Genomic DNA, 144,179 nt, shown 5'->3' on the forward strand with positions numbered 1-144,179 from the left:
TTTTCCATTTGCTCCAAAGTAGGGACACCCTGGGGGTTCACAATAGCCATGTCATCCATAGTCTTATCCATCACCTTGACCACATCTTCAGCAGGGGAACAATCAATATTATTGCCCAGGCCCATCAGGGGAAGAGAGTTCATCACCTATTCCGTCATCTTTAAATCTGAGTCCAAGTTATCAGAGTCCAAGGCTTTGGTATAAGAATTTTCCTCACCCATGACACCCACAATGCCCATGTTCATAGGGGCCCTATCCTTAACATCATCAAAGTCTTGGGTTTGCATCTCAGAATTTCCCATGCCAGTGACACCAACAATGATCAGAACCATGGGGTCCCTAGTCATATCCACATCCACAACATCCGCATCAGGGGCCCCCATAGTGGTATTAGGGTCCTCTCCTTCCTTGTCCTCAATGGGGTCCTCCTCCGAGTCAATATTTTTTATCACAGGGGTCTTCTTTTTGCACAAGATTTTGGAAGCCAATATGGAGGATCTCCTTTTAACCTCAAAATCAGGGGAAGGATTGCCATTCTCAGCATCCTTAGAGGATGAATTGTCATCAAAGATAATACGTTTGTGTTTAATTAGGGTTTTGCCTTTGCCCTTGGACAGGGAGTGGGAAACGCTGGGAGAGGCAGACAGAGTCAAGTTGTGGGAGACCGCAAATAAAAAAACAACATAGGCATAAGCAGGTAGAGATATGGAGAAGTTGGTCGTAGCAAAGCCTTCATGAGGATGCTAGAAAAATCTGGGGAAGGTCATAGATAGGGCGACAAGCTGCTAAGGAGTAGGCATGGGGCTAAGAGAGCGAGAGGTTCTTAGGGGGGGGGGGGGGGAGGGCCTCATAAAATTTGTACAACCTATAAATGAGGCCCTGGTGAAGGAGGTAGGATGACTTATCACCATGCTTGGGATCCACGGTGTCTTTAACAGAGCTTTCAATAGAATGCAGTAAATAAAGGGCAAACAGAGCAAATCATTATTGCGGAAATGATTCAAAAGGGGCAAATGATAGTAGTAAAATACCTTGTGCCTGCCTTCAAGAGTGAATTAATTCATGATCATAAGGAAGATCATATTCCACAGGTATTTAAGCTCTTCCTGAGCAAACCCACCCTAGAGTTTGACAGGTTCCTCGTGGTTGCGAAGAAGCATTTCAAACCTTCACTATTGGCAACATGGCTGGTGTGCTTCCAACGTGAGCCATCGAGGGCCAGCTTTGTAGCCTGGGCAATTGTCTCCTTAGAGACATCAAAAGAAATGTCACCCACCGAGACACACCTCCCAGATCGGGAGGACGAAAAAGCAACTGAGAGTTGCTCATCGTGGCCCTGCAGACATTCCAAAAAATTGGTAACCCCTCCTTCAACGCATAAATTCCAGACCAGGGGGTCATTCTTGAAATCATTTAGATTGTCTGGTTCGTATCTAACTCTTTCACCCCCCATATCCTCTGCCAACAAAGCTTCTTTAGTCATGAAAAAAATTCCACAGAGAAAATTCCAGAGACCCTTCGAGAAGCAAGCCGAGAAAAGATAATGGGAAGTGTGCGAGCCCGACGTCATTAAATGAGACATGAGGTTGGGCGCATGGGAAAAATTGAAATCACTTTTAGAAATGATTTCCTAGTTACGAGGTATGAAGAACTAGTAAATACCGGTGGTAACCAACACGTTACCAATCCAATCGTACCTCATCATGATGCGGTAAGCCCAAAGGAATTGCCAACAAAGCAGCACGTCTATCACCACCAGCCTGGTCGAACGAGTCACCACCACATTGGCATAGATCAAAGGGATATTCTCATGATTTGAATTATGAAACCAATGCATGCAAACGACCCCAAGGGTAGAGAGGAGAGTAAGGAAAACACTTGGTAGCAACTCAATCATTGGTAGCAATTTTAGATTTCTCTTCCTGAAGAAGGAAGTTAACATGGTTCAGGAGGCAATTATGGCTCCTCCAACATCTCAAACGTGAAAGATTTAGGCCAATGGTTGCCAGGGCATCTGCCACTCTGTTGACTTCCTTGTAGACATGCATAATTTTAAACGAATCAAGCCCGAAGATGAGCCTCGGGGTGTCCCTGATGGTTCCCTTAATGGTCCTATTGAGCCTATTCCACCCTTTGACAACATCAATAATGAGCTTGGAGTCACCCTCAATGTCCATAATCCTGATTCCCATGGTGAGGGCGAGACGAATTTCCCAGGCTAAGGCCATAGCTTCAACCTGATTAGAGGAATGCCCATTCAGGTTGCCTGCATAAGCAACAACAAGGGCCCCCAAATGGGTTCTGATAACCCCTCCACCAGCAGCCAGACGCCCCTGGCAGCCCCATCAAAATTGAGTTTGAAACGTGTAGCTGAAGGGGACCAGACCGTGCTTTGCCTTAGGAGTCTCTTAGAGTAGTCAACAAGAGAGAAAGAGGGGGGGATGTTCCAACATCTAGCAATTTCCCAATCCCAGGTAGAGGGGGGCTTGGAGGCCAGCCGTGTTTTAGAAATTGAGATATTCTCAAGAATCAACTTTAGGAATCGAGCAAACATAGTTTCCATAGAGGCCTCTTTATCTCTGAATATCCTGTCATTCATTTCCTTCCAGATACTCCAGCTCACATGAGGGGGGATTTGCTTCCACAGTTGTTGGATAAGGGGGTTGGAAGAGGGGCCCCGAAACTCTTGGTACAAACTTAACAAATTGTCATTCATAATCCAACAGATATTGAGCTTGATGTAGACCATCCCCCAGAGCTCCCGAGCAAAGGCACAGTGGAGGAAGAGATGAGCAGGACTTTCCTCATCATTTTTGCAGAGGATGCATCTATTAGGAAATTGGAATCCTCGCTTGACCAAATTGTCTTGGGTCAAGATTTTGCTGAGGAGTGCACTCCACCAAAAGAAATTAACCTTGGGAATGAGTTGGGGATTCCAAACCTCTTTCTAGATAGAGTTGTAATCAGGTTCTCTTAGCAAGCTGTTGTAGGCAGTTCTGAAAGAGAAGTCCCCAGAAGGGTCCCACTTCCAAATGAATTTATCTTCCCTAGGAAAAAGGGGGAGGAACATGCCAGCCAAAAGCTTTTGGAGCTCTCTAGAAGTAGGGAGGAGAAAGGGATGATCAATGCAGCAGTCCTCCAAAGAACCTTTTGGCAACATCCTGGAGCCTTCTAAGGGAGGGGGAAGAAGCAAGGGGCTTCTCTCCCAACAAGCAATCCTCCCAGAAGAGAATATTCCTTCCATTTCCAATAAGCCACATCATACCATGGGATAAATGCTCCCTGCAACTCAAGATGTTGTTCCAAATTTTGGAACCCTTGGGGAGGCCCTCCTCTTTCAGAACAAAGGAAAAGTCCCCATTACCCAGGTATTTAGCCCTGATGATCCTGCTCTAATCTGCATCCTTATTCAAAAGCTTCTAGGCAATTTTGGTCATAAGGGCCTTATTGAACCTAGAGATCTTGCGGGTTCCCAACCTGCCCATGGCCTTTGGTAGACACACTCTGTCCCAGCCCACCAAGGCGAGCCTCTTCTTTTCTTCCATTTGCATCCAAAGGAAAGTCTTTTGGATATTCTCCAGCTTAGCAGCCACAGCCGCATAAATCTTAAAAAGGGGGAGGAGGAGAGCAGTTGCAATTTCCCAGCACTATTGAGTAATCTACCTTTCCAACCAACCAACTTCTTCTACATTCTTTCGAGGATAGAGATCCATAAGGAATTAAAGATATCTTTGATATTCAAAGGGAGACCAAGGTAGATTCTAGGGAGGGAGGCCCTTTGACAACCAAGGATTCTGCAGACTTTATCTTGGAGTTGGACATGAGTGTGAAAGAAATAAATGCTGCTATTCTCATAGTTAATGTGTTGGCCAGAGGCCAAAGCATAAGAGTTGAGAAAGGATTTCCAAGCCTTAGCTTCCCACACAGAGGAGATACCAAAGAGAATAGTGTCATCAATGAATGGTTGAAGAACATTAGGAGGCATCGTAGAGGCAGGTTTGATGCCCAAGAGAGCTCCCTTGCGAACAATGGAGTTGAAATTATAAGCGAACACTTCAGCAAGGATGATGAAAAGGTAAGGGGAGAGGGGATCCCCTTGTCGCAGATCTCTGGAGGCCCTGAACTTCTCCAGGGGGCTCCTGTTGAGAAGCACAGAGTAGGTGACCGTAGATATGCATTCCCCAATAATTTTGATGAGTTTATCTCCAAAACCCATTGTCTTGAGAACTTTGAAAAGGAAGTTCCAGTTGACTCTATCATAAGCCTTGGAGATGTCAAGCTTGAGCACCATCCCTGATCGATGACACTTGTCCATGGAGTGAATTATCTCATGAGTAGAGATGGCCACATCAAGAATCTATTTACTTACTTTAAAACATTTGCGGGAAGGGCTAATAAGAGAATCCAAGAAATATTTGAGCCTATTAATGAGAACTTTGTTGAATATTTTATAAATAGTGTTGCAGAGATTGATAGGGTGGAAGTCCTTGAGATTGGATGCCTCTTGAACTTTTGGGACAAGAGAAATTAAGGTTTAATTGAGCTTGTTGAGAAGCCTTCTAAATCGGAATAAATCCCTAGTGGCCAGAACAACATCAGGGCCCACCACATCCCAGAAATCATGAAAAAAACTTGGGGGGAAACCATCAGGACCCAGGGCTTTGAAGGAACCCATAGCAAAAACAACGGACTTGACTTCCTCCTCAGAAACATGGGCCAAAATGAGGTTGTTATCTTCCACTGAGAGGGGTGGAGGGAGGCAGTTGAGAAGATTCTCCCCAGCAGGGGCCCCAAATTCACCATCTTCCCTAAACAAAGTGGAAAAATAGTTAGTAGTCAGTCTGCTCAAACTATCCTCATCATTGACCTCTTGATTGCTATCATCTAAGAGGGAGGAGATGTGGTTTCTACGCTTGTGGATAATAGTAGATCTATGAAAGAAAGTCGTATTCTTATCACCCTCTTTGAGCCATTGTACCTGAGATTCATGTTTCCATTAGAGTTCTTCTTTGTGGGAGTTTTCCTTCCATTTTCTACGGAGAGCATCCTCCTCCATATGGGTAGCTTCAAGGGAGTCACCTTGATCAATGCACTCTTGGATAACAGTCAGTTTACTATTGAGCTCCTTTTTTTGCCTGAAGATGTCCCCAAAGGTATATTTATTCCAACCCCAGACGTTCCTTTTGACCAAATCAAGCTTATGGGCAATCCAGAACATAGGTGTGCCAAGGATGCAGGTGCTCCACCATCTTTTAATGCAATCCTTGAACTCCAGATGAGATTTTTACATAATTTCATACCTAGAAGGATTATTTTTCCTTACAACATTTGTGGTATTCCAAAGGAGCAGGGGGTCATGATCAGAGACCGTTCTAGGGAGGGCAGTGAGCTTTAAGGAGGGACCAATTCCCCAATTGCCTGGGATGAGAAATCTGTCAAGTCTGACTTGAATAAGATCCTTTCCCTTCCTAAGATTGGACCAAGTAAATTTTTGCCCCGTTAGTTCCACATCCATTAACCCATTTGTTGCAATGAAGTCGACAAGATCAGTCATACTGTTAGAGTACTCTAGGAGGCCCCCAACTTCTCAGAGGGGGAGAGTTGAAATCACCCGCAATCAACCAGTGGGAATTGACATTATTTTGTATTAGAGCAGTTATGTCATTCCAGAGATTTAGTCTACCCGATCTAACATTGGGGGCATATACATTAATGAGAAGGCAAGAGTCCATCAGGGAAGAGAGTTCAGAGACCAAAATGTTGGCCGAGGAGGAAAGAAGACTGCCAGAGAAATGGGAGGGGTCCCACATGGTAACCAAGCCACTAGAGGCTCCAGTAGCATCACTGATAACAAACTTAGCACCAGGCCAAATTTTTCCAGGAACAAGGGAAAATGAAGACATAGACATCTTAACTTCTTGAAGGAGAAGGACCATAATTTTATTTTCAAAAATACAATTCTTAAGAGCATATTTCTTTTGGGGGTTGTTGAGGCCCCTCATAGTCCATTAGAGGACCTTCATTTCTTACCTTTTATGGACGTCTCCAAGGCCCATTGCCTGCTATTGGCAATATCCCTTACTTCTTTCTTCTGTCTCGATAGTCTCTGCGATGGCTGACCCACTTTAAGGTCTGTCCCCACATCAAGATTTGCATTCTTGGTTTTGAGTCTTTGAGTAATCCAACCCTCATCAACAAGAGTCATGCAACCGCTGGATGATGCACCAGGAGCACCAGGGGAGGGGATACCCTAGTGCGGAGTGGGATGAGATGACACCATCAGGGAGTGAGCCATCTTCAGAGTGAGAATGGGGCCCCTCACAATCTCACCATCTTCCAGTTGATCAACCGGTGAAACTGAGCTGGCCATCGAGGAGATGCATTGTTCCTTTAGGGCCGATTTAGAGGCCTCGTCCACATACTTTGCAGGATATTTGAGAAGGTTGATAATACTCTTAGCAAAGAGGTATTCTTCCATAATCAAGTCCTCAACTCCAGGGGGAGGTAGGTCTGGGCTAGAAGTAGGAGCCACAACATGCCCCACAATCGGGCCTTGATGAATGGGAGGAACATTTGGCACATGGATTTCATCTAGGGGCGGACCCTTGATCTTAAGAGGCAAGGGAGCCAGAGCTTTGCATTGAGAAATAATATGCCCAGTTTTGCAGCATTTTTGGCAGAAAAGGGTGGCATTTTCATAAACAAGGGCTTGAGTCCAGTTACCAAGCCTGGATTTGAGGGTTATAAAGTTGGGGAGATTCATGCTCACAGTAGCTTGAACATAAAAATGAGCATAGACCAGGCACTGATTTGGTTTTGGTAATCTCATCAATACCGACAAGATGACCAAAGGAATTCCCAATCCATTTAAAGATGGACTCATCCCAGTATTCGAGGGGGAGCCTTGGGAGCCGAACCCAAACCGAAGTAGTTTTCTACAAATCAGCCGCTGGGTCAAAACCAACCTTCCATCGACAAAGTGAAAGATTTTTTCGACCATAGGACCAACAACCAGAAAGGACAAGAGCGACATCCTCCTCAATAGTGAATTTGAAGAGGAAGAGGGCTCCAGGCATGACACTAACAGAAACACTCCCTTTCAGTTTCCATTTGTCCTTGACCTATTTTCTAACCATATCCACCATGGAGCACAGGGAGAAGAATTTTCCCACCGAAGTATTAGCCATGTTTTGCAAAATACGTTCAAGAACAACGTCAGGAAGCTCTAAAGACGTTCCCTCCTCAGTTTGCAAGTAGACGGGGACGATGTTGGGGTCCACAGTCTCAGTGTTTCCGACCAACACATTTTCCAACCTTTGAGATTCGTTTTATTAGTAGGAGGTTCAATGATATTTTGCTTATCATGAACAATCAACATGTCGAGTATAGGATCAGAAACCATGAGCGTGACCAGAGAGCTCTCTGAAGTAGAACCGTCAAGCTGAATCACAGCTGGACCGAAAGGAGAATCCCATCGTGGGAATAGGAGAGGATGTGACGGACAGTATCAACATCGTAGATTCCAAAGCAGGGTCCCTAGACGGTGGGGAAGATCCCCACCAACAGAGTCCACCATGAATGGCAGGGGTTTGAAATTTGAAACTTGCAGAGCGAGAATTTTAATAACCTTATAGACTATGTTATAACTATGATAACACTTCTATACAAGTTTATGCTTGCTCTTCATTAATTCCAAGTACTTGTCATAATGTTTTTATCGATTCAAGAATATTTGTGAATTCTTTATTCATAAAAAAATAGTCTAATGTAATTTATGACTAAGTGTAAGCATATAATTCAAGAATATTTGTGAATTCTTAATTCATAAAAAATAGTCTAATATCATATATGATTGAGTGTAAGAATATAATGCAAAACCCATATCCGAGAGGATGGTGCATCTTTAAAGGGTGCAAATCCTTGAAAGTTGGTTATATTGGTTACTATTAATAAATATTGGATATATTGTGGTGTTGGCTATCCAAAAAAATACTTGGTCATAATTTATTTAGAGAATTTATTTTAGATCTGATCATTTTTCAATTTATTTATGGGTATATTTGGCTTTGAATAAGATATTAAAAGTTATTCTTTAGTGACAATTCAAACTATTGTACTCTTTTAATTCTATCATCATCACCATTTGATAGGGAAATACAATTTTGTACAACCCAGTAACTTTACATTCTTAAAATTCATTAACTATTTTGCAAACATAAAACATTGAAAATAGAATAAACTCCAACAAGTGAAGATTTAAAATGGAGTTTCATATGTTTGATAATTTATTTAGATAATATTTTATAATGACTCAACCATTTATGACATTTAATGTAATTAAACATTCAATTGAATATTTTATAGTATAGATTCATTTTTAATTTATCTTTTAATTATCCATAAGGAAATAACTTGTAAGATAAAACTTTAACTTCATTATTTATGATAATTTAAATATTATAAAATATTATGTAAAATTGATAAAAAAAAGTCAAATATTATAATTAGTTGGAGAAACTAATAACTTGTTTGATCCTTTGTTGTAACATGTATTATTAGTTGGAGAAACTAATAACTTGTTTGATCTTATTTACTATTTTAGCTGAAAGTTTGGGTAGGTTTATTTTTAAAAATGTGGAAGAAGGCAATCTCAAAGGATTGAAACCTTCTTCCTCCAATTTTACTTGTACTCATGAACAATTTGTTGATGACTCAATCACTATGGGGGAAGCTACCATTAGGGAAGCTAAAAATATGAAGAATGTTATGAATATTTATGAATCTGCTTCTGGTCAAAAAATTAATTGGGATAAGAGCTCTTTGTTCTTCATCAATACCCCTGTTCAAAGACAATTAAGGATTGAAAGAATTCTTGGTTGTAAAATAGCTGAGCTTCCCTCTACTTATTTGGAGCTTCCCCTTTGTATTAAGCCTGCGGATAATTTTTGGATTAAGTTGGTTGACAGATTCAACTCCAAATTGGCAGGTTGGAAAGGGGCAGTCCTTAGTCAAGCGGGCAAGGTTACACTGCTCAAAGCCACTTTCCAAAACTTGCCTGTTTATGACCTCAGTTTGTTTAAAATCCCTAGAAAGTTTGCGGAAGCAATTGAAAGAATCCAAAAAAAGTTTCTTTGGTCGGGAGTGGAAGTCAAGAATAAAATTCCCCTTATTGCCTGGAATAAAATCTGCTCTCCCAAGGCCTCTGGGGGGTTGGGTTTAAGGAATATAAGCTCTATGAATAATGCCTTATTAGCTAAACAAATTTGGAGAATGAAAGGGGAGGAAAGAGAGTGGAATTTAATCTGGAGAAATAAATATCTTCACATGCAACCTTTTGAGGAAGAATTTTTAGATAAATCTTTTATTGTTGAAGGTTCTGCAATATGGAATGTAGTTCAATCGGCTAAAAGTTGGGCTACAACTGGAAGAATGTGGAATCTGGGGAATGGTAGAAGTATACGATTTTGGGAAGACAGATGAATTATGGATAAACCTTTGGAGGAAATTACAATCCTTTATGATTGGAAAGATTGGTTCAAAAGCAGGTATGGGGGTTTGGTTAGAGATTACTAGAGAAATGGGAAATGGATTGAATTTAGCTAGTAGTGTCCGGGGTTAAAGTTTCTTGAGATTGTGCTTTCTTCTAAAATTCTGAGAGACAACAAAGAGGATAGATTGATATGGAGGGAAACCCCAGATGGGAAGTATTCTGTGTCCTCAGCTGTGGCTATCCAAAATAAAGTTGTGGAAGAAATTCCTATTTGGGCTAAAGTTTGGAATAAGAAGTTAGTTCCTAAAGTTAATATCTTTTTTTGGATCTTTATCCAAAACAAGGTATTAACTCTGGACAACCTTCAAAAGTGAGGATTTATTTTTCCTAATAGGTGTTCTCTTTGTTGCAGGGAAGAAGATTTTGCTTGCCATATTCTCCATCAGTGTACTTTCAGGTAGGAAATTTGGAAAATTATTTTAAGTAGGTGGAAGCTGAGTTGGGTTTTTCCGAACTCTCTAGGGGAATCCTAGCAGCAATGGCAATGCCCTAATTCCAACCCAAAGATTGTGGAGCTTTGGAAACTTACCTTCCTTAATGTTATTTGGAATATCTGGAAAGAGTGCAACAATATGATTTTTAGGGATAAAAGTGCCAACCCTAAAGTGGTGGTGGATCAAATTTACAAGAGTATCTTTGAATGCATCAATGGTATTGATGATGGACTAGTTGCTAAAGAAGACTTCAATGACAGGTGGAACCTTTCCACTACCAAATCTAGTGAGGAGAAGGGCAAAGAAGGTCTTGCTTGGTGTTTTCCACCTTAGGGATGGATAAAGGCCAACTTTGATGGGGCTTCTAAGGGGAATCCGGGTAAAGCTGGTTATGGGGGCATTGTTAGGAATTTTGTTGGAAGTTGCCTAGTGGCGGTTGCTGGTCCTTTGGGGACTCAAACCAATCATTTTGCTGAGACCTCAGTTACGCTGAATACTCTAATTATTGCTAAGAACCTAAATCATGATAAATTATGGCTTGAGGGAGACTCATTTAATATTATTAAGTGTTTGAAGGGGGAAACCAAGCCATCGTGGTCCATTGAAAACATTATTTTGAAAGCTAGGGAAATTATTGCTAGTTTTAAAGTAATAATAATAGAACATGCCTTTAGAGAGAAAAATATGGTGGCAGACTGTTTGGCTAACCTAGGCGTTAACTCCAAATCTCAAACAATTTGGCATGGGGAAGACATTAATATGAGTATTAAAGATTTCCTCAGAAAGGATAAATTTACGAGGAAAGAAGGACCGCATAATCATGCTAGTTGATATGAGTAATTTATGCATTGATAGAAAGGTAATGATTACTTGGCAAAGTGGTAGAATCCCAATCAAATATAATATCACTTCGCACACTTTGTGGGTCATCTTTTTCAAAATTTCGAGAGACAACGAGAAGAAAGTTTTGAGTTTGCAGAAGAACAGAGGTGAAGTCTGAAATTGAATATGGGAGGTGATTTAAGGAGGGAGGAACCAGACAACACATCCAGATGGAAGGATATGCCGAAAGTTTGGGCGAAGCTGGAAAAAGGATCCCTAACAAGTTTCATGGAGAAGCTGGTTGATTACGACAAAGGTAGGGTTAATCTTGCAGTCTCCAAAATTTCTGAAAAATTGGAGTAATGGGTCCTTTAAAATCTATGGCGTGAGGTTCAAATTGGATGTGGGCCTCATTGTGACTGTGATAGGTATGCCCCACTCAGGGCACAATTTTTTTAGAGATCTTAAAGTTTCCAATAATGCGGTAAATCTTTTCCTGCGTAAGGAAAAGGAGAGGGCTAAAATTGGAAAAGCCACAGGGGGTTATTATGAAGCCTCCAATATCAAGAAAATTTGGGGCTGAGTTTTGAATGCCATAATGGAATACATAACTGTTGAGGGTCGCTTTTCCAGGGCCCACACTTATCACTTTGTGTTATTAAACCACTTCAGGCATGAGAAAAGGGTCTCCCTGCCCTACTATCTCTTCAGGTCCCTTTTTAGGTCTCTCAATAAACACAACAAGAATCCCTCGAATCTGGTGCTCCATTGTGGGCTTCTGTTGCTCATTTATGAGCACTGTAAAACCCTTGCCATGCAGGTGTTAGGTCCCGAAGACAATTGAGAGGGGGGGTGAATCAGTTGTCTAATAAATTCAAACCAAAAACAACTTAACCAACTTAATGCTTAATACCGGTAAACCAGTTGAGTATGCCGGTAGACAGTTTTAACAGTTAATTGCTATACCGGTAAATATTAATGCACGAAACATAAACACAAAGTCATCCACAACACATAACACCAATATTTGTACGTGGAAACCCTGTAAGGGGAAAAACCACAGTGGGAAACCTTACCCACAATCAGATGATACTACTGCAGATAGTAAGTGTACATAAATGGGGTTTGCACATGCAGAAAGGCCAACAACCTAGAGCTCACTGCTCAATCACAAAATGGGAGTCACACTGACTATAGTTGGATGGTTAAATCCAATAAGAATGTACTGCACAAAATAGCATCTTCATATGCTGGAATCAATACCAGTGTAATGCTGATATGCTTTCACAAAAACCTAACTTCACCTTCAAATGATGTCTGCATGTATTGCACTGCTTAATCTCGCATATACCTTCACACAATTCTTTTTCGCATTCCTCACTTTGATCTTACAAATAAGATCTTACATTTATACCATAACCTAAGACCAATTTTAGTAGGTCGGCTCTACAAGATATTATAATAAAAATATTTTACAAACAATATAATATTCGATGCAATAACTGATTGAACATGTTGGCTTAATGCATTTACAACAATAATTAATCATCTCCATAGCGTGCCATGCTGATCTGGAAAAGATAAGCCTGCTGGTGTAACCCTAGATAACCTTGGACCTATTTGGCGGTAAAAGCAAATATGCAAATATGAATATACCAATGATTAATTCATTAAGATAAGATGTCCACATGATGTCTTTGATATTACCAAGTGTCTTCCATATTATTCCAAGTGCCGGTGATCATTATATCCTGCCGGTGAACCATATACCAGTAACTGTGCAATAGTTACTTGCTTGCCGGTGAATGCTGTTGGATCTCCAAAGTGCTAGTGCTTTAGTAGGTGTTGACATCAATGACAAAACCATACCAAAATACCAATAGCAGGAAAACAAGAGGTTATTTGCTTCTCCAGGTAAAGCCACTGGGATGAAAGCCCATGATGAAAAGAATGACATAGAGGAAACTAGAAAAGAGGGCAGTGAAATGGGAACAGATGAGTCAGAGGGTGAGGACAGTTGGAAAAATGAGGATGTGGGTGCAAAGGATGAAGAAGGTGAGAACGAGTCCGACAATGATAGCCCAATTCACAGTGCTAGCTTAGGCAACGACAACAACCAACCTATAGTGGATTTGGATGATAAGGATAATGAGGAAAAATATTTGAATTCTAAGAGGGAGAAGAATAAGGAACCCGAGAAGGACACGACTAAGGATAGTTTGAGTGAGGATAAGGAAAGCGCTGGAGAAGGGTTATTCTTGGATAACCTTAAAAAACTTACTGAGGCTAGATTGGGTTATGACAGATGGACATATGAACTATTGAAGAACCTGGAAAAAAATGGGAAATAGATGGATGAGAAAAGGAAGGAAGATGATAGGAATCAGAAGCAATGGAAGCAGGACATGGAGGAAAAAGTTAAAGAAATGGCAGCTCAAGTTTGACTATCTGGAAGAAGGGAAAGTGGCGATGAAAAACCTGTTGGGTATTATCTCGAATATCTTGTCTGCTGTTACAAAGAACCTAGAGGATATTTCAAAGGTCCTTGATAACTCCAGATCTCCCAATCCGGTGGTGGACCTCGACATGGATGAAGATGCAATCGAGATTGGAAGTGGGGAAGCTACACCTGGTGGAGCAACAAAGAAAACTAGAGCGAGTGTTAAGAAAGCTGCTGCTACTTCTGCTAAGGATATCCCTAATCTTAGGGATAATATCAAAGACCTGTATGGGATTAGCAGTAACTTGGCTAATGCCCTGAAAAATATAAATTAGTTCCTTTTGTCGGGTTTGGCTGGTTTTTTGTTGGTTTTTTGGGGCTTTTAGCTGGTTTTTTCTAGTTATTTTGCTGGTTTTCCTAATGTTTGTTCCTCTTGGTTTCTTAATGCTTTTATATTGTAAGGTCCTTTTGTAAAGGGTTTCGGGGCCCCTTCAAAACTTGCTTTTACTTTAATCAAAAACATGTATTATCCATATCAAAGAGAAAACAAATTAATAATATATTTACATACAATAATCATTAGTAGCTACAACTAAATCAAATATTCTATCTATGGACCCACTTGTACCATGCGAGTATTGAATAGTTACTAAAAATAGACATTCATTCTCTACTACAAGGATGCTAGTGATTATTCAATACTGGTATTAGACATTCATTCTCCACTACAGGAAGTGTTCATTTACAATTTATAATTTAATTTGAAGTGTGCATCTTCAAAAACTTAATATAGCTTGATCAATAGAAAATATAAGAATCATCAGAAACCTTAGCCCATTTCACTTTACATGGTTAATATAATTCCATCAAGTATTACTATTCAACTTTGATACTATATTTATTATGGATGACATTTTGTATTGTCATCTAAATGTTTGATTGTATTTTTCATACATATGTTATGATTATATGTCTAAACCCAATGTTTTATCTATACATTTTTCACTTATAACATGTTGACAGTGATTATGTCATTTATTTTACCATTATTTGTCTATCATAGATTAATTAGCTTTGAATCTTTCGATACCTAGACAATGTTAGTGATAGATGATAACATTGGTTTTTTTAAATATGTATGAAAGGAAATGTTATCATGGAATGTACAATGTTGTTGTTGATAGTCTTATGATTTTTTCTATGTGCAAGAAATGTAGATATACTTGTGAAGTCATGATGTTTCATTGTTAGTAGCTTCTCCGATTTTAGAAATAGAGACTTTACTAATTTTTTACAATTTCATAGCATAATCATTGTGAATATGAAAAATTATTTATGAAGAATTAGATATCAATAGACCATGATCAATAAACTAATCATAATTATGATTTAACTCAAGACAATATTTTCTGTTTCTCTCTATTGCCATTTCCTACAATGACTTGTTTAATTTATCTTTTATCTATAACAAATATCTATTTCTTTATTATTATTTGAACAAGCATTTAAGTTGATGTTTCAATTGTTCATCTATTTGATATTTAATTTTATTCAAATATTTTTTCTTCCATTCAAAATATTTTCAATGACTATCATTTTACTTCCACCTATTCATATTTTAAAGATATCTAAAAAAGAACCCATAACAATTGATTCAATGAGAAAGATACCTATTCCTACTCTTAAGAACCTCATTTAAAAAAGTTCACAGTAAGAAAGTTCGTATTGTGGACAATAACTTCGATCGAAATTTTTCCGGCACATAAGTAATATTTTCACGAGAAGGGTTCAAGCCGTAACCCTCCAAAATAACAAAAGAAGAAGATTATTTTAATTATTTTAATTATTATTATTTTTATTTTTTAAATTATATATATAGATAGAGCCTCCCGATTCGAAAGAAAGTCATATATACTGGACAGGGCTGGTCTATTGGAAAATTTCATATTGCCAGAGGAAGAAGTGATGGGAGGTGCAGAGAAAAATGGAGATGTTAAAGAAGTGGAGATTGAGGAGGAGAGCAGAGCCCTAGATAAAGGACCTGTAAGTTCTTTATTCCTATCTATTGTAAATGTTTATCTCAGCAGTTACAATTTTTAGGTCGACACCGTGCTTTCTTGTTCAAATATTTCATAAGCGTTTCGCAGGTTGGAATCAAATGGATTTAATGATGTATTAGACCATAAGTAAAACTATCAAATTTCCTTTCACTTTTCGATTTTTTTTATAATCGGATTACTCAATATTCGTTGATCTTTGATTTGAAGAAAATTGTGTAAAAGAGTATCGCAGATGCATATAATATATATGTACATTTTTGGGCAGCGTGGGTTAAGCTTGGAGCGTGAGTACCCATTATATGTGTTAAAAATATAGCTTTCCAGAGTTTATAGGCAGTGCATGTTGCCTTTGTTTCACCATACAAATTTATTTCCATGCTTGTGTTCCTCAGAAAATTTTGGGTGGACAGAGGTTTGGGCGGCCTTCAGCAGTGTGTCATCTAAGCCATATTCGTTAAATCATCACTTCACCCCATATGCAATGGGTTTATGACCCATTTTTTCGGGGAGTAGCTTTTGCTATTTTTCTGATTTTATCACATAACTATTATGGAGTATTTTTTGGCTTGTTGAATTTTTGGGTTAAGTGAGGTTATAAGCTGCCTTGAGTGTGGTGGGCGAGAAGCTTGGATTGTATTTAACCTATTCATCGAACTATATTAGCATTAATCGGAATTGGGATTGACTCAGCAAACCAAAAGTATAATCAAAATTCAATTACTTGATGATTAATATTGTAAAACTTGGGAAGTTAAAAAATGCTGAATAATTCATAAAAATAGGGAAAAAATTTAAAAAATGCATTTCTTGTTATTTTAAGCCAAATAAAGGAAAAAAAAATGCTGCTTTTCCATCAGGAGAAGCTCAAAGTAATATGCATATACGATATATATATTTTCTTTTTAAAACTAGAGTGGGGTTTGTGTGCAGGAAACAGATTCGAGGGGCAGGAACATGTTCTTTGTTGTGATATAGGGTGGGGTTGAGGGGTGAAACCCCCACTATAAGTCCAGAATAAGGCCGTCGAGGCCACAGGTTCTTTATGGTGCATACCATATTTCATAATTTTATTGCTTTTAACCACACTACAAATTATTTAAAAAACATGGGGTTGAGGCCATAAAGCAGTGATTAGGTTCTAAATGAATGAGAATGAAGTGGGTTTTCACTGAAGAATGAGTGCCTTTGAGTGGGCTCTAATTGATCCAATATTTGGCTACATTGTCAAAATCTACCTTAGCTCCAGAAAAATCCAAATCTGCTCTGTAAAAATGAGGTCCAGAGTGGCAAAATAATTAACTTATAAGATATAGGCCCAGTCGAATAAGTTGTGAATGACTCTTGATTCTTTTGCTTTGAAAAATATGCATCTCGTTGGGAAAAACATAGCAGTCTGATTCAAATCAGATTGCCAAATCCTTCGAGCAGCAAATTAATTGTGAGTAAACATGATTTTTTAGCAAATTATTACACCATGCGTCTAACCATAACTTGACCACATGTCCGCTGATATATAGGCCATGTTTTTTGCAGCGCACAATGCTGTTATTGGTGTTTCCTATTACCATTACATAAAATCTTGAGAAAGTATTTTAGAAGATTCTAGAACATTGTTTTTCTTTAATATCATATGTTAGGATGATCTCTGTAGTCTGAAAATTCATTTCTGGACATCTTAAATGTTACTTAAAATCTGGAAACTCTCTGAGAGGTTTTGGAAACTTGAAAAACATGTCCAAATCATGTGGGCAGTTTCCAGCTGTTTTTCACAAGTATATGGAAGCTGAATCCTATCATACCAATTAAACAAAACCATTCATAAGATAAAAAATGATCACAGTAACACTCATCCTCAAAAAATATCCAGAGACAGAGGTTTGGTTGCACTTCAAGATCCTACAAACCTCTATTCTGACATGCTGGAAGCTCTGATGGTGCCAGAACGTATGGGATTTTGCCATAATTGCAGCCTTGACACCTAACACCTGCTTAGGAATCGAAAGAGCATAAATTTGAAAATATGTTTGTGCATCAAAACTTAACGTATGCATTTGCTTCAAGCTACCTGCTATTATTGCATTATGGTCACCCAATTACCATAAATCAATGCTCAACTTACCAGAAGTTATTGCAGATGCTACTTTTAATGTGGATGCAAAATTTTGGGTGGGATTGATCCTTGGTCATGGATTTGACACTGCTACATTTCCATGGGTTAGGGTTTGACGCCTTGCTACTATTGTAATGAGGATTGTGATCATTTTTTTGAGGAGGTTGGTTTGGCTGTGGTCATCAGATGCCAGAGATTTGCCAACATGTTACAATGCAGCCATAGATACCAGTCTAGTTCTTTTGGGCCAATTACTAGTTAGTGGAATTAGAGGGGATCATTATTGTAAGTTAATTTGTTAGAGAATGTCTCCATGACATGGCGTATATACCCATGAGGGTTGCTTAGTCATAGCTAGGGATTTTCCTTTGCCATATTTGCTGGTATAGATGTAATCTTTGGGTTAGATGAATGTAACAACATTTTGAATACATCACAAGATTTGTGGTGATATTTCTCTTGTTATGTATGGATATGTGCAGTTCCATTATGGATTAATGAGTATGCTTTATTGCAAGTTTTATGATCTTTGTTGTATGCAAATACATAGCTCCTTGTTCTTTGATTCCAACTGGTTCTACTCTAAATGCGTTGCGACTATGCTGCCCAATAGACAGGCACCAGTCTGGAACTATGTACCAATCTCACATCATTCAAAACATAAATCTGTAGTGTACGAGTAGGAGTAGTTTTGTGCATTCATGACCTCGTAATATAACCAAGGTTTTATCATCAAGAGAGCTATTCAAACGAATCTATTTCATGTAGGTCATGATGACATAATTTTATCAGCTATATAGGGGTTTTGAAATAGCTAGTGTACTTGGTTCAGTGACAAGCTTTGGGGCCAAGTCAACAAGTTGGGTTTGGCTATTGATTGGTTTAATTGTTCATTTGTTTAATTGCAATACCTGTTGAGGTATACCCTTGGGTACACCCTCTCGAGTCTAAGTTTAGTTTGAATAGCAAGACATGAAACCCACTCTCGTAGAGTTGGTGTTTAATCCTCCACGATCTGTTGATGAACAAATTTCACTTGTATGATGACAATTCTGGCCTTGTGAGTGAGATTTTGTTATAAACTTATAGGAATGGAGCAGCAGTTTTGGTACCCAACAAATACTATTGCAGTTTGTTCATATTCCATATATTCGATTGTAATCGAATCTTGTTAAGTATTACCTCTAGGAACGATCTCCTAGGTTTAGGTGAGCCCAAAGTGAAGGAGATTTTATCCACTTTCAGCAATGATACATCCTTGGCCTTGAAGTGAATTGATCCCTCTAGAACTGTAAGTAGTGATTCCTGAACTCAACAGTTGTGAAACAAGCAATGTCATAAGTTGGCTCCCAAATTTTATGGTCCCTATCAGGCTATCTAGTGCATAGGTGAGGTGGCATACAATTTAGCACTTCCACCTTGTCAAATCTGCCCATTTTTCATGTCTGTTGTCTCAAGAAAGTGATTGTTATTGCTCCTCAAGTGTCAACAGAGCTACATGAGTTGGATGAGAAGGGCTCGATATTTTTGGAACTTGAGGCTATTTTGGACAAACACAGAAAACACTTGTGCAATTGTTCTATTGAGGAGGTATTAGTCTAGTGGAAGGGCTTGCAATTTGAAGATGCCACATGGGAGTCTACTAGTGTTCCTTAAGCTTTGAGGACAATGCTTTTTTGTAGGGGGAGGCAATGCTAGCTAGTATTAGTTGGGCGCATATGCTTTACAAGTCACCCTTAGGTAGCACTCTAGCTTAAATGAAGGGATGCATATGCTTTGTAAGTCATCCCACCAGTTAGAATAAATTATTCATTCCACATGAATGGGATGATAGTTGTTGCCTTCGGCAAAACTTTACAATCTTCTTGATTGAACAGCATCTTGGAATATTTGTAATTGGAGTGTATGCTCTATTTGGAGGTTGCCCCCTTGAAGTGGTGTTGTAAAGATAATAAAAACATTTTTGTGTCTTGTTTCTGCAATATGTCTGTGTGTTCAGCATATTTTTTCTTGCAGGTTCATTACACTGTCTGGTATCTTTTAATTGCAAAAGGTTCTCCCAATAGGTGAATGCATAATTCAGAACATGAAATTCTTGAAAATCCTGCTTTTCATTTAAGAGATTTTTTAAGTGAGATACCATTATGAATCTTAGAGGAATTCGACATAAGGCTTCTGATTCAGATACTTGAATTTTGAAAATATATGTATCTATCAAAACATATATTATAATTATATATATTAAATACATAAACAAAGTTCAATCTCATTTTTACCATTTCTGGTGATAATAGGTTAAACTTAAATCTCAAGAAAAAGCCTTCTCTGGAACAAGATATCCTACTTGAGAGATAGACAATCCACCTTATAGGAATATATCTGACCAAAAAAAAAACTTGTGAAGTAAAGACCCTTGGTAAGGAGGAGGGTAACCAATATTGCCACTGAAATTGTGAAGGAAAGACACGTTCACGTGTTTTTTATGACAGCGTTGAACACAAAATAAAGTTACCAATGGTCACCTTACTCTCTCTTGATCAAAATTAGTCCGTATGCTAAGATTGCACAAAAACTTCAATCGGCTAATTCCAAGGTTCCTCCAGTGCGTGCACGTGACTTAGTTGATTGATGGGTTTTCTATTAACCCAAGGGGCCTTATGTATTCAATTGAAGAGGATAACAAACTCATGCAAGTTCAAAGATTTCTATGTGAATGATTTGCAATGAAAGCCCTAATTTTGGATTTTTGGATTTTCGAAATATGCTGAAAGGAAATGAGAATAGGGTAGAGAGAACTATGCTAAAGCTAATCTAATCCTAAGAACAAGAGACGAGATCACTCATGCAAAATCAAACCACGCTTTGCTTCGCCAGCAGAGCACAACTACGCGAAGGCGGTGCAATCTTCAAAGGGTGTGTAGAAGTTTTTCAGATCACCAATGTAGACCATCAGATCGAACAATCTCCACTGATAATCGAAGCTAAGCATACACACATAATAGAAGGCTCAGGCTAACTTTGCACAGTATGCAACAATCAGCTGCACACCAAAAGTATGAGCTCGGACTCTGCAACAAGTAATCCTATCAAATCCAGTTCTCCTAACAACATGTAAGCAAATCTAATCTATGAAGAGAGCAAGACCATGCAGATTGCTAAAATAGAACAAAAATACACCATCAAAATCAAACAATGTATTAAGTTGGCTACTTCAACAATCTTGATGCAACAATCTCAGACAATAATCTCTCCTCTTGCCTGGGCTTGTGAAGAACCTTCGGTTGCTTCATTGAGGGAATCTAGACTTCCCATTAGCTAATATGTCAAATGAACATTTCCTTCCACCAACTTCCTTATCTACCGGTCAACCTAGTGCTTAGTGAATTTTAGCACTGGTCTAGCCAGGACATTCAAATCATCCATTTGGGCTCTGACCAGTCTGGCAATTGAATGGGCTGATCTTTCACTTTCTCAAATTCAGGTTGCACCAAATCTGAATCCTCTTTCACCTGCTCCGGCACCTTAATTTCACTTATCTTGATGGTGTCAAGGGGCAATCTGGAATGCATTTTCCTTTGGACTTCAAGGTCATCCTCGACACCTGCCCAATAATCTTCTAAGTGAAATTTGTGTATGAATTTTACGCCAGCAACTTTCTGATTTGGTGGCAAGGATCATATTGGGCCCTAGATGTATAAAATGGCAGGCGATAGAATGCCAACTCCCCTGCTGCACTCTCAGCTGCTTCCAAACCTGGGCACATTTCCACGAAGTCACCTAGGACAACTGGGAATTTAATAGATTGCTTCTTCTTCTTCTTGTGTAATTGATCATAAGTTGTTAACTGCCTCATAAGCTCCAACAATATGAGCTTGTCCGTTGGATACCTCGACAACTTGTATGACTAGAATGAAAATCCCCGCGTCCTGCTGTAGGTGAATTTAGGAAATTGTAAGAACGTGGCTCCATACTTCTGGACCAAGGCTCTTGCTTGCGGTGACACCCTTACGTGCAATTGCTTCTGCATAAGCCATGTCAATTACATAGTGAAGGTGTCATTCGCCAACCTATAAGAACTAACATTGTGAAGATGCAGCTGGGGATAACACTCATGCACTTTCAGCTGTGCTGGTCCGCAACCCATGATTCCACTTGCTGGCACACCATCAAATCCTCCCCTTCGCACAAGCATATAGATTAGATAGGAGCTCATGAAGAAGGACTGGGACTTTCTTTCTTTTAAATTTTTCAGCTGTTCGTGCAAGTAATGACTAATCAATCTGGCCCAGTCAACTAGCACATTTGCATTCATGATCTCGCCTATGTAGAAGAACATCCATGTTTCAAAGTTCACAGAATGTGAACACCCCATTACTCTGCTTAGCATCATTATCAGGTCCACATATTCCTGCTTGAACTCAAAGATAGTGAGAGTCTTTGGCATTTTGGAGGCATGCATCCTAGGCTTCAGCAACCACTGTTTATTAATCAAGTCAGCACACCTGGTAGGACATGCTTCATATACTGCTTTAGCTCCACTGCTGGTCCTGTACGTCATGGAATAGTGTGAAGGAATTTTGAAATCCTCACCAATTGACTTCGGGGTCAATGTTGCCAGCAACTTGCCATCTGACGTTGAAATTGTTTTCCGCTCTGGATTATAATGCTCTGCACACTCCAAAATCAAGTCTGGACACTGAATAGTAGGAGGAAAACTAGCTGCCGCAACAATTCCGCTCCTGACAAATTTGACAGTTGTTGGTCCCGAACATTCTGATCTTGAATGCAACCAAATTGAATGTGCCCAAATTTGTATCGCTGATTTCCTCCCATCTGGAATTCATCTGGGAACGAGGAAGGAAACCTTTCATCTCTGCCTTGATCAATGCTTGCTTGGTGAGGGTAGCTGCCTTGCTTGATTCTGCCATCCTGAAAAGCACCTTGGAAATGATGAAAAAAAAGACTTAAGTATGATCTCTCTTCACTTCTCCAATTCTTCTTTCTTGAATCCTGCACGTGAGAAATGAAATGCTTCTCCATGCTTATATAGAATCCTTCAAATCATACTGCTAAGTTACGAAGCATCAATTTAGCAATTGAATTTATTATGCGTCTTACTTTCCCAATCACTGTGCCATGCACAAGAAACTTCCCTTGTGAGTGAGTTTGAATTAGAAGTTTCACTTAATGCACTAAGTTATGCGTCATACTTGGAAGATTCCCTTCGCCAACTCATTAACTTTCCATTCTTTCAAATTTTAGAGGGAAATTGAAAGATTCTTCAAGATTCTCTTGATTTTCCATTCTAACTTGTCCTCTTCTGCTTCTGAAGGAATTTTCACGCTTCTTCAACATCTCCTATTTTTTAGGGATCCTCCTAAAATTTAGGAGCCAGGTTCATTGGATAGAGAAATTCCTCACGATTCCGAATCTATAAAATTTTACAGATTTTGATAAGATTCAGTGTCTAAAAATAGAAAATTCAAAAATTTGCCCCATGGGGTTTTTACTTTTCATTCCTCCTTGACCCTTGGACTTTCATGCCTTAGACAAATTTTTGAGTTTTCAAGCTAAGCATGGAATTTAGGGCGGAATTCATCATTTCCTTGATTATCCTTGACTTAGCAATTCTGGCATCCATCATCTTCCTTAGGTGGATTTTTGAACTAGTCATGGAATTCATGATTTGGAGGATTTTCCTTCATTACCCCTTTTCAGCGCCCTCTTTGAGTGTTGGGTGGATTTTCACCTAGGAGAAGGAATTCACAACTTTTTCCTTTCTCCATGACACTTCAATTTTGATGCCCTTCCAACTCCTAGGGCAGAATTTTGCACTGAAGGAGGAATTTCACATTTTGGAGTTCTTCCTTGACTTCCTGAGTTTGGCGCCATGACCTCTTCTTGGGCGCTAATTCTTCATGAAGGAGGAATTCGCACTTTTTCCTTCCCTCCTTGACTTCTCCACTTTGGCGCCCATCCTTGGTCTAGGGCGCAAATTTGCCTTGGGGGAGGAATTTTGACACTTTTGTGAATTCCGAGGCAACTCAAATTTTAGTGCCCAACTTCATTTTATGGCGCTATTTCACACTTGGCATGGATTCTCGCAATTTTCTATTTCTCCATGCATGCTTCATTCTGGCGCTTTCTTGAGTGGTGGGGCGGATTTTCACTGTGAAGGAGGAATTCAACATTTCATGCTTCTTCCGGACTTGGGTGAATTTCTGAGCTTTCTACTTTAGGAATGGGTTTTCAACACTTAACCATTTTCTGACACTCCCTATTTGCTTTCTGACTTTCTGGAATTAGACGTAGTCATGAATGCTTGGCCTCCATAACTTTGCCCGGATGGTCCTGTCAGAACAAAGTTTCCAAAAATAGAAACCTTTAGAACGTCAACGTTAGATCCCTAGATAGGACACATGAATGACTTACTATAAATAGAAACTTACTAAAAATAGTAAGTTTGATTTTTGGCAAAATGACGACATTCCAGGACTTAGTAAAATCCCTAAAAAATAGGAACTTTCTAAAAATAGAAAGTTGCTCCGTTTTGGCTCAAATTTTACTGGGAGGTTCCTTGTAGGGTCCTGATTTCAGTTGTATGCTTATTTTTTTTCAAAACCCTAACAAAAACCCCCAAAATCTAGGACTAAAGGCAAAAACCCTAAAATTGTTGAGATATGCCCTAGACTTCACCAAATTTGCTCAAACAAAAAGCAGACTCAATCAAATTGACCCCCAAACATGCGCAAAACCGAGAGACTAACGAGACTGCCACCAAAACCCACAAAAACCAAAACCAAACGACCAAAAGGGCCTAAAAGGTAGGGGGTCCCTATTTGGGATGGGGTGATGTGTGATTAGGTCACAACAAGACCTTTGGTGAGAAGGAGGGTAACTAATATTGCCATTAAAATTGTAAAATAAAGACCTTTGGTAGGGGGTAGGGTAAGTAATAGAATAAAACCAAAGGATGGTTATACATGCAAATCTCTCAGTGATAAGGGAATGGATGAACAAAGATATAAGGCTAGAGGATGGCATGACTAATGAAGTGCAAAGTTGAATTTTACAAAGGGCATTCTGCATTAGAAAGTGCCAATTAGAAGATACAAACACATGTTTACAGTAGAAAAAGGCTGTTATTTCTAACATGGTTGAAGCCTAAAAGATTGCTTTCTTTAACAAACTCTTTCAAGGTAATTATCATTTCATTTTATGTTGATCACCTATTCAAAGATTTTTGTGGTGTTGTTTATGCAATGCCTCCATGTTTAGATCTGTTCTGAACAATGTAAGCTAAGAGATTCCCATAGACTTGCATTTTGGTCTAGGCCACATGGCATGCATTCATATCACTTGGAATTTGTAATGTCCTGTTCTCGAGCCACTCACAAGCTAAGATGGGATCATCAGTGGTAACGATATTTCAAATGACGAATATGATCATACTCGGCTAAGGCATGAATCGATAGCGATTGGAAGAATGATTAAATAAGTTTAAATTAAAGATTTAAACTTATTATTAATAGAAACAAGGATACAATGATCGATTATATTAACTATGGGCCATAAAGCCGATACATGGATGACTCGCTATCACTTCATGAAATTAGTGATTTATCGATTGAAGGACAAAGGCCTCAGCAAAGGTAATCCACGTGGAATCTGCATACACTCAACAAGTCTATTGCAAGCATCATATCTAAATGTCATCAACATAGCAGTGAACAACATGAGACATCGATTAGGTGAAAGATATCGATTGGAGGCAAACTTATAATGGACGAACATGAAAGTCATTGTGGGAGCATGGGAACATCGATACTTGAAGAACATAATCAGGTTTTGTTTCCGCAACTAATCATCAGCTAAGAGGGGATCGATAACAATGACTGGGAGGTAGCAATAACAAATATAGATACGATTAAGCTAAGGGGAGTATAATCTACAGAATGAATCATGGTGGTATCAATTAGTAAGAAGACCAATCGTATGTGGGTAAGGGGACAACAATTAATAGATACGTAAATATTATCAGTGATATAATCAATGATCAGCGAGTGTGAGAAGACACGGAACTGTTTAGCAAGCACCGACTATTAAGAAGATTAATTATGAGACATAAAGTGACATTCAATTACAAACAACCAGATCACTTATTGGGCGCTGATTAGGAAATCTAATTGATAAGCATAATCATCTTGAAGAGGTATGATTAGTATGAGTAAGGGAGGCAATGATGAACAGACATGACTTGTCATTCCAATTGCAACATATAAGAAGATATTCGAACTCATTTCAATGGGCAATAATTGAATATATAAGAAGATATTCAAACTCATTTCAATGGGCAATAATCGAATACTTAGTTATTTTCTATAGGGCTCCCAAGAGCCAAGGGACAACTGAATAGAGGATGGTAATACTTACCCCATTGCAAGGGTAAAGGACGCATGGTTGAAAGAAATTATATCAGGGACAATGTCATAGTTGAATAAACATAAATCTATATTAGGAAAAGCAACCAAATAATATTATTCGGATCAGGTTTATGAGGCAAACTATCAGACACAACAGAGAGCGATATCTAGATCTAAAATTATAACTGTGTAACATCAAGACAATCAGAATTTCCCATGAATATAGATCCCTTTGCATACTGAATACTATATCAGACAAGGAAGTTTCATTTTTACATTCCATATTCACATCTATAAATATATCGAACTAGTCCTCTTTAATCTTAACGTTCTATAACAATAAGCCTACCAAGTGTTTGAATCAAGTCATTAAGTATAATAATTCGAGGAAATCTAAAAGGGGACATTACAGAATTCATTTGGTAGAATCCATGCATTTGCATTGCTACTAGCTCTCATCAGCTACAATGGCACTGTCCTGTCAGATGGGCTCACAGACTGGATCTTCACAAATAAACACTTTTGCAGCAGCAGCATCCCTCCATGACAAGTAGAAGGTATTTTATGCAGTGTATCAAATTATGATCTTTTATCAGGATACAACTGCAGAGTTCTTGAGTCAATGACTCAAAAACTATGCAGTTGAATCCTGACAAAAGATCATAGCATTTTTCTCTTTCAAGACTCAAAAACTATGTAGTTGAATCCTGATAAAAGATCATAGCATCTCTCTCTGTTGAGAATGGCACTAATGATGTAGCAGCATTGTTCACGTCCCTCAAATATTTTAGTAGCTTCTGAATCTGGCATTTCCAGAAATGGGGAAGGAAAATTAAACCTGTTGGTGGCAAAACTTTCAACTTGAGGAGCTCTGTCGCATTTCAACACAATTTTTTTTTACTTAGGAAACCATATTTATGAATTTTTAACCACGAGGACAGATCCGAGATCCATCTTAATCTGGTTTTGATGTGTGTTGATTGGTATCCAAAATACAAGGTGTAACTTAAGAAAACAAATATTGATTCGGTTGCGTTTCACTTTGGAATACATTCTTATGATGATGACTCTGCTCTCCATCTCTTTCCCTTTTTCGTAAAACTGGATTTTTGCCATTAATCATGGACAATCAATCAGTATGTCAATTGGTGATGATTGTTGTGTTATCTCCTTATCGAAAAATTAGCTTCAATTGCCTCCTTTTGTGTTTAGAACTTTAGTGTTTGAAGAATTATTCCTCCAAGAAACTACATCACTTGTTTACTGAGTATTTTTTGCCTTGGCATGTATAAATTTTTCAAATTTCAGTAGGTAGAATCTCTTGGTTGGTGGGATACCAGGGGAACAATATCATAAATTTGTTTAGGGTTTGAAGAATTTTTCCTTCAAAAAACTTTGACACCTGTTTAACGAGTATTTTTGCCTTGGGATGTTTGGATTGTTCAAATTTTAATAGGTAGAATCTCTTATTTTTTGGGATGTCAGTGAATAAAATCATCTTAAATTTTCTACTATGGGCTTGGACAAATATGCTTTCATGAAAAAGCAAATGAGCCGATTGGTCTGTTTTGTATTTTTTCCTTTTTTCTGCTTCACTTTGATTGATTTAGTTTGCTTCTGAAGTGGCAATTCGCAAGCATCATTGTTGTCTTGTACCAACAGTGTCCAGTTGGGGTGTTCCATTATTTAATAAAATGATTTTCCAGGCTGAGATGTAATGTTTTTAACTTAGTTTATTAGTATTTTAGACTTGAATGGTGGGATTGTTGAGGGTGATGGTGGATAGTGCTTTTAGTTTTTGGGAACCCACAATGAAGATTGAAATGTGTCATTTAAACATAACTATGCAAGTTGAAAAGACTGTACTATACTTACATGTCATTAGGCTTTGATAACCAGTTGAAAGAAATTTCTATTTGATTTAGATTGTAATTTATCTTATTGTGTTCGATTAGGAATCAGTGGAGACAAAGAAAAAGAAGAAGAAAAAGAAGTCTGGGGTGCATGAAGAAGAGCCATCAGGTTCCCCATCTTTAAATGGAACAAAGGAAGCAGCCACTACCGCAATCGCTAAGGAAGATGAAGAAGAAGATGGGCAGGTGGAGAATGGAGCCGTAGATGGTCCGTCAGGTTTTTTTCTATCTTATCTTTTCTATCAGGAAGATAACGGTTTTTACTATTTTTGCCATGATAATGTAATACTCTTGATTTGACCTGAAGATGGATATGAGAACACTGCATGGTTTAAGTACTGTTCTTATTGCACAGGATCATCAGCTATTTCTAATTAGTTCTAACAGCCAACCGCAACACTTCTCTTGTTTCTTCTACTCAAATGCTACCTTTAATATTATAAGGATGCTGGAGATTTGCAGTACTTGTACCATTCTATTATTTTTGTGGTTGCAGGGGTTCCTAGAGGATTCTAAAGATTATGTACCATCATGATAGCATAGGTTAGGTGATAATATCTACAATTATATTCATAAGTTGTTTATGATGGGTATCTGAGGTATTGTTTGGGAAGGGGAGTAGGCATGGAGATTTGTAATGTTTGCAGCTGCAGGGACCATGCACAGCTTGTTTACATGGGTGGATATTGGTGTATTTTAATTTCAAGGAAATGGCTGCAAGGAGTAAATCTTTGTATTCCAGAATCATCAGAAAAAGTAGTGTAGCCCATACATTTTAAAACTGATTGATGTCCTCAAAGAAGGCATGATAGTGAGAGAAGAGGAGATTATAGGTGAAGATCTCTAAATTGCTAAATTATCAATTCGGATTTGGGTATGCTGGTATGGCAAATTTTTATTTGGTGGCTTTGTGTTTTTCCATACCAAAAACACTTAAGAATAAAAAATGTATGCATATTTGCAGCCTACAAACAGGAATTAAATTCAGAAATAGTAACCACTGCATGAACAGAGTATTTACGGTGGAATTGGAAATTATGGAGGAGATGCATGAGGAGTTAAACTGAAGTTATGAGGAAGAGGCCGATTTTAACAACACTCCTTGGTTAGCTTACATACGAGCATGCAATCCGCAGATCACGGAGCAAACAGTTCAGCTAAGTTGCGCTGACTGTGTTGCATGCGCTAACACCCCCCCCCTTAAGGTTAACTAATGAGACAAACCTAATGAAAGGAAATAAAAGAGGAAAGAGGGAAAATCCAGTGTGAACAAAACCCACCCTCAAAATTTACACTAACTCTGCATAACAGTTGCTATGCTGCAATGTCCTTCACCCCAAGAAGGTCTCGCAGAAAGTGAAAATGAAAAGATAAGTGCCATGGAAGGACCAAATATCCCCCCACAATATGTGCTCAATGGTAGATGCTCGAGACTGGACACAAAAGATGTGCTCTCCTCTTTAAAACCATATGTTGGTCCTCCTATTCTCATGGGAGATATAATAAACATCACCACTATAAAAATAAAAAATTCTACTTTGATGCCAGTTTAACTCAAATGCCATTATAGATATTTGTTGTTCAATATGAGAATATTAAAATCAGCAAGCAATGTATATGGGTCTTTATAAGATCATCATCGTCATTGACAATGGATAATGTAGGTAGATTAGAAGAATCATTGACAGTAGACAACGTAGGTAGATTAGGAGATCACAAGCAGTGCCATGACATTCACACTAAAAGAGTCTTGGCTATCCAACTCCTCCAAAAAATGCAGATTGTTGGGCAAATCACAAGCGGTGTCACTGACATTCACACTAAAAGTATGTTGGCTATCCAACTGCTCCAATAAATGCAGATTGTTGGGCAGCGGTAGCATCCAAGTCAGCTTGCTTTGGTTCTACATCCCATAACTTCGTTGCCCCTTTTTGGTAGTTTTTATGTTTGCGAAAGAAGGCGCAAGATGAAATGCATATACATTAAGTCTTCAACCTCTTTTGATGCCAATTATTGCACTTTTTGTACTTGTATGTACTTCAATTTGGCTTAGATGAAGATGAATTGGCAACCTATTGTGGCAAAGTTAGAGAATTAGAGATATAAAATTATAATTTATAAATCAAACTTCAAATGTGAGAAAAATTGAAAATATATTTCAAAAATGAAAAATCGAAATCCAACTTTAGAGAGTTTTAAATAAGAAGTAAAAAACTTACATGTTACAAAGCTTTAGATTTTGGAATGTTTGGCCATGGAGGTACCACCAATTGTGAGCATCTTTATCATACACGTCATGAAGAGTAGAAATTTTATGAGCATTGCAGTGTACAAAATCAACAAACTCATTTGAATCTACATCCTCTACACAAGGATCAGGGAATAGTCTAACAAATGCTATCTTGAACCCTTTGCTTACTTCTACATCTTTGTATGTTGCAATCCTCCTTGGCAAAGAAAGGACCTTTGTGCTAATATTTTTTGAGTACACGCAAAGACGAGGATGTAGTGGGTTGGTCATTTTGTTCCACCTCTCAATAAGAATTTGGTGCAATTGTTTGAAGAATGTTTCTTTTGGAACTTGCTTCTTCTTATTTATGATGTTCTTCAGCTTTTGAATCTTTGAGTTGATGCTTTCATATATCACTCCCAATCATGGTTTGTCAATGATTAAAATGGATCATATAGATGATGGTCTTAGCGATCCTTATAAGATATTCCACATGATACCACCAAATGTCGAGCCCAAATGTCATCTAGGATAACTTGCTCGACAATTGTTGCCCTCTTAGTGTTGGGTTGCCTTCATAAAGTTGTTTTGTTTTCATTTTCCTTAAGCATCTTCAATTTCAAGAATGACTTGGTTATGTTTTGTGACATGTGGGAGTTGTTGATAAAACATTTGAATCTCTATAGCTTCGCCATAGAATTATTTATTTATTGTAATCAAATTTGCTACCTATCTTTTGTAGCATAAGTTTGAGTTAGTGGGTAGCAAAAGGCATCCAAAACACGTATTATTAATGTGCCTCAAGCAACAAATCATTTGCTTTCCAAGTTATTTTTTGTTCATTCTGACTTGGGAATAATTATTAGGCCCACTTTTTGAATGGACTGTATGAGGATGTTAGCAATAAATTGTGCATCCTTTACATGAGCCTCACAACCTGTGATTTTAAAAAATTGCCCCTTTTCTATGAATCCTTAATGGGTCTTCAATAAATTTTCTACAAGTTTCTTCTCCTTGGGCAATTAGGTGCTACAAAAAACTTCTCATAACTTAGGTCCTTGTTCCTTTTTGGAGTCTCATTAATTTTCCCAACATTTCCTGTCAATATGGTGAGCAAACAATGTTGAATAACAAACCATTTGCATCTTGCAATACATTGATTGGCAACATCTTGGGATTCATTTTGAAATGCTATTTCCAACAGTCACTTTGATGTTTTATGTGAAGTAGGTTCTTCTTGAGTGTGACCAAAAACTGGTAGCTGTTTGCCACAACTTTAGGGATGGATGGGAAAGGAAGGGGCTTTATTGCTCAAGATCCTTTCCTTGCCAAGTTTACTAGCTCTACGGGCAATTGCTTCATTTCCTTGTTCTTGCTTTCTAATAGATTCCACCACTTTAGATGTTGGCATTGGTGCACCGTTCTTGCTCAGGCAATGTTTGATGTCCATTTGAAGAATATCACACAAATGGGCCTTTCACCCAACAACATGAACTTGTATGCTGCACATCACATCCACTACAAACCCAACATATCTCTCACCATGTGCAACTTGTATCATGCCAACATATTTCCACAATGTGAATTTGGGTCGGCTTTGAACTAGGGGGATCATGGAGCTAGAGTTGGCTGTCATTGTAATCCCTCGGACAGAAGACTGGAAAACAACATATTGCAAACAAATAAAAAAACAAAAGAAAAAAAATATCCTAACTCATTTATGTATAAGAAAAGATGAACAAAGAAAACCAAAAAAACTTACCTCTTTTCCAAATTTTTTTCTCAATGATCTCTTTGGCAGCAAATGGGCTCGTGTCTATGCATAACTATAACAACGCAATCACTTTGGAGCTTTCAATGATCAATCTTCACCTCTATTTGTGTAATGACAAGCCAAGAATGAGAGATTAGTAAGCTTATTTGGTTTTTGTTTTCTGCATTACGTAAAATTAGTAAGTATATATTCTTTTCAGTGTGATAAGTTTACTTATTTCATTTCTCTATTTCCTCAATTTATAAAAGTTCTCCATCTGCTAGTGTCCTGAATTTGTTAATCTTTTGAAATTTGCTAAAATCTTCAATTCATTGAAGTTCCCAATTCACTAATTCATTTATTGTAGTCCTCAATGCAATAATCTTGTGCGATTCATTAAAGTTCTCAATTCACTAATTTTGTGCAATTCACTAAAAAGTAAACTACACCGTGCTTGGTTTTTGCCATATTTCAAAATATAATATGGTGATTCTTCACTAATTCTTTATTTATCTTCCTTCTTGTAAAGATTGTTAATCAGGCATACTTTTGCTGTTACTAAATTCACTGTATGTGTATGTTCTTAGATGCTGCAAAGAAGAAGAAGAAAAAAAATAAGAACAAGTGAGCTGTTTTTTCTCTGTGTCTAGCAGTCATTTCTATATTTGCTGGCACCTGTAAGTGTGTAGGGTTATCTTACTGCAACTTGATGCAAGTCATTTTGAGTGTTTAATCAGACTTACTAATGGCACTTACTTGGTAATCATTATGCGCAGGAAGAAGAAGGAACCATTAGAACAGACTGATCCACCTTCAATTCCTGTAGCTGATCTTTTTCCCTCTGGAGATTTTCCAGAGGGCGAAATTCAACAATATAAGGACGAGTGAGTACATGACTTTTTCCTGATAATTCATCATTGTATATATAACTACATCTTCATATTTTCTTTCCATTTCAGTAAATCTTCATATTGGGTGCCCATTTGTGCAACTTTTTCAATTATTCTCCTTTCTTGCTGTATGCCACTGGATTAAAGAATCACTTTAGGTAGCAGGAGCCTGAAACCATGATCCAACAACTAGCGAGGTGTGTTATGCTAGGGGTCCATGGCAAAAACCATGAATTCCACTAGCCAACAAGGTGTGTTATGTTGGGTGATTCATGCTTATGTCATGGATTCTACTGGCTAGCAAGTTGCGTTATGCTAGCTCATCCATGAAAAGAGGCACGAATTCTATTGGACAAAAAGGTGTGTTATGTTGTGTGATCCATGTAGAAAAAAAAACCGATTATACTAGCAAACTCCGTTATGCTAGGCAACCAACAATGATAATTATACTAACTGTAATGTCCCCACTTTTAAATATAATTTAATAATAAATAATAATAATAAAATTAAAATACAAAAGAATAAAAATAAAAATAAAATATAAAAGAATATAATTAAATATAATTAAAATTGATTAAAGTTAACGAGTAGTCAAAAGGCATGAAATGATAAGTTGTGACTCCCCCAAATATGATGTATAAAAGGGAGAGGAGAACTCATTTGAAGGAGGGGATAATTTGGGAATCAGAAGTGCAGATCTGATTGTGAAAGGTTGTGTCCTTTTTCAAAGGACAAAAATAATGAAGAGTTGCACTCTTTCAAAGGGTGCTAATGGTGAAAGGGTGTGTCTCTTGCCAAAGGGCATACATGATGAAGAGGTGTGATCTCTCCCTCACAATGAGAGATATAAAGGAAAGGAATCAAAAGCATCTAGTGACATCACCATTGATCAGATCAGATCAGAATTTTAGTAGTACTATTAATCAGAATTTTTGTAGGCTGAATTCATGATCAGGAATGGAATCAACATGGATTTGGACACCTATGACTATACTCTTAGGATAGAAGTGCTGGGCGACAGCATCCTTAGGGTTTGTGTGATTCGAAGTTCGATAGTCCTTGCCACAATCTGTCCATTTGTGCCACTTTTGCAATCAGAATTGTTGAGATCTGGCTTGTACACATGAAAGAGGGAAAAGGGTTGTGTTGTGTAGGGGCTTGCCTTGGTCAAACTCCATGTTGGTGTTACCACCTCCACAACAACGATGATGATGATAAAGATTGTGTGCCCTCAGGGGAGTAAAGGCAAAGCGAATAACATGAATTTCAAAGATTACCTCAAATGTGAAGCCCTTGTTTGGATCCCACACAAGGTGCTGATGTGATGCTCTTTGAAGTCCTGCAAGTGTTAGTGCATAACATGGTAATAACAATAAATCAAAAACATGAATGTCAAAGATTACCTCAAATGTGAAGCCCTTGTTTGGATCCCACACAAGGTGATGATGTGATGCTCTTTGAAGTCCTGCAAGTGTTAGTGCATAACATGGTAATAACAATAAATCAAAAACAATACTTGATTGCAGATCACAGTATTCTTGATAGTTGATCTCTAAATAATGCATGCTTGATTTGGGGGAAAGTGATTACAAATATGTAACACTCACCTATCATGGATTATAATTGACGACAATACGTTTGGTGTGTCTTCAAGTGGTTGGTGCAGATTTATGGTGTTCTAACCATGCTTTTGGCAGAACTTTTGACTGGTACAACAATGTAATGTCCCCTTTCTAAAATAGGATTTAATAATAAATAATAATAATAAATTAAAACATAAAATAATAAAAATATAATATAATATAATTAAGTTAATGAAAGGTCAAAAGGCATGGAATGAACAGTTATGATTCTCTCAAACATGAGATATAAAAGGGAGAAGAGATCATTTGAAAAGAAGAAAGGAGAAGGGAAGAAATGAATGGAAGCATGCGAACCAAGGAAGGATTAATGGAAGAAGAAAGGAATGGGAAGTAGAAAGGTTGTCTCTTTCAAAGGGTTGTACTATTTTAAAGGGTGGAAATTGTGAAAGGTTTTGTCTCTTGCCAAAGGGCAGGCATGATGAAGAGATGTGACGTCTCCCTCACATGGGAAGATATAAAGGGAAGAAGGTTCATTTGAGGAAGAGATGGAAGGGAGATCAATTTGGAGAATAATTTATTATTCTCAAAGATAACATTGAAGGGTGGTTACTCAATTTTAATGAAGGGCGGTGACTCAAGTCTTATGAAAGGTGGTGGCCCTTTCACCGATGAAGTATACAAGAGGTCATTCCAATCATTCAAAGATCACTTATCAATCATCATTCCAATCATTAGCAAACAATCAATCAGCAAATCATCCTATCAAATCAACAATCACTTAATCATCACTCACCAATACTTCAAATCATCAAATCAAAGGAATTCATTCATTCAACCAATCAATCATTGAAGAGATCATTTGTCATTTTTCAAGCGGGTTTGTATATTTACTCAACCTATCCAAATGTGATCATCACGTGGCAATTTTGACTTTAGAAGTGGGGTGGCATTGATTTGGTGTTAATTTGCCATACTTTGGGTGTAGATTTTTATTGCAAAAATCTTTCCTTGGATAGACAAACAAGTGGTATTTCCTTGTATTGACTTATGTGTGCTTTGGCAGCCACTTAGCCACCTTCAAGTGTGGATATTTAATGGCTAATCTGTCTTTGATCTGTGCTTTGCTTTATAATTTATTCTATTCCTTTCTTTTGCCCTCCCTTCTGTTCAATATTAGGTGCCTTTGAATGAATTCCTTGCGATTTGTTGGCTGAAACTTTTCTCATCACTCCTCAAGCATGGATTGAGGAATTGTTTAACTCATCTTGGCATCCATCTTGGTCTCTTTCCTTGTTTTCATAGCCTAGATCTTTGTTGAAATCTTCCTTTTGTTGCAAGAATTGTTAGCATGAACAAGATCAAAGACAAGACAATTTGGATAAATTTTGACTTGAAATATCATTGAATAACTTCTCCTAATGTGTTATCAATGATTTACTGACAATTGAGTAACAAGAGGAAGCCTAAAAATGGAGTCTTGTAGGGGCACAACCACCATTGCATCTGTTGATTTTAAAAGGATTGTGCTACCATTGATTGCAACCAAAAAGTTAATCGATTGTTGCAACCTGTGATCTCCCACTACTTATGATGCTCAACCACTTCCTTGTTGACATCTTGTATTACCTCTCTTAGCAAATCAACTCCGAGGCTCTCATATGAGGGTTCTTTGAAGCTAGGACCCACAACATCCATGTTGATAAACTAGCCGCAATTTCTTCCTTTTTCACTCCGCTTTTTGCATAGGCATCGAGACAACTTTGCTTGGTGGGTCATTGTTGGCAATTGACACTCATCCGGTGGAATCTGGTGGTTTCCAGTGGCTGATTATTGGTTTAGGGTTGTCATTGATGGCAACTCTTCATGGAGATTTGATCCGGTGATCATAATTCTTCTTATCCGGAAGCGGGTGTTAATCGGTAGTTGATTAACCGGTATTTCAGGATGAACAGAGCATTTTTGGGTTGGGAAGCTTTTTGGTGATTGCGGTGTATTGAATCGTGTTTTTGTTGATTGGGTCGACTTAGACACATCACTTTATCATTGTTTTGGTGATCCACATTATCTTTGGTGATCTGGCCAAGCCGACGGGAGACTACATGTTACCTAGCAAACCGACATGACAAATATCCTATTTTGTGGTTGCCGGTATATAAATTTGGTGTGGATGATCTTTTTGGTGGATGGTGCGATTGTATGCATGCGAGAGGTGATCGAGAATCCGTTTTGGCGCAGTTTCATGTGCACATTCTTGATCCGGTAGCTGACTGAGATTGAGAACAGGGCAGAACAGAGCAGATAAGTAGAAAGGAGCCAGTCAGAATATTTGGCACTCAACTGGAACTCATCCAAGCATTGCAGATGCTATTTCAGAGTTCATTCATTGTAATTCATTACTGTAACTATTTTGTAAGTCAGTGAGACTTCCCTGAGGGTTGTAGCCTTCCTGGTTATTGTAATTGAGCAGTGAGCTCTAGGTAGTGTGCCTGAATGCCTATGCATTCCCATATTGTAATATTGTTTTTCTATTGGCCATAGTGGAATAATATTGTGGGTTCAAATCCCACCGTGGTTTTTCCCATTTGGGTTTCCACATAAAAATCCGGTGTTATGATTTTGTGGTTGTTTGTTTTATGTTTCTGCATTTCAGTTTCAAGTATTTCCTTCTAGTGGCTTAAAGTTATGTTTGAAAATTTGGTAACCGGTAGATCACCGATTCACCCCCCCCTCTCAGTGATCCCTAATTCCAACAGTCACATCATTAGGACAATTCTTACAAGCTTTCACATTGTGCCCTAACAACTTTGTAAGATGCTATTTGATGTGGTTGATCACCCCACCACTTTCATTCTCATAAAAGTTGCATTTCAGTCAATTTGGATTGGGAAATTGTACACAATTTCCCATGTAAAATGTCTTTTGTGGCATGATGTTATATGGGCTGAAAGAAAAATCACATTCATACTGGTTGGGAATAATAAAAAATGTATAAAAAAGCCACATCGGCCTTTAGGTTTAGTCAAAAAATAAAAAACCTAACCCTAGCAGATTCTAGTAGACTGGAACAATGGAAAAAGACTAGCAAATGACCAAAAGTGAAGTATGAGGACCATTATGAACAATACTACTAAAACTTCAGTTTTTTCAATTACCTGCATTTACAACATGTTCTTTTGCTTTGACGCGAGTTTTTGTTTGGCCAACCTGAGTTTGACTGCTTATCCAATTACCTGGGTGTGCCAGTAAGATAATTACTGCAATTACTTGCAATAACATCAGTGTTTTCTGGTTTCTGCTACTATAGTTTGATATTAAACGCTAATTGCATATTTTATAAATAGGAGAAAAGCGAAAGTTGAGGAAAGATAACATCTTAAAACATCTATTATTTTTCCCAGCTCTGCTGGATAGGCCTGACTATTTTCTAATCTTTTGGATTGCTGAATGGGGAAGATATTAAGGATTTTCATTTTTTTACCATGATTAATTAACAAATGTTTTTATTTATTATTTAAATAGTACATGCTAAGATATGCATAACATCACAGAAGTTACTATTAGCATTAATAGCTTCAGTTTTTGATGAATATAATCTTTTGTTGGAATTTTAACCATTTGGAGTAAAAAAAAAAATGATGAACAATTAGATAACTGGCAAAAATAGCCTATAGAGCTTTCACAGATTTACCACTCCCCACTACTTCAGTACCTTATAATACCAGAGTTTTCTTTTGATGTTTTGTTGTTTTTTTGGTGATCACTGGGCAAATGTTTCTGTGTGTTGAACTATACATGCCAGTGAATAATTAATTTATGACACGTTCAAAACTTCGTTCTATATGTGTGAGAAAACCTTCACATGCTTTGTTGCTTGACAAAATCAATGTGCAGGCCTTTTTGATAAGACTTTAGATAATTTGTCTGATCACTTACAACTGTCTGAGTAAGTTTTTGGTATTTGGTTAGTCAATTTGAATAAGAACATATCAGAGGTCATTTTCATACAACTTATTATGAATGGTCTTCTTAAATAGGATTGAAATAGGCATTGTTTGTACATGGATTTAACCTTGTTACTTTCCTAATTTTAAGTTTATTGTTCACAACTTCACAGTAATAGTTGAATGCTAACTCCAGCTAATTATCTATCAGTAATTTATGGCGAGTAACATCTGAAGAGAAGCGGGAACAAGAACGATTTGAGAAGCCTATGTACAATGCCATACGTCAAGCAGCAGAAGTGCATCGTCAGGTTATTGTGCACAATGATTTGAAGTTTGCTTGTCACATGGAGGATCTTACTAGTCAATTACTAATATAATTTTTTGTCTGAATGTGCTACCATAATATTCTTCAGTTGATAGGCTACGGGCTGATATATGTTTAGAGATATGCAATTTTTTAATTGTTTTGTTTGGCTTTTTTGTTTTGGAAGGTCCGAAAGTACATCAGGAATTATGTAAAGCCAGGAATCCTTATGACTGACTTGTGTGAAACATTGGAAAACATGGTGCGCAAATTAATTCAAGAAAATGGACTCCAAGCAGGCATTGCTTTTCCTACTGGTTGTTCACTGAACTGGTATGTTTAAAAGCATGCTTTATCAGTATTGAAAACATGCAAAGTACACTTAGATCTTTCTATTATTTATGAGTATGCTGCTATTCATGATAGGGTTGCTGCACATTGGACACCAAACTCAGGTGATAAGACTGTTCTTCAGTATGATGATGTCATGAAATTGGACTTTGGAACACACATTGAAGGTACATGCATGTAAAGTCACATCTATGTATTGTAAGTTTTTGTATTTAGAATGTCATAGGATCGTATTATTTTGATAGAATAAAGAAAGGAAGAAATCCTTCAAATTGATTTCATTTTGTATATTATGAACATGGCTCCGTTTTGCTCATTTCTTTTGTTATGGTTTCCTTATTTACTCCAGGACATATAATTGATTGCGCCTTTACAGTAGCATTCAATCCAATGTTTAACCCACTCCTTGAGGCTGCGAAGGAGGCTACAAATACTGGCATTAAGGTATCAAAAGTTGAATTTACTTGTTCATAGGGGTTGGGTACATTTGCTAGTTTTGATCAATATGCCAATTTTGATACATAATGTTGTTTCTAAATGTAGGAAAAATCAAATTTATTGTATAGGCACTATAAAGAGTTACCTTATATATCATCCATTTTAAGTCCATGTATGTAATAGTTAATGCTATCTGTCATTGAAGCGGTTTTATGCTTGATGTTTTGTGAATATTTGTAATCATTATAAAATTTCTTGAATTGTAATTATAATTGAAAATAAAAGGAATTGCAACTTTTGGTACAAAGGTTGTGTATAAGAATTTTGGTGAAAATAGAAGTAGGAAACTCGCATTTGTAGTGCACATATCCTAGAAGTGGCACAATTTTCTATTACTATTATTATTGAACACCCATAGATAAAAAGTAAGTTTTTACAGAGATGCGTCCTCGACCCCTTGGGATGCTTCTCGGTGACAGGGACGCGTCTCCCGTCTTGGAGACGGGCACAAAGACTCTGCAAGGTGTGCAAGAGGGCAGTGTGAGTCGGCAGGATGCTTCCAAGTGTTTCCGTGACAAAACAAATAAAAACCTAAAATGCAACTGATGTAAAAGCAGAAAAATGCGTCAGGAGGGTACCAAAATGTTATGTGAGAAAAAAGATTCCACTGCGCAAAGGACTTGTCGAGGCTTTTTGCCATTTTTCGAAGGGATTTGTGTTGCATGAAGGAGTTGCAGTCGACTGTGGATGCTATTGTTTGAGGGTTTTTTTTGTGCAGGTCCGAAGGAAATAGGTACAAAGGCAAATAGATTTATATTATAATTTATAAATTGAAAACAAAATACACAGTATATGCATCTCAGCAAATAGGTTTAAACTACAAAGCCAAATACACAACACATTCAAAACAATATATGGACTGATTATTCATTATACCTTGCTAATCGAGTTTGTTAATGGACTGTTAATATATGCAAACTCAAATAATATGAATGCTAATGATGCGTACACTACTAAAGTGAAACTGGAATAAGCAGGAAGCTGAAACAATGTGGGAAATCTGAAAAACAAATATGATGTTTAATGTTTCCAATTGGTGTGAGTGCAAGACAATGATGCCAAGAATGCAAAAACTGGTGACTTATGAATGCTATCAACAATGCAAATTTAAGAGAAAGTTAAGGGTGAGCGGGACGAACCAAAGAGAGTCATGACAAAGTGTTGATTCTAAAAAATTAACCTTAAAAGAATTACTGTTTATGCAGAGTCACAGTCAACCAACAAACAGAAATTAACCATTAGAAAATGACAAACAGACCTAGACATCAAACTTAGAAATTAACTTAATTAAGCATTGCAATTTGAATTGAGAATTTCCCATTCAAATCTTTTAGAGTTATTTGAAAAATATTGAGTTCAAATGTTGCATCTTGTTGTGAATTTGCCAAACCTAATATTTGTTTATATTTTTCTATTGAGATTCAAAATTTCAGGTGGAGGAAGGCAAGGCTTGTACCCCTTGTGGAAGTATGTTGACCATGTTTTGGGGCAAAAAGGTACAAGTGGAATAGCCACGATCAAATGTAAGCTTTGTCAAATGGCATGGCAAGGTACTTACATGAGGGTGAAGGCTATGATGTTGTGAGGGGTCAAAATAGATAGGCAGAGGTGGACGTGTCTTCTAGAGATGTAGCAGCGAAAAATGCTCGTAAGAGACCACACATTGGCAGCACAAACCCCATTGGAAGATTGTTTGATGTGTAAGGTGGGGAAACAATTGATGTAGCAATTGCATGAGCCTTTTATGCAAATGGAATACCGTTTAATGTTGTTCGCTCACCTTTCTTTTGGGAGATGGTTCAAGCTCAGTAACATACCAGCAAGGTATAGACCACCTAGGTATGAAAAGCTTCACGCTACTCTAATCGATAAAGAAAAATCTTGATTAGTGGAATACTGCACCAATGAAAAGAGTGTGGGCTACACAAGGATGCAATATTGTGATTGATGGGTGGATAGATGCTATAAATTGTCCACTAATCAATCTCATGGTCACATGTAACAAAGGGCCTTTTTCTTTGAAGGCAATAGATTGTTTAGGGCAAGAAAAAATGCAGAATTTTTTTATAAACAGCCATGTGACGACATTGAGGAGGTGGGGGCAACACGTGTAGTCCAAGTTGTTACTGATGTTGCCCTTGTTTGTAAAGCAACAAGCATGTTGGTGCAAAAAAGGTACAAACATATATTTTGGACACCATGTTGTGTGCATTTGTTGAATAATGCACTCAAAGATATTGGCAAGTTCCAGTGGAGATTTTAGATCTCATTGAGAAGGGCAGAAAAATACAAATGTTCATATGTAACCATCACCAAACACAAGCCATCTATTGTAAATTTGCCAAGGTGGAACTTCTCAAACCTATTGATACACGTTTTGCTTCTTACTTTATTCTTCTTGATCACCTTTGTGAAGTCAAAGGAGCTTTGTGTTCCACGGTTGTTAGTGAGAGGTTTGGTCCTTGATGACCGTTTTTGGGCTGATGTTAAATTTGTTGTAGACTTTATTTAGCCCATATTTGAGGTGATCAGATTTGTAGATTCAAACAAGGTATATTTGTGAGAAGTGTATGAAGCAATAGATTTCAACTGTGAAAGAGTCAAGAAGATAATAGATGCAAAAGATCTTTCTTTATATCTTTTGATAGAGGAAAAGAAACATGGAAGATGGAACAAACTTAACTCACCTCTTCATTGTGTTGTCTATGCCCTTAATCCTAAATGGTATGATACACAAGTGACTAATAAGAGAGCTCCACATCAGGATATAGAGGTAATGAAGGGATTTAGGGCTGCAATTAAAAGGATTTATGGCCAAGGTGAGGATGCTTCAATTTTGAGGAGTAAATGGAATAAGTTTTCACATGGGCAAGGTGAATTTGTTTTCGTGGAAGCTTTATATGATATGAAAGTACAAAAAGACCTTGTAGGGTGGTGGTGGAATCATGGAAATGAAACCCCTGAATGACAATTCATTTGAAATAAGATTGCTCTCACAAGTAGCAAACTCTTCATCTTTTGAGAGAAATTGGAGCACTTATGGTTTTATTCATTCACTAAAAAAGAACCGATTAGGGTCAAAGAAAGCAAAGAACTTGGTGTACATTCATAGCTCACTTTGTCTTTTCTCTCATGCAGATCCTAGATACAATGAGGGTCCTTTAGCAAAATGGGATCAAATATCAATTGATGGAGAAGTTGCAGCCATAGTGGATGAAGTGGTTGAAGTAGATGGCCTTACTGATTCACCCCATGTTTTTATACCAATAGAGGAACCTAAGTTTGAGAGTGGTGACTATTTGGAGAGCATAATAGCTGACGACGTGTTGGTGTACGTTTTATCATATATAATCAAGAAGTTCATGGTGAATTCCAAGGTTGATCAGACAATTTGTATTGTATTTCTGTCATGCCCTTTGTCAAGGCTTATTTCATCTTCATGTGATGCTTTATTTGTCCAACCCTAGGCGGACTTGGATCATGTCATGCCACGTTTTGTAAGACAAATTTCAACTTTGAATGTTCTCTTTCTTGGCAGAATTTATAAGCTTTGGACAGGTTTGTATCATACTTGGAAGATCATCACATGTGTATCAAATTTGAACACGAAAAAAGAATAATTTAAAAAAAAAATAAAAAAAATAAATAAATCAAAAACTTCTAAATTTAAGGACCCCAAACTCTATAAATTTTCAACATCACATTCACATTCACAATTCATTATTCAGGTTGAGAATTTTTGGAGAGCATTGAAGAGAAGTTTTCTTTCAAATTTTATAAATTTTGGATTTTTGAAGAATTGTCTAGAAGAAGATTCTTCTAAGTGTTAAAGCTCTAGAAATTAAGCACTCTTATTTGATTATAAGACAAATTTTCAGAATCAGAGGTAAATTTCAGTCATAAAGAGGATTCAAAAACTCAATTTGACTGAATTTCACAAACATGTTTAACTTCCCTTTCTCATGTTATAAACATGTTTAACTTCCCTTTCTCATGTTATAAACATGTTATGCTTATGACTGAGTTTATTGTTTTTTGTATCCCTTTCTTCTGACATTCAATGAATTTGGAAACAATTTGGACCATCCTATTTGTTGGGTAGATTGGCAATCGGTAAGGATGGCCCGTGAAACCTTGGATTCTGACATTAGTAAACTTTGGGAATTGGATAAACCAGGATCCGTACTTGTTGATTAGACTTTTCAATTCATGAGAAAGTCTATTGTGGGTACCTCCTTGCAATGTTCTTGTGACATACATCAGGAATGCGTTATGGACTCGAAAACTTTTGTCCTTAAGCTGCAGCTGAGGATAACAATCACATGATCGGAATTCATTCTGACCACTTCCTACTATGCCTTTGCAAATCAGTCCTGAATATCTGTAAGTTGCGGCCAACAGATAAATTATATAAGAACTCATGTGGAATGTCTTTGTCTTTTCCAAGTTCATCAATTGTTCATGAAGGTTATTGCTGATTATGCGGGACCAATTGAATAACTTGGTTCTTGAGGTGATTTCATCCATGAAATAATACATCCATGTCTCGAATAACTGACCCTTAGAGCTGCCCATTACTCTATTCAACAGTAGGATGATATCACCATACTCTTCCTTGAAGAATGGACACAACAAATACTTCGGCACTTTTCCTTGAGGTCTTTTCTTCTCAAGCCAAGACTTGTTTACATTTGTAGCACAAAGTTCAAACTGACTATCATAGACCCTCTGGGCTTGCTCCTTAGTCTTATAGGTGGTTTTATTGTGCTTTGGTATACCAAATGTCTCCTGGATGGACAATTTTGAAAGGTTAGCCGGGATTCTTCCATCTAGTGCAATGATTTCTCTCGCTTTTTCTTTATAGTGCAAAGCACATTCAACTATTAGCTCAACACAATCTTTGGCTGGTGGGAATCCAGTTGCCTGGACAATTCCATTGTGCATCATTTTGCGGGCAATAGGTGTAGGAATGTGTCCATCATGTCCATACATTCTTTTCTTGAATTCCTCCATATCAACATGTCCAAGGTCTGTGTCAGTGATATTCTTCCATTTGGATTTGATTTTAGACTTAAGTTGTACTCCTTTGCTAGCGAACTTCATTGCTACTTGTAAAAACACATGAAAACTCCATGTTATTTTCAGAATTTAATTCTGATTTTAAATTTCACTTTCAGCCTGTCAAAAGGTTAAGTTTCTGCGAGAAAACGAATTGAAAGTGAAGGGTTTGGTCTAGAAATGGATGAAAATTGAGAAAATAAGACAAAAAAGTGAGGAATTTCAATCAAATTGAGTTTTTGAATCCTCTTTATGACTGAAATTTACCTCTAATTCTGAAAATCTGTCTTATAATCAGAGAAAAGTGCTTAATTTCTAGATCTTTAACACTTTAGAAGAATCTTCTTTAGGACAATTTTTCTTCAAAAATCTAAAATTTATAAAATTTGAGAGAAAACTTCTCTTCAATGCTCTCCAAAAATTCTTAACCTGAATAATGAATTGTGAAAGTGAATTGGTTGAAAATATATAGAGTTTAGGGTTCTTAATTTTAGAAGTTTTTGATATTTTTGAACTTGGAAAAGACAAAGACATTCCACATGAGTTCTTACATAATTTATCTGCTGGGTGTAACTTATAGATATTCAAGACTGATTTGCAAAGGCATAGTAGGAGGTGGTGAGAATGAATTCTGATCATATGATTGTTATCCTCAGTTGCAGCTTAAGGACAAAAGTTTTCGAGTCCATAACGCATGCCTATCTACCCAACCAATAGGATGGTCCTATTAGAAGTTCTCAGACAGTTGGAAACATATCAGAGCTTCAAAAGAGTAAGGCAAAAGGCAGCCATATCTTTCCCATTCTTCATTGGAAATATGGAAGAATCTTGTTCAACTGCGCATGCAACTGAGAGTGCTAGGCTAGAGATGCAATGGTATCCTTTCACATTCTACCAATTTAGAACTAATTATGATCCTCACAATAACATCAGATCAGCGAAAGAGGAAAGATTCAGACATAAAGTAGATATAGAAGATTTTCATTGAATCCTGATGAGTATGAAATCAGGAAAAGGTTATATTCCAAGCTATGATTGAATTTCATCAGAGAGACTCAACCTTCTGTCGTACCAGATCAGTTAGAAGATAACTGAGAGCATACTCAACCCGGTTTTGATGAGCATGCACCTCCTCCTCCTATCAAATGGTCAACAACAGAGCATACGGACTTGACCACATTGATGCGGCCAGTCATGGCATATACAAAGTGGTGGGTTAATCGGCAGTGTCATAGGTTGAAGCAGAAGAATATAACTTTGACTTATAATCTGATGGGAGTAGCAGAAGGATATTCTTCAAATGAAGAAGCAACACAAACTACCAGACCAAGCGAGAGTGCTAAAAGGAAGGGGAAGGCAGTTGAGAATGAAGAACCTGCTCAGAAGAAGCAAAGAATAGAACCGTCTCGTTCTGCCACATCAAGGAATGAGATATACATATTAACTGTTGATGATTCTTTGGCTGAAATACAAATTCCTTCTTTAGCTCACGAGGAAAATGCAGAATCAGTCCACTAGGACGATGAACAACCACCATCTCCTACTGGCACATAAATCCTAGAATCAAAACATGACATGAATATTGAAGAGGAAGAGTTTCAAGAAGGGTTGATTTATGCTCTCCGGGGTATTGCACGTGACATAGAAACAAAGGATGACCAAGAGGTAGAAGGCAGCAAACAACCCACTGTTCTTGAATGGCTGAAGGAGGGATTGAAGATGAACACACCAGTAGTAGAAGAACAAGAAGAGGATGACATGGCAGATTTCTTGGCCAGATTAGAGCAAACTGCTGTGAAGAAACCAGCCAAGAGATTTTCTACCATCCAGAGAGATGAGACAGGTAACCACATAGTGCAGATAGTTGTGCCTAAGGTGAACAAAGCAAAGGGAGACATTGCTCCTCATGAGTATGAGATCACCACTTTTGACTTAAGCCCAAGCACAAAGGCCCAAGTAAAAGATGACTTAGATAATTCAGTTGCTTCCATGAAGGCAAAACTGGATGAGGAGACAGAAAAGAAGAATGAGCATGAGAGATAAGTAGAGCGCTTGAAAGAGTATATTTGGCAGTTGATTATTAAGCCACTTGATCAAGCCAATCCAGAGGTTATCCCATTTTTGGATTCCCAACAAGTAGTCAAAAGTTCCGAGGAAGATGCAGTAACAACCAAAGAAACTAAAGATGCATCAAGGTGGTCAAGTCCGTATGCTCTGGTGTTGACCATTTGATTGGAGGAAGAGGTGCATGCTCATCAAAACCAGGTTGAGTATGTTCTCCGTTATCTTCTAACTGATTTAGTACGAGAAAAGGTTGAGTCTCTTTGATGAAATTCATTTATAGCCTGGAATATAACCTTTTCCTGATTTCATACTCATCAACAACATTTGCCCTTCTATATCTCCTTTATGTTTGACTCTTTCCTTTTTCGTTGATTTGATGTTATTGTGAGGATCATAATTAGTTCTGAATTGGTAGAATGTGAAAGGATACCACTGCATCTCTAGCCTAGCACTCTCAGCTGCCGGTGCAGTTGAACAAGATTCTTCCATATTTCCAATGAGGAATGGGAAAGATATGGCTGCCTTCTGCCTTACTCTTTTGAAGCTCTGATATATTTCCAAGTGTCTAAGAACTTCTAATAGGATCATCCTATTGGTTGGGTAGATTGGCAATCGGTAAGGACGGCCAATGAAACCTTGGATTCTAATATAAGTAAACTTTGAAAACTGGATAAACCAGGATTCATACCTGCTGATTAGGCTTTCGATTCGTAAACTTTGAAAACTGGATAAACCAGGATTCGTACCTCTGATTAGACTTTCAATTCATGAGAAAGTCTATTGTGGGTACCTCCTTGCAATGTTCTTGTGACGTACATCAGGAATGTGTCGTGGGCACAAAAACCTTTGTCCTTAAGTTGCAGCTGAGGATAACAATCATATGATCGGAATTCATTCTCACCCAACCCTTATTAACCAACCCATCACCTTAGTTGGACATGGCTCTCATATTAGCCAAGCTGTCCGCTTCCTTATTCCCTTCCCTATAAACACGAGTTATCTTAAAATTGTTGAAGCTTCCCAGAACATCCATATCATACGAATCCATTCTTGTAGTTTCCAAATTGGTGTAAATTACTGATGTATGACATTAATTGCGATCAAGGAGTCATCCTCTAGATGTATATTGGGGCATTTGAGGTTCTGTCCGCATTCCAGCCCAATCAGTGTACCCCTGAACTCTGCTTCCTTGTTTGTTGCCACCCCCAGATTCACTGATTTTTCTGCCATTGCTCTACCCATACAGTCCCTGATAATGCACCCTGCTCCACTCATCCCCGGGTTCCCTTTAGAGGCGCAATCAAAATTGGTTTTAACCGACCCCTGCTCAGGGGCAAACCAGACAACATCAGCCCTGGGATCCGAAGGAAGATCAGCCTTCCTTACCCCATTAACAGGTGGGGGGGGGGGTATCTAGTGCAATTTTTAATGAACATGTAAAGCCCATGTTTTGTGTATTAAAGAACATTGCTACCTCCTTCCTATAGCTGAGGACAATAAATCACAGTACAAATGATGTCTCTTAGTTAAACATTACTTCAGTCACGTGTGACCCACAACTAATATTCTCTTTGTCAGACTGTAGGAAATGATTATATGTTACATTAGTAAACCAGTCCCTTTCCCCAAACACACACATTGACACAATTTACAAACACTGTCAGATAGAATTGTATGTTTCTTGCTCATTCTTATTGACAATGTGTATACAGTTGTGGGTGTTGTTTATCTCACATATGTCAATATTATTACTGCTTGAGCGGATGCAGCATATTTACTGTGCAATGGAGTAGTTCCCTGTTTCTTCTAGTACAACCTCTGCATATTGTGCCCAGCATTGCAATAGATATGCTTTACTACTGTGTTCATCATTGACCAAATACTTCTGTAAGTCCTATAATGAGGTGCTCATATTGGACAGCTAAAAATTGAGGTTGTTTTCCTTGTTGACAATGAAACATGGTGCAGGTCAGTAATGCATATATGTACACATTGCCAATGCCTATTTATTTATTTTATTACAAGTTCTATCTCTGGAGCATTTGTAATGTCTTCTTTTTGTAAAATACCCTAGTTTGCGATAGATTACAATTCTTGGTCAATAAGGGAAGGTTAGAGGGGAGTACCTTTATCTCCTTAAAAGGGAAACCAAAATCATAGTATATGATCAATCTGCTGTATGCATTTATTTATTATCAGTATAAATCTGATCTCCTTATATCAGATTCAGACCTTTGTTGATCTGTTTTTTACCCCCTTGAAATGTTTGAAGTGTTGCACTTATATATCCTTCAACCTGGGTGGAAGGTTATGTTCCTTCCCAACGGGTCACTCCTTTCCAAGAGTAGCGATCCTTCACCAAGTCTTCTGCCTTAACTAATCACTTGTTGGTTATCGAATCAGATTATGGTTGGCAACCTTTCTTGATTATCATCGTTAAGTTATGGTTTTGTATTATAATTGTAATATCAGGGTCGCAGCCTTTAGTCTACCATTTGCTGACTATTATTATCATCAATCATGTATTTATTATTATTATTGCTGCATATGATAGATTAGGTCTTGCTATTCTCTGCTCTGATAAGTAACTTAATAACAGTTCTGATCTGATCCGATCGATGGTCATGTCCCTGGATGCTTTTGTTTCCTTTCCTTTATATCTCTTAATGTGAGGGAGAGGTCACACCTCTTCATCATGTATACCTTTTGGCAAGAGACACACGCTTTCCACCATTAGCACCCTTTGAAAGAGTGCAACTCTTCATTATATCTGCCCTTTGAAAGGGACACAACCTTTAATGATCAGACCTGCACTGCTTATTTAAATCAGATCTGCACTTCTGATTACCCCCAAATTATTCCCCTCAAATGAGATTCTCTTCTCCCTTTTATATCTCATGTTTGAGGGAGTCACAACTGTTCATCTCATGTCTTTTGACCATTCATTAACATAATTAAAATTTAATAATATTTAATTACTTTCTTTTATATTTTAATTTTAATTTTATTATTATTATTTCAAAGTAACAACATTACAGCATTACATCTAGATATGTTGAGTCATAAAGAGCAGCAATAAAATGTGCCTGTACAGAAGAGAAGCTGTCCCAGCAAGTAGAAATCATGGGATAACACCTTCCAGCACATTTGGGTGGGAGCTTTAGCATAGAGAGGTGTGGGGGTTCTTGTGGACTCCAATCCCTCACTTCTCTATAAATATTGTGTTTTTTAATTTAAATTGAGTCTTTTGTTTGCTGGGTTGTAGGGGACTGCTTTCATACCCTCCCGTCGCCTGTCCGAATTTTGCAGTATCAGAAATGTTTCTTAATTATTTTTGTATATTTGGGGATGGGTGGGGGAACATTTCCTACCTGTCCCTCCATCCCCGAGACTTCCCCTATAGGGTACTAGTCCAATTTTGCATAGGACACGTCCTGATTGAAATAGATTTGTACAAAATGGGCAAATTCTATAGAAGAGACATGTGCCTTATACTATGATAATATGCTTGAACCTATCTATTGTATAGTTTTACAATACAAGAAATAAACTAATTACCAAAAATAGTAAATTAGGGTTCTTGGTGAGAATTGAAGAGTCACCACTTTTGGTAATAATGTCTTTCTTGGAATTTGAAATGCATAGTCAAATAAAGGCAAGCTTATTATAAAACAGAAATTTTTTGTTGGAGATTTAATTTTGTATTTTTACTTGTCGGAGTCATAACTCCTAGTGTGTTACTTGGAATTCAAAGTTTGTATATATACACATTGGAACAAGATACTAAATAGATCTGTCTACAAGGAGTTGATGCTGAGTGCATCTAAAATTTGATACCTTTGTTAAGGAACTGAAAGGCAGTGAGGAGGTGAGTGTGGATGACCAACAATAGAGAGATGGTTTTCAAACTTTCCAAAGAATTTGAAGGAAATATGATGTTCAAGGTGAGAGCCATCTTTTTGTTTTCAATATAAAGAGATTCAACACAAAGCATTTTCCAAGATGCATATAAACTTGGGACAAGACCTAAACAGATATATAGTATCAAAGGGGCAGAGATTGAACCTAGATATATTAGCATTGCTTGTTGGGCCTAATCCAAAAATATTCAATGTTGTCATAGTCAAATCAGAAATTCACAGGAAAAAGTTACAGCGAGTTATGAAATATTTGAGACTATGCATGAGGAATTTTATCATTGGGTATCAGTTCCCATCGAAGAAAAGTTGTCATGGTGTTGGTTCTACTCTTAGGTGGATTGTACTGTTATAATCAAATAAAAATTGGAAAGGTGGTCAAGCTGATGACCAGTGTTATGAAAGATTGAGAGTCTATAGATACAATTTGATGTCATTTGAATCGACTGGCCACAAGAGTGGTTAAAGTGTTTTTAGTTCTGGTGATTGAGAGGGCTTCTCATAGTAAAGGACACTCTAGTTTTAATATCATGATGTTTTGTATAAGTCCACTGATGGTACATTTTATAATTAACTCAGTATATGATTGTGTTCATGAATAGTTGTTAGATTGGGGATACACTCAACTATTTGCAACAAGCACTAACAAGAATTGATATTACTGTGACATACGATTTTATAATTAACTCAGCATATGATTGAGTTCATGAATAGTTGTAAGAATAGGGATACACTCAACTATTTTCAACTAGCACTAACAAGAATGGCCTCACTGAACTTGTAGTTGAACGACATCATCAAGTGAAATTGGCTACAAAATTGGTCTTCAATTGGTTTGGTCCTTATTGAACAAGCTTCTTTTGAACTAAATGCTACTAAAACAAGTCCAATCTTTGAGCTAGCAACAAACACAAGGTTGGAAATCGCCCTTCATCCTCATTTGGCTCTCAACTCACTTGTCCAAGTTGATTGAGATGGTTCTGTATGGTCTTTGTATGTTCAGCAAAGGTAGCAACCATAGTTTATTTGGAGTTTGTTTCTTTAATCGGATTGAACTTGCCATCCTTGAATCAAAAACAACTTGTAAGGATGTCAGATTCCACCAATAGTGTGTCCCTTCAAAAATGTTTTAATTTGCAGGTTTAGAATGAGGAATTTTAATGAAGCTAATGTGGAAATACAATTGTTTCTCACAAATTGTGAGAGCTAGATTGAAGCCATTCTGGGAGATGTTTAACATATATATTTTTTTCCAGTGGACAAAATTATATTGTATTTTGTTTACTGGATCCAGAAATATATATTCAAATTAATTCCCTCAAGCATGCTAAGAAGCATTTGAGCAACTTTTATAGTCTAAACCTAATTGCCAGTTTTGGTAGGACGGGGTTGGGTATGGGTATGTGTTTCTGGTATGTTGGTAAGTCAATTTTTTTTTCCTTTGGTACCGTACGGCTAGGTATGACTGTATTATATATATATGCAAATCTTTTAAAAAGTACATACAATTGAGTAGATCTTTTTGCAAGCTGTATTCATGCACTTGACACTTTGCAATTGTTCTTTGAAAAAAACCAGCTGTCTTTCAAAATGCAAAAATGGCATAACAAGAATGAGTGTGTGAAATTGGCTTGTGTTTGTCAAACAACAAACATAAGGGGCACGTTTTAGGTGCTTTTTTTAGTTTTCTTAAATGTTTTAATGTTTAAAGAAGCTTTCTAAATTTTATTTTTGGTGTTTTATTTTTTTCCACCTGCCAGAGCACCCAGCCTTGTCGTTGCCTTGGGTGCTCCCTGTCTGCTCTCGTCACTGCTCAAGAGCTTGGCCTGGTTGGGCAAGGGACTGGGACCCTTAAGGGACTCAGGTCTAAACCATATGAAAAGTATAAAGTCCCTTGTTAAATGTTCTAAAATAACTAAATTCCGTAAGGGGACAACCCAGTAACTCAGGTCTAAATTATATGAAAATTATAAAGTTCCTTGTTAAATGTTCCAAAATAACTAAATTCTAAATATATATGAAATTAAAACAATATAAATTATTTATGCAGCTTTACTTGCACTTTTAAAAAGTGATGTGCTTTTCCTTAGGTTTGAAACTATGCAATATAGTTGCTAAATAATTGGTAATATAAAGTCTTGGTTCTCCAACTTGCCCCTTCCACTGTACTTCTTGTTGTTATCTCATGGAATACTCTTCTTCATGCCTTAGATCTGCAACATGTTAGTTTTAGGATCAGACTGTAGCTGTTAGATAGCAATGACAGAAAACAAGATAATGTGCACAATAAACACCAATATACCTTGGGAAAACCTCCCTCTTGGAGGTGAAAAACCCAGCAACAAATCTCAGATCATTATTAGGCAATAACCAAATGTATCTTTACAATGAGCTTCAATACTTGAAGCTATCAACAAACTATGCACAGTAACCTAGGGCAGACTGCAATGATGAACTTATCTGAAGTACAGATGTTGCTGTCACAAGAAAGATTACAGATTGAAGTTACTGTCTTCAAGGTTAGTTCGCTGTCACAGGAATGATGATTGCTGCCACTCGGATGATGTTTGCTGACCCTCAGATGATGTTCGCTGCCCCTTTAGACCAGTTTGCGGTCCTTCAAAAGGGTTCGCTGTGCTTTCAAAGATGTTCGCTGTGCATCTACTAATGTTCGCTGACTTCTAATAATGATTCGCTGTCTTCTGAATATAATTCGCTGATCACAGAGATACTTTGCTGTAGGATACCGAAATAGGAATGTAGTTGCTGAATGTATGTAATTGCAATGAGGTTGACATTACATATATATATGTGACACTAGCCTTCCAATTTGCCTTAGGTCGGCCTTGTTAATATTGGCGCCAAGAGGAATAGGTCACAATTAAGATACAAATCATACAAGTTACATATGCTGCCCACTTAGGGCATGATTAATAGAAAAACATTTATGTCTTTTAAGGCCGCCAGGCCCAATACACATGCTAGGTGTGCTAGGTCGGCCCTAGAAGGGCTCCGACCTAGCTACATACAACAACACAATATGGTTTAACAATAGCATGTTCATGTGCCTTTGATTCATGTCTCTTTTGGACTAGTTTCACTCATCCAGACCCCATACTATTATTCATGATTCTGAAGATCTTATTTTCCCATTTCTAGAAAATAAAATTTCACAAAAACTGGAGTTGAATTAAAAGTGTATGTCTAAAATAAGGACATATGTCTAAAGGGATTTTAATAAATATATGTGAGAATTATGGCAAATAATGTTTGGTGAATGAGGCTTACATAATGTGCATCAATGATTGAAAATATCAAACCAAACATACCTGAATACACCATCCTTTTGCTTTATTTCACAAAACATTATCACCTGCACACCGAGGCAACAATTCTAATCAGTCTGCATAGACTCCTAAAGTATTTTTTCTTAGTTTCTCATAAATCATCTATTGTTTGGATACCATCATTATTTAAAATGTATCAATAAGAATATACTAACCTTGTATCATTGAAAAAAGAGATATTTTAACATTACAAAGTGTCTGTTATGCTTCTACTTTTGAGGATGCACATCCCATTTTTAAGGTTAACATCCTACTTACCTCTTCTAATTTTTATGTTGGTGTTGTTCCAACTTAACAACCCCCAACACGAAAATTATAATAGAAAAAAAGTATTATTTAAATCTATCTAATATGACCTCCTAATTATTTTTCTTTTAGATGAATATATTGGGAATCTACAAAGGGATACCAAACTTGCAACTAAAAGTACTCAATACAATATATAAAACTAGGCACCTGCATAGACTATTGTATAAAGGGTGGAGCAGGCTTCCACAGACAGTGGAACAAAATTAATATAGATAACCTTAACATTAAGCCATAATATTTATCCACCAACCCTCGACCAATGGAAGACATTATATCAAAAAATAACCATAGAGGAAGCTGTGACAAACTCCAATAGACTATACCAAAGCTTGACAGAGCAATTTTCAAATGGTCATATAACCTTTTCTCACCTAATTGAGCGTACTAGTTTGTCATGCTCTAGCAATGGAATTGTATAGCTACTTTACACATCTAGCATTCCTTTATATTATGACACCACCAAATTTAAACTGACCATATGTTGGCAAAAATTTGTTAGGGTACAAACTTGTTTTATCAACTCGTGAACCTCCTCATGTGGTCCCAAAAACTCCACATTGGACCTGCTCTCCTTAACAAGCCTTGTACCATGTGCCCAAAGGGGATGCAAGCATCCTTTACCTATGCTTTGCCCTTGTGCAATTTCTCCTCCTCTAGGCATCCCTCGCATCTGCTCCCTAGAGAGCTGTCAATAACTTGGCTTTAAAATCCTCTAAAATTGAAGCACATGTTTGCATCTGCCTATAATCTTATATGCTGCTGCTACCTAGAATAGCTCAATAATCTTTTAGGTTGGTTGCACTAGAGCAATTCAAATATTTTTAATCTGTGATTTGAGACATGCCCTTGGCATATTGGGTCCCAAGAACCACCGCGCTTGGCCATGATAACAACACTACTGAAAAGTCACAATACATAAATAGGAGCTCCCCAAAAAAAGTTCCAAGGGAAATTGCAGATACTAGAAAAACACAAAAGCACTGCTTAGAGAGTCCACATGCCTAACAAATGAGTCTAAACATTCATTCCTTTACATAATGCTATGACGATCTTGAGGCCTCCCTTGTCCTTGACATGTGAAAGACTAAAACCACTCACCATTTGCCATCCAACACCTATCAGGGTTAGACATCCATAATAGTAAGCCTACGACATAATATAATGAGGGCAATCAATCATAGTGGCTGGTCATCACTAATAATTTATGGAAGATCTTGCCATTCATTAATGTCCTGAAATGAGAAATTAGGTAGTTCTATACCTCTTTTGTCAAAAAGTCAACTACACTCCCAGTTCTGCTCCTGATAGCTGTGAACCACTTTAACTCTCTCATTTATTTTTCCAGATCAAATTTCTTACAGTATGGCTCTATGTTTCCATTTAGGGCAATTTTTTTTTTTCAAAGCATTTACCACAAGTAGTAAATCTCCCTTCACAACTAGATTCAGACAGTATACACAACTTTCAAATCTGCTAGAAGTGCTTCCCGCTCCGCTTTGTTATTAGTTTTATGGCCCAATTACCAAGCTCCCCCAAATGCAAAAGCACCATGAGGTTCACGAAAAACATAACCAGCACCTGCTGGATGGGTATTTCCTTATGGTTCACCATCAAAGTTCAAATTTCTCCCTTCCTCTTGGGCTTTCCATTTTTCATTTTTTATACAATATTTATGAGCAATTAACTCATTAATGGGACAACCCTAATAATCTTATTTATTTATTTGTGACAACAAGTATTTGTAATATACTATGGTGCAATACAAATTTTATTTATATTATCAATAATATTAAATATACTATGTGCCTCTCTGTAGTAACCTCATTTTCAAAATTTTCACTAAACTATGTTTTCTAGTAACTCGTAAAATACTTAAAAATATTGTATGTTGGCTTTCTTTATATGTTTACAAGAGTTTGGCAAATTTTATGGCATATTGGTTGTGCTGTCTATTATGTTTTCTTTTGAGCTAGATTGGATGCATCTTTCTTGTTTTTTAATGTGTTCTTCAATGGTTTAGTCATTAGTGATATGTATTGAATTATAGCTGTCTTGTGTTGATGGGCCTACGATAGGGTTAATGTGTTGCCCAATATATGGCCAATCTTGATGTTGTGATAATTCTTCCTTGTATATTGTATGGTGTTATTGGAATGTAGGGGCATGCCAAGGAATCTAATCTGGTTATGATAATTCTTCACTTGCAAATTTGTCATAAATAGAACAAAGTTACAACTAAATGCAGTTTATTTCATACACATTGATGTGGGGAGTCCTTGAACACAGTATTCTTTTGCAATTAAATAATTGTTATGTATTGAGCACAAATTTTTGGGATCAATTATGCACAATTATAATGATGACTTTATCTGTTGTACACCGGTGCAGTATTGGGTGAAATGGAGACTTCATGTGTTGAGCTTCAATTTTGTTTTTAGGTTGCGCATAGTTTTTAGGACGAAAACTTTAACTGCTGTACCACACTTTTTATTGGCTGAAAGAGTAATTTATATCTTACACTTGTGATGTTAAGTGTTTATTAAGTATATCATCAAATATAAATTCTTAAGGATCTCAAAATATTTTGATGTTCTTGTTCTGTGGGATTTTTTAGGACTCCCTGCAGTGATAGTCATATCATTCAGAATGATCAATGTTCCATCAGTCATTTCTTCTATCTTTCTCTCATGCATGTGAGTAATATTTACAGGGCAGGGGACTTACACAGCACACAAACAACTTTCTCTGCAAATTATAATATTGAGTTAATTTTTATATATCGTGTAATATTTTGCTTTTTTTTTTTTAAATTCAGGAAGCTGGCATCGATGTTCGTTTATGTGATGTTGGTGCAGCAATCCAAGAAGTTATGGAGTCTTATGAAGTTGAAATAAATGGCAAGATGTTTCAAGGTACAGAAATAGTCATCATTTTCAAGGTTAATATATGCATTAAGATTTCTGCCTTGCATTTCTATACTCAATGTCTTACAAATTGCCAAACTATGTTTGGTTTTTGTCCAATCGTTATGCCAGTCTGCTGGCAAATATACAGAGTTGACCAAGATTGGTAAATAGTAACACATGCTACACTGAGGCTTATGAAGGGCAAATGTAGGCTGGCCTAAAACCTAGAACTGATTCTATGTTTTGGAGTACATAATGTATAATCAATTCTCCTATGCATATTGTTAGTTTTAACTTTTATGTTAGGTCAAATTAAGTTGCTTTTCTTGAATCTTCATTCTGTTTTCATCCATTTCTCATTTCTCCTGTAGATGCCTTACATTTTGATAATATGTTTGGTCTTCATCAATGAATACATGTATGCATAAATATTTGCATACATAGCTGAACTACTCGCTAAAAACAAAAACTTGCCAAGGCACAAAAAAAACTCAGCAAAAACTCGGCACCTTAAAAAATTGCTTAAATGTAATTAGAAATGCATTTTTTTTGCAAAACTCAATGAGGAGATGCATGCAATGAGTCAACAACAAATGAGTACACAAAAGAAACAAGCTGAGTCTAAATATATTTGATTGATTCAAATACAAATAAGGTACAAAATGGCATCCTCTTGTGGAATGCTGATGGTTGACAGACTGAAGCAAAATGAAATAGCAAATTGTTTTTGTAAAACTAAAAGTAAATATTACATCAAAACATTTTACATCTTCCTCTTCCCAGCTTAGTGAAAACTAGGGGAGAGATAGAACTAGAGGGTCTCGTCCTAGGAGTCCTATGTGGCTCCTCCACCTCGCCAAATGAGGTTGAGGGTAGCACCCCTCGCGGGGGTCTGAGAGTGAGAGAGTGAGGGGTGGAGAGATAGGTCCAGATCTTGAGGGAGAGAGTAGAGAGTGGTAGAGAGGGGATAGAGGAAGAGTGATAGGTAGATAGATAGGTCTAAAATTTGGGGTAGATAAAGTGAGTGAGATAGAGAGCGAGAGAATGCTGATAGGAGCCTATTGATTATTGAAATTTGACCAAGTTTGAAAATTTAAAAGATCTTCTAAAACCTATAATTTGCATTATAACTCCTAGAGATTTGAAACCACTCTCAAACATCCTACCAATACATACATGAAATATAACTTAAAGTATTACTTAAATGTTATATTTCATGTATATATTGTGATGAAGAGAATGAGACTGACTTGAAAAAAATAAATTTGATAATTTTTAATTTTTTTGATGTGTTTGGGCCTCTTTTAAACAGACTCGCTGAGTAATCGCCGAAAACTCGCCAAAAACTTGGCGAGTTTTGGTGGCGAGTCAATGGCGTTATTACTCACCCGGAAAACTCGCCGAGTTTTTGGCGAGTAGCGCATCTATGTTTGCATATATTCTTGGAAATATCTACCATTCTTCATGGTTTTGGATCATTGTTTTTTTTTATTCCATAACTCTAGTTTAGTCCTTTTGATACTGGTAGTGTGTTACCAGTTTCTTGAAAATGTTTTGGGCTAAGAAATAGGGCAAATGTTATGTCAAAAGTGGCAAATCAGACATCTTTAAGGAGATAACTTAATATTTCCTTATTGCAAACATTTCTCTGTGAACTTCTCGCCAAGTATTTGTTTGATGGAACATTTCAATGTTGCAAACATATATATTTCAGTTTCTCACATTTATAATTGTACAGTGACAATGAATTTCTTAGTATTTTTTACAGATGGATGATTCTTTGAAAGTTTATTGATGGTAGAAGCCTACAAAATACTCTTTATTCATTTAAAATCTGCTTCAACTAACAATTAACCGGTATCTTGCTATGTACCTGTAGACAATGGTATTATAGTAAAGCACCTATTTGGATTGAACATTTCTACAAACAACTGTGGATTCATAGATTCCACCCCTCTAGATTCCTAACTCAAAGAAAGTCATGTCCTCTGCCATATTAAACTTGGCATGCCTGCTGATTTGTAAACCTGGGCCATTGTGGCAATAAAATTCTCACCTTAGTGTTAGACTCCAGCCTAACGGACAGGATTAAGTTTCAATCTTGATTTTACTAGTATGATTTTATTGTGCTCCTATTCATGTTTGAGCTTATCTTCTGCCTTACGTCTTAATGCTGGATTTGGTTTCTTTGTTGTTACTATCTTGTTACAGTGTGATTTTGATTTCTATTCAGTTACTTATTTTTAAATTTGTTAAGTTTTTTTTGTTTTTTCTTCTTTTTGATTGGTAATTTAGGCATAAGGGAGCCGCACACCTAATAAGATTGAGCAAATAAAACTAGATTAGCTGCATGCCCTATGAATAGGGGTCCATAAGGATAACTACAATACCTATACCACATCTAAAATCTATTGACTATATAATTCTTGCCCGCCCACCTTAACATGGGAGCACAAAGACCATTTATGATTCAAGATTTTTCTGGAAGAGCACACAAATATACTGAGAGGTGGGGGGGGGGGGTGTGTGCATCAGTATATTAACAAACTTTTACTTTTTCAACTTTAATCATAAGCATATAACTTATCTCATAAACATATTCATTGTATATTATCATTCACATGAGATCTAACTACCAAGCATCATAAATAGAAGACAAGATATACGTGGAAATCCTAATGGGGAAAACCATGACAAATTAATGTTTTTATATTTATTCTTTTACAATGTTTGTAGGCACCAACCCCTAACTTTGTTTGTGAGCACCAACCCACTGGAAGCACCAACTCCCACTTCTGGATTTGTAAGCAGTAACCTACTGGAAGCACCAACTCCCACTTCTGAATTTGCAGGCACCAACTCCCACAACTGAGCACCAACTCAGCAAGAGACACCAATCTCTTATTTGATAGGCGCCAACCTATGATTTCTTCAATGGATGATATTGTTCTCCTTTTCTCACAAATCTGATTAGAACTTCTGATCTTGAATGATCTTCATATATTTATTTTACTTCAATCTTCCATGTTGATTTTAGCAATCAGATTAGCAGTATAGAACAGAAAATCAGAATGCAAAGTAATTCATATGCATAACACACATGTACCCTGGGAAACCTCCCTCTTGAAGGAAAAACCCAGCAACCAAAGATCTCAGATCTGATTAGATTAATGTCAGAAGATAATCAAATACAAATTCGCCCACCTAGGGCATGACAGAATTGACTTATCTGAATCACAAGTTCTGATTTGAACTTGACTGAATCTCCAATCAGATGTAGGGCAGACCTTAGGGCAGATCAATCTGATATAGTTCGCACAGCAAGAGGATAGCTTCTTGGATCAGAAGTCTGCCGATTTACAAGAATGTGAATTCGCTGTCACTCAGAATGTGTTAGCTGACTCTTGGAGAATATTTGCTGACTTCAACATTGAATTCGCTAGCAGAGTGGTATTCGCTGATCAAGTGCACATTATTGTCTATAAAATGGATTACAATCCATTGATTATATAGGAGGTACAAGCATTATATCTTGCCTTAGTCGGCTAAGGACTTTGGCGCCAAAATATAATGCTTTTAGTTTAAGTTACATGAATAGGTCCATGCTTCCACACGTTACATTTGTGTTTGCCCTCTGAGTGTTTTATGTGCCTAGGCGGGACCAATCTTCAATGGTCACAAGTTACATTTTGGGGTCAGACCCATTTATAACCACAAGTTATATAGGTTAGGACCTAACCAATAACCCTTTACAAGTTACATATGAATGGGACCTGACCTATTGAATTTACAACTTACACAATAAATTTTAAGGCCGAAGGCCACATCTAAAATTTACCAAGCTAGGTCGGCCCAATCAAGGGATATGACCTAGCTACATTTTCAACATTCCACACTTATAAGTCATCATAAAATCTGCTTGCAAATCTTTCAATGATTTGCTCAAATATGCTTCATAATTTCCCAATTAAGTCTACATGAATTTGCCTCGTAAATCTGCTTGAATCTTTTTCATAAATCTGCTTGAATCTGCTTCAAAAGTCTGCTTAAATCTGTTTCATATGTCTGAACAAATCTGCCTCATATGTTCGTTCAATTCTGACTCATACATATGCCTGATGTATATACTTGATCTTTCTTCACATAGTCACACACTCTTCTCACATCTAATCAAAAAATTCACACATCTTCTTTCTGCATCATTCGATACACTCACTTCCTATGATTTTCAAATGTCATTTATATCTTTGTCTTTATGTTGAAATACATACCATTTCATAAGAAATACACCTTTTCATTAATCGTGTTAATTTTAGAATCAGACTGTTAAATTTAGATAGCAATGACAGAAAATCAACACATATAACACATAGAACACAAGGGTACCCTGGGAAAACCTCCCTCTTGGAGGTGAAAAACCCAACAATCAAAATCTCAGATTGTATTAGACCAAATCAGTATGATTCTTACAAGTTTTGCTCCAACACTTGAAGCAATATATCAGCATAGTATAATCCAAACTAGGGCATATAACAGTATGACAGTGCTAGGGCAAACTTATCTGAATATCCTTGCTGTAGATGGTTAGCTAATCAGGTAAAGCAATCTGCTGGTCTGAATCATCCACTTGACAGCGTGCTGACTGAGAAGATGATTTGCTGCCCCAAAAGCTCCTTTGCTGTCCCTGAAAGTGAGTTTGCTGCCCCTTGGATCAGGTCACTTGCTGAAGGTATAAATTCACTGCTTTGCTGAAGGAATTCACTTGAACATGTGCAGAGATAATTTGCATAATAGTGGAGACAATTCGCTGGATTAGTGTGTCCATTTGATGTAAGAATTATTAGAATAATATCTTTCTCTTTGTGTTATTAATGGTCATTTAAGTTGTTTCTAATTTCACCTCTAGTTAACGATTGTTTCTTTTAGAAACATCGTCTTTGTAACTCTATTAAAAGGAGCTTTGTCTCCTTGATTAATTGAACAACATTGATTTTTTGAAATCCATATGCTTTTGCATTTGTATTATGGTATCAGAGCCTTGTTTTGAAAAATTTCTTTGTTTATTCGAAATTGCTACTTTGGCAGTTCGTTTTGGTTGCAACTACTAGGGTTTTCTCACTATTTTCTGCGCTCTCCCGCGACCCATCTCTCCTGCATTTCGTGCAACCACGCGACGCGTTTTTTCTCGCATGCAGATTTTTTTCTGCCATTTTTGGACGGAAATTTGCATTTTCGGCTAGGGTTTTGATCCTCCAGATTCAGTCGAATTTTTTTTTCTGAGCACAGACTCGTGGTGGGTTTTTCGAGATCTCAACTGGGTTGTCGTTAGAATTTTTTGGGTGCCTCGATTTTCGTGCCAACGGATCCAAATTCCGACAGCAGATTCTTTCTGGGTTTTTTGCAAGGATTTTTGGGTTGTCTTCAGATTTGTGGGTTAGCCGAATTTTTTTTTCTTGAAATTTGTGCCCACAGTACTTCATTTTTTGAAGTCTGTACCTGCATCTGCCTCTGTTTCTGCATTGGGATTCGATTTTTTTTGAATTCTGTGACAGCGCCTCTTCTCAGTTTTTTCGTTTTTCGTGCATTGGGAAACGTGCAAGATGGTGTCATTGACCAACTTTATGTTGGAAGGCAGTCAGGTTTTGTGCACTTAGCATCTTCTCAGTACCTTGTTTTTCATGCCTCGAAAAGCGTGAAGATGGCTTATGGGCATCGATGTTTGTTTCGGTTTTTAATATATTTTTACCTAAAAAAAATTCTGATGGGTTTTAATATTTTTTTCCCTTGAAAAAATATGTGGGTTTTAATATTTTTTTCCTAAAAAATTATCTGTGGGTTTTTAAATATTTTTTGTCCCTGTAAAAAAAAAAAAATCATGAGGGTTTATGATTTTTTCCTCAAAAATTGTACTTTGCTGCAGTCTGTTTTTAGTCGCACCTAGAGTTGTTGTGCGAACATCTGCACTAGTCTCTTATTTGCAGTCTATTTTCGGGCATCTTGCTCATCTGCAATAGTTTGGAGGGTTTGCCGATTTTTTCCTCAAAATCGTGACAGCTGTTCTTGGTGTGTCTCTAGTTACAAAGAGGAAGAGTTCTCCAACATCAGGTTGGATGGTTGGTGTTGTTGTATCTCCAGAAGTTCTGTAGTTTCTGAGAGGGTTGGTGGCAGACTCATCTCAAGTGGCAGAGTTAGTGGCAGGCTCTTGTCTTCTGTTGCAGCGTGTTCTGAGAAGAAGGGGGCAACCTTCTCTATTATTTCTCTTGGTAATTAGAACGATGACCATTAAGGGAGGGTATTAGAATAATATCTTTCTCTTTGTGTTATTAATGGTCATTTAAGTTGTTTTTAATTTCACCTCTAGTTAACGATTGTTTCTTTTAGAAACATTGTCTTTGTAACTCTATTTAAAGGAGCTTTGTCTCCTTGATTAATTGAACAACATCGATTCTTTGAAATCCATATGCTTTTGCATCTGTATTAAGAATGATATGTATATATAGGTGACTTGTCCACCTAGATTGACTTAGGTCGGCCTTGTATACATTCATAATTTTGGCGCCCAAATTACAAGTTACAACTATAGGGTCGGACCAATATAAATTCCGAGTTACATGTGATAGGGTCTGCCCTATTTCCATTTACAAGTTACAATGCCCATTATAGGGTTAGACTCATTTACAAGTTACATTAGTCATTATAGGGTTAGCCCTATTCACAACTTACATCGCCCATTATAGGGTTAGACTCATTTACAAGTTACATTAGTCATTATAGGATTAGCCCTATTCACAAGTTACATCGCCCATTATAGGACCAGACCAAATTACAAGTTACATAATGCGTTTGGGTCCAGCCCAATACAAGTAATACTTATATTTGATCCGAACTAGCTATTATTTCAACACTCCCTCTTAGCTAAGGAGGATTCTAGCCAAATAACAAATCATCATGGACCTTTCCATGATATCCATCTTGCATTGCCTACAAGGGATGGATCCAAAAACTTTATTATGCACACTTGCAAGAAATGAATACACACAAATATATAAATACACATCATGAACTTCTTTCATGATATCCATCTTGCATTGCCCACAAAGAATGGATCCACCTTGCATTGCCCGCAGAGGGTGAGAAGAGGTCTTACATCTCAAAACTTCTCTACTGAGAAGAATAACCTGCCACCTTGCTTTTCGCAGAGGGTGGTTCCGCCTTGCATTGCCCGCAGAGGGTGGAAGATGCAACTTAATGGATCACTAGGACTGAGACTCCCTCTCAGCCAAGGCTGTGTTCTCCACAATTTCCAAGTCTCTTTCTGAAGCACACAAACTTCACTCGAACACAAGGCTTGGCGAGAACATCTGTAATTTGCTCATCGGTGTTGACATATTCAGCTGAATGGCACCTTTTTGTACCATATCATGAACATAGTGATTATGATTTTTCACATGTTTGGCACTGCTTCACGAAACACAGGATTAACAAACATGTCAATACAATTCTGATTGTTACAATCAATGACTGAGGGTTCCCAAGGTTGCCCAAACAGCCTACATTGCTTCACAATGTACTCAGCTTCAGCAGTGCTCAATGCAACTCAGGACTGATTCCTGCTGACCCAAGAGATTAGAGCAGAACTCAAGTTGAAGCAAATTCCTGAAGTGTTCTAACACTTCCTGCCCAATCAGAATCTGAGTAGCCTTCTAGGGTGATGACAGTGTTGATTGGATACTTCATCCCGTAGCCAACTGTTTCTCGCAAATGAACATGCTTAGGATTGTTCATGAACTGCTTGAAGGGCACTCACTGCATAACAAATATTATGTCTAGTGTTAACTAGATGCATTGAGGATCCAATCAACTACCTGTACTTCGATGGATTTGCAAAATCAGAGTTAGCTGCAGATAAACTAAATTTCTATAGGAGTAGACATAGGTTTACACTCTATCATATCAATGGCATATTTTTCTTGACTAAGGATAAGATCTTTGCCATACTTCTAGTCCTAGACAGTAATGCATTAGGCCTCGATCCTTCATTCTAAATTCAGTGGCTAATTCTTTCTTACATCCAACAGTTAGAAATAAATCATCCACATATATATGAGAAACAAAATTAGCAGTTTACCATTGAATACTTTTAAAGTAAAGGTTAGAATCAACATCATTCTTGCAAGGTCCTAAACTAGTCAAATACTTGTCAATCTTCTCATACCAAGCTCAAGAAGTTTGCTTGAGGCTGTAAAGAGCTTTTCTTTATGGGATTCTCTATTTGATTCTCATAACCTTCTAGTTATTCAATATAGACAACATTAAGAAAATAGTCTTTATATCCAACTTCCAGCCTGTAGCATTAGCTGTAATGGTTCTAATATTAGTATATCTAGTAGCAAGAACAAATGTTTCCTTCTAACTATGAGCTACATATCTAGCTTCATATTTTCTCAAAAACTTCCATATGGAACTCCCTCTTGATTCTTAATGTAAAATTGTGGTAACCAAGTCTCATGCATAATATAAGAATCAATCAAGGAAGGCAACCAACATAAGTTACCATAAATCAAAGATGAGAAATGCCAATCTTTTTCTTACTTCACTTTTACGAAATGGACCCATAGCACAATCATGGCATACCTTCAAGTGAAGAAACCAAGCTCCCTCTTAAGCTTGAAGGCATGGTAATCAAGAATATCTTGAAGAGAAGCATCAACATGATTAAATATCTCTTTATTGACTAGACTTCCACCATTGACAACATATGCCAAGATTGCTCAAGAGGATATTGCCAGTCTATGATCAACTTCAATCATAGTGTAAAGCTACACAACATTCTTTAAATGTAAAATTGTTTTCCATAGTTGAATAACAAAGAGTTAGCTGTGCAATATCACATCAGAAGACTAAGGCAAGTGTATGACTTCAGAAAACTTTGACAATCTAACATTTTACAAAATCCATAAGCAAGGTATATAAGCCAAATTTTCTTTCCAGCCAATGCATAAAATCAGATGAGTATCAACCACTCAAAAGGATGCACATTGTAGTTGAGCACAAGCCAACTTCAACAAGTTAGATACCTCATTCATTTTAGGTTTCATCATCAAGAGAATACTTACTTCAAAAATGTAATAGGTAGTATGCTCAAATTGAGGAGATAATATCACAATGAATTGTGAGGATAGTGAAAGCCATGACAGAAAATGCATTAGAGCTAAAGGCAATCCTCTACACAAGAAGAGCGGAGCAAGGTTATAATAAATGTATAACAAAGAACATGAGAGCTTTTTATTAAGCGCTGAAGAGAACCAAGTGTTATACAATCCCAGTCCTACATGCCAACCTTATTATAGAACAAAGACTACAATTCGTATGATGTTAGGAGACACACCAGCACGACTATTAAGCATTTCAAGATTTAGATAGAATATGATGCATCTGAACTATGCAACAATTATCATCAGAAGAAGATAGAAGGGTCATCATTGGGCATAGATACTAAATAGGATGATTAAGACATCTTACCTTTACATGCCTACCACACCAATGATTAGAGGACACTATATGTTTTCAACTAAAGTTCCATATTTCTGAATCTCCTATAATTTTATTCAGCTTTCAATCTTCCTATATGTGCTAGCTGTTGTATCCATCATAATACTCCTAGTTTTATATCTGAATACACATGCTGAAATCTTAAGTGCCAAGGATGTATTTGGATCAATGCATCAATTCGGATCATTACATATTCATAGAAAACCACATCAAATAGGTTGAGAGATAAACATACTCAAAATAGAGAGTAGGGCATAACCAAATACTAACTTCAATAATTCAAACTGGATTAGAACAAACTCTTAACACGAACAAAACTTGAACTAGGGTGATTGTTACAAACCCTAGGAAGATAGTTATGCAACTCTTAAAGGAATAAAAGGAATACTAAGGTCTAAAAAACAAGTGCACAAACCGACATATGAAAGCACCCTCAGATGAAGTAGTCAACAAGTAAGAGAACCTTGTGCACTAGATAAGACACCAATAACAATAAGGCAATTAGATGCAAATCTCCAAACCAAGTGGATCCTACAATTGAGAATAGAGGAATGAGAACACCTGAAATCTTATTCTTTCTATCGTCCCATCAATGCCTTCAATTTGTCAAGCAGACATTGCTGTTGAACTTTCTGATTCATTGTAGACTTCTTCAGCCCTAATCTGCACAAGAAGAAGTACAGGTTCTTCCTTCAAGCTGTTAGGCCTTATAGAAGGAACTTGGCTCTGATACCATGTTAATTTTAGAATCAGACTGTTAAATTTAGATAGCAATGACAAAAAATCAACACAAATAACACATAGAACACAAGGGTACCCTGAGAAAACCTCCCTCTTGGAGGTGAAAAACCCAACAATCAAAATCTCAGATTGTATTAGACCAAATCAGTATGATTCTTACAAGTTTTGCTTCAACACTTGAAGCAATATATCAGCACAGTATAATCCAAACTAGGGCATACAATAGTATGACAGTGCTAGGGCAAACTTATCTGAATATCCTTGCTGTAGATGGTTAGCTAACTAGGTAAAGCAATCTGCTGGTCTGAATCATCCACTTGACAGCGTTTTGACTGAGAAGATGATTTGCTGCCCCAAAAGCACCTTCGCTGTCCCTGAAAGTGAGTTTGCTGCCCCTTGGATCAGGTCACTTGCTGGAGGTATAAATTCACTGCTTTGCTGAAGGAATTCACTTGAATATGTGCAGAGATAATTTGCAGAATAGTTGGAGACAATTCGCTGGATCAGTGTGTCCATTTGATGTAAGAATGATATGTATATATAGGTGACTTGTCTGCCTAGATTGACTTAGGTCGGCCTTGTATACATTCATAATTTTGGCGCCCAAAATTACAAGTTACAACTATAGGGTCGGACCAATATAAATTCCGAGTTACATGTGATAGGGTCTGCCCTATTTCCATTTACAAGTTACAATGCCCATTATAGGGTTAGACTCATTTACAAGTTACATTAGTCATTATAGGGTTAGCCCTATTCACAACTTACATCGCCCATTATAGGGTTAGACTCATTTACAAGTTACATTAGTCATTATAGGATTAGCCCTATTCACAAGTTACATCGCCCATTATAGGGCCAGACCAAATTACAAGTTACATAATGCGTTTGGGTCCAGCCCAATACAAGTAATACTTATATTTGATCCGAACTAGCTATTATTTCAACAAATCCCACCTTTGGATTTTGTTTACACACATTTTACCCCCTTATTAATCACTGCAATCTTAATAAGTATTTCCTTTTTTAATGTTTTGTTAAGACAGATCCCACCTCTTTATTTTATCCGGATTGCTCTATTATTAATAGATCGAACTATCTTAATAAAAGAATTGCTACCTTTATATACTTCAAACATTGCTCAAGAATTGCTACCTTTATATGCTTCAAACACTACTCTCTTTAATATTAACCACTACTTGTTAAGTGGTCTTTAACTTAAAAAATATTATCGCTGCATCTTAATGCTGGTTTGTATTTGTCTTACACTTAACTTGGGCAGTGTAAATATGATCGCTGACTTTGATAAGTTCTGACTTTAATAATCACTGCCTTGCATTAAATAAATTAATGTCTTTGTTAATTTAAAACAAATGCTGTTCTTTGTCTTTATCGCTGCCACTACAGAAAAACATCATTGCCTTTAGGACTTTTGTTTTATCTGCTTTTTGTTGGCTTATCTACTTTTTGTCTTATCAGACCTTTGTCTTATTTGTTTTTTGTCTTATGTGCTGCACAGGGAAAAACTTGTGTCTTATATGATATTTGATTTCAATTGCTAATACAAATCGCTGCTTGTCATAGTCTTTTTTTTGGGTGACAAATATGGGGATCAGCCCCTAAATGAATATGATTTATTTATTTTGAACTCCTTTCTAACTTGTGTGTCAATAATTAAATGTAAGTTTATTTATTGAAATTCTTCAAACATCTATCTTGGGCGCCAAAAATAAATAATAATTCATTTATTTAATTTCATCCAAATGTCCACCGTCAACTTGCTAGTTGGCCTGTATTTTTTCTTCAACGATAAATGGCCTTTGACCTACAGCAATTTCCTTCAACCTTAAACTCTAAACTGCCATAATGAAATCTGTCTTCAACATTAATGGCAATATTATGACATATAAGCTTTATCATTCTTGAGGGTGATCACATAAGCTTTTTCATTCTTGAGGGTGGTCACAACTTTAGGTGATCTTAAACAGCCTCTATCCATGCAATGCTTAATGTCTTGAATAAGATCAATGCATCATCATATTTTAAACAGCAATACCCATAGTCACCTCAGGCCATCTTGTTGACATCAATGGTAACTTCCATATTAATGACAACACTTCAACAATATACTTTGACATCTTATCTTTGACATCGATGACGAGATCTATCTCTTGAGTGCCCTTGACATCAATGCCAATATTTCCAACATTTCCCCATTCTTAGATGATCGTAGTGTCATTTGATGCATAGGTTTTTATAGAGGGGAATTCTTCCTCTTCACTTCTGTCCATTCTTGGTTTGTCTGAGAAAGGATCTTAGTGTTTTGCTCAATTTTACCTTTAGTGCTATCCTCGTTTTCCCCATGGCCACCCCTCTCTAGGGAAGCCATAAACCTGAAAGTTGTTGCAGATTTATCTATGGTCTTGGAGGAAACCTTTTCTTGAGATGTTGTTGAGGCCTCTAAAATGCCTCCTCTCTAGGGAAGCCATGGACCCGAAAGATGTCGCAGATTTATCCATGGTCTTGGAGACAACCTTCTCTTGAGAAGTTGTTGAGGCCTCTGAAATGTCTCTAAAAACCACATATGGATCTCTGATGGAGTTTTGCAGATTGCTTGGTTTTGGGCTGATCAGCAGAGGAAAAGGGAGGAATCTGAAATAGTCCACACATCTGGTGGGATAACATAATGGAGCTCAACCCTAACCCACCAGGTGGGCGCACCTCTCAAAGCATGAAAACCTCCACCATAAGCTTTTATTTTTGGACAATGGGATGTGGATTGATTGGTTGAGAAGCATTTCTTGTATTTGAAAGCAACTTTTTCTTAGTCATCTGGTTGCCGCCAACATCGACTACCTAGTTCCAAAGCAATCTCAACAGGAAGCCCTTTGGAAAGATCCATTTCAACACATGTGTGCATGTTAAACCTGCATAATTTACTGTTCCAATGCAGAAGAAAAAGTGAGGATCAAACGATGGAAGGCAGGGTTTTATACATAAGAAATCCCCTTGAAAAGTCTGTGTGCCATTTTTTAACACCTTTTCCATCTTTGAGGGATTCAAATTTGATGATAAAAATCCTCTGGCACAGGGGCTAATGCAGATCTCATCCTCCAAGACGTCTTTCTAAAAAGTTGTGATCCATGAATAGAGATCACAAAGCTTTGGCCACGTTTTTCACAAATCTGCAAATGAGGGCGTGATCTTGCGAAAATTTCTCCACATCACAAATGGATCCTTCAATACGAATCTTTGAAATATGAGCTGATTGTTGGAGAAGAATAGGGCAGTCCACCAAGCCGCTCTGACCAGTGCCAAAACCATTAGAGGGAGGGACAATCGGAAGGGATTTGGGTGCCCTAGATAGCCGATCCCCAGCTTGGCCATCAAGGTCATCATTGTTTTGATTGCCTATCATGCTAGGAGAATTCTCCTAAAGAGATTTGGGCGGCTATTTTTGCAAGCCCTAGGAGGTAGAATGATGCATGCCATTTGCTAGTGCCACCCCAAAATTGTGGGGGGCAACCATCAGACCCCAACACTTTCTTGCCAGAGTCACAACCAATATGTATAGGGTTAATAGGCCTCACCAGACAGTCGTCTCCAACATCAATAGCAGAAGAAGAATGAGACAGGGGTTTGGAAGCCTTAGGTTCTAATGCCAAACCATTCCCAAAGCTGCCACCTGTAACCCCTTTGTTTCCACCCACTGTTCCTAGGCATTGACATGGAATGGCAACATTCACCAGTTGAAACATCCCGCAAACCCTGGCCAGTGATTGACTGGGGAGAGGTGAGGCCATTAGGGCATCGGGAGTTGCAAAACTTTGCAGCGCATAGTTAGAATATTATTTTATTCATTTAATAAAAATACAATTTTTGATTTGTATTTCTTAATAAATTCTTATGTTTTTAAGAATTTTATTAGTTTCATTCAGAAAACAGGTAGTTCTGAATCTGCATTCCTTTACACATTTAGAAAAGATGCAATTTTGAATGCAGTTCTTAATAGTTAATACCTTCTATGTTTTTAAGAACTTTATTATATTCATTTAACAGCTGTTTCAAAATCTAACTTTGATCCCTTTAAGCACATTATGTCCTTCCAATTTATCTCATAGTTTGTCCTGTAAGAATTTGAACAAAAGCTGAAATAATATTTTGAAGGAATCATTTATTACTTATCAGCAATCTTGTTATGCACCATCTATGTGGATTTGCCATTGAGAATAAAAATGAACAGATTGTAACAGGTAAAATATTATAATTAGAGTGTAGGAGTCAGAGATGACTGCCATGTTGAAAAGAAGTTGAAATTGGCATTTGTCTCATTTTATGGTATGGTATAAGGAGGTTAGATGCAATTGTATAAAAGTTCAAACAATGTCATTTGGGTCGGTTAGGCTGTAGCTGGAATGAAAGAATATAGTCAAATTTCTGTTTTAACAATGTTCATTTCATCAAGACTATTGTTTCATATTGCAAGAGGAGCATCAGATGACACTCCAATACCACAATTTTGTGGATAATATTTTCTTTATAAAACTGTTTACAAAAAATGAAAAGTTATTTCGAAAAGTAAAAGTCCTTGGAGGAAATGGAGTTTGTGAGTGCTGCTGTATGGGAAGATGAAAAGTTGCATCCAAAGTATGAAGTATGTTTTTCAAAACTTTTTTCTATGCATGAAATATTCATAAGAACCCATATATAAAACTAATTTGAAGCATTTTTAACTGTTATGCGTAGTTATGGGAATGAAGTCATAGGTCTAATGAGGAGCAATGTTTGGCTGGTTCTAATTCTCTGCTTTGCTTTTGCCAGTTAAAAGCATCCGGAATTTGAATGGGCATAGCATTGGACCTTATCAGATTCATGCTGGAAAGTCTGTTCCTATTGTGAAAGGAGGAGAAGCCACAAAGATGGAAGAGGGAGAGTTTTTTGCGATAGAGACTTTTGGCTCAACAGGTATTTAAATATACATGGTGCTTAATCATTGATAGCATTTTCTTACTGCTACAAAAAAGAATGTCCTGTTTAATCCTCTATGTGCCTTTATTGATTTTAACAAATAAATGCAAAGATATGGTTTTGCTATTTTTAAATATGCTTATGTTATTTTCCTTTAAACAGGAAAAGGGTATGTCAGGGAAGACTTGGAATGCAGCCATTACATGAAAAACTTTAATGCTGGGCATGTTCCTTTAAGATTACCCCGAGCAAAGCAACTTCTCGCAACAATAGATAAGAATTTCTCAACGTTAGCTTTCTGCCGGCGTTATCTTGATCGCCTGGGGGAAACGAAATATCTGATGGGACTGAAGAGCTTATGTGATGCAGGAATAGTTCAGGTTTGTGTGGTTTAGTTTGGTTAAAAAATATTTCATTTGTCTTAAGATGTCTTGAAAGATCAGCTTTATCTTAAATTTAGTGTTTTCAGTGCTTTTTGCAGTAGTTAGGAAACTTTTCATATTTGATTCAATTTCATGTACTTCATACGTGATTTTATATTATGGCAGTAGGATGTTGCATTGTCTGCTGTCATGATCATTTGATTGACGAGATTGCAAGGAGGTACTCAGGCTTGTGATGTATTTGCATGATGTGATGTATTAAACTTATAGCTATGATTGAGTTATCCGAGTTTGTACATAACTTGTTTACTCTGCTTTTTTCTCAGATTGAGTTATTTTCTGAGGTTCTGTGGAATTTCTACATTTCAGTGCCTATTTTAAAAGTTTTTAAGTATAAAACGGCATTTTGATCCTTGCTTGCTGTTGGTGTGCATTTTATTACCCACCGAACACAAAATAAAATGTCCAAAGACACTCTATCCTCTCTTGAAAAAAATCACCGCATATGCTAGATTGCGAGAAGATCATATGGTGATTCCAAGGTTTCTTTTGCTAGGTCTTGACGTGTGGATAAGCTCAATGGGCGTTGTGATATGCTGGTAGTACACAAAGGGACTTACGCTTGGCTTGTTCAATTCACAATGGAGGTATAGGCAATGAAGTTCTATCGTTTGGGCCTTGGATCATGGACTTCAAGAAAACTGAAAAAGAGATAAAGGTTTAGAAGTTCTAATCTATTCCTAAGAATTCAAGAGACGGTATTGACTAGGTGAAACCAATAACCATGCTTTGCTTTGCCATGCTAGGACAACTACACAAAGTGGGTGCAATCTTTTAAGGGATGTGCTTATGATTTTCACGTCATGAACAACTACCATCAAATTCATCAAAGCGTAGACTAACTTTACACAATGAACAAAAATCATCCATTCATCAAAAGTATGAGCAGAAAGTTCACCATAAATCAATACTTATCAAATCTTGCATTCGTCTAACATACATGAAATAAAATCTAAACTATGATGAGGGATAAGAACCATGTAAACTCCAAAAGAATAGAAGTAATCACCATCAACAATATGAACAAACTCCAAAATAATAGAAGTAATCACCATCAACAATATGAACAATGCATTACTTATTACTTTGGCAGTCATAAACAACAATTTCCTTATCTTAACATGTTTTGCAACATGCTCCCATGATTTACAAATGAGGGGTGAGCTCAATTTATAGACTCTTCAATTACAATTCAATGGCTAGGATTGATTTCGAATCAATAGTTGAGATTATAAAATAAAAACTCTAATTAGGGTTTGTTACAATTAACTACGCCTGGACCAATGAGAAAATTACTTTTGGGGACACTTGTCCTTCTTGCTAAATATAAACCAATAATAAAATAGAAAGTTGTTGCATTGTGGAGTGTGCCCTCTAGAAGCTTCTGTGGATAGGTCAGGGTCATTGAACCTAGACATGTTGACTAGGAAGAATTTGATTGATTGGAAGATGACGAGGTGCCACCTCAACATGTTGGATGTCCTCCTTGATTTCTCTGTTCTTCTTCTAGGTACTTACCTTAGAATATCTTTTCTTGCTGACGACTCTGTCCTTTGCGCTTGCTTCTTCCTAGCTTTCGAGATTTTGATCTTTTCTTCTTGCCTGCATTTGAATTTTTGAGGTTTAGAAGTCTCCCCTTGGAGCAAATGTCTGTACTTGAACTTATTAAAATTTATTTCCTGATTGCTTTGAAATTCCTCCTGCTTGAATTGGATTGATGTTATTCCTCTGAATTCTCCAATTTGTGTCAAGAAATTGTCCAAGTATGGAAATTTGTTTGGAATCTCTTTTTGTCACCATCTGATTCTGATTGGGAGCTTGTCTTTAATTATTTAGTAGATGAAATCCTTCAAAAAGTTGCCTTGAATTTGGAGAAGAACTCCCCTATGCTTTCGCCACAATGTAGGAAATTGGAATTTTCTCCGTGAAGTATTTCCCATACTTGGCCAAATTTTGGCTATTCAATTTCATTTTGTAATACCTTCATGCAGACCTTTCAACACTTAGCCAAAGTCTAGCCATTTCTATGCTCGAACGAACTTTGCCTGTGGATTTGCCTTCAATTCTGAATTTGGCTTGTGCTAAGTAGGGCAGACTCCATCCTTGGACAAGGATTTTATTCATTTTCTCTTTCCTTTTCCTCTTTATTCTTCTTCATTCTTCCGGTTTCCTTTCCAACGCTTAGTCAAAATTTGATTCTTTTGTTGTGGAAAATTTTACACAGCCATTTTTTATTTTATTTTTTGTTTCCTTTTGCCAAATTCCAACTCCTGGGTTGGACTTTGGAAATTCCTTTCCTTACTTGAACTTGGAGAGAGACAAACCTTTCACTTTCAAACTCGAGAAAGAATGAAAATGAAGGTGACAAGTTGAAATTGATTTAAGTTTGAGAAGTTCGATCCTTTTTAGCATCTTTACATTCTTGGTAGATTTATCGAACCTAGTCCTCTTCTCATCTTCCTCAAAATGGCAATTCAATCCCTTCAAAAGACTTAAAAAGAAAGTTTCTATTCTTGTTTCTTGGCACCACTTCACACCTTGTCCATGTATTTGTAAGGAATCTTTTTTTCTGAAATTCATGTGTTTAGGAAAATTTCCTAAGTGTTAGGCGAGTTTTGAAAATATTCTAAGTGTTGGGCAAATTTTGAAAAATATTCTAAGTGTTGGGCGAATTTCCTTGTCTTCCAAACCTAGTCAAATCTTCATTCATGGCTGACTTTGTCATGTGTTGTGCCATTTCACATTTATCTTTGGCAGATTGTCTACCCTTTCATCATGCCATTCAACTTCCTCTTCTAGGAGGACTTGCTTATATGTTAGGCCAAATTGTGCCTTATGTTGGGTGGAGTTTAGCTTTGGCCAGCCAATTTCCTCTAAGTGTTAAGGTGGACTTCATCAGCTTCATGTCATCTTGGGCGGAGTTTGCACTTCTTGCGCCATCTTGTGCTTTAGAGGTGGCGGACTTTACCCTTGGCAAGACATTTCCTTATTTTGCCATGGCGGACTTGGGGTGACATCATGCCATTGTCATTTTGTTTCATGCTTGGCAGAGTTGATCATTGTTAGGACGTTTCTCTTGCTTGAGGATGGCGGACTTTAACCTTGGCAAGCCAATCTTGATCTCCCCTAGGCGGACTTGCCTGGCTTCCATGCCATCTTGGGCGGAGTTCACCATAGATTGGACATTTTCAACTTTTCTTTCAACCCACCAACACTTAGCCGAATTCTCCTTCATTTTCGTTGGGCGGATTTGCTTCTTGGTTAGGGAATTCCCTTGACACTTAAACCAAATTTTGAAATTTTATTCCCCAAGGTATCAACACTTGGCCATTTTTTTGAGTTTTTTCTCCCCAAGGTATCAACACTTGGCCAATTTTTTGAATTTTTTTTTCTCTGGCGGACTTTGTACTTGTCCAAGACGTTGCCATCTTGTTATATATTCTCTTAGATATGTCAAGGCGGACTTCATAGCTGTTTGGACAATATGCATGGCGAACTTCAGCATGACTGGATGTTGGAAACTCCTACCTTGAGCGGACTTCATGATGGCTTGGACGTTGGAAACTCCTACCTTGAGCGGACTTCATGATGGCTTGGACGCTAGAAGCTCCTACCTTGGGTGGACTTCATGATGGCTTGGACGTTGGAAACTCTCTACCTTGGGCGGATTTTGCCTTGCCTTGGACAATTTGCTCATGGTGGGCTTGAGGATGGCTTGGACATGGTCTTCTCCGTTTAGAAATTTTTTGTGCCGCGAACTCTTGGATGGATTACGTCTGTTTGGAACATCTGGATCAACACTTTGGCTGGAGATTTTCCCTTGCTTTTTACACTTGGAGACACAAATTTTTTATTTCGAAGATAGGAACCCTATTGCCATGGCCTGAGTGACCCAATCCGATGTCAACTTTCAAAAAAACTGAAAAAGCAAAAAAGCAGGTGAAAAAGCTGCTTCTTGGACCGGTCCCAAAGTGCCAAAAATAAATAAAGCAAAAAAGCAAAAGCGCAAAATTCCACAAAAATAGGAAGTTGTCAGAATTGACCCTAAGCAATTGCGTTTTTCATCGTTCGGGCCTTCTGAGCACTTTAATGATGTCCAAACATTGTTCTGAGCATGATTTCCCTGACTGAGCTCAATGACCACCAAAAAACTCTTAACTCCTCATTGCAAAAATACTGGTGATTAGCAGTGCGACGCCAAGGCAAGACCCTAAAAGCAAACACAGGGGGTCCCCATTTGCAATGGGGCGATGTGTGAAAATGGTCACAACACTTGCGTTGCATATGTTATGATTTATTCCTTTCTGTTCTTTTTAGTGGTTGCTATTTACATAAGGTAGTTGAGTCTCTCAGTTGTGAGTGGAGATGTGATGTTACAAGGAAGAAGTTTTGGGGAGATGAGATTTACACAGTCCATACTAAATTGATGTATGCTTCTGGATTCAGCTGTGTAGGAGTTTTTTGCATCAACGTTTCGAATCACGCTCCGTGATTCATCATTATGATAAGGTGGAATTTGTTTGCATTTCTATATGGTGGTGCATGTTTTCATGAGTGGTGGTGCTGAAGTTTCTTCTGATCTTTAATTTATCATATTGTTTGGATCATTAACTTAGATTATGTCTATTTAGCTGAGTTCACTTTTTAGTATTTTCATTTCACATTTCAAGGTTTTCTCAATATCAGCATTAATCTTTTCCTCATGATGCATCAATTTGTATTCCCATGAAGTTACTGACTGAAAAAATTGTGGCCTGTACAATTCTTTTCTTGACTTCTATTGGGTATCTTGCTTGGATGCTTTATAAACATGTGCAGCATTTTCACAATGCTCAATTTTACAGATGAGTATTTTTCTATTGAGCATTGATTTTCCCATTCTGTTTACTGACCAAAAATTGTGGTTCGTATGCCCTTTTATCTATCTGCAGCCATACCCTCCTCTATGTGATATAAAGGGAAGCTATGTTGCACAATTCGAACATACTATTTTGCTTCGGCCAACCTGCAAAGAGGTTATATCCAGAGGTGATGATTATTGATGAGTTTTTCTCTCCATTTGTCATCTAAGACTTCACAAGCTATTCTAAACTTTGCTGATGGGACATTTTTTTAAACAGTCACACTTCTGGTAAGGAGTGTGCTGATGTCCAATGCTCATGGTCTGTAAGATTTATTATATTAGCACAAGTCTCTATCTGTCTGGAGGGTTTGTAAATGGTATAAATCATCCCCATTTCCTGTCACTACTAAGCTTTCATCAATTTTAGTTTGTAACCTAGTACTTGTGTAGTTTATATGAACATGCGATACAAGATGTAGTGCAGAAATTTCAGTAGATTGCCATTCAAACATGCAAATTTGGTAAATTGCCTCATATATATTTATGTGCAATGGGGGCATTGGGCAGTCATCTGCTAATCATTAATTCTTCTTTAATTGCATGCTAATGGTTGTAGACAAGAAGATGATTGATTCCCTTATTCCAGAATCATTATATAGTATTGCAATAGATGTATTATGCCTTATATATTGTCTAGACATTTGGTATTTTTTTGGCTTACGTTTTTATTTTCTTGAATCACTGGATAAGATATTTAATCTGCATCTCCCGAGGTCACCATATCTTTATCATTGTGTAGTGTTTTGTGTATAAAGAGCCTGTGGTAGATAGCTGGATAATGTAGAAGTTCTCTTAGTTGACTCGTGAGGATTCCAAGTGGAAATCAGAGTAGCCGGATACTCCTTCGTCCCTCCTTGGGCATGCGTATCCGATATGGATACGTATCTGATATGACTTTGATTTTCGAAACCATGCCAGATACTATGTGATTTGATTTTTTTAAAATTTGATGTAGATCTTCCTAAATTTAATTTAAAAGAACTTCATTCATGCATTTAAAAAAATTAAATTGGTATAAACAAAACCTACACCAAATGAGAAAGACAAATGGATGTTTTTCTGTTTCAGCGGCCTTTTTTTTTGGTTATCTTCCAATGCAACTCTACTATTTTTGCATATTGTAAATTGTTAAATCAATTTATAATTATCTATGTAGCAATTCTGTGTCTATATTGCTTTTGAAGTAATGAAAATTTCCTCTAATAACTTCAAAAATTGTGTTAAATGAATGTTTATATGTTTTTTTATGAACGTTGTATCCAGCTGTATTCATATTGGGGGTCTTAAAAAAGGACCATTTTCGTATCCGATATTGTATCCGTATCCATTTCCATGCAACTTTGGCTTAACTTTAGACTTTTAAGAAACATGGTCAATGGAGAGAGTTCACAACACTACCTCCACAAAGACATCTTCATATCCTTTAAGATCATAAAACACACACGGTAAATGTTAATGCCATTAAAAAGATATGCTTGAAAGACCTGGTTTACAACATTGCCTACATAAAGAGATTGTTATTCGCGTCTCTAAAAAAATATGGGTGAGATTGAGTTCTCACAACTACCTACACAATGATGTATTTATTCATAAGGTTGGGGTTGAGAGAAGAATTGTATAATTTGTTCCGTGTCGATGTCTTCTCATTGCATTTAAAATTAAAATATATACTTAAATGATTGTTCAACTAGTGTAAACATTTTTTTTCTAGAAATATTGTTTGTGCATATGAAAGGAAATGAAGACAACTTGAAATGCTAATATGAGTTAGATCTCCATCTCACGTAGAAGTTTGGAGAAAACAATATGTTTGGAAGTAAAAGCAATAAATCGCTTTGGTAGGCTAGGGAAAGCGTTTCAGTAGTGGTTATAGATAATTTCGTGTACTCACAAATCTTGAACAGTACATTGGATTTAGACAATTTTGTTGTTCTCTGTATGCAACTTAACTGTTTATAGGTAAGGTTTTGGCTTTTGGGTAGTAACAATGCACGATATGAGATTAGTTATGTGCACAAGGGTAAAAAAGTACACTTTTCATAGTGTCACACGATACCTACTTAAAGATGTGTCAATAACTGTCCACTCAAAATTGCCAGTACTTGTGGACAAATGTCTCAGTAGTTGTGCACAAATGAGTCAATTATGGATAAAAAATGCTAAAAGGTGATTGGCTATTGGTACATGTAAAACGTATTAACGAGCTTTTCATTATCATATTTTTGGCTCCTTTAAAATTAGTAATTGGGCAGTTGGATGCACACAGAGTAATTGGTTATTGGAATGTGATCCACTGGTGCTCTTCCCCAATCAACATTTCTCTCTTCCAAGTAGACAATTTTGCCATTTGTGACCCTTTATAAAGCTTATGTTATGATTCTTTTTGATCTTAAATTGGGTTGTTGGAGGAGCTTGATCATTTATGAAATGGATGGCTGTTCTTGATTCGTTAAGTGACTTTTAGACACCCCCTTTTTTTGCTCCCAAAAAAAAGCACTCTCAACATGTCCTAAAGGTTTGGATGAGAGGACAATTGTCCAAAATGTTGGGATCAATTTGAAACATTCTTCCCCACATCCCCAAGGTGATGGAACCGTGTAACTCTTATGAAGTTAGGTGTCCATGCCACTTCATGTAGTAATAAAAAACGCTTGTATTCCATTATGTGGGTACTTGCTTATAAATGTACGACTGTTAGAATATGGTCTTTGCTATGCTAGTCTTGCAAATAATTTTATCATCTCATTTAGGTTAGTATGAGTGTTGAATTATATATTTTACCTATATAATGTTGAGCTACCAAGCAAAATAACTTCTTTGCAAAAATCAATAAAAAATTAAAATATTTAAATTGAGATTGGAAAATAGAAATATAACATTTTTAATTTTTGAGTAGGACTATTAGAGTAAATGTTAAAGTTGTATTTGTGAAATGTCCATAAATTATCGGTTGATTATTTGATTTATTGTTATTTTTCGAATGGTGCTATTAAGGTATTTGTTGACATGTGTTGTGTGTCAGGAATAAGTCTCAGGGAATGTGAAGTAGGTCTTATTATTGAAGTACTTCAACCTATAATCTAAATAATCTAAATGTGTTATTGAAATGAATTAAAAATAAGTAGATTGATAATGTTTGCTTCATGTATGAGCCCATTTGGAGGTGATGGATGATCATTTAGAAAATTTTAGATAGGAATGGATGTCATGGATTCGTTGAATGGTCTCTCTTCACCTCAACTTTGAGCTTTGTTATGTAGTCTTTTTTTTTTTGTATTTGCATAATCAATTATTGGCTCACACCATGGTTTTTGTCGGACTCAATTGTTGCTCATAATCTATTGTTTCTCATGTATCATTTATTTTTTTGCTTCCCGTATTTTATTGTTTATATCTAAATATATGCGAGTTTTGAAAAGCTTGCCTTTTTGTTTTCATTTTTTTAAATGTATATGAAATAATTTACTTAATTTACTAATTATATTAAAAAAAAAAAAAAATTATATATAAAACTTTTTGTTTTATTTATATATAGTTTATTTTTAATGGCAAGTTGTACTTTTTATGGGGTAGCTCCCTCTATTATTTATTTATATATGGTTAATGTGCAAGTTGCAATACAATAAATTAAGAAATTTATTTTTATTTATACATAGTTAATTCTTAAATCAAATAAGAGGTATGACTAAAATTAGTTGTAGATAGATTTCTTTTAATTAAACAAATACAAAATCAAACATGTTTGTGAAAAGGGAGATTTTCTTTTATAATAAAATATAGAAGTTCGGGTGTTGGAATTGAGAGTAGTTTGTGGGTTTTTAAAGGGTATTATTGTAAGTTGATTCTTATTCAAACTTTGTCTAGTTGGGCATTGAATATGTTTGGATTCTAGATCATGAAATATTATAGAAAATTTCTTTTACGATTAATAATGAATCTAGGATTTTTAATTGGAAAAATGTGTGATTGATTTTGTATTAAGATAACGTGATTTTTTATGAAAAAAAGAAATTAACATTAAAAAAATAAAACTAATAAATTTGTGAGAACGATTTAATTTATAAAAATTCAAAGATTTTATAATTGTTAAACACTATTAAATTTGATTTAAATTATTTAATGATGAAAACAAAGGTTTCTTCTAGCTGAATAGGCATAAGAAAATGGATAGAAATTAAATTTTTTTTTTGTAACAATTATAATAAATTGTGATTTTATGTTATAAAAGCTAAGATTTTATTTTGGGCATTGAAACCCTAGATGCATGTTAAGAGAAACATGTAGAGGGATAACTTATCTCAAAATTTAAAGGTAGGATTCAATGTATAATTATGTTTATTAGAGTATTGTATGTGTTTGTAATTTGCTATTTTAGGATAATGTGTATTTATTTTCATGTGAAAATGAGTGTAATTGTGAAGAGAAATAGAAACTGTAGACACTGAAAAATGTCTTTTTCATCATGTACTAATTATTCGTCGTAATTAATTAATTATTTAATTAAGCTAATTTTTCTTCTAAATTGTTGACTTAATCATCATTCTTCATCTTATTAATTATTCAATTTCTATTCTCTAATTAATTAATTAATTAATTAGTTAAACCCTATCCTACATATTAATTAAGTACTATAATATTAATTTAATATTATTTATTTAATTAATTACGATTAATTCCTTAATTAAATAATCTTTATTATTTAATTAATCCCATTTCTAATGTTTAAATAATTTCATTTAAATTATTTAAATTAATTAATTTATTCCTCCAAATCCCCAAATTCAAATTTCAAATCATCAAATTCACATTTCACCAAATGAATTTCAGTTAATTTCACATGCATTTCAGCATTCAAAAGTTTAAATTCAAATCCAAATTGAAAATGAAAATCAAATTCAATTTCAAAATCTTACAACAAATGTAGAAATCATAACTAATTGATCAAATCAATCGACTAATTAGTTAACTCAGTTAACTCTTCAATCACCCCTTTTCACTCCAAATTAGCTTTTTTTGACTAGACAATCAATCCAGTCATCTAATCCATCTATTCATTCAACTAGCTAGTCTATTCAGTCTACTAGTTAATCATTTGAGTTCACTCTCCGATCAATCCTGTTAATAGATCAATCTGTTGAGTTAACAAATCAGTCACGACTAGTTCACTGATCAATCAATCTCAGTTGACTATCAATCAGGACTTGAGTTCAAATCCTTACCCCTTATGTGTTGAAAATTTATAAATACAACATCATTTTCACAAATCAGTCTCGAATCATAGTCTTCAAGATAGTTGTCTAATCTATGCAGGAAATCAATGTAATACTCGAGAGCCAATTCAACCACTAAGGAAAAGAGCAATGGAAGCTTTGTCAAATCGATTGAGGGAGTCTTAATTAGATTCATCTGTTCAATTCAATTGATTTCGCATTATTTGATTGTCATTTAGGATTAATTCTAATTAGATTAGAGTTTGTGATTCACTCTTATAATCTGATTGATTTATGATGATTTTAACCCTGAGTACATTTGGTGAACTCGACATGAAACATGCTTTCTGATCTGATTTTTTTGTTTTTTTGGTTTGCAGGGCCGTATAGGAAATTTGATGCGCAATTGACAATACAAAAATTCGCACTTGACAATATTGATGCACAATTGACCTCGGTTGATTCGCAATTGACTACATCTTGATGCACAATTGCTTTAACTGATACGCAATTGCAAGATTAACCCATCGATATTTTGTAATTCTGGAAAAATTATCTTTTTTGCATAAAATGTCTCTAACCCCATGACATGTAAGGTAGCTTTTAAAATTTCAGGTGCCAGGAGGGCAAGACAACATAGAAGACAACAAAGAGCATACCAAAGGCTTCTAAAGGCATAGAGAAAACTTCATGAACTTGAAGAAGAGGTAATCACTCAATAGCATAGAAACATTCATCGATTCCTTGCCAATTTTGATTTCTACGATGACATTGAAGTGATGGCTCGCGTAATCTGGAGTGATATCATTGCAGAATAACTTCTCTTCTATCTTTTCATTTTGTTTAATTTTCTAATTTTTTTCCAGTTTAACTAGTGCACAATTGATCTGTCAGTAATTCACAATTGCTGTTACAAAAATTCGCAATTGCTCAGTAGGTAGTTCGCATTTGCTATTAGAATAGTTCACAATTGCTTAGTAAGTAGTTCACATTTGCATGAGTAGGGTAAAATGTTTTTGTTCAGTCTTCTTTCTGTTCTTTGTCATTAATTTCCTCTGTTTCTGCAAACAAAGAGGTCAAAAGTTGTAACTGAAAAATAAAAAATAAAAAATTAGGCTGGATAGCCCACCATGTATCAACTAACATTTTCTGTAGGGGTATCTTAGAAACACTTCAGTTTGGTGTAATTAAAATAAACCACAAACCATCTTCTTTTTGCTTCACAATTGCTATGAAGGGTAAAATGAACACCATGTTTTTATGGAGCAACATCTCCATTTAGACTAGAAAACTTTGTAATTTGGGGTTAAAAAGAATCTTGGTTTTTGTGTTTATGAGGTGACAGGTATATGCTCTCCCCTCTTCTGGGTGATCAAAAAGCCAGACCCACCTCTTTTATGCTTTTTGTCAATTTCAACATTATGCTAAATCCTTTAGCAGGCCTGCCTTCCCGAGAAGCCCATAAGGACGGTGAGAGGGGAACGACCTAAAGTGGTAACGACTAACACCAAGTATTCTAAACCACTATAAATAAATATGTTTGCAATAAAAATTCTAAGCAACGGGTGCTGGAATGGCACATCGACGATTAAATTCGTCGGATCTATGCCCACCCGAATGGAAGCTTGATTAAACACCTTAGAACTTAGAATCCCAATTGAGTTAGTAACCAGACAGAATCACAGTGCAAGGGTGGGGAAGAATCCGTCCCCAAGACACTCACCATATATCTCCCAGGATAACGAGCCAATTGAGTAGCGATCCTCTTTGGTTTAATTTCTAGACAAAGGCAAAAAAAGGGCGCACCTTAGGGTGTGACACGACTGTCTGAGCTAACGGAGTATCAAGATGTGGGTTGTGGTAATATTTGTGGCCTTTTGACCTTAAGAGAGTCTTCTTGTTATGCAATCGATTGATCAATTAGAACGAAAACAAAATGGGGTTTTGAAAAAGACTCCAACATTCATGGGGATTCGAAAAAGTTCCTTAAGCAAGTATTCTTTCTATGTTACTATTCTTTTTTGATGTGTTTGTTGTGTCTTTGCTACATGATCAAAAATTTCAAAGTGAAACAACAACCAAATTTTTCATACCAACATCAACCAAAATTTTCTCAACGCAACAATCAAGAGTCAAAAATTCAAAAGAACAATCAAGTGTTTACATCCAACAAGTTCAAAGAATTTTGCCAACATTCTAGAATATGGAAGAAAATGGTGTTTCATGTGATCATAGGTCCTCACACATATAGGGAATGCATAGTTTAAGTTCTTTGTTCCCATCTTGCATAAATCTTCACAAAGTAGGAGAGTCAAAGTCTATCATTCACACTCCTCTTAGGATAGAGTCCTTACATTACACATCTTAGTACCCAAGTCAGTTTGCATAGTCTTCATTCATCATAGTCCTTTTCATCATAGAAGTCTTAAGAACATATCCTTTGCATGGGTCTAAAAAGGAGACGGTGATTTTCCATTCGAACAACCCAATCTTGGACCAGACAATAATCAATTAGAGATAATTGATGGTTTTGACAACCTTGCTTGGGAAGTAAGAATTGATCTTCAACAATACAAAGAAGTAGAAGCTCTCATAGATAACGAAATCCAGAAATCTGTCCGCCTTGATACAAAGCTAGCAAAAGAAATCAAGGAACAAAGAGAACAAGAAGAATTTTGACAATTTGTCGAAAAACTTATGGCAAATGTTCCTCGCCAGTAATCTTAGTAGGGTGTCATCATTCATAGATTGCATACATAGTTAAGTCACAAGTCTTGCATCCATATCAATCTACCATTTACATTTAGAAGATCATAGTAAGTCATAGAGTGCCAAGATCACATGATAGTAACAAGATCAAAGAAGGCGAAAAATCAGATGGATCCAAACAATGACCCATACTACAACCCAACTTGGAACATGAATACACCTAGAAGCTCAAGTTCTTAATCAATAAATAGGGCTTTGATACCGACATATCCCATTAGATTACCAACAATAGAGGAACTACAAAGAGGGTTAACACAAGAGGAGATAGATGCAGCTCAATAAGACCCTCAAGTCTTAATGTCAATCAATGCCCTTATCAACAACAATAGAGACAAGTATCTATCTCTCTTAATTCAAAATGGAGCAAAGTTGCCTCCTGATTTTGACATCTCTACAATAATGCCAACAAGAGTAACATTGAACCTAAATACTACACATATGTCCAATACATCTACAACAACAACTCCTACACAGAGTGTTGCTCCAAGCACACAAATGGCTCCAACTCAATTAAACACAACACAAGAAGCTATGAGTTCTACATCGATTTCAGGGTTACTTCGACAAGGTTCTAATCAATGCCCATATTCAACTCACAAGCCAGTGGTACTCCACAAGCAACTACATTAATATCAATAGGATTTGCAACTAGTAGCCAAGGGATACAACATGGACATACCAATCCCTTTGGATCTACTCAGGCTAACACATCACCTTAGTTTACCTACTTCACAACACCTAGTAGTGGTTTTCATACAGTGCAAAGTCAATCATCTTCAACAACGCTGGTATACACCACCTCTTCACCATATGTTAGAAACATATATGCATTAGGCATACCCTTGACATGAACAAAAGTTTTGGCTCAGCAAGTCCAAAACTTACAAAAGAAAATGGTGGGCTTGCAAGCAATCAAGGACATGAAAAGCTACACAATGGAAGATCTCAGACCTTATCCCTATGATAGATCTCTATATATGCCACCCTTTCCTCCGTACTTCGAGACACCTAAAATTGATAAATACAAAGGAAAGGGTGATCCAAGGGATCATATAGGAGAATTTTTCACATCTTGCATAGAGGTGGCACACGAAGACACATATCTACGAAGACTATTTCCTAAGAGTCTTGGAGGGCTTGCATTAGAATGGTTCTCACATCTACCTCCTAAAATTACTTCATGGGGAGAGCTAGTAGAGTTGTTTATCCCAAACTTCTCTCATAATATGAACAATCTAGTGAACCTGATAGATTTGTGTACCACAAAGCAGAAAGAAACATAGAATTTTGCTACATTCTTGCAAAGATGGAGGGTATTGTATAGAAGGTATCCGAGCAATATACTAGAGGCAGAACAAGTGGACACATTTAGTGAGAATCTCTTTCCAGTAGTCAAATATCCTTTACAAATTCAATGTTTTGATACATTCAAGGATATCACAGAAAAGGATCTCAAATGTGAGAAGGGATTGTTGGAGCAAGGTATCATAAAAAATAGCAAAGATGTAGGAGCACCCAACAACAATGCAAGTGCAGATAAACCCAAATTTTGGTCAAGGAACAAGAGCGTTACAAATGATGGTGTGGTTGATGCAAGAGTGGTCAATAGAGCTCAACCCACACTATTGTTACAAGGACCAAACCAAAATGTGAATTAGTCATAAGAAAATAATGCAACTACAACTACTACCAGTGCAGTCCAATCCAATATAATTAGACCTCCAAGAAATATGGCACCAAAGAGAAATTTCACATCTTTGGGGGAACCTATTGATGCTGCTTTAAAGAAGCTGATGCAAACAAACATGATAACCTTGCCATAAGAAAGACCATATGAACTAGGCCCATTCAAACTAGCCTGGTGGAATGACAATGATTTATATGATTATCATCGCTCCAAGGGACACAAAACATCTAGTTGTTACAAACTCAAGAATATCATCCGGGACCTGATAGATCAAGGTGATGTAACAATAGATACATATAAAGGATTATCAAACCAGGTACATATCATATACAAAGATCCTTTTGTGAAGCATAATAAAGGAGAAGCATCTACATCGAAAGGACTGGACAATACGACCAACTACAGCAAGGTTGCATATGATTATACCATCAATACAATTAGTGAAGGGGAAGCAATGGTAGCAACCACCTCCATCGGCCCTAAAAATAAAGAGGTTCAGAAGAACCAGGTTTGCGTGGTCTTAGACAATTCTTCATCAGACAGAAGCAAAGATTTACCCCTTGAACATTCACATCTAATTGATTGGGGGCAAGAGGACTCACCAAATCTAGACTGGTTTGAGAATGATGAAGCTATTGCAGAATTTCTTGGTGTAAGAGAAGGGTTTCCCTATGGGGATCATAAGGCAGGATTTACAATTGACTTGGACATAACAATATACTTTGTCTAGGCTAGCTCATCCTTGAATCCAGATGAATCAGAGGAGATAGAAACAATGACTAGAGGAAGACTGAATGATCTTCCCATTGATAGAGAACAATTTGCACTCCTTATGGAGGAAACATAAGAGGTCAACATTGAAGATTCACAAAATATAAGAAAGACTCATTTAGCAAAATATCTAAACCCTATGGAGAAAGAAAAATTCATCACATTCTTTAAGAAAAGACCCATCAACTTTGCATGATCTTATGCAGATATGCCAGGATTGGACCCCGAGATGGTACTATATCACTTACCTCTCTTATCAGGAGTAAAGCCATACACAAAAAAGTTAAAAAAAATGCATCCTCACATAGCCTTACTAGTCAAGATCAAATTGTAGAAGCTATTAGATGTGGGATTCATCAGACCTATCGATTATGCAGAGTGGATTTCCAATTTAGTCCCAGTGACTAAACACTCTGGGGGCATCTAGATCTGTACAGATTTTAGAGATCTTAACAAATCTTGTCCTAATGATGATTTCCAGCTCCCGAATGTTGACATGATTGTATATCTTACAACAGGGAATGAAATGCTATCACTTATGGATGGTTTTTCTGGTTATAATTAGATCAGAATAACACCAGAGGACCAAGCTAAAATATCATTCACTTGTCCTTGGGGTACCTACTACTGGAATGTAATGCCCTTTGGTCTCAAAAATGTAGGAGCAACATATCAAAGAGCTATGACCACATTGTTTCATGATATGATACATGATTTCATGGAAGACTATGTCGATGATATCCTAGCAAAATCACAAACCAGAGAATATAATTTAGAGTTCTTGGCAAAAATATTCAACAGATTGGAACAATACAAGGTAAGGTTAAATCCGAAGAAGTGTGTGTTTGGTGTACCAACTGGAAAGCTGTTAGGGTTCATAGTATCAAATAGAGGAATAGAGGTAGATCCCACAAAGGTGAAAACCATCTTAGAAATGCCAACACCAACAACACTTAATCAACTTAGAAGTTTGCAAGGTCGACTTCAATCCATTCGATGCTTCATAGCACAGTTGGCAGATAAGTGCCACCCATTTCAACACATTTTAAAGAAAGGTGTTACTTTCAAAAGGTCAGAATAATGCCAAGAGGCATTTCAAGCTTTGAAAGATTACCTATTGACAACATCGGTTTTGATACCACCAATCCATTGAAGACCATTACTCTTGTATATATCAGCCACCAACTTAGCTTTGGGTGCTCTTTTAGCACAACACGATGATCGAGGGAAAGAACAAGAAGTATACTAAATTAGTATAACCCTTGTAGGTTATAAATTGAATTACAGTACTATTGAGCATGCATGCCTAGTAGTGGTCTTTGCCTCCCAGAAGTTAGGACACTACATGATCAGTCACAAGATCCAGCTCATTGTAAAATTCGACCCACTCAAGTACCTTTTAAGTAGATCTGCACTGACTGGAAGATTGGCCAAATGGGTAATGATACTCAACGAATTCAAAATTGAATATGTTGATAGGAAAGCCATGAAAGGACAAATTATTGTAGACCAATTGGCAGAAGAACCAATGATAGACCACCATCCTATGTTGATAGACTTTCCAGATGAGTCCGTCTTTACAATCACATTATCCAACGAATGGAAATTATTCTTTGATGGATCCCATACAAACCATGGAGCAGGGGTGAGAATTTTTTTTATCACACCTCAAGGTGACTCTATCCCCAAGTCATTCAGAATAAGCTTCACATGCACAAACAACATAGCCGAGTATGAAGCCTTGGTCATAGGACTTCAGACAACATTGCAATGGAAAATAAAGGACCTACAAGTATATGGTGACTCTCAACTCATTATAAATCAGGTCAATGATGATTATGAAACCAAAGATGACAAGATGATACCTTATAAGTAGTTGGTAGATGAATTAAAGCCATATTTCACCAACATCACATTTGAGAAAATCGCTAGGGCACAAAACTGAGCTGTGGATGCAATGACAATTATGGGATCTCTCCTTGACATGCCAAACAATGGAACTCAGTTTGAGTTCATAGTGGAACAACTAATGGTACCTTCATATGAGATACCAAATTCAGAATATGTTTGCACAATAGTAGGACCTGAATCTCCTTGGTATCAAGAGATATATGCGTAGTTACATGATCAATATATGCCATTTGACCTTTCATCAAATAAAAGAGTCTTTCATAAGACATGCCTCTAGATATACACTCATTACAGATACACTATATAGAAGAGGTTTGGATACAACTCTACATAGATGCCTCAATGCCAATGAAGCAAAAGTATCTCTATGACAATTTCACGATGGAATTTACGACACCCATGTCAGTGGCCCAACTCTAGCTAAAAAAATCTTGAGAATAGGCTATTACTGGCCAACAATGGAGAAAGATTCATACAAATATATGCAAAGATGCAGACAATGTCAGATCCATGGAGACCTAATCCATGCACCAATACAAGATCTTCAACCAATCACATCACCATGGCCATTCTCACAATGGGGACTTGATTTAGTAGGGAAGATCAACCCTACTTCGTCTAACAGACATAAGTTCATTCTTACTGCCACATAATATTTCACTAAATGGGCTGAAGTAATCCCTATGAACTATACTACAGGAAATCAAATAGCTAAGTTAATTTTGAATTACATTATCTGTCGATATGAAATATTAATGAGCATTTTAACGGAAAATGGTAGACCTTTCAAAAATTATGAAGTGGCATAACTTTATGATTAGTTCCATATTCAACACCATTTTGCAACTGCAGATTATCCTCAGAGCAATGGTCAGGCAAAAGCAACAAACAAAACAATCCTAATTTTTTTGAAAAAAGTTGTCAATGAAGCAGGTTGAGATTGGCACATATAGCTCAATCCTACTCTATAGGCTTATAAAACATGTGCATGCACAACAACAAGAGCCACACTGTACTCCTTGGTATATGGAACAAGATCCATTTTACCTGTCGAAGTAGAATTACCATCACTGAGGATCTCTTTAAGAATATCACATCTGATGAAGATCACAAAGTTGCCAGGTTACAAGAGTTGGAACTCTTGGATGAAAAGAGAGAGAATTCCCTGAATCACTTACAAGGATATTAGAATAGAATGCGCATAAGCTACAATAAAAGAGTGAGACCGTGTCACTTTGAAGTAGGAGATATCGTCTTGAAGGAAAAACAGAAAAACTTAGTGGAGCGAGAAAAGCCAGAAAAATTTGAAGCAAAGTGGCAAGGCCCTTTTATCATAACATGAGTAGTTGGAAACAACACTTATCACTTGACAATAATGGAAGGAGATCCACTACTCGAAACCATGAACAACATCCACCTTAAAAGACATTATATCTAAGGGATGGTTTTATTTAAATTTTCAAGTACTACATTTGCATAATTCTTTACTGCATTGCATCGCATATCTCTACATCATAGTTGCATTTCATATCGCCTAACATCTAGCTACATATCATTATTGCTTTCAAATATATCTCCATCAATAAACAAGGTGATTTTTTGAGTCATTCACCTGTCTGCACTAAAAGGAGCAAATGTTGTCTCATTTCCTAGATACTTGTTCATGAAGTCTTTAGGAGGTCTTTAATCATTTATCTTCAAACGCCACCTTGTGATTGAAGCTTTATCCATGGTTGAGTAGAGGTTTCACTATTGAGCCTTGTTACCCAAAACCTATCGATTGCTATGTATCACACATTAATAAACAACTCTAAGTCATTACAGATACCTAGTTGGTCACGTGACTAGTGAAAAATCCAATATTCCACTACCTCTAGAGCACTACCAACTTGTACTATGGGTTGCCCAGCTAAGACAAGGCCAAATCATCCTATGGACCCCTGTTGACAATGAAGCAATATTTGAGAGATTACAATTTATAACCTCGTTGGAGCCCTAAAAGCTTGATGGCGGTGAGGCTCTATCCAGGATGCTTTTGAAGTCAGAATAACTCACGTAGCTAGCCATATAGGATTCCAAGGGTCTTTGATGGTTATAAGAGTTGGAATAAATTCAAGTGCACACACATGGCAAAAGGGGATCAAAGTTTCAAGAATTGATGTAGAAGTTTTCCGTGCCTCCATTCATAAATCTTGATTACATAGTATGTTAAGATTGGATGATCTAAAGTCTTCTTAGAACGGATTGAGCTTCTATCTCTGAAATGTTTCACACCCTTAATTCAATTAGTGCATTTCAGAATGAAAGATGCATACACTCACCCTTGTTTGAATAGGAACTGCATCTTCATCTTTCTTCTTGTATTAGCATAACTCATATCGAAAATTCATTGTCTCCATATGCACCATTATGTCATCATAGGTCTACATACTTGGGGGCATAACTAAAAAAAACCTAAAAATTATAAAAAAATTATGAAAAAATCTTTAAAAACGGAAAATGATCTTGAACAAAATCAATCAAAAACATTTGGATAAAATCTTTAAAAAATCCAAAAATATTTGCAAAACACACACAAATATTAAAAATCATAAAAAGTCCTTTGAAAATCCTAAAAATCAGAAAAAAGATCTTGAACAAGTACCAAAAAGAATCGAAAAATAACAAAATAAAAAACATTCGAAAATGATCCACAAAATCCTAAACATCAAAAAACATCATGAAAATATAATGAAACTATAAGGATCCGGTCAACTACTGAGAGGGGGGGGTGAATCAGTAGATAGAAAATAAACTAAACTTTCACCAAACAAACTTTCAACTCTGAATCCAATCACTAAACTTAATCGGTTTAGTCACTATATCAAAAACTGCAACTGCACTGTCAAACTTTACCGTTTGATCAAAACATCAATGATACAATGCAACGGATCTAAAACTCAAATACCATTCAACCAAAACATTAAACCACTTCACTAATATCAGTAATAGCTCATTTCAGATCATTTATGGTGACCTAAACATATCTAAGTGGACTTACCAGTCATTCATATCAACCATATCAAAACACATCCATAAAATCATTCACCACTTGACACAATGATTCTTCACGTGGAAACCCAAATGGGAAAAACCACGGTGGGGATGAATACCCACAAGTATTCTGAACTCTTTTGAAGTTCTCCTTGTTATGAGCCAAGCTTTGTTAGAAGCTTATACAATAATGTCCTGTTAAGAACAGATCTGGTTAAGGACCACTCAGTTAAGGGATTGACTACAATACCCTGTTAAAGGTAACCACGATGGAATATTTCAAATCCAAGCTAATGGATCACCTGGTTAGAGGATTTCAGCAACACCAAGCCTGCTAAAGCTTACCCGGTTAAGGGATTTAACTGTTGTAATGGTTAGAGAACAACAGGTTCTTTGCTAATTTGGAAATAACACTTCCTTTCTTAATCAGATCCTTTTTTGCTCCTATTTGCCTTCACAACATTCTACAGACACACCTCCTAGTTTGGCAACAATCACTACCACACTTAACCAAAATTTCCAACATAACATTGAAACAAATCATCGACCTTATAAGCAAATACAATAGGTCAGTAACACAACACAAAACCTACAAATCTCATAGAGATTGCAAACATATCGGTTCAATCTTGATCGTAAGATTACATAGCAATCGACTACACATTCTTCTAGACAACTTGAATTGCTTCTGGATCACCACACATTGGATCCTGTAGCTCATCACACGTTTTTCATTTCATGCTATGTATTTGATCATTCCCAAGACAAATGGTTATCTTCACACACCAAATCCACTTTGAAACTCATCACGTGCATCATGCTTATGTGGCATCTTCATCTCTGATCACCATTCAGTCATAGATCATTACAAACAATTCTCCAAGCTCCATCGGTTAGGGTTCTTCTTATCAACTGGTTAGGGTTATCGGTTGATTTTTGCTTCAATGATAATACTAGTTACCTACATTGCTTTACTACTGGTTGCTTTACTGCACCACTATCAGTTGCAATACATCTTCATTACCAGTCACTATTGATATCAATGACAACACTATACTTCATCAATTCAATCTTCATGCAATGCAAACAATCTCCCCCTTTGGCATTGATGGCAATACAAATATCAATACCCATTGATTGTGATGATTGAGAGAAAAGAATATACATAGGTATAGGAATCTTGGTTTACATTTTTCCCATATACTCTCCTTCAACTATATCTTCATGTCTTCATCAGGTATCTGGCTATCAATCATATACAATTCTTCTCCCCCTTTGACAACAATGCCAAAGTGAAGTTAAATCATTCCATGCTTCACCGATCTGCAACTAGCTACTCCCCCTGTAGAGTATCTCCAATCTTCACCAATCCTTCGTCAAGATTTTTAATAGGCTCTGGGATTGATGTCTTCCACATCTGCTTAATTGACTTCATGTAGGGGTACAACCCCTAACTTACCTCTAAGATACTCAAATGTAGCATTAGGTAGAGGTTTAGTAAAGATATCTGCTAGCTGTTCTTTAGTAGATACATGCTCCAATGACACATCTTTAGTTTGCACTTTCTCTCTCAGGAAATGATACTTTAGCTCAATATGCTTTGTTCTAGCATGCAACACTAGGTTCTTAGAAATTATTATAACACTTGTGTTATCACAGAAAATCCTTATGCGTTTTGATATCTTCAACTTGAAACCTTTGAAAATGTTTTTCATCCAAATTGCCTAGGTAAAATTCATGTAAGCTACAACATATTCAGCTTCGGTTGTTGATTGGGAGATAGAACTCTATTTCTTGCTGCTCCAAGACACTAGTTTGCCTCCAAGAAAAATGCTCCCCCAGTTGTACTCTTCCTATCATCAACATTGCCTGCCCAGTATACATCTGTATAGACTTTTAAATCAAAGTCTCCTACATATGGATACCAGAATCCATAATCAATTGTTCCATTCAGATACCTAAAAATTCTTTTGGTTGCAACCATGTGTGTCTCCTTCAAACTTTTTGAAATCTGGCAACCAATCCTACTGCATGAGCAATGTCCGATCTGTTGTGGACAACATAATGTAGTTTACCTATCATGGACCTATACTCCTTTTCATCAACTGATGTAGAATCATCTTCCTTAGACAATTTACAACCTGTAACCATTGGTGTTCCAACTGGTTTGCAGTCTCCTATTCCAAAAGTTCTCAATACTTCTTTCACATATTTGGACTGTGTGATGAAAACACCTTCCTTCATCTGTTGGATTCGCAAACCTATGATTTTTTTTTTTATCTCACCTACTCGTGACATCTCAAACTCATTCTTCATTTCATTAGCAAAATCATGACACATATCATCATTTCCTCCAAAAATGATATCATCCACAAATACCTCACTTACCAATTCTTATCTTCTTCTGTCTTGAAATATATGTTACTATCTTCACTGGTTCTTTGAAAACCTAACTTCACTAAGTGAGAGTGCAATATTTCATACCATGCTCTTGGTGCTTGCTTTAATCCATATAATGCCTTATGTAATTTGTACACCATGTCCTTTTCTACAGTTAAAGCATAACCATCTAGCTGTTCAATGTAGACTTCTTCTTCCAATATTCCATTTAGGAATACTGACTTCACATCCATCTGATATACTTTGAATCCTCTATATGCTACAAATGAAAGCAGAGTCCTTACTCCTTCCAATCTTGCAACTGGTGCAAATGTCTTACCATAGTCTTCACCTTCTTCTTGTGCATATCCTTTTCATACCAGTCTGGCTTAATTTCTGACCACTACTCCATCTTCATTCAGTTTATTTCTAAAAACCTATTGTGTACCTATTACATTCTTGTTCTCCGGTCTGGGTACCAATGACCATGTATTGTTCTTCTCTATCTGGTCAAGTTCTTCTTCCATTGCCTTGATCCAGTCTTCATATGCAAATGCTTCTTTTGCAGTTCTACGCTCAATGGTGGAAATCATACAAGAGTTCTCTCTAAGCCTTGTTCTTGTTAGCACATCTGCATTCTTGTCTCCAATAATCTGATCAAGGCTATGATTGAGTCTAACATACCTTGGAATAACATGATCTTGTTTTCAGGTTCTTCTTCTTCTTCACTTTCTTGATCTTCTGCTGGACCTTCCTGTTCTGGTTGAATTGGGGCTTCTTTGTTCTGTTCACCAACTTCTGGCTTTACCGGTTCTGGTTCCAAAAATAGTGTGTAAGTTTCTTCTTCTTCCTTCTCCTTGATGGTTTCTTCTGATTTCTCAGGAAATTCATCAACTCAAACATTGATACTTTCAATGATCTTCTTAGTTCGGTTGTTGTAACACTTGTAAGCTTTTCTCTTGGTGGAGTAACCAAGAAATATGCCTTCATCACTCTTGGCATCAAACTTACCAATATAATCACTTCTCTTGATAAAACATTTGCTACCAAAAAATTTAAAGTAATTGACATTAGGTGATCTACCATACCAGTACTCATAGGGAGTTTTATCCTTACCTCTTTTAACTAGTATCCGGTTTGTTGTGTAAAGAACTGTGCTGACAGCTTCTCTCCAGAATGTCTTAACTACACCTCCTTGAATTAGTATAGTCCTAGCAGTTTCAACTACTGACCGGTTGTTCCTTTCTGCAATACCATTCTGTTGTGGTGTCTTAGGTGCAGAAAGCTGCCTCTTGATTCCACTGTCTTCATGGTATCTAGTGAATTCCTCTGAAGTAAATTCACCACCTTGATCAGTCCTTAAGCACTTTATCTTCTTTCCACTTTCATTTTCAACTAAGGCTCTGAATGCCTTAAACTTGCTAAATGCTTCTGTCTTGTCTTCCAAGAATGTGACCCACATCATCCTTGAACAGTCATCGGTAAATATCATGAAGTACCGATCACCTTGAATACTCCTAGTCCTCATTGGTCCACAAAGGTCGGTATGAACCAAATCTAGCAAATGTTCTGCTGAGAAAGATTTTGTCTTGAAGTTTGAGGATGTCATTTTCCCTAACTGACATTCCTTGCACAAAGAATTCACCGGTTTGTCCAATTGTGGCAAACCTCTTACTGATTTGGACTTACTAACTCTTACAATGTTATCAAAATTTACATGACAAAATCTCCGATGCCAAAGCCAACTATCTTCTACTTTTGCAATTAAATAACTGTTGAGTTTAGAATATACCATAACACTTGAAAGAAGATAGCATTGACCCTCCTAAAGACCCCCCCCCTGAAGGGGAATAAAAAGAATGAAACAAAGGAGTTTGAGATCAAAATAGGCAATACCTTTGAGGCTCTACAGTCACAGGTGAGGGAGAATGAAATCAATGAAGAGACACTTGAAGATGGTGAGATTGAGGATATCACTGAATTTCATTCTGAGGATCTTCATGAACCTATATCAAAAAAAGATGAACCCTGTTTAGAGGAAGAGATTCAAGAACCCAAAATAAAACTGGGAAGGAGTAACAAGTTTGGGTCACCGCAAGCAAACTTAAATGCCTTATTCCAAAATATAGAAGTTGGTATGACCACTTCATCCCAAAAAAGAGAAGATCTATGGAGCAACATGGAAGATGAATCTAGAGCAGAACAACAAGAAGAAAACACAACAGGAAATGGAAAGAAAATTAAAACCAAGAAGGTAGGAGGCCCTAATGGAGTAAAAACCAAAACCAGATCTAAGGCTGATTTTGGGGCCTCAAGATCCCCACCGGGACGCAAAACTATGAAATGACACAGGGACCAGGAGAGTAAGCGAAATATAGCTGATGGAAGGCAACAAACTATCAAGGAATCCTGCCCTCAGGATTCCAAATGAAAGTAATATCTTGGAACATCAGAGGCCTAAATGGTCTCAATAAATAGGATATATTAAGGAATCTCATTCGAGATCAAAATCTAGATATTATCTTGGTTCAGGAAATCAAAATGAGTAAAGAGAAGGTAGAGAAATTAAAGTTTTTAAAAAATGGAGGGGTTTGTGGCAGTAGCTCGAATGGAGCCTCAGGAGGGGTTGCTATATTCTGGAATAAAAGGACTATCTCTAGAGATATGATTGATGTTGATGGCAATATTTTATCCCTAAAAGCTAAAAGCATCTTTGATGGTAAGGAATTTGTTATCACTAATATCTATGTCCCTAACTCCAAATCTGCTAGAAGTAAATTCTGGAATAAAGTTCAGCATAAAAGGAAAAAATTCCTTCTGTATAGTTGGGTTGTGATGGGAGATTTCAATACTCCTCTGCAAGACATTGAAAAATTTGGAGTTAGTCAAGCTCAACCAGACAACAGATCTGACTTGATGGACTTTATTAATGACAATGCTCTCATTGATTTGGATCTCAACGGGGCTTCCTACACTTGGTCTAACTGAAGAGATGGTGAAGATCTCATCCAAGTAAGACTTGATAGATCCCTTCTCTCTAATGATTGGATTCTTTCTCATAGATGCTCCCTTTCTGTTATTAATAGAATTGGGTCAGATCATTATCCCATCTCTTTTGTTGCTGAGAATTTTAAGAATAATTAGAGATTCCCTTTTTGTTTCGAAAAGATGTGGACCTCCCACCCTAATCTTGAAAAATCTATTGCTAACTGGTGGAATCTTGATGTTAATGGAACTGCCATGTATAAAGTTACCAAAAAACTTAAAAACATCAAAATCAACATTAAGACCTGGAACAAGAAGGTCTTTGGGGTTATCTTTGAATCAAAGAAAAAATTAAAGGAGGAACTGGGCCAGATACAAAATTCAATCCAGAAAGAAGGTTACAAAAAGTATTCCAAAGCCATGGAAGATGAGGTTCTAGTCAATATCCACAACATTATTTCTAGGGAAGAAATCTATTGGAGGCAAAGATCTAGGGCTATATGGTTGAAGGCAGGGGACAGAAACACTAAATTTTTCCACATGACCTCCCTAAAACATAAGGCCGCAAATAGAATCACTAGACTGACTGTTGAAAACAACACTTTGCTTAATAAGGATGAAATCAGGGATGAAGCTGTCAGATTCTTCAAGCAGCTCCTTTCTAGTAACAAGGACATTGATCAGACCCATCAACTCAATTTGGTTAATATTATTCCAAAGGTCATTAACCCTATTCAGAATAAGGCCCTTACTGCCATCCTGTTTGTTGGAGAAATAAAAAAAGCTGTCTTCTCGTTTCAAGGGGATAAAGCTCCGGGCCCTGACGGCTTCCCTATGTTTTTCTTCCAAGAGTTCTGGCATATTGTGGGGGAAGACACGGTTAATGCAGTCAAATAATTTTTTGGATCTAGAAGAATCCTTAAGGAACTTAATTCCACTTTTATAGCCTTAATCCCCAAAGTTGCTAGGGCGGACTCTATGGGAAAATTTAGGCCAATTAGCCTATGCAACTCTTTCTACAAAATTATATCCAAAGTTTTGACCACAAGAATTTTGGTGGTGCTTCCCTTCATCATATTTGAGGAGCCGAAAGGTTTTGTTCATGGTAGGCAGATTCTGGACTCAATCATTCTTGTTCATCAGAACATTCATTCCCTCAGTGTTGCTAAAAAAGAAGGTTTCTTGATAAAGCTAGATCTGGCAAAGGCTTATGATAGAGTTGAGTGGGATGTTCTCTTTAAAATCATGGGGGCTTTTGGTTTTGATGATAAGGTTATCAAAATTATCAGAGAACTGATCACTACTCCTATGTTTTCTATACTGATTAATGGATCTCCTACAAACTTTTTTAAAACTTCAAGAGGTCTAAGACAAGGAGATCCCATATCTCCTATCCTTTTTACCATATTGGCTGAAAGTATGAGCAGATTGATACATAAGTTAAAACAAAGCAAAACTATCAAAGGTCTTCAACCTTCCTCTGCTAATGTTTTTTGCACTCATCAACAGTTTGTTGATGACACTATCCTCATGGGATATTCTTTGGTCAAGGATGCTGATGCCTTCAAAACAACTCTTAACTCCTATGCTTTGGCTACTGGTCAACAAGTCAATTGGGACAAATCGGCTATGTACTTCCTCAATACTCCGGTCACTAGACAACAGAAAATTGCTAACATCATTGGGTGTAAAGTGGAAATGCTCCCTTCCACCTATCTGGGCCTTCCTTTAGGGTTAGCTCCCCCAAATTCCTTCTGGAATATGCTTATTGATAAAACTAATAAAAGACTTGCTGGATGGAAAGGCTCAATGTTATCTCAGGCCGAGAAAATGCAGCTCCTTCAAGCTACTCTTCAAAATCTCCCTGTCTATGCCCTGAGCCTGTTTGGTATTCTGGCTAAATTTGTTGAAGCTATGGAAAGAATACAGAAGAGATTTTTATGGTCCAGAGTGGAAGAAAAAAAGATAATACCTTTGGTAGCCTGGGACAAAGTGTGTAGACCAAAGAACAAAGGAGGGTTGGGGATTAAAGCTATAAAAACCTTTAACAAAGCTCTTCTTGCTAAATAGTTATGGAGAGCCTATGACACTAAGAAAGATTGGAATCAAATTTGGTTTGACAAATACATTCAGAATCAGACTATCCAAGGGATCCTTAACTCTGAAGATATCCCTGCTGGATCCTTCATCTGGAATAGTATTACCAAATCCATAAAAGTGGCAAAAGCTGGGGCTGGATGGGTCCTTGGAAAAGGTGACAGAATAAGGTTTTGGGAAGACCCCTGGATGAAGAATGAAGCCCTTTATGATCAAAACAACAGTCAAATTATTGAAGAGTGTAAAAGGAGGTTTGGGATTATGGTATGTGACTATTGGAAGGAGGATAAGTGGGTTAGGCTTGATGACCTCCATTCTGGATTTTCCTCTCTCCATAAGGAGTTGCTATCCTTTTCCCCTAACAAAGGCTATGATGATGTTTTCCTCTGGAAAAGTGTTCCTAAAGGTGAATTTACGGTTGCTTCTGCCTATAAAAACACCTTCTCTCAAACCAGCAATCCCATTTGGAGTAAAGTTTGGAACAACACTCTGATCCCTAAAGTCAACATTTTCTTTTGGCTTGCTTCTCATAATAGCACCCTTACTCTTGACAATTTAATCCGAAGGGGTTTCAAATTACCTAATAGATGTGAGCTTTGCTAGAAGGAGGGGGAATCAGTTGATCACCTATTTTTCCACTGCTCCTTTACCTGAGATATTTGGTGCAAAATGTGGGAAAAATGGAAAATTAACTGGGTCATGAACAAGAGCATCAAGGATATCATCTGGCAATGGAATTTTCCTACCAAATGCCAAATCATCAAGAACCTTTGGTCTTTGACCCTCCCCATGATATGCTGGGGCATTTGGAAAGAACAAAATAATAGGATATTCAGGGAAGTTAAGTGTAATACTTAGGTGGTCTTTGAAAAAATATGCAGGGCTATAAAGGAGAACATCAACATTCCTCACAAGAATAATCAACAATGGTCTACTACAGATATGAATGATATGGAAAAATACATCCTTACTGAATGGAACCTAATGCATAAGGTCTACAGATCAGAAAATAAGAAGAAGAGAGATAACATTTTATGGAGGTTTCCTGATTATGACTGGATAAAGGTTAATTTTGATGGGGCGGCTAAAGGGAACCTTGGAAAGGCTGGTGGAGGAGGAGTTATTAGAAATGCTCAAGGAATTTACATTGCTTCTTTTGCTTCTCCTTTTGGGACCCAAAATAACCATGTGGCTGAAGCTCTGGCAATGCTAAAGAGCCTCCAGCTAGCTCAGGAATTCAAATTCAAAAATAATTGGATCGAAGGGGACTCTTTAAACATCATACAAGCCCTCAAAGGTACTAGTTCTGTTTCCTGGAATATTACCAATTTAATTAAAAATGCTAAAGATATTCTAAATAACTATGTTAGCATTAGTATAACTCATACCTTTAGAGAGGGCAATAAGGTTGCGGATATCCTAGCCAATGAAGGGGTCAATTTGGAGAAGGATGTCAAATACATTGGAGAAACTCACATCAAACGGGAGATTAAAGAGCAATTATACTTTGATCGCATCAATGGATCAAGTTAATTTCATGATTTATTTTTGGGGAACGAATTCCAAGGACAGATTTTGGGGGCGGATTAACTGTTAGATTGTGAGTGTTTCTCGGCATCATAACCAAGATCATATATGTGCGAAAGATTATAGTAATAATAGCTGGGTTTGTGTGGACATGAGTAGCAACTTCAAAACTACGAAAGAGTCATTACACGGGGAATCTAGAAATAACAAGTTTTTAGAGTTTTATCCGCGGATTGAGAACTGCAGCAGAGGGTATCTTTACTTGGAAATCAGAATGGGCAGCAACCTAAACAGGAACAAGCCTCGAGGTTGCGAGAATTGGAAGAGTGAAAGAAAGGTTTGGAGAAGGCTCCATAGACACGGCTTCACTGATTATATGGAAAAGCTTCATAGAAGCAAAAACTCTGTGTCTTATGGTTTCGCTAAAAGCTGGAGTAACAACAGAGCCACCCTGTTTGGGGAGATTTGGCAAATCGATGAAAACTTGATTGCAGAGGTCACGGGACTCACGATGGAGGGGACAAAATTCTATAGGGATTGGAAGTATGCAGCTGAGGCTTTCAAAAATTTCCCGAAGACGAAGGATGAGAAGGTCAACCTTGCGAAGAAGGACAACATATCCTACTACACCCCCCATCAGGTAAAGCCTTTCTGGTAAAAGGTTCTTAGGGATTTAATGGAATATTTGACTATGGATGGCAGATTTACAAAAATTTATAACTATCATTTCGCTATCTTGAACCATTTCCATCATGGGGCTAAAATATCCTTGCCCTTTTATTTAGCATCCTCTCTAAATGAGAGCCTTGCTAACTATGCTAAAAAGCCTAGTTCCTACCCTTTAGCTCACCAGGGACTCATTCTGCTTATATATGAACATATTAAGGATAAGGCTAGGGAAACCAAGGATGATCCTTTGATCATCAATGCTCATATATCTGAGAAATGCAAAGACTCTGATTCGAATGGGGATCAGCCCAACACCCCTACCCATAAAAAAAGGAAAGTTGAAATAGAGCACGAAGAAAAGGAGGTGCATTGTGATGAAGAAGAGGGAAAGGATAAGGACACTGATATTGAAATGGAGCCAAACAAGGATGAGAACTATGGTGAAGGGGAGGAAGGGGGTATTTCTGAGAACCCTCACTCTAACCCTAAGGGCGGAAAGCGAGAATGAGGCTCTGAATCCTAAGGAGGGTGACAACCCTAATGCTGAGGAGGCTGAACAGAGAAAGGACTCCGTGGATACCATCCTGGACACCGCTCGCAACTGCACCCTTGAATTCTTCAATTTCCAGAAATGGGTTGTTGAAAACATCACCAGTATGCAGGGTAAGCAAAGGGAGCTAGAAGATAAGATCAATAAGCTGATTAAGATGTCTGACTCTGGAAAACAGAACGAGGAAATGGAGATGGAGGACTGGTTGGAGAAAGATCTGGTAAAAGGTGACCTGAAACATTTGGAGGACGTTATTAAAACTATGAAAGAACAGGTGGAGGAGGACAAGGACAATGTCAACACCCAGATTGCCCGTAATGAGAAAGCATTGAAAAGCCTTATGAACCATAGCCTCCAGGTCCTTAAAGTTTCTTCCTAGAATATGAATGCGCTGGTAGATCATCTGGAAAAGAAAAACCAGGAGAAGAACCTGGTAATTATAGAAGATGCTCCAATGTCCAGCCCAACCCACCAGAACCCTAGGCGCAAAACTAGGCAGACTACTACTGAGAAGGACATGAAAATGAAAGAGAGTTAGATTGGATAGGAAAGCAATGACCTGAGGGAAGCGGCCAAGGCAATGATTCTCTTGGTGTAGAATGCTAAGGAAACTATGAAGAATTATTAATTGTCTTGTAATGCTGGGCTTGGGGTCAATCTCTTGCTGGCCTCTTGCTGTCCTTTTCTCTGCTGCTGGTTTTTTTGGTTGGTCTTTTGCAGCTGTCTTGTTTTGTTTCCTTCTTGAATATCTTTCGAATGTAATTGGGTTTCGGGTCCCTTAAAACCTATTTTTACTTAATCAAAAACTGTTGAGTTTAGAATATAAATGAAACAAGTTACCTCTGGTCTGTTTGCCAGTTGCAATCAGTTCACCTTTGCTTCCATAAATCTTGCAGACTCCATTCTTGAATTCCAGTGGGTAACCTTTGTCATTGAGTTGAGCAACACTCAAAAGATTGTGTTTCAATCGTTCAACCCAATAGACATCATCTGCACCACTTTTACCATTCAAAGAGATGGATCCCTTTCCTTTCACCATGCAGGGTGAGTCATTACCAAATCTCACAACACCTCCATCAAATTCCCTCAAAGTAAGAAAATTACTCTGGTCACTGGTCGTGTCGTGTGAACAACCACTATCTATAATCCAATCATCTGAACTATCCATGTGAGAGACCAATGCTTTCTAATATGATATCTCTTCTTTAATAGAAACAAAGACAATGTCCTCATTTGCATCTTCCTCAAATTCTTCATCTGTAATTCCTCCATCCACTGCAATGAGACAATCTCTTTTACCTTTGCCTTTATACTTCCTATACTTCTTGAGTTTTTGCTCATTATCTTCATTTGGATAGTTAGCAGCAATATGTCCAATTCGGTTACATGCAAAACACTTCAAAGGTAATTTACCTCTATACTTACCGGTACCTCTAGGTAACCGCTTGGCCAACAATGCTTCAAGCTCAATCATACTATCTTCATCATCTACCTCTCTGCTGGATCTAGACTCATGACTGTAGCTCACTTCTCTGCCTTTCCTTACTGGTGGGATTGAGACTGAGGCTCTAAATGCAGATTCTGATCTCTGAACACTTCCATCAAAACCATTTAATTCAAATGCAGTTAATTTACCAATGATAGAGTCAAGAGTTACCTTTGTCTTATCAATAGATTTGAGATCCTGAATGGTTGCAACTCGTATAGCGTAGATCGGTAGAAGGGTTCTCAACACCTTGCTAACCACAGTCGTATCCTCCACTGTACCTCCAACACTTTTGATTTCTTCGACTATCTCCTTTATCCTCTGACCATACTGTTGAATATTTTCTCCTTCAACCATCCGCATATCATCAAATTTACCTCTCAGACTCTCTTCCTTGGAAATCTTAACATGCTCATCGCCGCTATAGATATCTTCCAGTTTCTTCCATACTTCATATGCAGTCTCCAATCCATGAACATCAACATATTCTGAATTGGACAAGGAACTAATGATGTCCTCCAATGCTTTTGATCATCTGTTAGAATCCCACTAGGCAAGTTATATTTAGTAACAATATGTTCCCAATATTGACTTCCTAGGCTATTGATATAAATCTTCATCCTATCAATCTAGATTATGTAGTTTTCCCTATTGAACTTCAAGCCTTCTTTCTTCATCATGTTCTCCTAGATCTTTTCCTCAAACTATTAGGCTTAAACATAAGAGGACCTGAAAAGCTCTAATACCAATTGATAATATGATGAAACTATAAGGATCCGATCAACTACTGAGAGGGGGGGTGAATCAGTAGATAGAAAATAAACTAAACTTTCACCAAACAAACTTCTAACTCTAAATCCAATCACTAAACTTAAGCGGTTTAGTCACTATATCAAAAAATGCAACTGCACTGTCAAACTTTACCGGTTGACCAAAACATCAATGATACAATGCAATAGATCTGAAACTCAAATACCATTTAACCAAAACATTAAACCACTTCACTAATATCAATAATAACTCATTTTAGATCATTTACGGTCACCTATACATATCTAAGTGGATTTACTAGTCATTCATATGAACCATATCAAAACACATCCACAAAATCATTCACCTCTTGACACAATGATTTTTCACGTGGAAACCCAAATAGGAAAAACCACGGTGGGGATGAATACCCACAAGTATTGTAAACTCTTCTCAAGTTCGTCCTGTTAGGAGCCAAGCTTTGTTAGAAGCTTATACAATAATGTATTGTTAAGAACAGATCCGGTTAAGGACCACCCGGTTAAGGGATTGACTACAATACCTTGTTAAAGGCAATACCCTGTTAAAGGTAACCTCGGTGGAGGATTTCAAATCCAAGCTAATGGATCACCTACTTAGAGGATTTCAACAACACCAAGCCTGTTAAAGCTTACTCGGTTAAGGGATTTAACCGCTGTAATGGTTAGAGAACAATAGGTTCTTTGCTGATCTAGAAATAACACTTCCTTTCTTAATCAAATCCTTTTCTGCTCCTATCTACCTTCACAAAATTTTGTAGACACACCTCTTGGTTCGGCAACAATCACTACCACACTAAACCAAATTTGCCAACACAACATTGAAACAAATCATAGACCTTATAAGCAAATACAATAGGTTGGTAACACAACACAAAACCTATAAATCTCATAGATATTACAAACATATCGGTTCAATCTTGACCGTAAGATTACATAGCAATCAACTACACAATGTTCTAAACAAATTGAACTGCTCCTGGATCACCACACATTGGATCCTGTAGCTCATCACATGTTTTTCACTTCATGCTATGCATTTGATCATTCCCAAGACAAACAGTTATCTTCATGCGCCAAATCCACTTTGAAATTCATCACGTGCATCATGCTTACGTGGCATGTTCATCTCTGATCACCATTCAGTCATAGATCATTACAACCGATTCTCCAAGCTCCATCGGTTAGGGTTCTGCTTAGCAATTGGTTAGGGTTACTGGTTGATCTTTTCTTCAATAATAATACTGGTTGCCTACACTTCTTTACTACCAGTTTCTTTACTGCATCATTATCAGTTGCAATACATCTTCATTACCGGTTACTATTGACATCAATGACAACACTATACTTCATCAATGCAATCTTTATGCAATGCCAACACATCAAAATAAACTAAAAATAAAAAACAATCAAAGCTTGCAATAAAATGTCTCGTGAGAAACAAATACCCTAGCAGATATCCAACAAACACTTCACGCAAAGTTCAACAAAGGATATAACTATCTTATAAAATATCTGCAACCAAACTGATCGAGTCTTATCAATCATTGATATCCACATCAACGTGATCATTATCATGTCTTAGATAGAATCAGATACACTCGAAACCAAACATATCAGTCTTAAACAAGGTCCAAAACTTCTGAAACCAAACATTATCAACCATCACTTCAAACAAATCAATGCAAAGGCACAGTCAGTTTAGTTGCTGAATCTTGTCTAATTTGGTTTTATCTTTTATCAATTGGTGAAGATCATGTTTCCATGCTACTCAAGGATGTCCAAAAAGTGACTAGAAGAGCCATGATGTGCATGATCCTTTAATTTGTTTTCTATTTTGTGGTGTGAACTACTGAAGTTCTGGGGCAATTTCTCTAGTGGGTGTCTGTGATAGGAGCATTCAGCCCGTGAATGCCACACATACCTCGACCCCTATTGAAATTCCCAAAATGGAGGGTTCATTCCTTGTCTACTACATGTTTGTTTCTTGCAATGAGATAGCTATACATCCTGGTTCCTTATACCTCAGTGTAGTAAGCTCCATTGATACATAATAAGGCTCAATGATGATAATGTATTTCACTATGAATAAAGGCAAAGAAGACTACTCATCACTCTTATTACTATCATATCAAATCTGTTTTGATATCAAGTTAACATGGTTGATTCATCATTTTCTCTTATCTCTTCATCATTTAATCCAAGTCTATCTTTCTTACTAACACTTCTAGCTCAAGAGGAGCTATCAACAATGTATTTTGTCACAACAAAAACATTCATATAGGTTGCATATCATTTTAAGTCTATTAGTTAGATTGCATTATCACTTAAATACATGTTACTTAGATTCACTTGCATTATTACTCAAAGTTAATTGCATTAAATTCATTTAGATAAATATCATATCATTTTAGACTCATTATCATATAGATGCATTAGTTACACAATCATATCATCACATTGCATAAAATAGAATGCACTAGAATCATAAAATGCATCACACACACATAACACATCATATATTCACATCATATAGAACCATACATCATAGAAATAACACAAGGCATGTAGAATACCGCCAAAATGCATATCATATATATCTCAAAAGTGTCAGAATACATCATATAAAATACAAGAGAAAATGTCTCAACCGACACTGCCCATATCCCCAGGTGGATCCTATCTGCTCAATCCTACCTTACGATGTCCCAAGATGTCCAAGGTGGACCCATAACACTACCACTACTGGTCCTCCACGAAGTAGACTTACTAGAACCCGAATGACCTCTAAACTCACTAAAGCTAGGAGCTCTCTATGCCTCAGGAACAACACCATGATAGAGCTATCTATAACTTAAGGCCTCCTGTGCAGCGTAGTAAAGTCTGTCGGACTGTGAGCGTGCATCTGTACCCAGAGCAAAATGCTCATCATAAGCAACCTGAACCAACTACATCCGCCTCACTGCATCATCTCTCTCCCTCTGGAGACAATCCCTCTCTCTTGCATTCCGATCTCTCTCTGCCTCTAAATCACCATACGCTTTGCAGAAGTGCTCCCTATCATCCATCCGACATTGTCACAATGTGACAACAAGATCCTCTAAGCTCCTAATCCAAGCTCTTAGAACTTGCTCATCCTCACCCTGCTCCTCACCACCTCCCTCTGCAGTTGGTGCATCTCCAACTTGGAGAATCTCAATGTCCTGCCCACCTCCATCCCCACCATCACTCTCCCCACTGTTAGATGATCATGTCTCTGAATCATCACTCTCACTCACATCCCAGTTAGAGCTACCCATAGACTCGGTGTCTCCATTGATGTCTATATCACGCTCGCTATCCTCTTTCTTTGCCTCTGCTGTTGCTACTGTTGCAATCAAGAGAATTTGATCTCCACCTCGTCCTCCTCCCCCATCCCAACCTCCACAATATCTCCCTCTCCCTCTCCCTCTCCCTCCTTGTGCCTTGTTGTGCCAAATCTGCTAAGGAGATATAGGAATCATAGGATCTTGTAATGCCCCTACCCTAGTCGGCCTTGTAAAATCCGTTTGACCTTGGTTGACTTCCTATGTGGCATTCTTGAATGGATGATTAACCGTGATGCAATGTTGTAGATTAGATAATATAAATAATTGTGCATACCTATTATTGTGCTTTTGCCCAGATTCTTGTGTAAATGTAATTGTTTCCTAATTCTTGTTATAAATCTTGAGCTAACGCCCTCATTTAATATGTATATATATGTATGCTTGCGTGACTCATGGTTGCAGGAGATTGTAGGTACTATATCACCTAGGTGCGAGGTTCATCTCCTTTAGGATTCGCAGGGATTGAGTATACCTCCTTCATCCTTAGAATTCAGATTAGGTGGTCATAAAACTCTCGTCTTGCCTTAGCCATGATCAGGTGAGTGTCGTGTGTGGTCCGTAGGGTTCCTTTGTCGTTTGGGTTGCATGTCGTGTGATTGGTGGACTTTCTTGGTTTGCGTGCCTTGCGTGTGGGGAATGGAGTATTTTATCCTAAGTATTTAATTCAATTTAATGTGTTCATGTACGCATTAGTAATTGAGAAATTTAAAATAGATAGTTTTCTTTTATATGATTAATCGTTAATTTAAGAGATCGCTTTATTTATATTTGTAGCAAGCTTAAGTATTTAATTTGAATTAATGTGTTCATTTACGCATTAGTAGTTGGGGAATTAAAATAAATAGGTTTCCTTCATGAGATTAGTCATTTATTAAAAAGATCGCTTTATTATGTGTAGCGAGTTTAATTTAATAGTTAATTTTAAATAACGAATTTAATTAGTTTATGCGTTTTAAAAAAAGGAAGTTTTAAAGTCATTTGGAAATAGAAATAATTTAACCACTTTTGCATTTTGGAAAATGAAAGGGTAAATTTTATTATTTAAAGAAAATCATTTTTAATTTGTTAAGTTTGATATAGTGAAAAAGGTTGATTTTGGAAATTAATTTAATTTAAATACTTTACCCTTGTCAATAGTTCGAAATATAAATGTTGGCTTAATTAATATTGAGAAATTAAAATTAAGATCAAAATGAGAGAGAAGTATATTAATTAGAAAATCAAGTTAAATCAATTTAATAGTTGAAAAGAATTATCATTTCTTTTTATTTTAAAAGGACTTAATTTTCGAAATTAGAAATTAGGTCAAAAGGGGTTTTCCATTTAACCTAAGTTGAAAAATATTTTTGGGGTGGAATTTTGGAAAAAGGAAAAAAAAGATGGGGGATGGGGATTTGGGGAAAAAGGATGGATTTCTACAGCTGCAGATTTGGGGGCTCATCTTCAAATTCTTCCAGGAATGCTTATAGAGGTAGGATTCCGTTCTTCCCTTTTGTTCTTGACTAAATAAAAAAAAAGGTATATGGTTGTTCTTCATGAAATGCTGGTTTTAAAATGTCCATGAATACTCTTAGATTCAAGTTCAGTTTTGAGAACATTGTTGTTTTGGGGCAAGATTGTTAAAAGGAGTAGATAAATGAGATTAGATCCATTTGGGTATTTGAAAATTTATGATCTAGTTGAGAATATCTTCCCCATTTTATTGTTTTAACATTCTGGAAAAAAAAAAAATGTGACTGTGGTTGTGAATGAGATTTGGGTTTTTTCTTTTAGTTGGAATTTATTTTAGTTTATATTTGGGTTTTGATTTTTAATAAGATCTAAGGGTTTTATTTTATAAAAAGAAAAAGGGGGAAAAATGAAATTTAGAGAAAAAAAAAAAAAGGTTTATGGGGCTAGGGTTTGACGGCGGAGGAGTTGAAGCTCGGCTTGCGCCACCGCCCCCTTCCCCTCCCTCTTCGCAGGCACGCAGCGACCTGCGCTCGTAGGGACCTGGGCCCGTGGTGGCCGTAGGGAGCTGCGTCGCGGAGGCCACAGGGCAGCCGCAAGGGGGAGCTACGGGCCTCTCCCGTGATGGGAGGTGGGCCCTGCAGTGGGTTCCCCATTTCCTTCTATTTTTTATTATTTTATTTTATTTTTTTTTATTGTATTTTTTATTATTTAAAAAAAAAAAAATATTAGTTTTTCTCATGGAAAATAAAATTTTCAATATTGCATAATGTACTGTTTTTTTAAAAAGAAGCAAAGATCATTTTATTTTTAATGTTAAATATTATTAATATACATTTTATTAACAAGGGTTAATAAATATATATTAATTAATATTAAATTTGAAATATTTGGATTATTCAATCCGTTATTAAAATATATATATTATAAATGGGATATATATATATATATATATATATATATATATATATATATATATATATATATATATATATATATATATATATATATATATATATATATATATATATAACAATTAATTGAAAGATCGTGCATTAATAAGTTATTAATTGTTTATATTTTTATTATCCAGGGGCTAATAATTATATAATGATTAATATTGGAGCTGTATAGATGAGGGAACACCCTTTGGGAATAGATAGAATAACTTTCTTTTATTGGAGATTTCTGAAATAAATCTAGATAGAACAACTTCTTTTGTTTGAGATTTTGAATTAAATCATATTTATTAATCGGTGATGTTTTAAATTTTATGTATTCGCTTTGTCAAGTAATGGCACGACTTTGATAGGAGTGGTAGGACCCTGTCGTTTGGTTGCTTGTGTTTGGTCTTAGTCGGTCAAGTCCCTAGTTAGGGAATCGTCAGTTATGAAACCCTTGTATTTGCTTTTGATGTATTCAATAGGATCCGCTTCAAAAGGGATCATTATGTAATTATCGACCGAGGTGGTTGTTGTATAGTGGTTGTGTTCGCCTATATGGCAAAGGTGTAAAATACATGAAACTTATGTAATCCTAACTATATTAAATGTCAGAGGGGTCTTGCAGTTGAGTAGACCCGGAGATGTAGCCCTCTAGGGGTGAACTCCGAGATCATATCTGTGTTATGCGATGCTTTTGTCACTCTTATTTCATAGTTTAAGTTATCATGTATGGTTGCATTATGTAAGTGTATAATGGGATTTTTAATGAAGCTAAATCTCAAGTGCATGAATTTAGTCATCTTGTTAAATGTAGTAATTAGGGTCATAAAAGATTGTAATTATGATTATGGAAAAGTATTGTGTTAATATTAATTAAAAGAAGTAATAATGGAAAGAATCTCACTAGGTTTCAACTATTGGATTAACTTGACATAAAGTTTGTAATTTGAGTGTAACGAATGTATAACAAATCTTGGGTTTATGTCATAATATCTAGATTGATAACTAATGAATGAACCTCATTCGACTACTTACCGTATTATCTTAATAAATGAATAACATCATGTTAGCTATATTTCACTATATTGGATGAATTTATTTAGTTGTTTACATTTTATTCTAAACAAATAATCCTCACCAGATTAGTTATATAATTGGATGGACTCAATTGGCTATCCATATTATAACCTTAATAAATGAACTTCTTCAGGATAGCTATAATTGAACTAAAATGGAAGAACTCATTTAGTTGTTTATATCTTACCCATAGCAAATGTATTTCTTCATATTAACTTTATTTTAAACTAAAAAGAGTGAACTCATTAAGTTAGTTATATTTTAATCCTAATGGATGATCGTCACTATGTACTTATATTTTTAATCCTGAAAGAATGAATATCATCTTGCTAACTATTTTTTAATTAAAGGGATGAACTCATGTGGCTATAGTACATTTTCACCTTAATGGATTGAGCTCCTTCTCTTAGTATTATTTGAAATTCAATGAGAGAACTCTTTGGCTATTTACATTTTATCCTCTATAAATGAACTACGACTTATTAGTTGGTTATGTTTAAGACCAAATGAAGGAACCTCATTTTATTATTTACCACTTAATTCTTAATGAATGAATTTCATCTCATTAGCCTTACTTTTAACTGTAAAGGATGATCTCATTTGTGGTTGGTTACTTTTAAACCCAAATGAATGAACTTCGTTATATTAGTCGCATTGTATTTAAAATAGAAGAACTCATCAAGTTAACCCTACTTAAACCTTAATGGGTGAATTCTTAAGCTAATTATGTTTTAAATTGCATTGAGTAAATATCCTCATGTTAGCCTCCTCTCAAATCAAAATAGATGAACGCTTCCTAAATTCTAAAATGTCTATTTATCGAACATAACATATCCATGTCTTAAGCATTAACTCGTAATTAAGATATCTAGCTTAATTGGATCAATTGTCGCAAGTTGAGTTAGGTGTGAGGTTATGTAATCACATTGGGAAATTCCTTAGGTTCGTTTAGTCTTCCACTGTGTTATCTAAGCTTTAGATAACTCCAAAATTATCTTAATGTTGTGACTAATTATTATCACTCTTAATTATTATTTAAAAAAAAATATTTACACTCCATTTGAGTGTTTTTAACTTAAACCCTTTGGGGTTTCCTGGCGGGGCATTACAGATCTGTCAATGGTATTGGCATATGGTGTACCCACAAAGCATCATACTGTGGAGTGGCACCTGGATCTGCAACACCTATGGATCAAACCCACTGAACCGACCGAAGAGAATCAAACTCTGTGATAGCAACATGAGGCTGTACGCAAGGCCCTCAATTCCCGATCTCTCGTGTAATCCAAGTAAAATAAGCTATCACATCTGGCACATTTTGTACCTCCCCAAACTGAGAGAGTACCTGACTAGGTAGATGGATGTCAATAACCCTATGTCTACCAACATATCAATGAATGAGATAACGCTACTGCCTGCAATAAGGTAAATGTTGTGCATCATCAGACCAACCACGGTAATCAAGATATGACCTCTAAGAGAAATATAGTAGAATATCTATCTGATGTCTCCAATAAAGGGTGTTCCTTGACGCCCTATGTCTAATGCAAACAACATATCTATAGGCATATGGCTTCTCATCAAGAAGATCAACATGAACCATAAGACGAAAGATAGCCATATGATCCCAAGCCCATACCCAGAGCAAAGTGATATGACAACCAATGGATTTCTGCTCTAAATATACAATACCATGCATCTTGTGATATAAAGTGGCTAATAAGCACATACCCCAAGAAAAAACATGTCTATCAATAATCATGTCTCAGATAAATCCACCCCATCCGACAGGGAAATCATGTGTCCGTCGATCAAGAATCAGTAAGCCAACAACAATAGAGAACAAAATGACAGTAAGATCATCATAATCTAGATCATCCCATGGGATCTCATAGCGACCCCGTATGGATCAATCCTCATCTGAACACTCGAACAAATCACACAATCCGACAACACCATCATCACGATTGAAAGTAACTCGGGTGCCGTGAATGGGTATATTTAGAATGCACCACACATCCTCTAATGTAACTGATGCCTCACCAATAGGTAAGTGAAAAGAACAAGTCTCAGAATGCCATCACTTGACTAATGCAGTAATCATGGCTCTGTTGGTCGTAACCTCTGGCAAGTGCAATACATGATATAAATCTAAATGTCCGACCAAGGAAGTCTCCTCATCAATAAGCTCATACTGACGCTCGAGACCATCTGGCCTCGTCTCCCTACCAACCAGGATAGGATAATGTGCCTACAAGATGAAAAACATGAAAATATCAGATACTATATTCGTATGACAAAAATAAAATCATAATTTTTGGAAGAATATAGAAAATATCAATTGCGAATCAAATATATTGAGGACAGCCAATTGCGAATCATTTAATACAAATGCACATTAATAAGATCAATTGCGCATCATTAAAGTCAATTGCGCATCATTTAAATCAAGTGCAAATTACTAAAGACAAGTTCACATTATTAAACACTTGTGAGAAAAAAACATCAAATGCGCACAAATATATGCAATTGTGCATACATCGAAATGCAATTGTGCATCAATTAAAATTTTGGCTTTGATATCTTGGAGAAAAAAATTAGAAAAACAAGAAAAAATGAGCAAAATGTTCGAAATACGTATCGGGCCTCCAGTGCCGACCAATCTCTGATATGCACGCACTCGATTGGACAAATGCAATCTCGCTCTGTGGCCTGTCATCATGCTTCATAGTCATCGGAAAACATTGAAATCAAGAAGAGCTCCACAAATCAAATGAATGCAAATGATCAAATTAAAAGGGCTAATTCATTATTTATAGCCAAAATTAGGGTTTACCACTCCAACAACCACACTCTAATTGAACTTCAACGCACTTGCAGCACAGTCAAACAAACTCGAAATCACATGAAACTTCATACAATTTCTCACTACCATGGTATAAAAAATAATGGTCTCAGTTTCATAATTTTTCGGCCACTTTTTTCGAGGGGGCATATTTACACTAGAAAGCATCACCGGGGCATAAATTTTTGTTTTCTTTGAAACAACATCATTTCGACATTGTGTCAAAGAGGGGCAAATGTAGAGACTGAAAAAATATCTTTTTCATCATGTACTAATTCTTCGTCCTAATTAATTAAGTAATTCTTTAATTATTTAATTAAGCTAATTATTCTTCTAAACTGACTCAATCATCATTCTTCATCTTATTAATTATTCAATTTCTATTCTCTAATTAATTAATCAGTTACAACCTGTCCTAAATATTAAATATTATTTATTTAATTAATTACGATTAATTCTTTAATTAAATAATATTTATTATTTAATTAATCCTATTTCTAATGTTTAAATAATTTCTTTTAAATTAATTAATTTATTCCTCCAAATCCCCAAATTCAAATTTCAAATAATTTCATCTAATTTTAAATCATCAAATTCACATTTCACCAAATCTGAATTTCAGTTAATTTCATATGCATTTCAGCATTCAAAAGTTCAAATTCAAATCCAAATTGAAAATGAAAATGAAATTCAATTTCAAAATCCTACAACACGTGGAAATCATAACTGATTGATCAAATCAGTTGACTAATCAGTTAACTCTTCAATCACCCCTTTTCACTCCAAATCAACTTTTTTAGACTTGTCAACCAATTCAGTTATCTAATCCATCTATTCAGTCAACTAGCTAGTCTATTCAGTCTATTGGTTAATCAATTGAGTTCACTCTCCAATCAATCCTGTTAACAGATCAATCTATTGAGGTATCAAATCAATCATGACTAGTTCACTGATCAATCAATCTCAGTTGACTATCAATCAAGACTTGAGTTCAAATCCTCACCCCTTCTGTGTTGAAAATCTATAAATACAACATCATTTTCACAAATCAGTCTAGAATGACAATCTTCAAAATACTTGTCTAATCTATGCAAGAAATCAGTGCAATACCTAAAAGCCAATTCAACAACAACTAAGGAGAAGAGCAATGGAAGCTTTGTCAAATCAATTGAGGGAGTCTTAATTAGATTCATTTGTTTAATTCAATTGATTTTGCATTATTTGATTGTCATTTAGGATTAATTCTAATTAGATTAGAGTTTGTGATTCACTCTTATAATCTGATTGATTTATGATGATTTTAACCTTGAGTACATTTGGTGAACCCGACGTGAAACATGCTTTCTGATCTATTTTTTTTGTTTTTCTGGTTTGCAGAGCCTATAGGAAATCTGATGTGCAATTGACAGTACAAAAATTCGCAATTGACAATATTGATGCGCAATTGACCTCATTTTGATTTGCAATTGACTACATCTTGATGCACAATTGCTCTAACTGATGCACAATTGCAGGATTAATCCAAATTTCTTATTTTTTGTGTCGTTTTAGCTTTATAGTCATTTACAAGATTAACCCATCAATATTTTGTAATTTTGGAAAAATTATCTTTTTTGCATAAAATGCCTCTAACCCCATGGCAGGTAAGGTAAATTTTAAAATTTCAGGTGCCAGAAGGGCAAGACAACATAGAAGACAACATAAAGCATACCAAAGGTAGGGAGAAAAATTCATGAACTTGAAGAAGAAGAGGCAATCACTCAATACCATAGAAAAATTCATCGATTCCTTGCCAAATTTGATTTCTACGATGACATTGAAGTGATGGCTCGCGTAATCTAGAGTGCTATCATCGCAGTAACTTCTCTCTTCTGTCTTTTCATTCAATTTAATTTTCTAATTTTTTTCTAGTTTAACTAGTGCACAATTGATCTATCTTCAACTTTTTATTTCCATAATCGAGTTTTGGATTCATGGAAACCTCTCATCAAGAAAAAGATTGGGTACTTCTCTTGTGCAAGGGTCTTCTTCATTGCATCTTTTGTCTCTTCAAAGGATAAGGCTTCACGATAAGTTATGGATGTGGGGAGGACACTCTCTTAGCCAAGCCTTGGACTATCTTCTTCAATCCTCTCTTTGAACTTCACAATGTTAGGTTTGTGTGGGTTCAAATTTTGAATCAAAATCTCTAGTTTTAGGAAGATTTATGCTAAGGCCATTAAAAATGCTATTAGCCATTTCTTGAAGCTTGTGTCAACTACTTCCCACAAGGGTCATTCTACCTTTGCTTATATTTTGGTCAACATTGATATCTTTGAGCATCTTCACACGACTATTGTTTTGATGGTGGGGGATAGACCTAAGTTTCAATTGTTTAACTATGAGGGTCTTGCCTTTAGATTTAGATTATGGTTTTCAATTGGTCACCTAGCTTTTGATTGTCCACTCTTTCGGTGCAAGAGTGTGATGATGTGGCAGAGGAATTTTTCTGAAGATCACTTGATTATTTATGTTTTTGATTCTTTGGTTGATGGTTGCTCTTGGACAACAAGTCTTCTTAGGATATTTTATCTTGTCTTCCTATTTTGGTTTCTCATGTAATTGGTATGATTTTGGTGTGTCCTACTCTTGTTGCTCCATTGGCTCCTATTAGTGAGTCTCACCCACCTAGTGCTTCATTTGCTAAGTTTTCTTTTTCATTAGCTTTAGAATAGCTTCAACATGATTTTGAAGTAGATGCTTGATATTCATCTATTCTTGTTGCACCCATGGATGGGCTCTTTGTGAGGAATCCCCTAGCTTCTTCAAAATCTAAAGATCTGAAAGCTAATATTTCTTAGACAATTGTACACAAGTAGAAGAAAGGTCTTCCTGAATTTGTCTCCCACTTTTATACTAAATAAAAGGGCGTGATATTGAATAGAGTTGGGTCTAAAATTATTTAGGTTGGATCTTAACACTCATTGTTTCATGCATTTTGGTTGTAGTTATGTTGTTTTATGATTGACCACATGATTATAGTTTTGTCTTACTCCCATTTGGGAGGTCAATACATCTATCTCTACTCGTGGGATTTCTTTGTAATAAAGTTGGGACCCTTGTTCTTATTGTATCTAATAAAAATAATTATCTATAGTAAGTATTTTTTACAAGTTAGGTTCGTGAGTTTTTTTCACAATAGTATATCTACAAACCCGATGATAGGAATGCATTTTGATGGCTACTAGGAGTGGTAGTGTGTTCCATGACATATAGTTGCATTCTTTTTATGTGAGATAGTCGGTATTTAAGTAAACTACTTCAGGACATGAATCTTTAGTTGATTGGTAGACACAAGAGTTTGTGGTATTGTAGTCTTATAAAGTGTAGAGGTCAATGCTGATCTAGATTGTGTCTTGTATCAAGTTATTGGTGTGCTATGATTGTAGTCTTATTCTTGTCTTTTTTTGTTGATATGTGTGTTCTTGTGACTATAAGTTTATTCCATGTGTTTATATAAGAGTGTGTTAAGGTTCTTGGATACATTAGTATAGGATGCATGGTATTCTACCTTGGGCATGCATAAATTAATTAAAGATATGACATAGAAGGATGAGTGCTCTTGTAGTATGAGATGCAAGATAATCATTTAGAGTTGTTGCATACATTCTTGAGTACATAGTGTTAGTTGAACTTAGTATGAATGTAACACATTTACAAATGCTATCATCAATTATTGATTGCATTTGTGTTGTATCTTATCTTGTTTGTGTTTTATGTTATGTATTTGTATTTATGTGCCTCCCAAATATTTGAAATGATGTGTCATATGATCTAGTTTTTTGGAATGTTTTATTATAGTGTGATCAATATTGTGAAAGAGGATCATCTTGGATAAGTTATATTGATTATGGATATAAATTAATATCCATGTGAAGGTGGTGAGAAATGAACTAGAATGATAATCATGAGAAGTGTTTGTACTTACACATTTAGATAGTTCATTATGTACTTAATACCATATTGATGCTAGGAGGACTGGGTTTCTGAAATGTTTGGTTTCAATGCCTTCCATGTGAATTGGAACTTGAAGGGATTGGCTTGTGAATTCAAGCAAGAGTTATTATATACATATTGTACTTTGAGTAAGACCATTTTTGTATATGTGGCAAGTTGGCTCATTGGTATAATTATACTTAATTTTATTTTTTTGTAATTATTATGAAGGTTAAAATTGTGAATGCTATACAATTGATTTGTGAATGATGTACTACTTTTGGGAGGACACTATTTGTCTACTTAGGATATTACTAAATTAATTCATAATTTATATGCATAGTATGGTATATGCTTGTAATTAATATTAAAAGAAAAAAAACCTAGCCACTTTTGGGGGTACAACATACTACTACTAGAGAATAATTCAAGCATAGAGTATTTGAGCTTGCTAGTGAACTATAAACAAATAGTGTTATAAAACATGTAAGCTAGTATCATAATTTTTTCCTTGTTAGTAATGGAAGATTGATAGATTGGAACCATTAATATAAAACTTGAGAATGTACAACTAATTGAAAAAAAAAAAAAATGATTTGGGTTTGTAGCATCCTAAATTGTACTCCCTTACAATTTTGTCCTCACTTTGGTCCTCACCTTGGCGTTCATCCCCTAAGGTCTGATTGAAGCCCTGATTCTGCTCACACTATGTATTTTCAGTCAAGTTTTCATGTTTTGCATTTCATTCCCCAAGATCCTAGGCCTTTGATGTCTAAGACTAGAGCACCCACAGTCCTCAAGGACTAGAGTGCCTAGCACCCTGGACCTCCTCAAAAGGGCCCATTTTGGGGCCTCTCAACGATAACATAAAATGGGTGAGAACCTAGATCCCGTGTCGATTCATGTCAGAAAATTATTTATTTTTCGATGAGCATGTATAAAAGGAGGTCTACCCCTCTCATTTTGACATCACACATTCATATCAAGCAATCATAATTTGAATTCAAGATCTCAAGTTAGCAAGCAATAAATCTGCTTTCAAGCATTGGAGTAGAAATAAAGTCAAGATTCAAGCATTGGAGATGACATTTATGTTCTATGTTTAATGAAGACTATCTACATGAAAACCTAATTCCTCGCGAAGACAAAAAAAACTTCATAAAAAGGTATATCATTAGTGTTTTAGACATTTTCACATTTCCCTCAAAAGGAAATCATTTCCATTACAATACTTCATTTACATTTCAATTCTATTTAATGGTTAATTCCAAAACTGGGGTTTGACCTAAGGCAAACCCTTATTCCCAACCATTTTCCCTTCTCTACTATGTGCAGGAATAGGTACAAAGATGCAATTTTCAGGATAAACATTATTCACATAGATAAATAGGTTCCCCTTTGGACAATGAAAAGGTCAGAGGACCAGAGTGACGAGCATCCTGGTCCCAACAATTCAAATCAACCTTCTGGGAATAGATTCTAACACTCACATATTGCTCAGATCTAAGTTCAAGGCTTCGTATGATGACTGTAGCTCACTGCTTATGCATAATTGCTTCAATTTACACACATTTACCCTAAGTTCGACATTATTTAGTAAATCAATTCAATTTAAAGGGAAAGAAGAGGCACATCTAGAATCCCTAGCATTTGATTAGAATCTTGGCCTTTTAGGCTTAGATATATCAAATTCTATCTTTCCCTAATGTGATTATTCCTAAGTAAGAATTAGTGGGTTTACTACATCATTGGGTGAAACCCTAATTTTTCATCCTCTACAGGGTTATGATTAGCTAATGCACTTGTGTGACATACTATAAATACAATATTGATTTTGGAAGAGTTTTGGATGGATAAATTTTACGAATTAAATGATAGTGGTTAGGAATGAGAATCTAACCACTGTTATTTTTGGATTTTTGTGAGAGGCTCACTATTTAGTTCTCTAGAGGTGATTGTTGGAAAAAATTGAATGTAAAAATACTAGGAAAAATATAACGAAAAGATTATTGAGATATTCATTCAGATTAGTAATGGAGTAAAAGAATCTTTATATAAGATTATTAAAGACATCTAAAGTGGATAAAAATGACTAATATAATAAAGAAAAACAAATTAAAAAGAAAACTTAAAGTCAGGATGATTACAATATCATAATACTTTAATACTGTCCCTTAATGGGCAATTTACTAATTGCACCAAGGTTATCCAAAAACTTTATAAATTTGTTAAGACTCAAAGACTTGGTAAGAAAGCATACGATTGAATCATCAGTTGAACAATATTGCAACATAACATATTCATCTTCTATTAGTTATCTGATGAAGTGACACTGTAGTTCCACATGTTTGGTATGCTTGTGGAAGATTGGATTCTTGGCAAGTTTGAGCAAACCTTGATTGTCAAAAACTGGGTGTGTAAGGTTAGATTTTGATATCTTCATCTCAAATAGCATTCTTGTTAGGCAAATTGCCTCACATGTTACTTTTATTGCTCATTAATATTTTGTTTTAATTAAGGAAAGAGCTACTACTTGTTGCTTTTTTCTAGTTTAGGTGTTTGCACCCATGTCGAGGTTAAAAAATTATCTAGAAGTGGGTTATCTATACCATTTTCCTTTTACTTGAGCTTGTATACTCATAGTGGTTTCTTCCTTGGTGGAAGATTTGAGAGATTTCAAGTCTCATTTTTCATAAAACTCTCACGTTTGGATTCCATGGCCTTTTCTCACTTAGGTTCTGCTTTTGCTCCCTCAAATACTCGTGGCAAATAAATTCCCTAAATATTGAGCATTAGAGGAAAGTTAGTCACATTCTTCTTGCTCTCCTCTTGATGATCATTCTTTGATCATTTTACTTACCTAAACATTGCCAATAGTGCTTTTTGATCATTTTGGTATCTTATGATTCTCTACATCCAAATTAGTTTGATCAAAATGAGTTGAGCTACTTGTACCTATAAAATCTTTATGTTGATCTAGGTTATAATGAATGGAGTGTGGGTATATTGCCAACTCTAATTCGCCCCCTTCAAGTGGAGCTACTTGAACACCTAAATCCTTAGTACAAACAAGATGTTCTTTGGTAATTTCAAACTCTAGAGAAGTGTGGGAAGGCCTAACTTAATCAATCAGAAAATCTCTAATGAAATTCAAGTAGCCCGTGTTAAAAATTTCATCTATAAGCCTTATGATTGTCACTATACCCTATAGACATTAATTTATTACTCTTAGGATTTATTTTGGTTCTCTTTTAATCTAAAATTCAGGCTTATGCAATGGAATCAAAGACCTTATGATAAATTTCATCGTAGACCAAGCTTATTCTAGGGTCATATGCTTCACTACCCATGTTGGGAATTTGTTTAGAAAATATATTACGGCAAGTACTACCTTAGCTGAAAGATTCTTGGAAGCATTTCTATTCTCCATCATACATCAGGCCATCTTTATGATAGTATAGTTTTGCCTCTCAACTCCATTGTATTATAAAGTGTAGGGTGTAGTATACTATTTTTGAATGTCGCATTTAGTATAAAAGTTATTAAATTATTTTCAATATAATTCTCCTCCATTATAAGATCCAAGTCTAATTAATTTACAACTTGATTCGTTTTCTACAAATGTTTAGAACTTTTTTTTTTTTTTGACAATTAATGCTTAGTAAACTTTTTAACGCGACCAGTGACACTAGCATGACACGCCCTCCACGTGAAACACTTTTGACCTAGAGCTATGAACCAGTGAGGCCACAAACGATGGACCTCATACCCACACTTCACTTGTTCAAACCCATGAGCACAATGACCCAATGAAGACAGAAGGTTTGTGAGCGCAATGGCCCAGTAGGGGTTTGAACCTTGGTGGCTGCTTCACCAACAAAGTGTATTAACTGTGACGCTACATGTTCGAAGACATAAATTTTGAAATTAATTAAACAAATCTATTTTTAATTTTTAAAAATACATCCACATTTTCTTATAAATCACCAAAATAGAAGAAAGTTCATGCTATTAGTGAAAAATGTCGTGTTCATTGATCCAACAATATTTGCATGAACTAGTTTTATGACTCTTGTGTTTCCAACCTTGTTTATCAGCAAAAGTTTTATCTTGCTTCTTTTCTTGGAAAGCTCTACAAACTCCTTGTATATGTTGTTGGATATCAACAAATCCATCTACCAAACTTTCTTGGGCCAACTAAGAGAGATAGGATGAATTGAGGTACCCCTAGCATTGTGGTTGAAGTCTAGTAATGCCAAATGCACTCTTGACTACTAATGCATGCTCCTTGACCTATCCAATGTTAACTAGTCTATATAGACAATGACAATCTATACCAAGACAAATAGTCTCCTTGTCCATTATACAACATTTATTTTTTCTGAAAATGAAATATAGATTAGGACCATGCCACATAAGTTGATTTATTGAGAGTATATGAAACTCCATTCTTGGTACATAGCACATATTGAGAAAAAGTAAATTTTTTCCTTCAAAGGATATTTAATATTCCCTCTACCATAAAATATTTACTCCTCAACACCACCAAAGATTATCAAATTAGAGAAAGAAATGTACTCTAAGTTGATCTTGCCTATTAGTGAAGTGATGTGATGCTCCCAAATTTGTGTATGATAAACATGATGAAGTTATTTGATGATCTTGTATCCATGAATACAAATAAAGTTTACTTCTCCAAATGCTTTGCAATATGAGTCTTTTGCTAAGACCCTCCCTAGTTGGAGTTTTATTTAGCCAGTAATTTTTTTACAACACTTCTTCATATGATCCATCTTACCACAATAATGACAAGTGGCATTCTTCATATTTTTTAATTCATACTCATTGTTGCATTTTCCTTTCTTTTGATACTATTTAACTTTAAAGGAGCACATGGATGTCATTTGCACAAGCAAATATGAAAAATATTGAAAACCTATTTTTTTGATATTTCTACATTCTAGTAATTTGCATTTTCAAAGGCCTTTAGAGTGTAATTTGGCCTTGAGACTTTTATTTGTTCCTTGAAATGGTTATAATAGGCATGATTTTCAAGAGATTTAAATTAGAAATCTTGGAGAACTTTACAACTATATAAAAAAGTCTATATTTTGATCATTGAGATAGGAGTTCTGACACCATGAAGTTGGGGTACCAAATGCACATATTTTTATTTTTATTTTTATTTAGTTAGTTGTTTGGTCCCCATCCAACTATTCATTTTAGACATTTGAAGGATGACAACTCTCTTAATGAATTTCACCATATTGTCCTTTTTTTTTCACAACATCACACGTTCTCATACACTAGGTATTGTTACATGAATTCTTAAATGAATTTAGATATTTGGTATCAAAGTGGGTATGCTCTTATATTTCAGATCACACATAGGAATGTTATCAAAGATTAGTATTTGATGCACATAATCCATTAGATTATCTCTCTTTGAGATAACAAAAAATGATAGATAAACAAGGTGGTTGATTAGACCCTTTCAAGGTAATGGTTGAAGGATCTTTGAGAAAATAACAAACGATGACTCAATTGTCTTAATTACTCCTATAAGACCAAGAATATAGCAAGCATAAATCATCAACAGGTCAACCAAAAAAGCCCTTAAATCTATTTAAGATTCTAATCTACCAATTAAACATGTGAAAATGAGCGCAAGAAATGAGATTTTTTTTTTTTACACTTATTTCCATTGTCCTTTGAGTTTTATTCAAAAGGTGGTAGTGTTTCTTTTATAATTTCATAAGAACAAATGATATTAAGATTATGAAAAGCTCAAATATTGTGGTTCAAGAAATAATGAAGAAGAGAGTTTGAATTTATAGATAGAGAGAAAAATAGATCAACAATGGAGTTTGAGTTCATCCTAGAAGGAGATCAATGGTCCAACAATGGAGTTTGAGTTCATCCTAGAAGGAGATCAATGGTCCAAATTGAATGAGGGGAAATGGGGGTTAAAGATAACTAAAGGCACAATGGAAGATGAAAGAAGTGGATGAAATGTTGTAAGAGGGAAGTGGACAAGTGGTAGAGGTGTTAGTGGAATTAATAATTACAAATTATCTTATTCATGTGCAAAGGGATTAAATAATGAAAATGTTAATTTTATTTATTTTTGGAAGAACTTTAGGAGGATGAATGATTAAATAGATTAAAGTTATTTATTTAACCATAGAAGGAAAAGTTAACTAATTAAATAATTATTTAATTATGGTGAACTAGAAAAATGGATGAAGGCCAGATTAAATAAATAATTAAAAATTATTTACTTAATGTAGCGAAGAGGGAAATTTCAAATTTGGATTTGCATTTCAAGAAATAAAATTAGCTTAATTAAAGAATGAAATTAGCTTAACTAAAGTATAAAATTCTTTAATTAATTTATGAAGTAGAAAAATAAAGTGAGTGCTGAATTTTAAGTGTCTACATTTTGCTACTCTTTGAGACAATGCATGTTACAATGTTGTTTCAAAGAAAAAGAGAGATTGCAGAAATCATACCCTAGTGTACCTTAATGGATAGAGGCATGGAGGTGTGATGCCCTCTTGAGAAATTGAGCAAAAAATTAAAAATGAGGTCAATTTCTTGTCAAGATACACTTGTTTTTGGTGTCATGTTATTGTGATGATAGATAGAAGAATGGTTAGTAAGAAGGGAAGAATATTAGTTTTGTGATGGATGTGGGCTAAATATATCGGATATGAAGATATTATTGAAGGATGAAACATAATGGATAGAAATAAAATAGATATGGTTGATGGATGATTGATTGATATGAAATTGATGTGAGGGTTTGAGATTTTATCTATCAAACATATCTTTTATCTCATATAGAATTTTTTATTTTGCAAGCGGATATACGACACCAAGGTATGACAAAAATAAGGTGTACTTTGGTATACTTTTGCGTAGACAAACACACTACACACAAGAAGTGTTCTGATTCATTTTGGAACATGATTGCACCTTGTTAAAATATTTGAGATACAATCATAAAGCATGATTTTCCTAGTGAAAAAATGTGTTAGATGACCTTTGATTTGTATAGGATAATTGTTTATGCTAGATGTTATGCTAACACACACAAGGCACATGTTTGCCTCAAAAATAGTATAAGAACAATCTATAAACACAACATACAAATATAATGTCCATGTCCCATCCTCAATCCTCTAATCACTTGTGGATTTCTTCGAGTAGCATAGGAATATGACATAAGATAAATAAAACAAGAGAAAATAATCATTGAACAAAAAAATCAACAACCATTTAGATCCTCTTACCAAAATTGAGTGCTTCAAATAGGGTGATGTTTGATAAGATTCCTATTCTAGGACAAATGTGTCTGTAAAGTCACAATATTGTGCTAATGATAGATAAATTTGGTTAGGAAATTGATTGGTTTAGGAAATAGAATAGCTTGGTAGTTTGTCTATTGATCAAGATGTTGTTTGAAGTTAAATGTTTTGGTTTAGTTCTATTTTTGCTTCTTTTCAAGGCCTTGATATCTTAGCAAAAGATAATCAATTATGGGTGATGGTGATGGTGTAGGTACATGTTTATTAGGGTAGGTGATATGTGATAACATGATCACGATAGTCTATAGTAACAATATGCCCTTGTTCTGTAGCAACATTGTGCTCCAGATGCTGGTAGACACTCTAAGGGGATTTCCCCCCTTGATACCACTTGCAATGATGTTCCTAATAGTAGTATTGCTTGGATTGTTGTTTTTCGTAGGCAAACATGTAATTCTCTCTCCCCCCCCAAAAAATTTTACAAGTCAAATTGGGGGTGATTTTTCCCATTCTTGAGTTGGGATCCTAGCTTTCTACTAGTGTGGTGTTGATGGTTTGTTTGGCCTTTTTTTTTTGCTAATAGTGGTCTTTCCACCTACTATGAATGACCTGTTTGACTCGAGTTTGTAAAGAGTAAACACTCTTGATTTACTAGCATTCTTTTATGCTGTTATGGGTTGTTTGTATATAGGGTCATCACCCTTGTTTTTCCACTTTTAATATCAAAAAACATGATCATGATAATGAAAAGTGAAGTGTTTTCCTTTGATGTGATTCTAATTATCCAATCTAAAATAATAGCTTGAGGAGATGCTCTCAATTAGAAAAAAGGACTAGTTTATCATGGGATGGTATGGGGATGAACTAACTTTATTATGGTATGAGATGGGGTAGGTGACACTAAATATTGATGAATATTAGGCCATGATAGGTGTGGATAAGTTTTATTATGGATGTAGAAGCATATTTATTATTAATGAAAATGAAATATTATTGTGGATGGAGATGAGTGATAAGATAAAATTATGATATATAGAAGAGCATGACTCACTATAGATGGTCCATATTTGCCAGGTTTTCACCATGGTACTTGCCCAAGTGCCACCAAAGTGGTTTTCATCATAGGATGTAAATTATTTCTCTTTAATTTTTAGTATTTTTTTTTCTTTTTTTTAATATTTTTTGATTGGATATTTAGAGGATCTAGTATACAACTTGTGAAGGTGCATGTTGTTGATTGACTCATCTAGTTGTTCACCTTAAGGTGTAATGAGTTGGTAGGTGTTAGATCCATAGTTGATGTGAAAATGTAAGGACCTAAGATTTCTCTCTGCCTTGTTGATTCTTTCGATTTTCTTTTAGGACTAGATATCTAATCTCAAATTCGTGAATCCTTACTCTTTTGTTGTAGCTATGATGAAGATGATTTTGATAGGCTTGAAGGTGATTTATTGCATTATTTCATCTCCATCAAGTGATTCTAGATCATGAAGTCTAAAAGTTATGTACTCTTCACCATTAATGAAGCATTACAGAGAGACCCTTAGGGATGATAATTCAACCTCTATAGATAAGATATATTTGATATCAAAGAATAGGGAATATGGAGGGGACCTTGTAGTTGTTTAGATGTTGGTTCGATAGGCCCATAGGGTAAGATTAAGTTGGATGTACCAATCACAACTAGCTTCATTGATAGTCTTTTTGAGGACTTTTAGGATGGTTTTATTAGATGCCTCATCTTGATGTTACTCTCAAGGTATATGGAGTAGAGAATTGACGTTGGATGTGGAATACATCACAAATTTCACTAACATCCTAATTTTTGAAAGGACAATCATTATCTGTGATAATAGATAAGGACACTATATCGACAAATGTAATTCAAGATAAATTTAAAAATTTATTTTTTGATAATGTAAGTGAGAGGAATGACTTCAATCCACTTCATAAAATAGTTAGTGGCAATGATGAAGAACTTGTTTCCTTTAGATCAAAGGGGATGCATTTTACCTACAAGGTCGAGTCCCCATTGAGAAAAGGGTCATGGAGTAGTAACTGATTGAAGTTCCTATGTTGGTGCATGAATGAGACTTTAATTATTTGATATTAGCAACACTTATTGACAAATATGTAAGCATCATGTTCCATACTGGGCTAATAGTAACTAGTTCATGGGTGAAACCACAATAGTGGGTTACACTTTTTAGCCAACTTCTACAATATTCATTTTGAGAAAAAAACTTCACATTTGGACACCTATTACTGCTAAACCGTAAGGAATTTGTAGATGACGTGAACTAGTGATTTGTGACATTTTGTGTGTAGATTCTAAATATATATATTTTTTAAATTTTTGGAATCAATTTGTTTCCATTTTTTCTATCTCCCACGAAAACTAGTTTTTTAACAAAAAAGAACATTTTTAAAGACTGATACTCATTTAGTATGACATAACTTTTTTTTCTAAAATAGTTATGAATGTGATTCTTTCGAATTTAGTTTTGTAACATCCATATCTAATGTTTCCAATTGGTTTCAAAACATTATCTTCAACATTTAATAATTTATTAAGTTTTGAAGTTGAGTTAACTGTAATTTTGACATATGTTCATTTGGTAGCTCATAACTTGTTGTGTATGTATCAATTTTTTTTGGTTGGAAAGAGGACTTCAATACCTATTGCATAGATATTTTTTTCACTTTTTTACTATTTTCCCAGAAGTGTTGAACACAAGAGTTGGTGTTTGGTGAGAAACCTATGTTTAGTAAATCTAAAAAAAATCATAATAATTTCAATGTATACTAAAATAATAATCATTGGAAAGCTTGTTTCAAGTACTACTATCATGCATTTGGGTTTGTCAAGATTGTTCCATTTGAGCCCCCAATTTGAGCTTTGAAGGTCAGAAATTTGTAGAAACTAGGAGAGTTTGGGAAGTTGATCTCTAGCAGGCGGGTTCAATAGAACCCCCTAGGGTTTGATCAAACCCATGTTCTATCGAACATGGTCGACATGAAGTTTTTTAACAATCATGTTATTTAAAAAAAATAAATTAAAAAAAGGGGTTCGATTGAACCCCTTTTTTTAATAATTTTATATTCAATCGAATGTATTTAAAATAATACGTTTGATCAAGTAAATTTTTTTTTCGGTCTGATCGAACATGGCATTCGATCAAAAGTGGTAAAAATTATGTTTTGGACAAACGCGTGCAATTTCTTCATCCAAAAAAGTGTAACCCACTATTGTGGGCTCACCCTCATATCAACTTCTTAGCTAAGGTAGGGTCACTAGAATGAGCCCCATATATATAATTGTGTACCTCATGTATGGCAGTTTGAGCTTCAATTGTGTATAGACATATAAGGAGGATACTATCGAGACTCCTTTGGTATAGGGTATCACCAATGATAACATAGCAAGAGGTTTAGTGAATAAAGGGTTTTCTTTGATTTGTGGATATGTCTGGTGGAAGGATGTGATCATCAAGGTAAGTGTAGATGTATTTGTACCTAGGAAAATCAAGAGAAACAATTTTGCACATGAGTTCAATATAAAGAACATCAAATGTAGGGATAAACAATTGTTCTACTAAGAACTCACAATTCTATTCATTATTTGGCATATCTAGAAGAGAGCTCATGGTAGCCATGACATCGAGTGCTTTGTTATTCACTAAGATATCTTATAAAATATAATCAAAGTGAAGTACTGCTTGAAGCTGTCAACCATTTTCTTGTAGGGCATTCTCTTTTCATCCTTTGATTATGTGTACTTTATGCATTATGTTAATTTAATAATATGGGGGTCCTTATATACTCATACACACAAATTATAACTTTGACACACATAACACCTCCATACTTGCCAATTACATCATTGACATACAAAACACCTTCATGCATGTAAACTACACTCTTGCATGGAAAGTGACCTTACTTGCTAAATATTTACTTGGCATGCAAGATAGATGCATGAATGAAAAATTCAATTTGCATTCAAAGTGACATCTTGCATAAATCTACCTTTAGATTTTTTATTTATGAATTAGAAGTTCTTTCTTTGACTTGAATAATCTTCAACAAATGACACCCACATAAATAGGATGCATATCTTCTAAAATAGGAACCTCTTAAAAAATAGTAAACATGTCATCTTTTCCACCTCACATGTAGGATGACAACTCACAATGCCACTCAAAATGATATCTTTGGATGCACATAAATAATTACATTGGAAAATAATTAGTTAATTCAAGAAATAACCAATATTAGGAAATTGGAAAGGTTGACACCTTAATTCCCAACTATTTCAAATCCAACATATGAAGGAGAATTTATTAAAATAGATAAAGTAAATTTTGTTTTTGCTAAAAAAATTCTATGATATTAAAGAAAGACCTACTAGGTAGAGCTTTATGTTAATGTTATTATAGTTATTTTCTACCTCTTAAGTTTAAACTATCAAGTGTGTTTCAATCAAGAATAAGACTTTTCTCATTTTAATAGAGTTTTATCCCTTTTAAAGTTCATTGAAAGAGTACTTTTTGTAAGAATGGTTTGAATGTTAATACAAGCGAGTCATTTAAGCATAAACACCACCACCATCCTACAATCTATGAATTTAGTTTTTATATAATTTGGTAGAAGTAATTATTAAATTTGCATCTAGATTCATATTTTAGTCGTAAACATATCAATCAATGATTACCATTGAGAAACTTAACAAAACCTAGTTTATTAGTCAAAACTAGTAATTTGCTAAATATCTAGGTAGTTATGTTTGGTATGTGCTGGGAACTATCTTCATTTTCTTCATATGATTTTTGAAATAGATCCTATTGAAACCTTTTCAACATACTTGGTTTCTCTCCTCATAGCAAAGACTAAATATTTATCACACTTCATCATTGAGAAGTAAAATTGGAAATCATAATAACTCTATCAAATGTAAATGTTTGGAAATTGTATTTGGTTGTATAGAGCCTCAAAATTTTATTCAAATTTTTTCTAACTTTGACTTTGTTGGTTGAAAATTTTGCAAACTAGACGAGTTTACAAAATTGTGGTTTTAGCCATAGTATGTGAGATTAAATCTCTCCTAATTTCTAAGGGGAGGCTCCCCCTTTCACTTAATACTCTATTTAAAACACAACTTCTGATTTCTAATCTAAACAAGGGTGGTACATCATCCTATTCTCTTTTCCAGAATAGATGTTATTCTTTCCTCTTTCTCCATGAAAGAATTTACAATATAGAGCAGTAATAATTCTTACACTTTCAATGTTACAAATTAACCCAAAATGTAGGAATGATCAATACAAATAAGTAAAGAAGTAAAGTTTGTTAGATCGTTCAAATAATTGGAAGACAACTGAGAGGGGGGGGTGATGAATCAGTTGTCACTAGATTACTAGAACCTTAAGCAATTAAAACTTTAATACTGGAACACATAAGATCAATATCAGAATACATAAACCAATTACCAAAATAGCAGATATACCAATTAAGCACAACCAACAATTAGAGAATAGATACCAACCACATGACACTAAGATTTGTATGTGGAAAACCCGGTAAAGGGAAAAACCATGGTGGGAAGCCTACCCATAGTCAGATAATACTTCTGCAGTAAGTATGTGATTACAAATTGAGGGGTCTGCACTTGTAGGAAGGTCAACAACCTAAAGCACACTGCTCATTACAAAAGGAGTCTCACTGACTACATAAAAATCCAGACTACAATCCGGAAGGAAGAATGTACTACAATGATAGCATCTCCAATGCTTGAGTACAGTTCTAGTTAAGCTCAATATCAAAGGACTTAATCCTCTTGCATAAACCCAACTTGATCACCAATGATTGACCAAATCCTCTACATGAATGATTATTACATTATTCGCTCCTATACCATCCTTACATTATCTAAAGTGAGATCTTACATCATATATATACAAACCCTCGACCATAAACAATAAGGTCGACCACCAGACAATAAAGCAATTACATAATTACAAAACATGTCAGCCTGAGACCAAACAAATAATATCCAACCCATAAGTCATCCTGAAAACCCATCGAGGAGTCCCAACAACACGTTACTTTAAGCCGGTCTATAACCTAGATAGTACCAGACCCAATTTAGGTCCACACACACTAAAGAAATGATCCCAATTAGTCAAGTATCAAACATGATCACCATCAACATCCTGAATCTCTACTAGAAGCTGCACTAACACCACTTATGCATAATGTCAAGAGAACTTCAATAAAGCTCTGTCGGTGAAACCCTCACCGGATCAACAAACCAGGCTTACCAGCATACAAGATAGCATCGAATCACCAAATCAAAACCAACTGACTGAACATGAATCTACATAGCATGAATAGAAGATCTAAGCCAATTCCATAAGCCAAAGCATACCAGAGTATACCAGATCGTCATGATCTTACTAGCCAGAAACCAAACAACCTACTAGGACCAAAAGGATACTGGTAAACAACCAAAGCAGCTAGTGTTGACATCAATGGAAAAACATCAATGCAACACATAATCAATTCCTCCAAATGGCCAACAAAGTTTCCATGAAGGCACAAAATCCCTCATTGCTTCTCCAAGATGGGAAAATATTATTGAAGCTCAAAGTCTTGTAGTCACTATAATCCTATTAAGCTTTTACAAATAACTTCTGTAGCCCACACCCCACAATTGTGTACTAAGATAACAAAGTAAAGAACAAAGTCTTTATCTTGATATCTTATTACAAATTTTGATGATATTTTCTTGAAATAACAATATGAAGCTCAAAGTCTTCAAGTTATTATCTCCTTCTATTAATCCTAATAAACAAAAGTTGAAATATGACACAAAGTCCATAAACCAACAATTGTTTCTACTCTTTAACAATAACTCCTCAACAACACCTTTACTTGAGAAAAATAAGAATTTACAACAAGAATGACATAAGAAAACTCTCACCATAAACCACAAATTATTCCAACACAAAGTCTGGATTCCAAAGCTTTCTTCTTATTCGATCAAGTTTGCAAAATAACAATAGGAACACAAAGTTTCACTTTTGCTCTTCATTTCGACAAAGTTTTGGCATATAGATTAATGATTCCTTCTAAAAAGATCAAAAGATTGATAAAGAAGATCCTTATTACAATGAAAATCCTCAAGATCCACATGACCGATCTCCGTATCCCTAATATTGTCAATATTAGAAGACACAGATGAAGGAGGAAAAACTGGATATATTTCTTGCTTCTTGAACTTCATTGATTTCTTATTAGAAGAAGGCCCTGACATTTGCAATAGATGTACTGCAATGTGAAAATACCATTATTGGAAATGATTAGCCACCACAAAAATATTCATTTGATACAAAAAACTCCATTGATCCATCACAAATTGACCAAAAAGAACCAATTTGTATGTGTGTGTAATAGGTGCAAATCAGACCTATAAGTCCGATTTACACTTATTGTGTAAAATAAAAACAAGTGCATTTTGGACTTAAAGTCCGATTCGTACTTTAGCAAATTGGCAAAAACCAAAAATTAAGTGTATATCGGGTTTATATTCCCAAAATACACTTGGGAATGATAAAAACCAAAACAATGCAAATCGGGGTTATACCCCTGATCTACACTTGGGAAGTGAAAATAGTGTAATTTGGGGTTATACCCCCGATTTACACTTGGTTGATAAAATCATGCATCAAAAGTGGTTGTCGGGGTTGTAAACCCGATCACCATTTAAACAAATAAAAAAAAGAAGTGGTTGTCGAACTTACAACCTCTAGCACCATTTTGGAAGAACAAAGCAATGAAGTGGTGATCGGGGTTGTAAACCCGATCACCATCTAATAAAATGGCATATTCAATAGTGGTGTTGGATGGGGTTATAGCCTCGACCACCACTCAAGAGGAAATTCAAGTTAAAAATAAAAATAGTGGACTTAGGTTGTAAATCGGGGGTATAACCCCAAATTACACTATGATTTTCACTTCCCAAGTGTAAATCAGGGGTATAACCCCGATTTGCGTTGCTTTAGTTTTTATCATTCACAAGTGTATTTTGGGAATATAAACCTAATATACACTTATTTTTTGGTTTTTTCCAATTTTCTAAATTGCAAATCGGACTTATAAGTCCAAAATGCACTTGTTTTGATTTCACACTTAATGTGTAAATCAAACTTATAGGTCCGATTTGCACCTATTACACACACATACAAATTGGTTATGTTTGGTCAATTGGTGATGGATCAATGGACTTTTTTTTATAAAATGAAGATTTATGTGGTGACTAATATTTCTAATAATGGTATTTTCACATTGCAGTGTATTTATTGCAAATGTCAGAGCCTTCTTCCAACAAGAAATCAATGAAGTTCAAGAAGCAAGAAATCTATCCAGTTTTTCCTCCTTCGTCTGTGTCTTCTAATATTGACAATATTAGGGATACAGGGATTGGTCATGTTGATCTTGAGGAATTTCTTAAGAGGGTAAGAGAGACACTGGTGTCATACCTAATGGAAGCTACTATCAACAGTGAAATACATCTGGCGACTGCTTTTACTATGTCTGTGCAGAATCCAGAGTTTGTGTTGGCCTTAACTAATAGGTATGATCCGTCCACTAGATCAGTGAAGGATGTAGATGGGAAGAAGAAACTCATCAAGCTTGATGAGGATTTATTTGACACAATGTTCAAGTGCTCACCTATAGATCAATATGCAGATATTGATATGCAGTCAACAGTGGCTTACTTTGACAAGAATTTAGAGAAGTGTTGAAGAAATATGAACGATAATTGGCTCAAAACTCCTAGGTCTACAATCTCGAGATGGCCTAAGACTCTTCCTCATAGTAACTTCATTGAGGAGGTCAATGATCTCATTACTCTTCTTAGCAGAGTAAAGGGTTTTCTGACCTCAAATACCTATCATAAGTGGATGTATCAGTACATTCATATCATCAGGCAGAATAAGAAGAAGATCTATTGGGGTAAATATATTGTAGATTCCCTATGTGAGTAATTGACCAAGGTTCCCACCACCTTGAAATTATACATGACTTATTATTTGATCTATTCAACTGCCTCTATGAGGCATTTTCCAGGTTTGTCTACCACAAGTGACAGGAGCAAAGTTCCTATTCACCAAGTTGATTCTCAAGGAGAGTATGTTTCATTTCAAGAGGGTTAATGATAATTTATTTGGTCATTATATGTTCTTGTTCGACAAAGACTTCACAACAACAGAGTGTCAGATGAATCCTAGATAGTTGTGAGTGAATATGGTTGCATTTTCTTTCAATTTCCCACATTCACCTATATCAGAATGGGTTGTTTTGATAGAGAGCCCTTCATGCTGCCAAGGTATCCATTAGATGAGATTATTCTTATGGAGATGGATCACAAAATGATTTCCATCCATGAGCGTCAATCTGGAGCTCATAAGACAGGTCTCAAGTTCTCTATTGCCATAGGGAGATACTCCATCAACTCTATCTACAAAGCCCGTGCCATGGAGGAAGAGATGAAGAGGGTGACCATGAGATTCTTCAAAGCCATAAAATATTTTAACTATTAGGGTATTAAGAATAAGATAAAAAATAATTACACCCATGTACATCAAATTGAGGATGTATGGTTGATTGTAGGACTAAGGAGGATATTTGAAGAATGGACTATTGTCATCTTACTATTGAGAAAATTGAGAATCTTGATCTCACTGAGGTTCCTGAAGATCTTGAGGAAGATGGAGATATTCTTGATCCTACATATGAAAATGATAACATTGCTAGATTATCTCTGCCTCTTATTCAATGGTCTAAAAAGGAGAATACTTCTATAAGGGCTAGGTTCCAAACAATTCCAACAACACTAATGTTTGGATGAATCTACATGCTGTGCAATTGAAACATTTCCAAGCTGAATCTTTTGAAGAAGAAGATGCATGGCCTAAAGGGAAAGTTTCTGAGCTCAGGACCAAGAATAGACAAGATCATATAGCTTCCAAGTTGATGATGTTGAAGGAGAAGAAAATGAAGAATTGCTTCAAGAAGAGGATAAACCAATGAATGAACAAGAACAAGTTGAAGGAGAATTTGATGAGGAGGGATTACCTAAAATCCCAAGTGCTTCCCAGTCTCAAGAGACATGTGAAGGTGTTCCTCCTACATTAGGTGATGTTCCATTAACTTCTTCAGTTCCTGTTGTGAAGTAGTCACCAGTGAGGAGGGACCTCAAGGAGATCAGTCCAAACCGGTTACGAAGAGTAAACACAATAGAAACACACAAACATGATGGAGGAAATGCAGAACATATAATTTTATTGCATGAAATTTGATTACATCCAACTGGTAACAACTGGGTTACAACATATCGACACATAGGCCTAGTAGAATAGGTCACAGCGGGACCTTGAATCAAAAGATCTATCTTCTAGGCATAGTCTAACTCTGATTGATTCTAATTGATTACATTCTAAAGCATGATTACAAATATATATATATCGATCCAAAAGATCCAGTCAACCCAAAAAGGATCAGAACTCGAAGAGCAAGACCTAATGTGCAAAATGAACAAGGTCGGCCTCCGCCAAGAGATTCCTCCAAAAATTCCGAAGGATGAAACGTAGAAGGTCGGCCGCATGCCAAGAAACATCGAGATCAATGTCCAAGGATTTGCAAGCTTCGAAATGGGTTTCGATAGATCACTAGAATAGGTCTTAGGCAACTGGTAACAATGAAACAACTAGTAGCAAGAAATTGTCATGGAAACCGGTAGCGATACCTTGCTAGAAAATGATCCAAATGAGATGCGGTTTGAAAGAAAGAAAGATGATCAAGTCTTCAAGTAGAATCCAACTCCATAGGATCCGGTGAGCCAAAAATGAGACACATAGAAAGGAAAACTAAAACTACAAACAAAAAACAAAAAATAAAAGAAAATATTTTTGGTTCATGCAAGATTGATGTGAACCGAAGATGCTCCCGCATCTTGTTGTTGATACTATTCCTTTGGATTTTGTTGTGTCATTATCATTTTAGGCTTCTGTGGTTTATAATATTTCTTCCACTTGTACAAGCTAGTCTACTTTGGACACACCTCATGACAAGCTGGATATTGTCTTTCTCCTAAATTTGTCCGAGGTTACTTCTTCTATGCTAGAAGAATTTTATAGTTTTATGATGGAGACCCAAGTTCCCTCTAAGGCTCCTGTCATTTCAAATCCACCCACTGTTGTCACCTCAACTCCACCTATTTTTACTACCCATATTCAATCTCAGGAGTTGGCAACACAAGTTTTAACTGCCGGGGTTGTTGAATATTATTCATTACCACCTTGGTTGGTATCTAACACTCCCGACAGAAAAAGAAAGCTATGTCTCTAAATGAATTTGACTTCAATCAATTGGTACCTATCAAGCCAAAGGGTAAGAAGAAGGATAAAACTCTTTCCAAAGTTAGACTAGATGAGTCAACGAATAAATATGTGGAGATGGCTATTCCTCCTTTGGATACAAATCTTGACAAAATACAACCCTCTGATTATATTATCAAGAAAATTGATCTAGGCAAACAAACACATCAGGGTACCATTGAGGATGCTGAATCTTCATTCCAATATCTTGTAGCCATGTTCAATGAGGAGAGGGAGAAGAAGGACAGATTGAAGAAACAATTTGATTAGTTGACTGAAGTTTTAATCAAAATTACCAAGTCATCAGAGGTAATTGAGCCCATCACTTCTTCAGTAAATGAACAGGTGGTGAGACAAGTTGAACAGATAATATCTCAAGGGAGAACAATAGGGGAATGGATGGAAAGGATTTAGATTCTGTTATTTGTGAGGAACTGGTTATTACTGAGAGGGGGGGTGAATCGGTAATAATAGTAAACTTAAAAAATTTAACAACCACCAAAAACTTCTTTCAAAACAACTCAGAAACAGTACCGATAATAACCAAAATCATACTGCTAATCCGATTTATCAAACTATTCTTCTAAGTGTTCATCAACATGCATGTAATAGAAAGATATCAACTCAACACATAAGAAATCAAGCAACACATGAACACCAGGATTTTCATGTGGAAACCCAAATGGGAAAAATCATGGTGGGAATTGGTACCCACAAGATTTTGCACTCTTTCAAAATGTGCCCTATTAGGAGCCTAGATCGGTTAAGAGCTTACAAATATGCTCGGTTAGGAGCAGACCCTGTTAGGAGTCCCCCGGTTAAGGGATTTACCTCAGCTCTATTAGGATCTTTACTCTGTTAGGAGTAACCTTGTGAAAGGATTTAGAACCCAAGCTAATGAGTCACCCGGTGAAGGGATTTATACAATCAGGCTTGTCAGAACCTACCTGATCAAGGGATTTTGAGTTTGCTGCAACTGTTAGGGAACATCAGATGTATAATATGAAAATAGCACTCTCTGCTTGCTTGTACATATCATTTCCTGCTCCAATTTGCTTCTCTCTTGTAGACACAAACACTGGTTCAACCAAAAACTCTTTGTTTTGATCACTGACATAGTAAATAATCACAAACTTACCCTAAATAGAGTTTACAACTTAGTCGGTTACCAAACCCTAACCTCATACTAATATTTACATCATAGATCATCATAGATATTTACAAATCATTACAAATCATCATATGAATCATTACAGAAAATTACAAATCAATTACAACCATTGAATGATCACCACACATCGATCTGATACACTTTCAAACCCTTAGCTCATTGTACTAAGCACTTCACTCATTCCCAAGAAATTATCTCTTTGATCGCGCGAAAACAAAATTATCAAGAAAATTGATCAAGGCAAACAAACACATCAGGGTACCATTGAGGATGTTGAATATGCATTCCAACATCTTGTAGCCATGTTTAATGAGGAGAAGGAGAAGGACATATTGAAGAAACAAGTTGATCAGTTGACTGAAGTTTTAATCAAAATTACCAAGTCATCAGAGGTAATTGAGCCAATCACTTCTTCAATAGATGAACATGTGGTGAGACAAGTTAAATATATAAGGCCTCAAGGTAGAATAGTAGGGGAATGGATTGATAGGATTGTGAGTCAAGGGACTCATCTCCTATGTTCAACAGTTACCTTGGTAAGTGGATTGGAAGCGGTAAAGGTTGAAATTGAAAATACTTTGAATTTATTTTCAACCGAGTTAGAAGCACATCAAAAGGACTTTGACTCTTGGTTGAAGTTATAATATTTCTAGTTGGATGTTCTTGTTGACAATAATGTGATCCCATCAAGAGGCATGTACATTGAGCAAAGGGAAAATCTAGAACATCAAATGAATACCCTTGAAATGCTTATTAAGGATTTGAGGAAAGCTCAAAAGGAATGCAATGATAAGGGTAAGGACATCATTGAGAAGATATCAGATCTTCCATGCACTTTCCTTGATGAAAGCCAGAAAACCCTTCCTCATGATGCTATTGTAAAAGAATTCAGTTTACTGATTGGTGAAGAGGTTGACAGGAAGACTTTCTCACTATCTTCCATTGATAAGTTGATTGATATCCAGGTGAATCTAGATGATAAGTTAAGTCTTGTCATCCTTTTGTCTTTTATGTATTTTTGTTGCTTGACTTTGTAGCCCAATGGATGATAAAGGCACTCAGAGTTTTGGATTCTACTCCCTTCAATCATTCCAGTGATTGAAGGAAGTTCCCTAGTCAGAGCCAACTGTTGTCCTCACGTTTGGCTAAGTCACAAAAATATGACAACCCCTATAAATTTTATCCAATTTGTAGTCCATGTGCTCTAAGCACATTTTTCAAGATCTCATGCATGATTTAGGACCCTCAATTCTTGGTTCAGAGGTTGTAGTCCTTTTCTGGGTCTTTTAAGTTAGTTTTGTGTTTTGGTGTAATTCAGGGTTACAAACCCGAATTACACTTCCCATTCAAAATTCTTAGTCTGATGTAAATCGGGTTTGTAACCCCGATTTACACCACCTTATAGCCAAGTCTTTCATGTTAGGTGCAAGTCCAGGTTCTTGTTACTAGATTTCGTCTGACCATTACCTTGAGGATAATAGTTAGATGAATGTGCAAGAGTAATTCCATACTCAAAGCAAAATTGAGTTAGTTCATATGATGAAAACACAGATGCATTTTTTGCCATAATTTTATTTAGAACACCAAATCTGCAAATTACATTTTCTTTAATTCATATGATGAAAAGGCGGATGCATTGTTCACCATAATTTTATTTGGAACACCAAATCTGCAAATTATATTTTTGTTTCAAAAAATGACACACCACTTCAGAAGTTGTGTGCCTTACTGGAATAGATTCAACCCACTTATTAAAATAATCAGTAGTTGTAAGGACATAAGTATGCCCTGCACTAGAAAATGGGTTAATAACATCGATGAAATCAATTCCTCATTTCTTTAAATCATCAATTATAACTGGCTTGAGAGGAAGCACTTATATCTTTTGTTTTCCAACAAACTACTGACAAAGATCACATTTGCGTACCCACTTGTACGAATCTTTGAAAAGTGGTCATTAGTACCTAGCCCTCAATATTTAATGAGCCGTCACATGAACAAAGAAATCTCCACCACAAGCTAAGTTGTGAAAATATTCTAACAACTTTTCCTATTGTGCTTTATCAATGCATCTCAAAAAGGTGCCATCAATACTCTTTTTATACAAACAATTAATCCCAAATGACAAAGTTTGAATCTTTGAGCTTGATATTTTTCTTCTTCTTGTAGCGCAAATATGAAGGACACTCACCATATGTGAGAAAATGAGTGATATTATAATACCACTCCTCTGTGGTAAGAATTATGAAATTTAATCAGATTCCTTACCTTTATTGGAAGAATCATTTTCAACCATTAGCTGACACAAACCTATCCCACAAACAAGCTTCATAGTTTTAATCTCAAGGTCATCTTCTTGAATCTTGGCAATCCAATTACCTCTCTTAGTACCAAACTCCTATTGAGTAAGGATTGACATCACCGCAGTGTCAGGAACTAGAACAAGTGTATGAGAATTCAGGATACAAAACCTAAAATACTTAACTCCTTTAACCACATCAAAAGCATGTTTTTCCATATGGGAGTACTTCAACTCATGAGAATTCAAAGGGAAACTCATGAAAGCTATAGGAGATTCAATCCTATTGGCATTTTTGATGATTATGTTGTGATTGTCATTGATGGACACACACTTGCTATGAGATCACTTTTTGTATGTATGAGTTAAAGCTCAACCGGTATTTGTTCCAACCGGTATGATGTATTATAGTCTTTAGACTATCGATGTTTTGCAGAAAGTGTTTACTGATCTGAAGAGGTATGAAGACCCCAAGCAGTTTGAGGATCTCAAAAGGTACAAAGGAACGAAGCGACACAACTCATATTTCCTAGTCTTCATTTTGTCAAACCGGCAACCGATATTTTGCTCAAACCGGTATTTTGTTTGAACCGGTAATACTCTGTGATGAGTTACCAACTGACATTTTGCGATGAGTTACCATCCACTGATTGTTTTGTGGTGCCGACACTTTGGTGGTGCTTTTTGTGTCGTGTTACCAAATATGTCTAGATGCATTGAACCTAGGAAATTGTATTGTAATCCTATTGGACTGACATGAAATCAGATTCCTTTATAAGGACATCATGTCTAGGGTTTTAGGTTGTTGCAAGGGTTTAAGGTGGTTGATGAGTTTTTGTAAGTGAGATTATAGAAGAGAAGTTCATGTCTGTGAGAAAAAGGTAGAGTATGAATGTGTTGAAGACTGAAGTAATGCTGGAATGCATTAGGAATGAGCTATCAAGGATCTAACCAAGCAATCCGTGCTATTTGCTAGATCACTCACTTGTTGATTACTCACATCTTCGACAAGTCTGAAGCGCTTAACCGGGTAGACCCAAAAAGCCTCTTGTAAATCCTCTAACAAGGTGGTTCACATCTGTGGATCTAAAATCCTCTAGCAAGGTAGTCCTTAATCAGAATTATCTCCTAACAGAGATTGAGATTCCTAACAGGATCTATTCTGGTAAAGAACATTGTATGACCTTAACCGGTCTGGTTCCTATTCTGCAGATAGTTACTTGTGAGTTTCATCTCACCGTGGTTTTTCCCATTTGGGTTTCCACATCAAAATATCTTGTGTTATGGTGTTTGTGCTTCTGTGGGTGAATGCATTATTTTCTATTTGGTTTGCATGTGTGCTAACCGGTTTGTTTGCTAAACTGCTTTACTGGTTTACTATTAGAATAGTAAAGTGTTTAAGTACATAAATTTTTGGCATACTAATTCACCCCCCCTCTTAGTATTCATCAATTGGTGTCAGAGCCAACCTTTCTATAAGTTTAACCACTTGGAAAGAGATATGGGGGAATACACTATGAGGGAACTTACTCATCGGCTCACTCAGTCTGAGCAAGCCTATGATGATCTTATGGTCATATATAAGGCCTCTCAGGCAAAAAGGAGAGAACATGCTAAAAACCTGATGGAGCTATCTGAAAATAGTTCTTCTGATGAAGCTGACATGGAAGCCCTAATTCAAGAAGTAGAAAAGCTGAATGAATCCAATTCCAACCTAAGAAAGGAGTTGGAAGGATTGACTATTCGAATGTGCCAAGAGCTTGAGAGCCGAAGGAAAGCTGAAGATCTGGTAAAAGACAAAGATCATGAAATCTCCAAGTTGAAGCGAGAGATCAGTGCACTTACCGCTCACCTTCATGAAAGCAAAATGGAAAAAGAAGAAGTACAAGGTGAACTAAACATGGCTACTTTTGAGAATGCAACCTTGAAGGAATCCAATGCTGCTATTTCCAAAGAACTCACTGAGTCAAAGGAAATACTTGCCAAATTCAATAAGAGTACTGTCAAGCTAGAACAAATGCTTGAATCAGCTAAACTGGTAAAGAATACCAATGGACCTGGTTTCTTTGATTATGAGAAAGGTGAGACCTTTGGAACAAAAGATGGAGTATCAAAGAAACAACCGGCATCAAAGGATAAAGGTAAGCAAAAGTTTAAACTTGTTTGCTTTAACTGTGACAAGGAAGGACACACTGCTAATGTATGTAGAAGTAAGGCTTACAATAATTTTCTTTATTTTCTAAATGATAAGCCTAGATCCAATAGATTCAATGGTAATTGTTATGCATGCAACAAGTTTGGGCATAGAGCATTTGAATGCAGGTCTGTCATGCACAATACTGGAAGGTATCCTCAGAAGACTCAAGGAGTTCGTCCGGAACCTTTTGTGAACCGGAATCCCAACCGGTTTAATACCTATAGTCATCAGTCAGGTAGCGGTGGCTATCAAGCGGCAACCAGATGGAGGGAAATCTATGTGCTTTGTCATTGTCATGGTCACACTACTACAACATGCATGAGGAAGAATGGTAACATGAATAATGGACCATGGAGAGCACCTGGAATGGTCTGCTATCATTACAACAAACCGGGTCACATTGCCAGATTCTGCAGAACAAGAAAGAACATATCAGATGACATACCGGTCACTCTGGAAGGAAATATTGATATTGAAACTATTCAAGTGGATATGAAAAAAACCTGGAAAAAGAAACCAATGGTGTTGCATGAAGAACCAGTTTCTGCACCTAGTGTGGAAATCATGGAACCGACAAACTAAGCATCAGAAAAGATTAGGGGGAGCAATCGGTGAAATACTTCGAACCCCCGGTTTACACCGGTAGAAGACCTTAACTGATATGTGATACCTGTTAGTTGACAGAAGATCATAAACGGTAAAAGGCAAATTAGGGTTTACGCCATAAT

General features: G+C 36.2%; 1 protein-coding gene across 2 annotated transcripts; it reads left to right on the forward strand.

Moving 5' to 3' along the window:
* The first annotated feature begins 15,093 nt into the window (after positions 1-15,093).
* Positions 15,094-78,138, forward strand: LOC131079877 (methionine aminopeptidase 2B). Of its 2 annotated transcripts, none has more exons than XM_058017918.2 (12): positions 15,094-15,289; positions 27,795-27,960; positions 32,323-32,359; positions 32,512-32,619; positions 38,361-38,460; positions 38,644-38,789; positions 38,883-38,974; positions 39,157-39,251; positions 56,816-56,912; positions 72,021-72,164; positions 72,330-72,547; positions 77,542-78,138. In XM_058017918.2, the coding sequence occupies exons 1-12, from the start codon at positions 15,212-15,214 to the stop codon at positions 77,650-77,652; spliced, it is 1,392 nt and encodes a 463-aa protein (XP_057873901.2). In that variant the 5' UTR covers positions 15,094-15,211; the 3' UTR covers positions 77,653-78,138. The 2 variants fall into 2 exon arrangements, with proteins under 2 accessions (XP_057873901.2, XP_057873900.2); XM_058017917.2 differs by having other exon boundaries at positions 15,100-15,289; positions 27,795-27,969.
* The last annotated feature ends 66,041 nt before the right edge of the window (positions 78,139-144,179 follow it).

The sequence above is a fragment of the Cryptomeria japonica genome, chromosome 10, assembly GCF_030272615.1.
Source record: "Cryptomeria japonica chromosome 10, Sugi_1.0, whole genome shotgun sequence".
Taxonomy (NCBI): domain Eukaryota; kingdom Viridiplantae; phylum Streptophyta; class Pinopsida; order Cupressales; family Cupressaceae; genus Cryptomeria; species Cryptomeria japonica.

Coding starts and splice junctions, on each gene's coding strand:
- LOC131079877 (XM_058017917.2), top strand. CDS start 15,212: ATGGGAGGTGCAGAGAAAAATGGAGATGTTAAAGAAGTGGAGATTGAG. Junction 39,252..56,815: donor CTACAAATACTGGCATTAAG/GTATCAAAAGTT, acceptor TTTTAAATTCAG/GAAGCTGGCATCGATGTTCG. Junction 72,548..77,541: donor GTGATGCAGGAATAGTTCAG/GTTTGTGTGGTT, acceptor ATCTATCTGCAG/CCATACCCTCCTCTATGTGA.